This window comes from Perna viridis, chromosome 2, assembly GCF_037379345.1.
Source record: "Perna viridis isolate PV_CMFRI_1.1 ecotype Kerala chromosome 2, ASM3737934v1, whole genome shotgun sequence".
Lineage (NCBI taxonomy): Eukaryota > Metazoa > Mollusca > Bivalvia > Mytilida > Mytilidae > Perna > Perna viridis.
The window spans coordinates 28,835,192-28,955,109 of record NC_142446.1 but is presented as its reverse complement, the minus strand read 5'-3'; the positions used below and the strand labels follow the sequence as shown (position 1 = coordinate 28,955,109).

The window sequence follows — 119,918 nt, the reverse complement described above, 5'->3', positions numbered from 1 at the left end:
AAGTAAATGAGCATCTAGGACTCCACTAAAAAAGGGAGCATGGACCAGGTGAACCGGTAGGGTAAGCGTCCTCTGCTTTTCCAAAGACAACCGTCGAGTTGTTCATAAAAAGTCCAAGGTAGACGAACGAGGATGGAAAAGTATGACACGTTGAATAAATATGTTTTCATTATGCAGATCACTCATCATTGAAATAAACATGTCCTGATGTACATGTCCCTCTCAACTAGCTACATTTCTCAGTTGCTATGCTTTATAGTCCAAGTGCTACAAGTTATTGCATAGACACCTATGTGTCATGTAAAGGCGCTTAGTTTCTCGGCACCTAGTTCCAGAGACACATACATTAGAATGATTATTTCAAAAAGCAATATCACCAGACCACAGACTGACATCATTTTCGAGAAATGCATTTTCGAATTTCCTATCCCATCGTCTAAGCAAAGTTTTATTTTTTATTTGTCATCTCCGGGCTTCTGATATCACGAGGTGGTAACCGTAATAAAAATACACGATACAAAGGGTGATACATCCGGATGATTTCGGGGGTTATACGACCCTTTTGTTAAAAGATTAGTAAAAATGAGCGGCAAATATTACCATGGTACAGGACGTGTATTCCCTGCCCGGAACAGGACGTATATTCCCTGCCTGGAACCTCTTTCTTTATATAAGTTTCTTGGTCGGAATCACTGCCCCATTTTTGTAAATACTTAGTGTATGGATCTGCCAGGGCCTGCATGAAATATCTGAAAACAGCTGTTCCAATACTCAGCATACCTATTTATATTTCGTTTCTATGAACGATGAATATTCATTGTCTCGCTGGGTTTTCATTTCTATAGCTAACCATCAAAAGGTTTGTTATGCGTCTAAAGGGATTTATATTTTTAACTCCTTGGCGTCTTTAACTAAAAATAAAGCATTTATTGGCAATTTGAATATATCGATAGTGAACGATTGGTTTATCCGGATAAATGCATAGAAATAAACAGGTACTGATAAGAGGTTAGATGTCAACTACTTTTAGTTGAATCATTGTCAATGCAAACCAATTTAATCAGCATAAAAGTTAGCAGTAAATGTTGTTTATTGGGGTAAATGGCATCGAATTAATTATGATGTATTAGAAGTACTTATAAAGTGGACCTAACCCACTGCATTTGAACCTTAATGAGGTAAGCCAATGGGGCTATTTTCCTGCGGTAGTGCAACATAATTGCCGATGCTAACAGGCTTTACACACCTACATGCTCTGGCGACTGCTATATCAATTCTGATCTTCGATCTAAGTTGATAAAAAGTAGTCGAACTATAAATAGCCATTTTCCCTACTTTCACTTTCGTTTTGCACTAATCAAACCAACCTTTTCAGCGGAACATTGTTATGTAATTATGTTAAATTTTCTTAACAAAAAGTTAATCATCTTATAGTGCTATGTTTGCTCTATTTTGTAAGTCATTGTCCACATCTTTTGACAGAACATTAGTTTGTAAAAAGGCAAAACCCCATGTTTTGACGTACAGCCACTCAGGGATATGCAATGCAATACTGGTACCTTATATATATTCGCAGGAACCATGATAATGAGGTGTCAATGAGGAGCTGCTTACCGATTCATGAACACATTTATATTTAAATACATGTAACAATAGTTGTTGCTCAAAGACGACTAAGAATAGAGAGCTACAAAATTAAGTATTACGGATTTTGGTTTCGTTTAATACGGATCCGTACAAAATTGATGACAAAGGGTTGGAATTAGGGTACATTGTATAAGTTACAAATATAATGAATGGAAAGATTTTAGTTACTTTATGTTCTTTGTTGTGTATGTCTGTTTTCCATGTCTGGTGTTTGTTCCTGGATTACATTCTTTTGATTATCGCTATAACCTTGGTTCCCTTGATTACTCTTTTATATATCAGGCGCGTAGCTGCCGTTAGGCAAAAAAGCTTTTGCCTGCACTTAATTTTGCCATTTTTTTTAGATAAAATACATCCAGGAATGGCATAAATGATGCTCTAAAACGTTATCTCTGCGGAGCTTCGGGGGGGAGGGGGGCTTTGCCCCCAGAACCCCTGCCGTAATTTTGCCTACACTTCAATTTGGCTTCAGCTACGCGCCTGTATATAAATGTGAGACTGGCTGATTTTATAGCTGATTTGATCCGAAAGAAAGAATATCGTTTGGCTAGATCCTTTAATCTCAGTTTCCGCTATATATATGACGTATTATCTTTAAACAATCCTAATTTGGGGGATTTGCATCTATCCCAAAGAACTTGGGATAAAGGATACTACAGACATTGTGAAGTCAGCCTCATATCTTGACCTATACTTAGAAATCGATGGTAAAGGAAAACTACTGACCAAACTTTACGACAAAGGTGATGACTTTTCATTCAGAATTGTCAACTTTCCTTTCATCTGTGGCAAAATCCCTTCAGCACCTGCGTATTGAGTGTTCATATCACAACTCATACGTTATGCCAGAGCTTGCCGAATCTATGCCGAATTGGCTTCTGGGACAGGGTTATGTTGCTATACGATTGAAGTCATCACTACAGAAGTTGTATAGTCGTCATCATGAACTCGTGGATCGTTATGGTGTATCCATCTACACCATGAAAACTGATTTATTCAACTAGTCATAGTTTTCCTTTCCTCGTTTGTCTACCCCGGACTTGACTTTTTATGAGCAACTCTGCGGGTGTTTCTAGAAAAGCAGAGGACGCTTACCCTACCGGTGCACCCGGTCCATGCTTCCAGTTTTAAGTGGAGTACGAGTTGCTCATTTGCTTTTGTTACTTTGTATGTATGATTTTAGTTACTTTGTGTTCTTTGTTGTGTATGTCTGTTTTCCATGTCCGGTGTTTGTCCCTGGTTTACATTTTTTTTATTTCCACTATAACCTTGGTTCCCTTGATCACTCTTAAATAAGACATGTATAGAAAGGAGATACTGTTTCACATTTACTTTCCATAATAGATGAATTCAGTGATAAAATGCTCCAAGTTTTTAGTGGCATCTAGTTTCTGAGTGCGTTGCATTATTACGTATGTTATTCTTTTTATATCTTCGTTCCTTGGTTTTTAGAATTATTGATTTGTTATAAACGATATTTGATCTCAGTTTGTTTTGTTCTATGGGTGATTTTTCATGATCTTATTTTGCAAGGCAATGCAATATAATCGCAATATTGTATTTTCTGTGAAATTCTAAATAGTTCAGCGTTATCGAGCAAGATTGCCCATTTCGTATAATCGGTTTATTCAACGTAAACCAACCCAAAGTCGTTTATATCCCATAATCTAACCAGCAATTGAAAACAATCCTCAAACAAGTTAATTGTTCATCAATATTGATCGACTCAGTACTTCCGTACTTTGATTATTCAATATTATGAAATTAGCCAAGACTCTATCATCGGCTATTTTCGACAAAACTATGATCGAAGATTTGCAAATCTGCATGCACATTGAAAAGTTAGAATGAGATTTTTTAATTGAAGAAATAATAAATAATATCATAGTACAATGATATTTTACAAAATAAATAGATAAAAAATAGATCTGCACCAAGACAGAAAAAAATGTACAAACAAACAAACAAAAGGCAAAACGTATGATTCAATCAATTCTGTATCAGCCCTAAGATATGAAGAGGGGTATCAACATAAGTTGAAACCCCATCCCATACCTATTCAAACCTTTGGAACTGACCTTTTCTTTGCACAAATTGTCTGTCAAGGCAAACATATAAAGAATATACATTTGCTTCTGCATCGAAACCTATAAGTACAGGGGCGGATGGAAAGGAGGGGTGCCTGCTGGGGTTTCTCAGAAAAATGGGGTGCTAGGACATTATTTGCCATATTTATCAATCTTACGTATAAAAATGTCAATTGTTCCGATAAAAAGGGGGTGTCAACCCTTTGTAACCCCTCTGGATCCGCCACTGTTCAAAGTAAGCTTTCATGAAACTTTATAAATACACGCACAGAAACCAATGAGCTAAGCAGATAACAAACGACACATATGATTTTATATGGTAGTTTTCTTAGTATGTAGAGGCACTTAAATGGATACTTCGTGTTTTAACTAACCCAGAGACATCTAATTATATGATATGACGAGAATGGAAATGATGAATACGCCAAAGAGCCAACAACCCCACCGGAATGAAAAATGTCAGCTCAAAGCCATATATAAGCTCATCTGGAAATTAATTTAAGCTCCTACACTAGTATCTCTAGAGGGTCTCTGTGGTCCGCATGGGCTATTGTAATTCTCTTGTCACTACAAGTTGGTATCGGATCGCATGATAAAGTCACGAGGATAAAGTAGAAAATTGTCAAGGACGTATGTTATAAATGAAAACAGAACTTGAACAACACTGACCTCATGATTTTGTAACAAGAATTGCTCTTATGAGTTATTTTAAACCTTTACGAATACATCGAAAAGGTCTCTTTCCACTAATTCCACTTCCCATAGGCTTCTATGCTAATTTCACAATATTCAATGGCTTCTCTGGACTTTACCTTAACTTTTACCTGCAGAGGACTATATATCAGCATGATTCTACATATGTCAGCTCACAATCCTCAGAATGGCATGTGGGGTTAGCAGACTTGCAGTGCAGTACTGGTCACCGGAAGTGAAGGGTCTATAAATAGCATGGGAAATCCCAGTGTTTTCACAAGATAGGGGTATATTTAAAAATCATTATGGAGATTAGGCTTCACATCACAAGAAGCAAAATACACCTATAAAATGTACAGAAATGTTTTTCCTTTCAGAAACTGTTTAAATTTTTTAAATAAGATGAGAACTTTTTTCACAGCACTATGAGGAACAGGGGTAATTTCTGCGTAGGACTATTTTTGCCTACGTTCCAAATGCTCATTGGTTGAATTGGTGGTCTGTAACCTAAAGTCAGTATAACTTGAAAAAAAAAAAACAAAAACAAAAACAAAACAAAACAAAACACATGGCAAGTATCAATTTGGAATGATTTTCAAACATTTTCCTATCATCCACCTCATAAAACCTTGTTTTCGACAAGCTCATAAAAACTTTCACAATTTTTTCAACCGATACAAGGAACTCGCTCTCAAAAATACAGATGTACTTGTAAAGAATTATTACGTGCGGGTATCTACGGTTTAATATTCTACACAAACATGGAAAGCTCGATACTCATCCAATAAGTTAATTTAACTAAATCGTTGAAAAGTCTCATTCGTAAGGGATATGATTATGATTTGTTGGCAAATCGTGAAGGACAGCATTTTTTTTTTGGTTATTAACATTGATTCGCTCATAGGATCATTACATAGAAATTTAAAAAAAAAAACTACATTAAAAGCAGTTTTTGGCATAACATGGGTTGTGTCCTTATTGTAAATATGACTTATGATGTACCGTGATTCTCAACCTCTCATGGGAAGAATTGGGATTGATTTACCTAGCTTTTGTTAAGTTTAAAGAGAGATCTAGAGATTGCACGTTAGTAAAATGTAAAAACAAACGTTAAAAAACAACATTTTAGACGAATTATCGACAATTTTATTGATATGGATAAAACTCAAGAACTTAAGCCCCCGTTGTCTAACATACTTTTCTTATCTTGTATATGATATCCAATGAAACATCATGGTAAACAACGGACCTCACGACTCGCATATGCACCTTTGTGTTTGACAGATACGATGAAACCACGCCCCCTCTCGGAAATGAAGGAAAACCAAGATGGCGACCGGTTGGAAAGCAAAACGATCGTCGAAGGATAAGTCGAAGGAATTACCATCACAAGACGATTCTTCGGAAAGTGAAATAGAAACGGAACCTGCTAAGGCATTTCATCGTCGTATTTCTACAAACAAAGAAATTAAAACATCGGTATGAATAGAATTCGATAATATTTTCATCTTGAGCACCCCTGGCCTTATTCCATTTTCATGTCATACTTGGTTTAACAAAAAATGAGCTTGGCTCGTACACGTTAAGGACAAATGTTTTTAATCACATGGTGAAAAGTCTAGAATCCAGCAACGTTCATCAACAATTGGCTTGAATTTCGGCCATTCCCAGTTGCTTTTGTCATTCCACCATATGTAGTTCCAGGCTTGCTTTACATGCTTAGACTGCATTGACCGGTGTTGATAACTGCCAGTGCTTGATGATAAATGTATGATTTGTATTTTTTCAAAATAAAAAATGACTTATGCATGTGGACATATGTACATGTGTTGATGTTTTAGTCATGTTCCTTTTTAAAAAGTTCCAAACAGGAAATAATTACATGCACCAAAGATTGCCTTTTTGGGCTTTGTAGCAGATGATATTTTTTTAATAAAAACATTGATATTTTAACATAGGTTCTAAGTTTGTGTGAAAAATGGTAGTTAAGTTTGAATTAAAATGTTCATTTCATGGTCTGTTATTTAAAATGATATCGAATAATTATAACCAGGTATTGAAATAATCAAATAAATAAATATGAAAAGGAAGCTAACTGTTATATTCAATGCAACGATTGTGCAAGAGTATGCCAATTTCAAATGTCGGAATCAAGTACTTCCATACACATCTGGCTGTCGCAAGACAAGACTCGATGGTGCCAATATTAATAAGGTCCATCCAAAAAAGATTTCTTGTGCACGTTAGAGAAGAGTACTGTGTTATTGTGTTAACCAATACATTGTCATAGAAAAACCTGCATTTGTGACAAAGCTTACTTTCTTGATCATTCGGTTCAATTAAAGCACACAATGAAACAATATATCCTATAAACTATAAAGAGATTGGGATGTGGATGACTTTTCAAAATTGTTCATGCTTTATGAGGCAGAACGCTATCATGAATTTCTTTGAAGTAGGAAAACGCTATCAGGGAAAAAGATTAACGGTGGTCCACTCACCAATGGCAACCAGAAATGTTGCTGGGCGACCATTTTTTCTATTTTAATAGCCCAGCCGGCGAATTGCAAAAAATTATTGTAAACAAAAGTTCGGTCAGAATTTTAACTGGTTACCATTCGATCTGAAATGTAGCATTCCTAGTTAAATTTTATCGGTAACCAGTTCTAGTTATATGGAAATCATTCATAATCGTTGTCAGTTTCTTATATAGAATTGCTTATTAATTTCTACATCCGGTATTTCATAAAATGTGGAATTTTATTTCTGGAGTTAAAAAACCCCAAGAAACCGACAGCACAGCCAAGAGAAAGACATACCAAAAAGAATATAAAGAAAATAAATCAGTTGTGAATCTGTCTTTAGCACCTGCTCAGCCTGTTGTCATTAATGATGATAAGGAAGGGAAGAGGTGAAGAGTTGGCTACTGAGAGTGAGGAAGGGGAACAGGGACAAGGAGAGAATTCAGCAGCAGGAGAGAGTCGGGTGAAAAGAGAGAGAGGTACATGTAGGAGAGAATCAGATAGAAGAAGAGATAGAGGTAGGAGAGAATCAGGAATAAAGGGTAGAAGTGAGTGAGAAGCTAGGATGTGAAGATGATTATAGCAATTATGGGTCAGATATGTCAGAGTGTGATAGTGATTTAGAGGAGGATTCTGTTTTTGCCAGACTGTTTGAATATTCTAGAGATTAATTTGTTCAGAATCAGAACAAAATTAATCTCTATTATATTCAAACAGTTAACTGTTTTATGTATTTAAGTTTTGAAATGATATGAATTGGTTGTGTAATTTTAATTCATTGAAAGAGATATATTATCCAAAGCACATTTTCAACTTCAACTGCACATTTTAGGGTTTTCCATGATGCATATAAATAGGGAGGATATGGAGTGAATGAGTGAATGTGTGTGTGACAACAAATCACACGATACAGTGAAAAAAAATATCAAGGAACAGGGCTTTTATTTCTGTTCTGCATTTCTATGTTGCGTAAGGGTCTTCAACAATGAACAAATAGTTCATACCTCAAACAAGTATTTTTATGTACCAAAATTTTGTCCGAAAAAGTCTGGGCATCCAACTTTTTTTCTGGGTTAATTGATTTTATAGTTTAGTAGCCCAGGTGGCTACTAGCATCAGAAAGTTAATCTCGACCCCTGGTTATTTCATTGTTAAGCATTTCTTTCAGGAGCATATCTTCTATTTCACTTACACATTTTTTAACTATTGATTTCCACTTTGACATACACGGAAACTCACTTCTTGACAGAAATTCAAGGAACTCAGTTGGATTGTATTCTTGCAGGATTCTAATGATGTCAGTAGAGTAGAGTAGATCTGATTGATATATTTTGATTAGGCATGCCATTTTTAGAACCTAAGATAACTACAAGAAATAATATTCAAATCTCTCAACTCCTGACATCAAATTATACGAGTAATAAAAGTATATTGGTATGGCCCTGTTGTTTTCATCTGTAGACACTTGATTTTTCATGTGTTCAGTATTAGTTGATTGATCTTAAAAAAAATATATAACAAGGTTTCAAACCTCAAAAGAAAGGTTGGTATTGATTTTGGGGGTTATTGACCCAACTGTTATAAATTAGGGACCAAAAGGGCCTAAAACATGCATTTCATAGATTTCAACTTTAAAACTAGTAAAAGCATAGGAATGTCTATGATATTGTTTCATAATGTTCTATTCCACAATGATCAGTCTTGAATTGATTTTGGGGTAAAGTTTTGAAATTATCAGAAAATAAGGGGCCTAAAAGGGGGTCCAGAAACATGCCTTTTCCTGATGTTGTTAAATTTTTGTCATAATTAAAAAATCCCTTCAATCAGATTTCAGATATCTCACTGTTTTCAAGTTATAAAGGGTCAAAGTAGCCGCACTTACTTTTTAATTTTTGCTTTGATTTTGAAATTTTTTTATTTAATTTCAAATTTTGTGCTATATTGTTTCTTGTGTCAGTAATAAATTGTAAGTCTCTATGCTTAAGTGTGTCAAAAACTAATATTGTGTTCACATTTGCCCTAACTGTTCAGGGTTCGATTACTGTGGTCCTATCATGCTGTACTCTAGGAAGATCTTTATTGACATTTCAGTGGGTGCCTCTCACCTAAAATATGTTTTGGAATCATATGATGAACATACATGTACAATTAGGTTTTGCTTGTTATTGAGTAGTCACGCATTGGCACAGGCTATTTTGAGCTCGCGGAAAGTATAATTTTTTACAATGGCTGAAAAAAGTGGATATACATCTGTACTTCCATTCTAAAGACTTATTTAAAATGTATTTCTCATGTAGATTGGATTTTTTTTTGTGTGATTTATTTAGAAAGATATTAATCATTAGATAATATAGGTCTTGACACTATTTGACAAGTTATGCTTGCAAAATTTAGGCACTGGGGAATTCGTGCCATTGAGGAAGTTGTATCATCTTGTATTTTGCCTTTCAATGGCACTTCCTTTACTTGTATGTTTTAAATGTATCTGGCACCCTGAAAATAAGAAATGGGTGTCAGATTGCAGTAAAAACATGATTGTTTGCTTGGTGGTAAGATATATGTTAGGCATTGATAAAAAAAAATTCAATGATAAAAAAAATCTTATTAATAATCAACAGTATTACTATAATTATCTTTGAAGTACCATCATGTGAGAAAATTGGGGTTTAAAGAGTAAAAGTTATAAATAGCACTATGCATTGTGACATAAATAGGTTATTGAGGTTATTCTTAAAATAATAAAATGGTGTATAAAGTGTATTTTAATTATAGATAACCAATTTTATGGATCATATTGCTGAAATATAAGTAACTGCAAAGCACAGCACTTAAAGCATCACATTTCAATAGACAGCTAATACTACATTTTTTACATTCATGTAGCTTCATTTTTCTTGATCAATATCTGTTCATTAAGCAGTATACTAAATATGAATTAAAAAGTTTCTTTTGATACATGTACATATTTTTTTAAATTTGATATATCTACACAGTACACCACTTCCTGAAATTTTCAATTACAATGGCTGTAATTAGGTTAGGTTGTTAATTGACTTTTCAATAATGTTATCAGGATTTAATATTGATTTACCTCGAGAAATGATGAATAATCATGATAATAGTTTCATTTCCCACTGGGATGAGATTTGTACATAGACCTTTACTTCTAAAATAATTTAACAGTATATTGATTAAAATCAAAATGTTTCCTTGTAGTACTACTGTACTTCGTGTGTATTGAAGTGAAATTATTCATCAGATTGAAAATTTTAATTTTGATGATGTTCAATGAATATACTTGTTAAATTCATGGTAATAAACATAGATCGCAGAACTTGATTTTGAGATAATTGATCTGTAATATTAAAACATTTGTGTTAAAAATACTTATGTGACATTCATATTCTAGAATATGTATGTCACATAAGGAGTCATCAAATTTATTCCTTGTTTTATGCAACTGCAAGAAATTTTTCATTGTATGACAGTATGGTGCTGTTGTCTGTGTCATCATCAGTAATATTGTTATAGGGACTCCTATTTTGCTTTGAATGATATATGTGTATTTAATAATAAATTTGCATTTTGGGAATTTAGTTCTTGTAGTAATGTCAAGAAGCATCAGTTGTATTAAGCATATTCAATTTAACACACTTAACAGTCAAATTTTCCATTCTACCATGGTAAACAGGAGTGAAGAGCAGTGATTTTAACCAATTAAAAGTGGCTGGAAAATTCAAATTCAAGTTTGTCTTTTCAAAATTTTGTGTTTATCAAGGAAATTGTTTTCTTAAGCTGAAATTGGTTTTATTTGAGTATAACAAAAGTGAAAGATAAATACTCTGTTAAATAGTTTTTTAATGTAAAAGGTTTCAAAATTTTGGAAAAGGTTGAATGGAACAAAATTTGTGTGTAAAGTTATTTCAGTAGTATGATTTTATATACAGTTTATACACATTAGAAAAAAAACTGTGTTAATAATATGTTAAATGCAGATGTATGACAATAGTTTTATTTTACATCATGTAATCTTTGAAATTTTGTTCATGCTACAAATTTCATGAGAATCAAAAACCTCCAGTGCTAACAGCACATTTGTTGTTATCCTCTATAAGATTAATGGTGTTTCTAGAAAAGCTGAGGACGCTTACCCTACCGGTACACTTGGTCCATGCTGCCAGTTTTGGAGTCCAAGTTGCTCATTTACTTTTGTTCTAGTTACTTTATGTTCTTTGTTGTGTTTGTCTGTTTTCCATGTCAGGTCTTTGTCCCTGGATTACATTCTTTTGATTTCCCTTGAATCTTGGTTCTCTTGATTACTCTTAACTACAAATTTGATGCCATTATTACAAATTTCCCAATTTAAAAAATGACACATATTTTCCCATTTAGAGGTACATGTAGTTTATAAAAAGCCATTAATATTTCTGGTCATCTGCAGACATTTAGTTTTCATGTACATGTATTAACTTAAATATTAGTTTGTTGATGATTATAAAATTTTGCAACAAGGTTCCAACCACAAAGGTTTGTAATGATTTGCTTTTGGGTTATGGTCCTGACCCTTTGTAACTACATGTATATACATTTTTGCAACTCCAGTAAAAGCATGTGGAAATTTATGATATTTTATGATATTGTTCCACAACATTCTTTTCCATTAATGGTTTCTAGGGAGGAAAGGGGAAAGTATCACTGAGTGAATTTGCTCCCAGTTTTTCTAGTTGATGTATAGTTATACTGTACTGCTATGGTCACAATAAAAACTGTCATGGGCATCAATTATAAAATTTATTCAGTGATTTTGTACTGATAGATTAATAATTTAGATGGCTGGAAAATGGATGATGTTATTGAAGATAATTTATTATTTATTTCAAATTGTTCATAGCCTGAATACAAATGTCAATATGCTGTACATGTTACAAATACTGCTAAATGATACAGAAAATACTTGCTTTAGGAAGTTATGAAGTAGTGTTTGGATGACCTAGCATCAGGACCATTTATACTGCTGTTCATACATTCATACATTAATAGTAAAATACACATATGTTGAGATGCAAGTCACACGAGTTGATGTCAGCTAAAAATCCTATAACTCAAAATGAAAATCAATTAAGTTCAGTGCACAGCTTAGCTTTTTTTTTTGGGGGGGGGGTGTACAGAAATTACTTAATCTGTTTGTTCATCTGTCCATTTCTTATAATCACAATCCTGGATTTTTGATAAAGTTTAATTACATATAGATGATTGTGCATCATTTGTAGATATGCATGAAGAAATTAATTTTCAAAGGACTCCATAGTGTGATAATGTAACTTGTAAGTACAACTCCTTCTAAAAAGCTCAATTTACTTTGATGAAATTTTATAGAAAGGTTGGTCTTCTTTTTTATTTGTGCATAAAAGGAATATAATTATTTTTGGAGAAGTCTTAAAGGAGATAATTTTAACTTGAGGGTTTTACATGTTAAAAATCATATATAGTTGTATGGAAGTTGCATGTAGAAAAGGATTTTAAACTATAAGTTGTACAGTTTTGACTCCAATTTCAATTTGATGCTAATAATTTTTTAGTACTTATTAGTTGTGTGTGGTTTCTAACTGTTGTTATTTATATAATCATGTAAAATCATGTTTCTTAATAGTTTTTAGTTTTGAAAAAAAAAATGCAACCTGATGTAGTAAATATATTTTTGCTTACAGGATTACTGAGGTAGCTCTCCACCCTGATTTTTTAATCAATAAGACCCAGTAAAAAATACAGGCGTATAGCCCCTCAGTCAGGTTTTCTAAGTGTTCTTTTATCCCTCTGTATTTCAGAGCAGGAAGCTGAAATCGGTATGTAAATCTAGGTCTTATGCCACTATTTCTGTGTGGTAAATTAGCTTTCAAAGATTAAGGAATAACCAGGACTGTTTAAGTATGCACAGTGTCTGCAATATCAAATGTTTATACTGGTGGAAACCAGTAAGAAGACAAAACTGAGAACAGTTGTGTAATTTGATAGTTTTACATTTAAAACAATATTTCATTGACTGTCAGCACATATGCCAGTTGCTCTCTATGGCTAATTATTAAATGAAGTTCAGTCTATCTTTTAATCATTGCTACTCCAGGAAAGGTGAAAATTACGCTAAGATGTAAATAAATGTGGTTAATTCTTAAATATTTTTTATGACTTGTTAATTCTGTCCTTTACAGTTTTTGAAATTGCATGCATGTAGTTCTATAAATTAGAAGTTTGAATAAACATCAGATACTGTCAGATGACACTCCTGTATACATTTCTTTCAAAAACGACCAATGACTAAGAGTATTAATTCTTATCAAGTTTAATAATTACATGTAGCTGTAGTTATCATAGGAAAATGATAGGATTTAATAAAAAAAAAACTGTGGAAAACTATGAACAATGTTCTTTCTTTATTTCATTTTCCCACTGACACTGTCAGTTAAGTGTTCTTGTCTGGTAATACTTTTACTTATATAGAATCCTAAAGTGTTTGAAAAATTCCCTAAATTCTTTACATTAGATTTTATGGTGTAAAATATGCCAGTGAAGTAAGGTATTTTATTGTACATGATAATGTGAAGTGGTGAAGGCAATCAATTCTGAGTAAATTTCAACAGTAAAAATGGTGTACATAAGGCATTTTGAAACTAAGCAGAGAGTTTTTATACAATTGTACAATTACAAAATTTATGCACTTACTTTTTTTTTATTGAATTAGAAAGGAAACATTTGTGTTAGGTAATTTATGCCCAATTCATACTGTAAAGAAATAATATCTCATCTGTTCAGAAAGTCCTGGTTATACTTTACACTTTTAATGCATAGTTTTAGATCATTGCATTTGACATGTGAAACTGTCCATCTTTTTGTGATGTCTTGCTTTTATTTGACTTAATATACAGTTTTAAATATTTTGGACTAAATATTTTTCTTGCTACTTAATGAGGTTCTAGATATAGATTATTTTTTCTATAGGCTAAAATCCAATGGTTTCATTGCAGGAACAAATTATAAATCGGAATTTAATGAGGCGAACTGTGATTGTCACTTGTACCCATGGTATGGTTGGGAAATCATGATATTGTTTAAACCATTTCAGAAACTAACACTCTATTCTAGTGGAAAATTACACATTTTTACTCTACTCAAGAAACTACTTAACTGCTTACTAAAAGAAACTTTGCCACCAGAAAATCTCATTTGATTAGCACAGCATATCTACAGATTAGTTTACTAACATGAGTTGCATCCCTTTGATTAACACATCTACATTTTATGCTTTTGTTGGATTCCAGGAGGAAATTTTGGTGTGTTTTTCAACAATTTTAAACAACAGTCTGAGATTTAAGGATTTTACTTCTTTGTATCTTTACCAGTCTCAATTCAGTCAATTCTTGGCTGGATAAAAACCAATTTTTGGAATGACATAACAAAGAAACAATATAATAGTATTATGTTTCCAACTTGCATCTGGTTTGACATAAATAGGAAGTAAAATGGATATTGTACTAGTTCAGATTCATGTATGATGCTTTGATTGTTATATGAAAAATATATGTTTGAACTAATTTTGTTAAAAAAACACTCAAAATATTAAGCTTATGTTCAAACTACATGTATCTCACTTTTGAGACATCATTATGTTATGCTATTTTTCAATATTGGCAAGGTGAGATATCTGTCATAATCACAGTCAAGCAAACTTTTAACATCATGAATGAACATATGTGAGCACAAAGGGATTGTGGCAAGGACCTACTAATAACATAATTGTTTTTCAAAGTAAGAAAAAGACTAGGAGGATTTCAAATGTACTCTTGGATAGCAGAGCCATGCACATTTAGTGGTGTAAGATTCTGAATTACAGGTTAACACCTTTTGCATGACTGCAAAATGGTAATGGTACATATATAATAGCACTCCTTATTTTTGGTGGCATCTGTGTTTTTGTCCATGGGCACTATGTTATCATATGATAATTTTAGAATCTGTTGATTGATCTTAATATTATTCTTTAACAAGGTTCCATAATAAAGTTGATATTGATATGGGGGTTTTGACTATGACCATTTTGTAATTAAGTGCCAAAAAAGGGGCTTTAAACAAACATTTAAAAAACTAAGTACTAGGGTATATAACTTATTTATTTGTATAAATATCTATGAAAATGTACCTCAACTTATGTTCTATATCACCAAGGTCAGACTAGGATTGCTTTTGGGGTTACAACCTTTACATGGGAGCAATAAGCATTGTATTTATATTTTAGTATAATGACTATGATTATTTTACTATTTCCTGGTGTAAGTAAGTATGGTTTTGTAAGTAGAGCTACAAACAGAGGTTTACTGAAAGAAAAATAGTTGTGAGACTTGTCACTGTAATAAATATTCATTTTTTTTCATTTTTTATTTTTTTTCACATTAAAAGGATGGAGGGGTGCTGTGCTTTTCAATTTGTGGCTAATTGGGACACTGTAAAAAAGTGTTCTTTAAAATAGAAAAGATAGGCCATTTTGTATTAGTGAGTATTATCTTTTTCAAATATACCATGCTGCATTCTGAAGCTTGTGCAAAAAATACTTATATATTTTGTATCCAGCTTTGATTTTTTGCACAAAATAATGATGGTGCTGAAAATGTGTGCCTGTACTTCATATTTTGAACTTACGTTTCATTAATTACAGGAATTGTATTAAAGTAGATGACATAAAATTCCTTGTCATGACTACTCTTCTCTTTTTATATGTATTATGGAACTATTCTGCTGGCATCATCATTGTTCTTGTTGTCTGTAGACATTTCTTGTTTATACACTGATTTGGATACATGTATAAGTGTACAGATCTCTTTGAAAATGAAGGTTGGGATTGTTTTTGGGGGTTTTGTTTTGAATTATTTAAAAATAATGGGCAAAATAAGGCCAGAAACAAGCATTTTGCTGACATCCAAAATAACTTGAGTAAATGTGAATGGATTTCTTGAATCCCAATCAAAATGCAGAACTGTATCAAGCTTGAATGGTGTGTGCTTACTGGTACATGTATTTGCCCCTTCTGTTCAGGGTTGACCTCTGCAGTCATTTCATTTATGTGTAAGACCATAACCTTGGTTTAAAAAAGAGAGCCCATGTTATATTATTTGAAGAATGCAACATTGTGGGGTTTAAGGACCAATGCAACATCAGCATATTGTTTAATGAATTTTTTGTGTCATCAGCGAGTCACAGTACATGTACATCTTGTTAAACCCCATGCAACATAGTTGTGGAGACTACATTGTATATTGTTTTTGACCTGTCAGTCTATCTTTAATTTTCCAGACTTTTTTTCTAAACGCTTGCAGAAATTGAGCTGATTTTTTGGTATGTAAGTTTACCATGATGAGTTACAGATCGAGTTTATGTTTTGTTATGCTAAGCTGATTTTTTTCCCGAAATTACGGGCCTTGTTTTGGCTAATTTTACAGAAATATCAGTTTTCTGGACTTTTCTTTCTAAAAGTTTGCTGTTATTGAACTTGCTTTGGGTATGAGTGTCAAAGATCAAGTTCATGTTTCATTCATCGCTCCAGTTTTTTACAAAAATTACAGCTCTTGTACATAGCAAATTTTACAAAAACAATAGTTTCCCAGACTTTTTTTCTAAATGCTTGGAGACTTTGATCAAGCTGATTTTTGGTATGTGAGTCTATGATGTATCATGATGAATTACAGGTCAGCTTTGTGTTTGGTTTTTATTTTCTGTGAATTAAATCCCTTTGAACTTTTTTTTTTAAAATACTTTTTGTTTGAGAGTCCAATTAGTGGATGTGTATGGTATTTAAGCATGCTCAAAAAGGTTCTTAAATTAGAGATGTAACTGAATGATACACACAAATCCAGGTTTCTAAGAAATATATTAATGATATTTGATAATTGATTTCACTGAATTTATGCATTCCTTCCCAACAAACTTAGATGACCATGTTAGGACTGAATTGGGTAACTATTCCAACTCTCTGAGATTTACAAGAGTTCTAGTTATATAAAGTTTTGCTGTTTAGTGTCTTTTCCCTTATGCAATCTGTCTAGCCTTAGTACAGTATGCAGGCTGTCTAGCACTTTTTGACAAAAAATAAGGGCTGATTGTAGGGATATTTTATGGATTTTAGAGTTAATTTAGGCAGTTTAATACATTTGGATGGAGTGATCATTATAAGTTAGACAATAAAGAAAGTCACAAAAAATATCTTTTAAGTACAGGAAGGGTAAGCAGTATACTGTCCATATGAACTACATTAAGACCAATTCAGTACGAATGTATTTTCAAAATTACAAGAGTAGAAATAAAATACAAACTGTATATATAAATCAATGATCTAAGTTTTCAAAGTCGTTAATTGTCAAATATTCTCTTGCCACTGATTTTGGCTTACTTTCAACATCTGAAATGGCATGTATGTGATATGCTCAGAAATCAGGTGACTTCTGCTGGAATCTTGGTTCCCTTGATATGATTACTTTTTCATAACCATGATGACCCGAATGTTTTCAATCAAAACAACTGGTTGACAGGAACCAGATTAAACAACTGGCAATGGCTCTATATAGATATCGAAGCCTGATAATGTGTATGACCTATATAGTCAATTGTAATGAGCCCCTGTGTTTGAATCAGAAACTGGGTAATATTCCATAAATTTAATGCTAACCGTACATTTCATCTTTTAATGTAAACTTCCCATTCTCATACAAGCAAAAATCATACATAGACATGTATATGTTATTTTTTAAAAGAGGTACATTTTAGCGATCTATGGGTTGCTTATGATATTCACCAGGGAACCAGATTAGGAACCAAAGTAAACAACTGGCAATGAATATTTATAGATATCTGGGCCCTCCTATATAGTCTTGCAACGAGCCCTTGTGCCCAAGTCGGGAACTGGGTAATGTTCAATGCTAATGGATCATTTCATGTAAACTTCCCGTTCACATACAAGCAAGAAACATATGTAGAACACACATTTATGATACTTAAGAGGTATATTTCTATCTCGTATAAAGTTAGAACTATGATCCTGTGGCTGTAAACACGGCTTAGATCTGCAGCATAATGTGGAGTGGTAATATATAATTATGCAAATTATATGCAAATGTAAAGTATTGAAATTACTCTTGCAAGAAGTTGCTAACAATATTAGCAACTTTAAGAGGGAACTCATCAAAATAGGGCTTTTTAGAAATTTCCTTTGAACTGAAAAAATTAAATGAAATTTTAACAAAATAAAACAAAAGGATTTTATTTTAGGAATTTCTGGCTGATAGTTTTTGCAGGTGATTTTATTAGTATTCTAAAAACCTATTTTTGTTTTTTTCTGATTTTTTAGGCATGTACAAAAGAAGGTTACTTGATGAAACAGACAAATTTTCAGGTAAGGTATAAATGAAATGATCTTTTTTTAATAAAAACATTATTATGGTAATCACTTTATCATGATATTATATGATGTATTTTCTAAGATTGAAGAGCAGTTATTTAAGTTTGCTTACCATAAACAGCTCTGGAGAAATCTGGAAATTTACTTTACCATTGGCTTGATCAACTATTGCCACTTGGGTTAAAGCTGTAGATTGACTCCTGTTAGAGTTAGTGCCTTTGAAAGGTGAAAAATTACATTTTTGTAGTTTTTAGCCAATACCCGAAAACCTAAATAGATAGAAAGAAATTTTCAGTGATGAAATGATCCTTATAATAAGGCATGCAAAAGTCAGCAAGTTGAAGTTGCAAGATGTTTCCTTGTTATACATGTATATTATACTTTATTCTGATATCACAAATGCTGAACAAAGGTATACAGAAAAACATATTGATTAACATATCAATGAATTATACAATTGTTGGGAAAATAGTTAGTTGCAGTGAAAATTTGAGAGAATCCAGTTTGTTATTGAAAACTTGAATAAATTTACACAGTTTGCGGATCTTTGATTGCTGCTTTTGGTTCATGATAGCATTGAATTTTAGAATGTTAGGATGAGTTATGTAAATCTCGACAGTGTTATAATATCTCTATCATGGAGTGTGTGAAAATAGTGCTCAAAACTGTGTGATGTCTTGTAGAAGCGATATGGTTTTTGGTGAATTATTGATGTTTCCTGATCATTTCTGTTTAAATTGATCTTTTAATCTTTGTTTTATCTCTTGTTTGATATATGGTGATGTGATTTGGAAAGTACATATGAAAATCCACATTTGTTTAAGATACTTTTCATCTTGCTGAGAGAACTGGATTGAAATGTTGTTGTCTGTGTCAGCATAAATAGTATTTAAATATAAGAGTTATTGCCCTTGAAAGATGAACAATTAAGCAGTTGATTTAGGCTCCTGGGAGGCTCTAGTTGTTATCGGACTTTACTTTCAATTTTTTTAGTTATGATAGTTATTGATAAAAATACAGGTGTAAAATGGATTAGTATTTTTTTTTACAGAGATGGAAGAGAAGATATTTCAAGTTAAAGGGTAGAAAACTGTACTATGCAAAAGATACAAAGGTTGGACTTCTTATAGTTACTATTTGTGTAAACCTTAGACACAAGTTGTTGGTGCTGCTGAGCATAGTTTTGGTATTCAGTTTTCTAGAAGGCTAACTGCCAACAGACAAGCAGTTTTTATTTCCTTTTTGATTTTTTTTTTACCAAGACCAATATTGAGGAGGTAGAACCATGGTAAGGGACACAACTCTTACAAATCATTGGAACATTTGTATTCTGCATTTTGCATCAGTCTCATATAAGCATCAAAATAACTTGGACTTAAATGAAAGCTAGATAAACTTTGGTGAAATTGAGTATGATGCAAACATATCACAGATTTCAAGAGTTATGTCCCTTACCCTAGGTCTACCTCCATAAAAACATTTTGTTTAAGCTTTCCCTTTCCCTTTGATTTTACAATTGAATGTATGGTGCTGTGAATCAGAAAAACTAAAAAAAAACATTTAATTTGTCTTATTCCTGATTATATTGAACAGTTTGTTTCCTCAATGAAGAACAGTATCTTTATCTTTCAAGTTTGACATTTAGTACATTACCATTACTTGTTTTTGCAATAAAAGGCTTTAAAACAACCTATTTGGTTGAAGACTTGCATATATGTAAATACCTTTGTAAAGTTTTATTCAGTAGTTTCTTAACCCTGGGCTATACAATACTAATTAAAAAACTATTTATATTCTTTAGTTTTTGATTTTTGTGCATTTTACTACCTGAAGAAAAACACATATTTATTGTATGAATGACTTTGACATATGTTTTTCTATTACAGTCTATTATTTTTGATGAAATAGAGTTGACTGATCTTAGTGTAGCAGAGTGTAGTACAAAGAATATAAACCACAGTTTCCAGGTTAGTAAATAATAATATTATGATTTGTACTGGCCTGGGTTATTATACTAATTAGCCGACAGGTGCTTGGGGTGCATCATTGAATGTTAATACAATGTAATTTCATCAGATTGTGATTTGTAGATTTGAAATTGTGATCCATATTACTTCCTGCTGGTCTGTTATATTTTACTGTGTTGAAAAAGAATTAAATACCAGTTATTTAAGCTATTTGTTTGGTTAGCTTTACATATGAGGCCATATCCTTGTGATTGACCACCTTGGGATATATGAACCTGTCTGAAAGCTTGTTACTTTTTAAAACATGAAAGCTAACTCAGCATATCATACCAAAAAAAAAGCATGGAGAATTGGCTATTGCCATCACTTGGTGTCCATCGTCGTTAACAATAATACAAAACTCTTCTCCTCTGAAACTACTTGACCAATTGAAACTAAACTTGGTATGGATGTTTCTTGGGGTATCTTGCATAGAATTGGAGTGGAGATTTTTGATCCATCCAAAAATGTGGCAGCTGTTACTAAAAAAAGAATATAGGGGTCAGACAGTTTTTCATGTATATCTCCAAAACCGGTAGGGTAAGCAAAATTCTTTCAATAGCTGAAATGATCTATATTATTAGGACTGCAAAAGTCTTCAGGGATAAAAGTTGTCAGATGATTCCTTGTAAGAGTTATTTCCCTTGAAAGGGGAAAAACGACTCCTTTTTTTTAAGTTTTCAGTCAATATCTTGAAAACTATGATAGATTTAAAGAAACTTTCAATTGTTGAGAAGATCTTATGATAAGTCCTACCAAAGACTTCTTGAGTCAAAATTGTTGGACAACTTCTTGTTAAATTTATTGCCTTTGAAAGGCAAAATTCAACCAGGTGAGCGATTCAGGCTCCTGGGAGCCTCTTGTTATCATACAATGCTCTGTTTACATAATTTATGAAATATTATTTATACACATTTTGTTGTGGAAATACATGTACGTCCTGTATGATTGGGTCATTTTGTCTACTTCTTGGATGGCTAGACATTTGAGATATCACACCAAGGACAATATGATACAAATTTGTGAAACAAAAATAGCTGTTGTGATTGGTTATTTTGTAAATGTGTATCGTTTTCTAACAAACATGATTGGTTGTAAGCAATGGCGTGAAGTTTCCAGACACTATTGGTGACGTCCAAGGGTCCAGAAATTTTGACAGCCCATATCGGTCATTTAATCAAACTTCAGCAGACATTTATGTCAGTCTGAGATCGGGAATAAACTTTAAAAAAAAACTTTTTTTGTTGTTATTTAAAGATAAATATTCAAATTTATGTTATTTTATTACATACTCTGTCTTTTAAAAAATATCAGAACGAGTGAATGAGTTCAGTTTCAACCACACGTGGATGTTCTAACATGTGCACAAAACATTGTATCTTGTGGACATTTTCATCACATTGACAAACATACCAAAACTTCTGAGTGATGAGAAAAAATGTTTATTATTTATTAAAAAAAACATGAATACATTTTGTTTATTGATTTAAATGGGTTGTTGACTTCAGTGTTAAAAAGATTCAATCGATAAATTAATGATAATAAACTACGACTGATTCGTAGTTTCAGCACCATGTACTTTCATTACCACTGAAAGAACGGTGGGAAAATGATGGATTTGTCAATCCTTTTCTTAATTAAATCAAGTAATAAATGTTTGAAAATTCTCTGACTCACTTAAGTTCATTTGTATACACAATGCGGCAGCACATGTACCGTTAATTCTATTATGCAATCAACTAATCAGTTACAGGTAAATCACAGTGACAGGTGGCTGCACATCAGCTAATATTGACGCACACCTGTCAATTAATTTCTTATAAACAATTAGGAGACAGGTGTACATGATGTTTATACACTGATAAAACCATGCAGACAGTAATTTATAAGGGTTGACAAATTTTTATGTCTGACATTAGAAAATGGTTGTCTGTCATTTGCAAAATTTGTTGGTCATTGACCTGCATTTTTGACTATTTTTGGACCCTTTGTGACATCATAGACAAACTATCACTAGAATTTCTACCATTACAGATGTGAATGTCAAGTGGCCAAAATATTTCAAAGAAATCATGGAGAAAAAAATTCCTGAAAGTTGAATATCACAAAATGATTAAAATAATAAAGTTTTTTTAATTTCAACATCATAACTAACAAGCCTCAATGAGTTTGTTATGATGTGATACTTCAAATATCTAGCTGTCCAAGAAGTAAATAAAATGACTTAATCATAGGCAATGTACATGTATTTTGCAATATTCCAAAGAAGAAAAAATTGATGCATATTTAGAGTCAGTTCAGTTAATCATAATTGATATATGAAGGGAAGGGGATATGGCCTTTTATTGCTTGTGATATATATGAACTGGCTAACTTGTATGACATCAAATCTTGAAAGTTCATTTTAAAGAGCAGAAACTGTGAGATATACTAAATTTAGTTTTTGATCTATATTGTACATAAAAGATATCACTCACACTTGTTGCTCAATATTATGGATACAAAAGCATAATTGTTGATTATTAATGGTAAAGTGTGGCCTTCAGATGGTTTCTACTCCAGTTGTGTTGAAGTTCCTGTTACAATCATTTATTTGGTTTCAGTGTGTTTTTTATCCTGTTAGAGATTAGTTGAACTTCATTGAATTAATAACAACATTGTACATTTATTTCAAATATTTTGATGTTGTCTTTATATACCTGCAGCCTTTTGCTTGAAGCCTGAGACTCGAGAAGTTGAATCAGGCTTTTAAAATAATGGATATCTATGTTTTGAGCTTTCAGCAACCCTTCATTGGAATGATTTGAACTTTGAATTGAAATTTTGTATGATAGTTTTAAATTTTTTTTGAAGCGGAAGTTTTATTTATTATATTATGTTTGAGTTCTTGGGTTAGTGCTTTTTTGAATTCCCTTATAGTTTCTATGAAATTTTGGAATGGCAGTTGATGTACAAAGCAGAAGTATTACTTTCAGATATTAGATGTTGTACTTTTAATTTTTTTTTAGAAACCTATTCTGTGTCTAACATTTAACCATTAATGAATGGTGTGTGCAACTTTGCCCAAACTGTTCAGGGTTTCAACCCTATTGTATCAAGCTTGGCCCTTAAAATCATTTTATTTATTTTGTATGCATGTTCTCTTGTTTAGTAAATTATGATCTTAATGACCTGTAAGCTTTGATGGAGTACATTGAACCAGTTAGTATTCTTATATTATACCCCCATTCGACTCCACCCCAATCATCTTGTCCTTTAGTCTGTCATTACTTTGTTGCAGTGATCTTGGCTCAAAGTGGATAGATTGATTTCAAATTTGGTGTGTGACTTTATGCAAATGGTGCTTAAATTGTTAGTGATTTAAGGAGGTAGACCTAGGTTAAGGGACATAACTTTTGAAATCAGTGATATGACTTTCATATTCAATTACACCAAAGCCTATCAAGCTTTCATTTGAAACAGAATTAAATCAACCCAAATTACTTTGAAGTTTACAAGAGACTGATGTAAAATGCTGGATACAAACGTTCCAATGATTTGTAAGAGTTGTGTCCCTTACCTTAGGTCTACCTCCTTAGGGTGCTGTCGAGTGTCAACTTCCTATTTTGTGTAGCCATTTTTCTTTTGATAGAATGGTATAGAAAATTATCATCACAAAGATCTGGGCTCCTAATGGATGGATAGATTCCAAATTTGGTGTGTGACTTTATATAGATGGGGCTTACATTTTTAGTGATTTAAGGTGCTGTCAAGTATCAACTTCCTATCTTGTGCAGCCATTTTTCACTAGATAGAATGGTATAGAAAATTATTACCACAAAGATCTGGGTTCCTAATGGATGGATAGATGAATTCCAAATTTGGTGTGTGGCTTTATATAGATGGGGCATATAAAAGCAATTTTGTGTGCTTTCCAATACCAATTTCCAGTTTCATGGGACTTATGCCATTTTTCACATTATGAAATGATATAGAAAATATTGGTCACAAAGATCTTGGCTCCCATTGGATGGATTGATTTCAAATTTGGTGTTTGGTTTTATATAGATGGGGCATGTGTAGTTAATGTTTTTGGGTTCTGTCTAATATCAACTTCCAGTACTAGTTTGGGTACATGTATGCCTAACTTCATTTTTTATAAAGAGTTAATTGAATGAAGTTAGAAAGTTATTTTGAGTAACTTCTAAGTGTTGCAAACAATTATTTTCTTTCCACACAATTATCAAATTTCACACAATGTTGATGGATTTATTTCTGTATTAATAATGATGTCTTCAATGAACAAATTTAGACATATTTTGTAAACATAAAAAAAGGTTATTTCAATAAGTGTGTCATTTCTTCCTGGTATGAGAATTTGTTATGTACATGTATGTATTCATCTTTTTATTTTCATGCATCACTATAATAAACATCAGAGAGTTACTAGTGGATGAATAGTTATGTTGTTTTTTTTATCATTATTGTCAAGTAATGAATTCTGCATCTTAAGTTGAACTTCTATTTTATTTTAATTTTTGCGGACAAGCATGAATTAAAATCAATGTCTTACATTACATGTATTTGTAATTGTAGTTTGCAGTCTACTGTTGTTTCACTTTCATCTAATACATCATTATAATGTGGTTAACCAGAAATGTAATTGTTTTTATCTTCAAAAGTTAATGTTCATGTGAGTGCAAAACAGGCATGCAGAATATTAAAAACATGAAAATGGCATACTGGATTAATGTATTATGTTCTCTGAAGGATCTATAGTTAGTCTACTTATCAGGACTGTGTATCATACAAGGCTGTCATTACTAACATCTTACCTTTTAATGTAAACTTTGGTAAGAATTACTGTTGTTAAGATTTTATAGGAAAGACGATAAAATAGTGAAAATCATATTTTTAAATATTTTAGGCAGATTCTAATGAAGGCATGTTAGTTCCATATTTAAATTAATTAAAACAAATAAAAGAGATAACCAACTCTAATATTAGTGATAGATTAAAAGTGAAGCAGTAGTCAACAGGAGGACATGTTGCCTGACTAAATTTGGATTAGCTTTTACTTATCCATGTGAAAGTTTCATGTTTCACTGACAAAAAAAAAGAAGGTATTTGGAAATCATGTGTAAACAAAAAGTTCTTAGCAAGATATGTGTTCTGAGCTGATTCTTGTATATACTTACATAAGCAATAAAATAATCCATACTCAATAACATACTTCTAAGTCCTAATGTCAGTTAAATTTGAAGTTTTCAGTCTTTTTTTTGGGGGGGGGGTGGGTTTCTACCTTCAGCATATTCATATCTGTTGTTGTAGAATTGATGAAGTGCTCAAATTATTCTGTTCTTGTATTAAAAAAAAAACATTAGCATCATTTCTTGAAATAAAGATAGGAAAAAAAATGCTCTATGCTCATTGCATTTCTAAATTTAGGTCAATCATCTACTATTTTTATTTAAAAAAATGTATATCATCTTTAATTAGAGTAGTTACAGTGCTTAATTGGAATTCATACTGATAAAGTAATAGGTAAATGAACAGGTAAAACTACAACTTTATGTAGGAGTATTGGCCTCTGGTTAAGATATTAGGGGTGGAGTACATCTACATGAAGTCATTTGATGCCTAATTAAAACTGTATCTTGTGATTTTCTGCCTACAGGAAATACACACTAGGGATATGTGTGATAATTTGTTGCATTGGTTTTCTCAAGAAGAAATAAAACATGTTAAGTATTAATGTTTTGGATCTAGAAATAATGTGAATAATATTCATAATTGGTAAGGTTTTTTTTAAATCAGCACTTGTATTAATTATTGCTTATATTACTGTGAAATTCATGGATACCAATTTTCCGGGATTAGGGAAGAAACACAAGGTGGTGGATTCTTGAATTCGTGGGGTTTTTTTTGTTTTCAGTATACACATCAATAGAAGTCTCCATTTCGTTGGGAACCTAATTTCGTGATTTGGCCTACTCACAAAAACCACAAAAATTGGTACCCCATGAAGAATAGTACTTTTACTGTATACATGTACAATGTACATCATAAGGATATAATTTTGTGGATGAACAGAAGTTTTACTGTAATTATTTGTGAACATCTATTGCTAAGCACCAATTAGAAGTATTGTTTCAAAAAAATTCACATAGTTTATTAAAGTAGCCTATATTGATATAAGAAATCCTGGTTGTTTTTACTGTTTTTCTGGTCATTTGTGAACTGTCCAAATTAGTACTTTACATCTATGATTGATTCTCTTCCTGTTTCCAATACATTGTATGTGGTCAGATCTATATTCCGGAGTATTGTGTTGAGTGCTCTGTCTAGTTTGACTGTATGTTTCATAGATAATTCATCCACTGAAACAGGTGTTTCATGTTCATCAGTTTTTTCATCTTAGAATGTTGATTAAGTAGGGAGGTACAAAATGAACATTAAAAGTTAATTTTATGATTCTAAATGAAACCTAAATGAGAAGTGCCAGCACACTTTAGCTTCCTACATCAAGGTAGTACAGATGATCTAATATAGACAGTATTGGGATATACTAGTCTATTGCTGCCATATGGATAAATGAGGTTGATTCAATCAGGTAAGTTTTGAAATGGTTGAGCCACATTAATCGCATTTGATCTCAATAATTGTAAGTGTTTATTTTCATGATTTGTACTCAGTATTGTTGAAAATTGACTTATCAAGTAAGTGTTTCACTCTATTTACTACAACAGTCAGTTTAAACATCAGTTTTTGATGTTAATAACATATTGCATTTTTCCCCAAATCAGGTCGTTTATATGAGTTTCTCATACAGTACACTGCAGAGTTAGTTCAGTATTTGAAAAAGTATTTTTTGGTTTTCAACATAAATAGTGTTTGATGTAGGAACCATGGTTTGAACTCTAAAGTATTTGAAATTAGAGTTGATGAGGAAGAAAAATATCTTTGTTTAATAATGATTATTGATCCATCTTTGTAAGTCAGTGGTTTACTTAGTGGGAGTAAAGTAAGAGAAACTAATAATGTTTTAATGGCAATAAATGTATTATGTATGCGACAAAATCTCCCTATATATGTCTGATTAAGGGTTTTATGGTGTACAAGTTCAATAAATAACATGTGTAGGATTTCCCTAGCTTCAGTTTTAAAGGTGGTTAATTACCTTGTATGTAGAAGTCTCATTTTCTGCCAAACTAGAATTAATGAACTATTGGATACACTAGGTTTTACTTTAGTTATTCAAGGTAAGTGAAATTAAAAAAAAAATCTTGACCACTTTCTTTATGCATGTGTGATGTAATTATATTTTTTTTTTGGTTAGGTAATCCAGTGTTTTGTTAAGTCACTTAACAGAAAGCATTGTTTCCCTTGTGAAAAAAAAAAAACCAGATCATCATAGTTAAGGCTTCCAATAGCTTGGATTAATTTCAGTGTGTGTGAAAAGGGGATCTCAAAAAGTGCATCACAGTAAGATATGAATAGGCTATATCTTATCTGAACAGAAAATATAAGTCTGCTATGTCTATTCATGCATGTTGTCTGATGGAGAGAAAGTCTATACCATTCATTTGTGTGTGATGTCTGATAATTTGCCTATCTTGAAGAAAATTTTGCTACCCTCCCATTTGGAATAAAGCATGGCAGGTAGGATACATGGATGGACCTCAAAATTGATATATTCTTGGCTTTGATTGATTGAACTCTTCTGAAATTCAGATACAGAGCTTATATTCGATGATTTTTCTGCTTTTTTCAAATTATCCATTAGGATTTCTATATTTTTATTGTATATTTACTTCTGTTTTTGCCAATATCTCTTTGTTGACCTCCTGGAACTGAGTTTGCAGAAACTACTGACTTAAATGCTTTGTGATTTAGAAATGTTGATAGCATCTGACTTCTCAATAAATAGTCTCTGAGACATTTTAGCATAATATAAAGCAGTTTTATTCCATAGATTAGTGTAACAGCAACAAAGAATCCTTTGTAAAATTTTCACCAAATTTTAAGTTTAGAAATTTGTGGGTCAGATTTCTAGGTCATAAACTGCTGTTTAACATGTTATATTTCAGGATTCAGCTGTGAATGGATTCTGTATTAATAAATAAGGTCAATTACATGAGTTTCATGTAAGTTTTTTCAAATGTCACAATGCATGTTCAAGAATTAAGTGTAAAAAAAGATAGTCATGAAATTTAATATGTAATTGAAATTTCATGATGAACTCTCAGATACAAATTTATTGATTAGTATAAAAATATCAGACTATTGGCATGCATGGTGTTTATTGATGTGTTCAAGCTTATTCATAAGTTTCTTATCTGAGCGACATAAATTTATATCTACCAGAGTATAATGGATTGTATGTATACTTTCTGAAATGGACAGTACTCGGCAAGAATAGAGTTACAAAGTGTTGCTTTACAAAGCTAAAAGGTTCATTTTCTTCTTCAGGGTTGTACTCGCTCTTTGATGGTAAGTTGAGTGAACAATGCAATAGATCTTTTTTGTTTTGTTTTTCATGTTACTTTGAGACACAGATTCCCTGATGTACAGTTGAATACTTAGTATATACATGTGCATATGTATTGGAATATGAAAATAAGCTAAATGCCTGATTTCTTTGCTGTAACTTACATTTGTAGTAGCACTATTTGAGCTCATATTAGTTAAGAAATCTGTGTCTTTAAAGTATTTTAGGATGAATTTTTATTTTGTGCTTCATTGTACTTTGGTATTTAATATATTACTGCTATTATTGCTTGTGTCCATTAGAAATAGGTAATCAAGTTTGTTTTTGTTCATCTATTTGTTCAGTAGTTTAATGTATTTTATTTTTAACTTTATTTTCGCTTAATTAAGATATAAATTGAGTGTATGTTTAGAAATTTCCTTATTTTTTGTGTCTAAAATGTTAACTATTATGATGGATTTTGGTCTGGGTAAGTTACATTTGATGTTAAGAATTTTATTTCGGATAAGATAAATATGATAAAATCTAGAGATGAATAAATAGATATACCAAAGTCAATAGGACCAGCATAGAAATCATGCTTCTTTATTTTTATGCATGTTGTCAAATACCATAAAAACATAAATATAGTAATTTAACATTTACTGTTTATAACACAAAACTTGCATGATTGCACTGTAATTGTACTGCATAGATTATAAAAATCATGTTATGAATCACCAAAAGGAGAAAGAAACATTTACCCTTCAAGGGTATGTCAATACAGGACATGTGTGATGGTTTTATGAACCCCTTCTAAACTATAGAAATCACATTGTCTGCCCATATATCCATCTGTAAGAGTAATTATTTCTAAAGTATTTGAAATATATTGATGACATTGTATAGGAAGGTTGAGCATTATATGTATGAGATAATTATTGCAGACTGCTTTCAGTTTGAAAGAGATGAAATTAAACTTTTTGTTTTTTTTTTATTAAGCTTGAAAAGCAACTTCTCTGAAATTGTTCAGTGGAGTTTCCTGAAAATTTACTTCAAGGTTTGACATAATATGTAGATTTGCATGAAACAAGATACCCTTTGATGGATGTTCTGGATGATTGATATTCCAACTTGAGGGTTTTACATTTTTCAATCAGGGATTTCAGTCAGTCAGTTTACTTGCGATACTTTAAGTACAAAAAAAATTAATTAGTAAAACTATTTTAAACATAAGGTTTATACCAATAATTTTGAATGCAGAGGACATTAAATAATTATTTAGTCTTTGAATTCCTATTTTTTGTGGATAATCATGGTATAGATTCTTGGCTCTAATAGTATCGGTATGTTATTTGTAGAAATTCAGTGTAGGTTTCTTTAAATGCATCAGTGATTTGAGAGCCAATAAAAGATGTGCATGAGTTCATGAAAGAGGAAAAAAATTAACTGGATAGATAAAAATCACTGCATATATGTAAGAAAATCATCCCTAAACAAAGTTCTGGGGGCTATATGGGAATCACTGTCTGTCTGTCTGTGCAGATTCGTGTCCAGGCCATTACTTGAACTTCCTTGTTCTTCGACATAGGCACACCATATTTGGCACATGAGTGTATCACCATGAGACAATGTGTTATGTTTATTCATGACCTCTAAATTTTTCTTGACCCTTGACCTCAATGTCAAAATTATAGGTTTTTTAACATGGAATTGTTGCTGCAACACAACTTTTTTTTATAAAAAAACTTACAGTTGTATATTGCTATGGAGCTGTTGTTCTCATCCGTGGACACTTGGTTTTCATGTGATAAATTGAGTATCAGTTATTTGATCTTTATATAATTTTATAAAAAGGTTTCAAACCACAAAAGGAAGGTTGGTATCAATTTTGGGGGTTATGGCCCCAACCAATTTAGAATTAAGGTCCAAAAGGGGCCTAAAACAAACATTTCATGGAATTTAACTATATGACATCAATAAAAGCATAGGAATGTCTATAATATTGTTCCACAATACACTATACTGCAATGGTCAGACTTGGATTGAGTTTTGGGGTAAAGACTTGAACTTTCCAGGAATTAGGGGCCAAAAAGGGAGGCAAGAAACATGTATTTTCCTGATGTCCAAACAATAATTTTGACTATTATTGAATGATTCTATTTGAAATATAAATTTTTTTTTTATTGGAATTCATATGAAAATAAGTCTAAATACAAGAGCTTTAAGAAGTATGCGTAACATAGTAACTCTACCAATGACTGTTTTTGAGATAATGAAGTACAAAGTGATCCATGAGTGCACCCTGAAGCGCACCTTTATACTTGAATTGAATTTCATAGTATTGTGCAGTATTGTGTCCAAATGAGGTGTTGTGCCCATAATGAGCTGTAAGTCCTTATGTTTAGTTTGTCAAAAACTAATATTGTGTCCACACTTGCCTCAAGTGAGTAGAGTTCAACTGGCTATTATTGTGTCATGCAATGATCAACAAAGCTTTTTATTTGTCTTTTAATGAATGTAGGCTTTCTATTTTTAGTATGTGGATAAATAACAATAAGACAATATGTTGAGTACATTCATGACCTTTGAATGAACTTTTGAACTCAAGTTAAAATTAATGAAGTTGATGCTGACTTTATAGCTGATCTGATCCGAAAGAAAGAAGATCGTTTAATTTCAGTTTCTATATAGATGACATACTATCGTTAAACAATTCTTGTTGGGGACTTGATACGTTGTGTCAAAGAACTTGAGATAAAGGATACTACAGACATCATGAGGTCAGCCTCACATCTTGACCTACACTTATAGATCGATGGTAAAGAAAAACTATTGACCAAACTTTACAACAAACGTGATGACTTTTTATTCAGAATTGTAAACTTCCCTTTCATCTGTGGCGACATTCCTTCAGCACTTGTGTATGGAGTTCTCATATCACGACTTGTATGTTATGCCAGAGCTTGCCATAACTGTGCAGACTATTTGTATCGCGCTAGGACTCTTACAGTTAGGCTTCTGGAACAGGGTTATGTTGCTACAAGATTGAAGTCATCACTACAGAAGTTTTATGGTTGCCATCATGAACTCGTGCATCGTTATGGTGTATTCATCTGTACCATGAAAACTGGTTTGTTCAACGTGTCATAGTTTTCCTTTCCTCTTTCATTTACACTGGACTTGACGTTTTATGAGCAACTCGGTGGGTGTTTCTTGAAAAGCAGAGGACGCTCACCCTACCGGTGCTGCTGATCCATGCTCCCAGTTTTTAGTGGAGTCCCAGTAGCTTATTTGCCATTGTTACTTTGTATGTATTATTTTAGTTACTTAATGCTCTTTGTTGTGTATGTCTGTTTTCCATGTTTGGTCTTTGTTCCTTGATCACTTTCTTTTGATTTCCGCTAGAACCTTGATTCCCTTGATTACTCTTTCATACTATATTTGGCACATTGGTGAAATCCTTCTTACACCTGATTCTGTTTTTCACCGTAACAAATTGAAATATTTTGCTTCAGTGAGCATAAAATTATATGGATGGCTGGAGGTTTTCTTCGTATTTCTGATTTTCTATACAATTCAACCTTTTTTTTAAGCTCACCTTATACATCCATCTTCTGTTGTCCTTAAACTTTTCACATTTTGCTAAACTACTTGAAAAAAACCTTGACCTTGATCTTGCCTCTAGGTCCTTTACAAACAGTGTTCTTTTTGTGTGATAGAGGTGGCTAAGGGGATGGTAGTAATGATGTTTGTATGGATAACACTCTAAACCTTTTGTCTGAATGACAAAATTATATGATCACATGATTTCAATTTCTCCAGGTGAGTGGTTCAGGCTCTCTAGACCCTCTAGTTTGTTGAAGAATTAGGGATAAAAATGAACTGTTTTTGAATTGTTTATTTCTTATGTCTGTTTGCAAGTTTTAAATTTCACAATCACTTCCATTTTTCCCAGAAACTGATGTTGTTTCAAATCGTAATTCAAGTTCAGAGCTGAAGCAAGCTTGAGTGATTTGTCCATAATAGCCCAATCTGTTTAGGTCAAGTTCAGAGCTGTAGCAAACTTCTGTGATTTATCTGTACTTTCCCTGACTGTGTAGGTCAAATTAAAAGCTTTAGCAAGCTTGAATGATTTTTTTCATACTTGTCCAAACTGTTTAGTGTTTTACCTCTGCAGTTGTATCAAGCTGCACCATGGAAAGCATTTTTTATTGTAGAATTTAGTTTTCATAAATGTTTTTGCATAGAAACACTTTCAAATGTGTTTGAAGCTTCAGTTATGTATTAGTAATTTGACTTCAAGCATTATTGTGGAAGTGTTACTATTCTTGGGTACTTATTTTCGTGGTTTATGTGAGTAGGCCAAACCACAAAATTTGGAGATTCCCTTTGATGTGTATACTGAAAACCTCAAAACCACAAATTCAAGAATACATGAATTTGTGCTTTCTTCCCTAATCAAGGAAAATTGGTATCCATGAATTATATTACATTCACAGTACATGTATTCAATCTTTGTTTAAAGTTCCTTTGAATTTAGGGATTACAGGTCAGCCATCCTACAGCCACATCCAAATTTCTTTTGGTTGAAAACCCATTGACAAAATCCCAGATATTCATGTGATAATTTTAGTCTGATTGTTGTGTTTTCTGAAGAGATACCAGTAATGAGTCATTAAATTGTATGTTACTTCCAAGTCTTGATATTTTGGCTATCTTATACCTAAATGTAGTAATTGGTAATTTAGAAATCAATTTTACACTCTAGATGTCTGAACTTTAGTGTAGGCTATTTGTCAGTCAGTATTGGATTAGGAATGGGATTTAATGATGGCACAACATGCAATTGTTAACTGGTAATTATTGATCTGTTACTGTTAGTGTCAAGTATCTAGACTTTCTGGTTGTTTCTGGATGGCATTAAATAAGAGTTATGAAATAACTACTGAAAGTTAGTACTAATGATGGCAATGTGTTATTTAAAAAATATGTTCACCTATTGAATGGATTAATAATACTCTTGTTAACCAAAACTTAAGTATTTGGAATTTCCTTGTTTAAATGTTCATCTGTTCCTTAGTTGTATTCTCTTTTAGTGTTTAATGGCTTTTGATGGAACTGTATATAAAGCTCTGGCATCATAAGGGAGATACGAATATTAAAGATGAATTTTAAAATAGTTTAACATGTTTAGAATCCAGTAGGAGAAGACATATCCTATCAGTGAGCTTCTAGAAATTCAATCATTGGAAGATCCCACTGTTATACTGGTCACTTTGCTTATTTTATGATCAGCCATAATTACTGTCATTTCTCAAGAACAAATTAGTGTTTTATACTTTTCCTTTAGTTATAGAATTTTGAAGTTTGGCACATGTTAACATTAGTCTGTCTATATACCAGTTTTCACAAGAATATTTTAAAGGCATGAACACAAATGGTTTCATCTCATGATATCTAGTTTTTTTTCAATTTTTGTTTGCCTTTTTTATAATTCAAGTTGACAAAATCACATTGTGTTTTCCTGAGAAATTATTTAAAAATAACAACACAAAATTAATTTCGTCTGTTAAAGACAAATGATGATAGGAAGACAATACAGATATTTTACTCAATACTTTAATGGTCAAAATTGTATGTTTATGGTCTGGAACATACCGGTAGGAGGACAGTCTAAAAACAGTATGGTCTGGAAAAGATAAAATAAGTCAAATAGAAAAATATCTTGTACTGGTAATCAGTTGATATAAATTCATTTTAGTTTTTCAAACAGCAGTTTTCTGAAATTTACTTAAAAAAATGAGAATAAATGACAAAACCACAAGGTAAACTTGTTCATATCTACATGCAGGCTTTGACTTACTTTCCATCCCCATTAAACAGTTTTCTTTTTAATTGAAGTTGTTGGTAATTCATTTTTTTTTCAGCTTATAACTCAAAAGCTACAAAATGAATAATAAATTGAATACATTTATTCAAGTTATTGTATCACTGTCATTCTGTATTGGAAATCGATGGTCTGTCAAACATTTAATTCGTTAAACTGAGATTTGTCAAACTTGAGCATGCCATTTTTCTAACTCTTTATGATTCACACTGTTCTCTGCTGTATCCATCAGCAGAGCTTCATAATAATTTTTTCAAAAAACAAAAATTTATAGTAATGTAACATACATTATATCAATTATTCATGTTAGTAGGATCATATTTTTTAGCTCATCTGGTACGAATGTTCCTTTGGGTATCCTACATAGAACTGGTGTGGGGATTTTTGATCCGTCAAAAACGTGGCCACTAAAAATAGACCATAGAAGTCAGACAGTAGTTCAGCAAATTTTTTTCAGTTGCTGAAATGATCCTTGTTATGTGGCCTACAAAAGTCTGCAAGTGATCAAAGTTGTCAGACAACTCCTACTAAGAGTTATTACCCCTGAAAGGTGTAAAGTAATGTCTTTTTTACAGTTTTCAGTCAATATCTTGAAAACGATGATAGATAGAATGAAACTGTCAATTGCTGAAATGATTCATATGTCAAGACCTACACAAGTTTGTAGGGATCAAGTTGATAGACTACTTCTTGTTAGAGTTTTTGTCCTTGAAAAGCAAAAATTTTAAGTAGGTGAGCAATTTGGGCTCTTGGGAGCCTGTTGTTTTTAAGTGTGACTGCATTTGAATTCAGTATCAAATACTTAAATTCAAACTAGGGTCTTCATGTACTAGCAAGGCTAAGCTTTACAAAGTTTGATTGTAGACTAACATGCAAAAAGTGAAAATTATAGATTATTTTCAACATATACAATGAGAGAAAATAAAAACTAGCAAGTATTTTTTTTTTTGTATTTAAAGAGGGAATTAAAATTTAAGGATCTGCTTGAAGTAGCCAAGTCAGTTGATGGTGGTAAAGTGACCATTAATAGGGATTTTTAAATGATTTGTGTTAAATTAAAGATATTGTCTGTCCTACATTGAAGTCCTTGTGAACATTTCAATGAACATTCTTAATTATTTTTTCCCTTAACTTGCATCATAGTATACATTTAGTTCTATGAAACATTTATCACTACTGTTTTATTAATTTTCAAAGTCATAGTGATCCATTTTGTAAAATGCAAGGAAAGTTTACACTTTAAATCATTCTTATAAATTTTTATTTTCTATAACCAGCCACTCATTATCAAGTAAATTTTATTTTTCTTGAACCAGAGTTAGAAATAGTAGCCTGCCCGCCAGCCATAGACTGGCTATTTTTTAACAGAGCTGGCTAATTTTAGCAAAAATTTATATAGCCATATAGTAAATATATTGAAAAATAGTATTCAGAACTGACTAGAATTTGAGTGAGTTTCCTACCTTGCCTGAACTTTTCCCCACAATTATGGCAGTTATGTAAATCTGTCCTATAAATTTGTGTCAGCTAAGGTACAAGAGTTACTGTACTTTAGGAATAGTTGAATAGTTTCAATGTGATAAGATGGCTCTGACTACTACCTTTGTAAAGAATTCATTTCCTGTTTAACAATAGACTTCATTGGATTGCAGGGACACCTTTGTTCTTTACAAACATTTCTTTGACTTATATAAATTATTGGTTCCTGAAGAATACCAATTTCTTTTGGTTGAAAACCCATTGACAAAATCCCAGATATTCATGTGATAATTTTAGTCTGATTGTTGTGTTTTCTGAAGAGATACCAGTAATGAGTCATTAAATTGTATGTTACTTCCAAGTCTTGATATTTTGGCTATCTTATACCTAAATGTAGTAATTGGTAATTTAGAAATCAATTTTACACTCTAGATGTCTGAACTTTAGTGTAGGCTATTTGTCAGTCAGTATTGGATTAGGAATGGGATTTAATGATGGCACAACATGCAATTGTTAACTGGTAATTATTGATCTGTTACTGTTAGTGTCAAGTATCTAGACTTTCTGGTTGTTTCTGGATGGCATTAAATAAGAGTTATGAAATAACTACTGAAAGTTAGTACTAATGATGGCAATGTGTTATTTAAAAAATATGTTCACCTATTGAATGGATTAATAATACTCTTGTTAACCAAAACTTAAGTATTTGGAATTTCCTTGTTTAAATGTTCATCTGTTCCTTAGTTGTATTCTCTTTTAGTGTTTAATGGCTTTTGATGGAACTGTATATAAAGCTCTGGCATCATAAGGGAGATACGAATATTAAAGATGAATTTTAAAATAGTTTAACATGTTTAGAATCCAGTAGGAGAAGACATATCCTATCAGTGAGCTTCTAGAAATTCAATCATTGGAAGATCCCACTGTTATACTGGTCACTTTGCTTATTTTATGATCAGCCATAATTACTGTCATTTCTCAAGAACAAATTAGTGTTTTATACTTTTCCTTTAGTTATAGAATTTTGAAGTTTGGCACATGTTAACATTAGTCTGTCTATATACCAGTTTTCACAAGAATATTTTAAAGGCATGAACACAAATGGTTTCATCTCATGATATCTAGTTTTTTTTCAATTTTTGTTTGCCTTTTTTATAATTCAAGTTGACAAAATCACATTGTGTTTTCCTGAGAAATTATTTAAAAATAACAACACAAAATTAATTTCGTCTGTTAAAGACAAATGATGATAGGAAGACAATACAGATATTTTACTCAATACTTTAATGGTCAAAATTGTATGTTTATGGTCTGGAACATACCGGTAGGAGGACAGTCTAAAAACAGTATGGTCTGGAAAAGATAAAATAAGTCAAATAGAAAAATATCTTGTACTGGTAATCAGTTGATATAAATTCATTTTAGTTTTTCAAACAGCAGTTTTCTGAAATTTACTTAAAAAAATGAGAATAAATGACAAAACCACAAGGTAAACTTGTTCATATCTACATGCAGGCTTTGACTTACTTTCCATCCCCATTAAACAGTTTTCTTTTTAATTGAAGTTGTTGGTAATTCATTTTTTTTTCAGCTTATAACTCAAAAGCTACAAAATGAATAATAAATTGAATACATTTATTCAAGTTATTGTATCACTGTCATTCTGTATTGGAAATCGATGGTCTGTCAAACATTTAATTCGTTAAACTGAGATTTGTCAAACTTGAGCATGCCATTTTTCTAACTCTTTATGATTCTCACTGTTCTCTGCTGTATCCATCAGCAGAGCTTCATAATAATTTTTTCAAAAAACAAAAATTTATAGTAATGTAACATACATTATATCAATTATTCATGTTAGTAGGATCATATTTTTTAGCTCATCTGGTACGAATGTTCCTTTGGGTATCCTACATAGAACTGGTGTGGGGATTTTTGATCCGTCAAAAACGTGGCCACTAAAAATAGACCATAGAAGTCAGACAGTAGTTCAGCAAATTTTTTTCAATTGCTGAAATGATCCTTGTTATGTGGCCTACAAAAGTCTGCAAGTGATCAAAGTTGTCAGACAACTCCTACTAAGAGTTATTACCCCTGAAAGGTGTAAAGTAATGTCTTTTTTACAGTTTTCAGTCAATATCTTGAAAACGATGATAGATAGAATGAAACTGTCAATTGCTGAAATGATTCATATGTCAAGACCTACACAAGTTTGTAGGGATCAAGTTGATAGACTACTTCTTGTTAGAGTTTTTGTCCTTGAAAAGCAAAAATTTTAAGTAGGTGAGCAATTTGGGCTCTTGGGAGCCTGTTGTTTTTAAGTGTGACTGCATTTGAATTCAGTATCAAATACTTAAATTCAAACTAGGGTCTTCATGTACTAGCAAGGCTAAGCTTTACAAAGTTTGATTGTAGACTAACATGCAAAAAGTGAAAATTATAGATTATTTTCAACATATACAATGAGAGAAAATAAAAACTAGCAAGTATTTTTTTTTTTGTATTTAAAGAGGGAATTAAAATTTAAGGATCTGCTTGAAGTAGCCAAGTCAGTTGATGGTGGTAAAGTGACCATTAATAGGGATTTTTAAATGATTTGTGTTAAATTAAAGATATTGTCTGTCCTACATTGAAGTCCTTGTGAACATTTCAATGAACATTCTTAATTATTTTTTCCCTTAACTTGCATCATAGTATACATTTAGTTCTATGAAACATTTATCACTACTGTTTTATTAATTTTCAAAGTCATAGTGATCCATTTTGTAAAATGCAAGGAAAGTTTACACTTTAAATCATTCTTATAAATTTTTATTTTCTATAACCAGCCACTCATTATCAAGTAAATTTTATTTTTCTTGAACCAGAGTTAGAAATAGTAGCCTGCCCGCCAGCCATAGACTGGCTATTTTTTAACAGAGCTGGCTAATTTTAGCAAAAATTTATATAGCCATATAGTAAATATATTGAAAAATAGTATTCAGAACTGACTAGAATTTGAGTGAGTTTCCTACCTTGCCTGAACTTTTCCCCACAATTATGGCAGTTATGTAAATCTGTCCTATAAATTTGTGTCAGCTAAGGTACAAGAGTTACTGTACTTTAGGAATAGTTGAATAGTTTCAATGTGATAAGATGGCTCTGACTACTACCTTTGTAAAGAATTCATTTCCTGTTTAACAATAGACTTCATTGGATTGCAGGGACACCTTTGTTCTTTACAAACATTTCTTTGACTTATATAAATTATTGGTTCCTGAAGAATACCAATTTCTTTTGGTTGAAAACCCATTGACAAAATCCCAGATATTCATGTGATAATTTTAGTCTGATTGTTGTGTTTTCTGAAGAGATACCAGTAATGAGTCATTAAATTGTATGTTACTTCCAAGTCTTGATATTTTGGCTATCTTATACCTAAATGTAGTAATTGGTAATTTAGAAATCAATTTTACACTCTAGATGTCTGAACTTTAGTGTAGGCTATTTGTCAGTCAGTATTGGATTAGGAATGGGATTTAATGATGGCACAACATGCAATTGTTAACTGGTAATTATTGATCTGTTACTGTTAGTGTCAAGTATCTAGACTTTCTGGTTGTTTCTGGATGGCATTAAATAAGAGTTATGAAATAACTACTGAAAGTTAGTACTAATGATGGCAATGTGTTATTTAAAAAATATGTTCACCTATTGAATGGATTAATAATACTCTTGTTAACCAAAACTTAAGTATTTGGAATTTCCTTGTTTAAATGTTCATCTGTTCCTTAGTTGTATTCTCTTTTAGTGTTTAATGGCTTTTGATGGAACTGTATATAAAGCTCTGGCATCATAAGGGAGATACGAATATTAAAGATGAATTTTAAAATAGTTTAACATGTTTAGAATCCAGTAGGAGAAGACATATCCTATCAGTGAGCTTCTAGAAATTCAATCATTGGAAGATCCCACTGTTATACTGGTCACTTTGCTTATTTTATGATCAGCCATAATTACTGTCATTTCTCAAGAACAAATTAGTGTTTTATACTTTTCCTTTAGTTATAGAATTTTGAAGTTTGGCACATGTTAACATTAGTCTGTCTATATACCAGTTTTCACAAGAATATTTTAAAGGCATGAACACAAATGGTTTCATCTCATGATATCTAGTTTTTTTTCAATTTTTGTTTGCCTTTTTTATAATTCAAGTTGACAAAATCACATTGTGTTTTCCTGAGAAATTATTTAAAAATAACAACACAAAATTAATTTCGTCTGTTAAAGACAAATGATGATAGGAAGACAATACAGATATTTTACTCAATACTTTAATGGTCAAAATTGTATGTTTATGGTCTGGAACATACTGGTAGGAGGACAGTCTAAAAACAGTATGGTCTGGAAAAGATAAAATAAGTCAAATAGAAAAATATCTTGTACTGGTAATCAGTTGATATAAATTCATTTTAGTTTTTCAAACAGCAGTTTTCTGAAATTTACTTAAAAAAATGAGAATAAATGACAAAACCACAAGGTAAACTTGTTCATATCTACATGCAGGCTTTGACTTACTTTCCATCCCCATTAAACAGTTTTCTTTTTAATTGAAGTTGTTGGTAATTCATTTTTTTTTCAGCTTATAACTCAAAAGCTACAAAATGAATAATAAATTGAATACATTTATTCAAGTTATTGTATCACTGTCATTCTGTATTGGAAATCGATGGTCTGTCAAACATTTAATTCGTTAAACTGAGATTTGTCAAACTTGAGCATGCCATTTTTCTAACTCTTTATGATTCACACTGTTCTCTGCTGTATCCATCAGCAGAGCTTCATAATAATTTTTTCAAAAAACAAAAATTTATAGTAATGTAACATACATTATATCAATTATTCATGTTAGTAGGATCATATTTTTTAGCTCATCTGGTACGAATGTTCCTTTGGGTATCCTACATAGAACTGGTGTGGGGATTTTTGATCCGTCAAAAACGTGGCCACTAAAAATAGACCATAGAAGTCAGACAGTAGTTCAGCAAATTTTTTTCAATTGCTGAAATGATCCTTGTTATGTGGCCTACAAAAGTCTGCAAGTGATCAAAGTTGTCAGACAACTCCTACTAAGAGTTATTACCCCTGAAAGGTGTAAAGTAATGTCTTTTTTACAGTTTTCAGTCAATATCTTGAAAACGATGATAGATAGAATGAAACTGTCAATTGCTGAAATGATTCATATGTCAAGACCTACACAAGTTTGTAGGGATCAAGTTGATAGACTACTTCTTGTTAGAGTTTTTGTCCTTGAAAAGCAAAAATTTTAAGTAGGTGAGCAATTTGGGCTCTTGGGAGCCTGTTGTTTTTAAGTGTGACTGCATTTGAATTCAGTATCAAATACTTAAATTCAAACTAGGGTCTTCATGTACTAGCAAGGCTAAGCTTTACAAAGTTTGATTGTAGACTAACATGCAAAAAGTGAAAATTATAGATTATTTTCAACATATACAATGAGAGAAAATAAAAACTAGCAAGTATTTTTTTTTTTGTATTTAAAGAGGGAATTAAAATTTAAGGATCTGCTTGAAGTAGCCAAGTCAGTTGATGGTGGTAAAGTGACCATTAATAGGGATTTTTAAATGATTTGTGTTAAATTAAAGATATTGTCTGTCCTACATTGAAGTCCTTGTGAACATTTCAATGAACATTCTTAATTATTTTTTCCCTTAACTTGCATCATAGTATACATTTAGTTCTATGAAACATTTATCACTACTGTTTTATTAATTTTCAAAGTCATAGTGATCCATTTTGTAAAATGCAAGGAAAGTTTACACTTTAAATCATTCTTATAAATTTTTATTTTCTATAACCAGCCACTCATTATCAAGTAAATTTTATTTTTCTTGAACCAGAGTTAGAAATAGTAGCCTGCCCGCCAGCCATAGACTGGCTATTTTTTAACAGAGCTGGCTAATTTTAGCAAAAATTTATATAGCCATATAGTAAATATATTGAAAAATAGTATTCAGAACTGACTAGAATTTGAGTGAGTTTCCTACCTTGCCTGAACTTTTCCCCACAATTATGGCAGTTATGTAAATCTGTCCTATAAATTTGTGTCAGCTAAGGTACAAGAGTTACTGTACTTTAGGAATAGTTGAATAGTTTCAATGTGATAAGATGGCTCTGACTACTACCTTTGTAAAGAATTCATTTCCTGTTTAACAATAGACTTCATTGGATTGCAGGGACACCTTTGTTCTTTACAAACATTTCTTTGACTTATATAAATTATTGGTTCCTGAAGAATACCAAAGTACCTTGGAGCATAGAATAAACGTTGGCTTATCAGTGATTTTAAAGAAAGTGTTTATGTATGCTATTCATTTTTTTCAGGTCATTACACCATTTCGAAATTTAGTGCTGTGTGCTGATAGTAGAAGAGAAATGGAGGAGTGGATATCAGCTCTAAAAACTGCCGCTAAGAAAGAGTTTTATGATGTAAGTTTTTTGTACAGGGCTTTCAGTGTTCCAGAAGATTATTCATGAATCAAACCTGCTGGAGATTTTAATTTACTGGTATATATATTTAATGATGATAATCGTAGCGATTCAGTATTTTCTGTCTACCACTATCTACTATTACTCAGTTTTGTCAAATTGTAGTAGAATATTAGTTGATCAATTAGATACAATACTACAATGATTGTAGAATGTGTTGTCCTCTGTTTTTAACATTTTCCATTAACAATCAGTATTTGGGCAATCTTATGATTCAAAATTACCTGTTTTTCAAAGGTCTTTGACTTCGCTTTGCTTTGGAGTATCTGGTGTTTAATTAAGGCAACTATATTGTTATGTCACTTGCAGTGTGATAATGTTACTAGTACTTGTATTATTGGTGATTTGCTTACATAAGTGACTGTCAGCTGAATTAGATATTATTTCACCTTGGTGTTCAAGTTGTTTATCTCGTCAGTATCATATAAATCTAACCATATTATAATGTACAGGTATGGTTTGACATTTGTAGGTTTTTCTGTCAATCATTAATGTCTTTCTTTCTATCCATATCATAGACTTAAAAAATTCTTGCCCTAAATGTAGAATAAGTTTTGCAACTAAAGCTCATCTCAATATTGAAAAGGTATACACCTCCTTGTTTTAGTGTAGGTGTATTGTTTTTAAAAGTAGAAATTATATGATAAATTATAGTTTGTTTTCCATTGGGTCACATCTGTTGATGAAAGCATTCCAAATTGATATTATACAAATGTAATCCTAATAGATCTGATCCTAATCTTGTTTTCATCTGATCCATACTTAGTGACGAAAGTGATACTAAAGACAACGTCACTAGAAAACATCTAAAGCCATGCCTCAAGAAATTGATCTTAGAAACACTTGACTTTGCAACGACACTTGGTAATCTTTTAATGGGTTTGAACCTATTTCCTTAATCCTGTTTCAAATTACAAAACAAGGAAATGACCATCTTTACAAGGGGAATGTTTGACTCTTAATCAAATAAGGAATTGACTGTATATGTTTTGAGAAGGATTTTGATTACTAATGCTGATGGTTTTTATGAGGTTTCCCAATTCGCTGTTGTGTCATTTACAATCAGTAGTCAAGCTTCTTTCCAATTTGCCTGTTCTCACAGTGTAATGAGTAAATGTGTTTGCAGGTTTATTTGACGTCACACTGTTGGATTTAATGTTTTGGAAATTAACCCATGAATGTTTTACTAGTGTATATATAGACAAATATTTAACATGGCAAAGGATTCAATTTTTGAAATTTATGAAGAGGATAGTAACAAAAAAGAAAATTGCGCAATGATGCCAAATGTAAAAGTACTTAGATTTTCAAAGGTATGTCATTTATCAGGATTGGTAATAATAATTTATAATGTACCAGAAAGTTTAAATAAAGTACTTAGTACTTGTAGCGTTATTGGCCAATCATCTATTTCATTTCATTATTTCAAGGTCATTATTGTTTTTAACTACTAGGTGTTGTTATTGCTGTTAAGTCGTTGAAATACCTTTTTAAGAGGTCTTAATTTTCTATAATTCTGAACTCTAGTTGTCTTGATACAATTACAGACTTGGTTTCTGGATGATATTTGTAGAATTTCATAACAAATCTCTCCATATATGATAGGAATGCAGGGTTTACTCTAGATAAAGATATCATTATCTGTTAAAAATCAGCATATCAATAATTCTGTCTGTCTGTTCACCTATCTGTTCTTGTTTAGTTTCTGAATAGGCCTGAAGTCATGAATTAGACCTTTTCAATTTCCACTCAATGCTTTTGACCATAAAAGCAAAGCAAATTTTATTATGGTCTTTTGCGATTTTTTGCCTTTTTTCTAATATGATTTATTGACTTTTAATGTTGTTCAAAATTTGGATTGCAGTGTACTGGTATACCAGATTTTTTAAATATATTTTTGTTATTTAAAAAGAGTTGATTTTCTTTAAGTCCTTTTTCATGTATCATACTCCAACTTGTGGCCTTTCCAATCGTTCGTGGCTCTTGAAGACTTACATGTTTTTACCTGATGAGTTTCATAATACCAGTATATGTTGCTGATACATATATATACATGTATATGGTAGTTGTACATGTAAAACTCTGACCCACAGGCAGAATGATTGATAACAAGAGGATGTTCATTGCGACAGCTGATTATTATATACTCATTAATTACATCTACTTCTAACACAACTACACTCTGTCTACCAACATGGTTTTTACCTGTTCGTTTGTCAGTTATTTTGATTAATTTGTTATCTCATGTATTGGGGGACATGTCAAGATGTATTCTTACTTTATATGAATGTCTTAGATTTGTTGTTGGGTTTACAGGACTATCACTGGTTCTAGTGAAACATATGGAGTTGGATTTAAAAAATGAAATCAGGTCAATAGATTTTGTTTTTAACTTGAGGCTAATTTATATTAGTAAGTGGACTGTTCAATTGTAATGTTTTCGTCCTATGGGCTTGAGTATAATGTAAAGGTTTTATTAAAGGTTGACCAAGTCAGATCACAGGACAGTCCAGACACTCTTGTATAGTAGTAGTAAGAACCTATGTTATCTAGTTTACAAAAGTGATATTGGTCTTTAACTATTCTGTATTGTAGTAAATCTTTGGATAGAAGTCTTCATTGAATTGTAAATAAGTTTGAACTCTGATATTTGAATTAACTCTTGATAAATCTCTTTGGTCTTTAGTCAATAAAGAAAAAAAGTATTGATATCAATATAATGATTATAGCCAATGGTAATTCATTGTTCTTTCCATTAATTTGAATTAGTATAGTGCTTATAAGCATACTCCAGCTCTACAGGCTTTTCTCAATATTTATAGCACAGTGCTTATGGAACATTTTGATTATTGTTATTTTTAGATAGTACGTTGAATTCTAAAATTCTTGTTGTAAAGCACAGCACTATAACACCTGAATGATCTGAAGAAAACTCTGCTTTGGTGGAGATTGTACATACTACCCATATCTGATTCAGATGTTTTTTGTATTTCTTGTATAGAACAATTGAATAATCATTCAAATTGCTGGTAAAACATTCTATCCTATATCCCTATACATAATTAACACCTTGGATAAGTTATCAGACTGGTTTCTTCTGGAGTCAAGATAAAAGACATGCATCATCTTGTTAAGGGATTCTGCCTGTCCCAGATTTTAAGAACATGCACCCTACAAAAAGAGTTAATCATTAATTGAAATGACATTTCTAGTCCAACATTACATAGGACATTAACCTGTGTGACTTGGTCATGTTATTATATGAATTGTTTGGAAAAATGTTTCAGTGTTCAATTTAACAAATAATAAAGAAAGACCACTACAGTGTGTGGCATTTTGAAATTGCAGACAAACTTATTATAATGTTACAGTCTTTGAATGAAATATTACTGTAACATTTGCAAGAAGCTACAATTTAAGGTGACCTATTGAAATAAAATTCTTCCTTTGAAATGGGGAGTCAATTCAATTATCATCAGATATTTTTAAGGTTTGGTGGGAGGCAGTTTATTACCCTTGAGTCTTGCCAATAACATAATGAAGTAAAAGACAAATCAAATTGACCTTTTTACCATTTATTTTGACATTTTCCCATGTTATACATGTTGTGTGTACAGGAAACAAGTCATTTTATAGTGCTTTGTACACCTATTCCTTACTTTGTCTCATTTTTGGAAAATTCATTTTTAAGATGAACTTTATTGTGTGTTGTTATGTCACAAAGGAAACCAATCATGGACTTTCCAAACAAGTGAGTTGAAATTTTTTTTCACTGTAGAAAGTAAAAAGGAATTTACCAGCTACTTTTCAAAAATATACTATAGAAATAAATGCAGTTTAGCTCCCCTCTTGAAAATGGATAGCTTTGATATTGTTTTTTTTTTCAATCTTTAAAATAAAGTTGAGGCCATAGGCTTCTTCACCTTCCTTTCCAGCTACTTTTTTTTCTATCTTTCAGTTGGTGTTGTGATCAGTTTCCTTTCCAACTACTTCTCTATATCTTTCAGTTGGTGTTGTGATCAGTTTCCTTTCCAGCTACTTCTCTATATCTTTCAGTTGGTGTTGTGATCAGTTTCCTTTCCAACTACTTCTCTATATCTTTCAGTTGGTGTTGTGATCAGTTTCCTTTCCAACTACTTCTCTATATCTTTCAGTTGGTGTTGTGATCAGTTTCCTCTGCAGCTACTTCTCTATATCTGTCAGTTGGTGTTGTGATCAGTTTCCTTTCCAGCTACTATTTGGTGTTGTGAAACAGTGGAGAAGTAGCTTGAGAGGAAACTGCAGAAAGCCTATGGTCGAAATTTTTTTTCAAAATTGATACATTCCTCAAGGAATTTTGAAATAATAAATTATATGTTAAGATCATTTCCTGATTTCTGCTTGAATCTTGGGTCCTTTGATTACTCTATCAATACTGCCTGAAATTTTTATAAGCTTTATTTTTGTGGTGAATTTTTGGAACAATGGTACTGTTGTAATAGGTTAGATTTCAAGTAAATTCAGTATCATGAAAGTCTCAGATTTTTTCCTGATATTTATTTAAATTGTTTTCGTTTTGTGAAAAACTACTTGAAGATCAAATTAATGACACCCTAGGCCATAAAGGTAATATTGATCTTGTTAGCTCTCTGTGAGGAGCCATCAGGAATTACGTGCATTTTCTTATCTGGCAATATTGCAAACATTTAAATGAACTCTGTGGTCATTTGACATCATGTGTCAACAAATGAGTAGACAAAGATAGATGTAAACTAACTAATAGCATTTGCCATAGTATAAAACAAAGAAAAAAGATTAGAGGGTTCCTTATTGTTTGCTTATCATTCAGCTTTTAGAAACCTCTTCTAGTTCTTCCATTCTAATTGGGAAGTCATTCTTAAACATACTAAGGTCTCCTATACCTAAGACATTAAGAACTGTCCTAATATGACCTGAGGTTTCCTCAACACCAAAACAAAACACTAGATAACAGTGTCAAATGTGTAAAAACAAAGTGTGTAAGCCTTGTAAATATAAACTGCTTACTCAAATCTTCTTGAGTTTCTGTATTATGAAGGAAAACACCATGTTTTGCAACATGACTTGCAGAACTTAAAATTCAGTAGACTTCCTGCAGTGCTGGTGTTGTTTACAGCACATTGGTGAGACTGGACAATATTTTAACATATGAATGAATGGTCATCATAGCTTCTACATGTGTAAACCAAACTTCCCCTATAGTTGCCATCTTAGTTTCACTGGTTATATCAAAGAGGATCTCTACAGCCTCACTGGTACCCTATAGGCCTCAGTTAAGATTAGTTAGTAAATTAACTGTGATACCCTCTTGAAATAAAGATAAATTATTATTATTTTGATGTTATTATGCCCTCACTTGAAAAGTTGAGATTTATATTGATAGGGATGTCCATCCTTTCGTCTGTCATTTCATTAGACAGGGGGGACCCATCTCTTATCTGCTACTCCTCTTACACCACTGAATGGAATTGAATAAAACTTTTACAGAATCTTTATTGCATGTTCCAATTGTACACCTTTTATTTTACATTTTGATTTGAATCAATTTGGAGGTTTCTCATACTAAAACATGAGCTTAGCCATTGTTAATATATGGGCAAATGGGGGGACTCAACCTTTATCCGTTACTCCTCCTATACCACTGAATGGAATTAAAGAAACTTTCACAGAGTCTTTATTACATATTCTTATTGTATTCTCTTATTTAAATTTTGATCTGAATCAATTTGGGGGTTTCACATAGGGAAACATGGATTTAGTCTATCCTTGGTATAGGGACTAGGAGGGACCCATGTCTTATCCAGTACTTCTCTTACACCACTAAATTGAATTGAATGAAATTTTTATTACATGTCCTTATTGTGTACCTCCTTTTTGACATTTTTGTCAGAATCAATTTGGAGTTTCACAAAGGGAAACATGGACTTTGTCATTTGTGAATATGGTGACATTAGGGGGGACATCTTTTATTTGATACCTTTCCTATATTACTGAATGGAATCGAGTGAAAGTTTCATAGAATCTTTATAACATGTGCTCACTGTGCACCTTCTATTATAGATTTTGATCTAAAATGGAGGTTAAAATATGCACGCTATCAAATGTAAGAGTGGGAGGTATCATGTAGATGAACATTACCCACAGTTTTTCTAGTTATTTTTATTATTAAATGTTGTTTTTCAGGGTAATGCAAGCCAAAGAGAGATGATGTCTGGACAACATAACTGGTATGCCTGTTCCCATGCTCGCCCAACTTACTGTAATGTGTGTCGTGAAGCCTTATCAGGTGTAACCTCCCATGGTCTTTCATGTGAAGGTAAGCTTAATCTTGCTGTAATTGTAGTTGAGTAGAAGTGGTATAGTCTTCTGATTGGTCTTACTACAACTTCTTTGTAATACTAACTGTTGAAAAAAAGAAAGGGTCATTGTTATAGGCTGTAGTGATAGTGTTGTGAGAAATATCCTTCAATAGGTTTCAATCAAACTTAGTACATACTTAGTCCCTAGCAAAATCATATTGATCTGCAGGGTCAAATTCCTAAAAACAAAAAGGGACTGCCAACTTTTAAATTGACCTTGTTTCATTCTAATGGTAATGAATCCTCAATAATTGTATGTCATCTTTGCAATTTGTATTAATGGTTTGGAGTATAAACTGGTTCAGTATTGATCCATGAGGTTTCTCTGACATCTATTACCAAAGTACACATGTAGTACAAGATCTTCTTAGCATAAAGATAAGATTTCCATTTAGATGATAGTCTTTAGTTAATACTAACAGAAGCACCTGCATTGTGATCAATTATTATCTTAATTGATGAACATGGTCATAGGATGTAGATTGCAGTATTTCATACCTTGACTGTTAATTGCTGTGTACAACTAGGATAGATCCAAGATACATGGGCTGAGAAAGTTTTGCTCAAATAGATGATCTTTTAATTTAAACAGAATTAAAAACTGGTGTCTTTGGTTATATTTATGGTATTAATTAAAAATGCTATATTTCTGCAAAAATGTTGAGCCACATGTTAAAGAATTGTGCAAGTTAATTGTTTTGTTTTGTTCTATAAATGATTGAATGAACTAATGTAAACCTGTATAACAGTGATACCTCCTAAGTGGTTTCTCTATTAAAAATCTAGAGGCATGTTTACAGAACATTTCAAGTTTGTATAGATTATCAAGCATTACACTAGATAGATTTGGAATGATGTTATTGGAGTTAAGTCCTACTCTTTTTTTTCTTCCATTTTATAATAATTGTTTCGTTTCTTTTTTCATAAAATGTAAACTATAAGTACATACCTGAACATGTCATGTTGTAGCTATCCCTTCTAATGTTTGTTGAATTGGAAACTCTACCCTTTTGTTTGAATATTTGATACATTGATACATTACAAACCATCATGAAAAGAGTTGGAAATACTAGCCCGACATCCTGTCCGTGACTGGTAATTTCTGGGCAGGGCCGGCTTAAATTTAGCAAATTTTGACTGGTTTTATAGAGAAAATAAGTGAAATTCAAGTTCAGGGCTGGTGATATTTTCAGTGAATTTCTTACCTTGTCATGAAGTTAGATATGGTGGAAATGTCCAGAACACATAAGTTTACCGTCTGTTTACATTTAGATATCAATAGGTTTTTTCATTAGTCACTATTGAAGATCTGTTATTTCTTTCACAGAGAGTGAAAAGATGATAAATTTCTCTCACCAGTGGAAAGAAATCACAGAGTTTTAATAGCAATGAGAATATGTACATATTTATTTTGCTGCATTTATAATCTATAGTCATGGAAAACATCATCATTTCCCATGACTGTCATTGTGATATTACATTGCTAATGCAGAAATTGCCTGTGATATTGTTAATTCAACTTTTGTCAACATTGTATATGCCATACTTCTTTAAAATGCCAGTGGAAGATGAAGTGATGTGCCAATGTAGAGCTTGGTTCTTAGTCTGCAGTTGGTCATCTTCCAAAGAAAATTGTTGCATTTTTTTTTTTCATTTTTCAATTTTTCGTAATAATACCTCCATTGGTAAAATTGCATATTCATAGTAAAAATACAACAAATTGGATTTACTGATAATTCAGAAATTATTGGAACAATTTTATTTAGGAGATATATATGATTTGGTTGTATTGTAATTAAAATACATGTAATAAAACTTTAATTAAGTTGTTAAAATAAACAATTTCTGAAGTGGGATATTTTCTAATTCATGTATCTAATATTCAATTTTAATGTCCAAATTCTTTCACATGTAAGGGTTAGTAAAAATGTTCTACAATATAAACCTTGTGATGAAATTCTTTTATTCTTTTGAATTCCTGTGATCTCTTTGATTTATTTTTATAATTTTGTCAAATTTGTTCAATTCAGATGATATCAACTTAAACATGAGCATTAGCTTGATTTGAAAACCTAAGCATAAACATATAGAGAGGACAGTCAGAATGATAAGATGACAGCCAAGATGACACCTTGGGAGTAAAAAGTTCCCACTATACTGACTACGTCTTTGTTGTTAATTATAGGGATTTCCATTAAATCTATGTCACTCCCATTATATGGTGTTATTTTAGGATCATTGAAGTGGTGAGGTACTGGCATTGTCCTTTATTATTGTCAGGAAATCAATTGAAATGAATTTGCTAATGGAAGAGATGTAAGATAAACATAGACCTATATCTGTATAACAGAGCTCTATAGAGACTATTGGAAATGTTACATTAATCCTAATTGGTCACTATCTTGCTTGTCTGCTCAACCACAGCAACTCTTAACCTTTTAAAAACTTTTATTAATAGAGCCTGCTAAAGTAAGAGATGGTTTTTATTATTAATTAATGGAAGTGTAAAAATTATGGATCTTTTCAGTTTCTGGAACTGTGAAAAATAGCATGACACACCATTGTATTATATGTATTTGGTTGAACAAAACAAGGTGCCATATGTCGTTGTTTTTTTTTTTTTTTAAGTTGAGTTTTGAAATTGAACCATTTAACTCCTTATTTAGCACTGAGTTTGAGTTGTTAAACATTGATTTGAGAAAATAAACAATTTGTGTATAAAATTTTAAACAAAGTTGATATGGTGGCAGTTGTTGTTCTAAGTTCCTATATAATTTTTAGCCAGCACATTGCCAATATTTGTATAGGTAAGAGATCCTTAATAAATTATAGTCTAGTTTTAGGAACTTGCAGTGAAATATTAACTATAAAAAGAATATTGTTACTCCATTTTGGTCGAGCCATTAAGCTCTCTGTAAGTGGTCCCATATAATAAATTGTTGTGTACACTTACCAAACTTCATTAATTTTTGGTGAGTTAGTTTAAGTAGTATTTTAAATTTCTCTTCATTTCAGGATACACATTTTGCATGTCATAATTGTAATGTCATATTTATGAATTGTTTTTAGTTTGTAAATTCAAAGCTCATAAGAGATGTGCAGTGAAAGCACAGAGTACCTGTAAATGGACAACGTTAGCAGCTATTGGTAAAGACATTATAGAAGATGAAGATGGGGTAAGTATCTCCTTATATCAGTAATGTTAGATTTGTTTCTTTAGATTGACATGTGTTCTTTCTAACTTCCATTGGTATATTACAGTTTATACTTTAAATGGTAATTGGTGTATTCACCAGATTCAATCAGAAATACATATACTAAGTTATATTAATTCATCAGAAAGCATGTAATATCATTTTCAATCAGATTGTATTATAAATAGTTTTTATAATTGCTCTCTTAGTTAGGATATATGGTTAGGTCAATTCTGAAAATTTGGTCTCATTTTGTTGAAATAAAGCTGTTTTGAGGTAGTCCACACAGAAATTTCAAGTGTTTTGTCATATTTTCTAGCCCTCAGTGTGTGGAGGTTCAAGTAATTTATAAGTAATTTAGTGCTTATTTTTATAAAATCCAGTAGCCATGGTAACATACAGAAAAAAATATTACTGAGTTTTAGTGCAAATCAAGGGTGCCTTTCAAAAACTAACAGCCAAATACTTTGTTTTATGAAGTATCAGGCACTTAGATATTAGCACCGGATTAAAACATGCATGGAGGAGGTAGAAAAAGGGTAAAAGTAATAACACTCTTTTTCGATTCATTTTCTCACAATTTTAGTTCCAAAAGTTTGTGTGAAATAAGGTTTTTTGAAAATCAGCCAGCTGATGCTGAGGAGAGAACCTAATACGGCAGGGGACTGAAACGTTTCGGATACCATTCTTCATTAGATTACACCTGTTTATCATAACATATATTACATCTGTCTATGTATAAATGGATTACTACATTTAAACAGTATACCCACCAAATTTCAACTTTCAATTATAAGTTTTACAAAATTTGACTGGGTCAACTTTGTGTGTGAAACTATGCGCCTAAATGTAACTGTATAGTGCACCCTTATCAATTTGATAATACATGTGCATTTCCTGATCTTGTATTTTCACCTGTTCTGGGATACGTATAACATACTAATGTTATGTGCATTCATCACCATTTTTAAGCTTTGCTATTGTAAAAAAAAACTGTGTCACATTTCTCAAGCACATAATGAGTTGTTATAACTCAACCAAAGTTAGGACTAATGACTAGATGCATCAAGGGGTATATTATCAAGAATTAAGAATTAAGAATAATAAGATAATTAATTAGAAAAAGTGAATAACCAAAATATGATCACAAATGCCAAAGAACACCTAGATTTAACAAGTGTGCAGAACTTGTTCTGTGCACGAGTTAAATCTTAATGAGTTCCTGGCACAAGTAATTATTCACGATAACCAATTGATTATTCTATTTATTACATATATTTTCTTCTTTATTTGTTGCTATTTTCAACATAAAGTTCAAATTCAAAACAGCGGATTGTTATACATGTTGTGATGACTTTTTAGCAGGAGAAAGTCTGAGAGTGAAATTACCGAATTTATTTCACATTGTGAATTATCGAAATTTTTGACTCATGAAACATTTGGTAAATCACTACTACCGGTACCTATATAATTGAAAGAATCTTGATGCAGAATATTTTATCTAACTGATTTACAGCTGTTATGCTGTTATATTCAAAGATTTCTATTCTGTCTTCAGATTTCAATGCCACACCAATGGTTAGAAGGAAATCTTCCAGTCAGTGCTAAATGTGCAGTCTGCGACAAAACATGTGGTAGTGTACTAAAACTGCAGGACTGGAGATGTCTCTGGTGCAAAGTTATGGTAGGTCTGACATAATAGTTAATATCTCATTAAGAGGCGAGAATTTGATTTACCTTTATTATAAAAGATCAAAGGCATTAAGATTTTTACCACAGATATATTGCAATTTCATATCGCTTTGCCTTTATCTATTTTATAAATAATTATTACTTTATATTTGTTAAATGCCCCTGTCACATACATTTGACAAATAGTTAAATCCTTGACAGTAATATTTAAATAGCATGGTTAACATGAGTTTTAAAGAATACTTGTAATGCAACTGTAATGTTCAAAATAATCAAAGTTCTTTAAAAAATCGTATTTATTTTTGCATTAGTAGATTGGCAGTAATCAAATGGTGTACTTGATGTTGTAGGTTCATACAAATTGTAAAGAGGAGGTTTCAAGGAAATGTCCACTTGGTCAGTGTCGGGTGTCAATACTACCACCTACAGCTATAAACAATATAGACTCGGATGGTTACTGGGAGGCAACACGACCTAACAGAACTAGCCCATTACTTGTATTTGTCAATACAAAGTCTGGTGATAATCAGGTGAGTACAAAGATGAAATCCTAATAAATGTACTAGTTCAAAGGTGAAGAGAAATAGAAAGACTTAAGGATAAAAGACAACTGAATGTCCTAGAAAATGCAAGGAAGAAGTGTGACTCCTGGTCACTCCATCAAAATTTGACAGTAATGTAAAATGGTTAACATTCTGAACTTCATAGAAACAAGTTGTTTGTTTTTTAATGTCCTGTCATGTCAAGTTTGGTATAGGAAATAATTTTGAGGGATATGAAATCAGTTTTCACACAGATGAAATCTTGTTTCATTCTCCTTTAGGAAATGGAACATTTCTTTGGCAGATGACCAATGATAGAATGATGAATCAATATTCCATGGCACAATACCTAGTCTTCATTTGTATTTCAGAGTTATCATAGTTACCTTGATGATATGTTGGAGAACATGATTACAAATGCATTAAGGATGTCATGGGGATTCCAATTTGTAATTTTGTAATTTGGTAATGTAATGTCATAATGACTTATTGGAAATGATGACTGTGTTCTCCCTGATTATAGGCTAATGGCCTGTAAAATGAACTTATGTAATTACACTAGTCCCTATGAAAACTCTGGGATTTGGTCTATGTACTGATTCCAGTATTGTTAATTTTTCAGGGAGTAAAGTTTTTAAGACGGTTTAAGCAACTCTTAAATCCAGCTCAGGTTTTTGATCTCATGAATGGAGGACCTCATCCGGGGTAAGTCAGTGGTATTGTCTGGTCATTAAGTAATGAAGAGCCTGAAGATATTAATAAAGAGCTTATTAAGGTGAAGATAATTTTTTATAAGTTTAAATATGATAGGAGAGCCACTTAGGTCCAACTGTTTTTTATTGTTTCACATTTGAAGGTTAACACAACAGTTTTGGTATCACAACTGCAGGTTAATAACACTTTAAAAAGAAATTTTGAATATATCAGGTATAATTTATGATTTATACTCCTCTATAATAATTCACATCCTGGTTGATATCAATATAGATATCACCAAAGAGAACTGTCAACAGTAATAATGTATATCTGTGACTGAAATAGATTATTAACTGAATGAAAGTTGCTGTACATGTAGTAAAAAATATTATATGGTCATCACAATAATTTATCAGTAACATTTGTTGGATTGTGTTGAGAGTAACATTTATCTTAATACAATGGAAGCCAGAAGTTTTTATGTTCAACTAGCTAAGTTCAAATTTATAGGTTGTGTTGCATAAAAAAAAATCATGTTTTCAAAATAGTTGTTCTACTTCAGAATCATTGTAGAAAGTCCATATACATGTGTATAAATGCATATAATAGTTATGATATCAGTTAATACTTTGAAGACTTATTACACTTCAGTTATACCATTAGTTTACTTACAACTGAAATTTTTATTTTAGCTGAATCGATTGTAATAAAGTTTTATTTTATTTCAGGCTTCGATTATTCCAGAAGTTTGATCAGTTCCGAATTTTAGTATGTGGAGGGGATGGAAGTGTTGGTTGGGTTCTTTCAGAAATTGACAAGTTAGAACTGCATAAACAGGTAAGATGTGCTTTTGTTTGTTATTCTTCCTCTTTCCTTTTTCTTAACCCCTTGCATTCTATGTAACAACAGAAATATGGTAGTACTGCTGTTCTATTGTCATTCTTTTATATCCTTCTGAACATACTGGGCTCAACCACCTTCCATGAACTAACTTTGAACATGCTTAGCCTTTTGGATAATCTTGAAACAGGTAATCAAATGATTCTTAAGGTCAAAGGTCAAGGTAAAACTGCTTTTTTTCATCAAAAGGAGACATTATGCTTTATATTGCCTTGTATTTTTTTTTTTCAGCTCATAAGGTAAGATGTCTAAGGATCAAGATTCTGATTGAATTATGAAATTTATAAAATCATCTCCTCCTTCAAGATATTTGCATCCACAAATAATAAATAGACTTTGTGCTTGCTTATTTCTGGCCTTCTATTATATATGTTTTTTCTTGACTTTCAGTGTCAGATAGGTGTTTTACCCTTTGGTACTGGGAATGATCTGGCTAGAGTGTTAGGATGGGGATCAGCATTTGATGCTGAAACACAGCTGCCTGTGATATTAGAAAAGTTAGAACATTCTCAAATAAAAATGCTAGATAGGTAAGTACTGAAGTATAGATTGAGAAACAAATATGTTGCAATATAAAACTTTTTATATTGTTTTAAGTAATGTTTTAGTTACATAAGAAATTTAGTCAGGGTATCCTTTGAATTAAAATACAGTTGAATTAAATGTTGTGTGAGTCACTACTTTTGTTACATTCAACATCTTTTTTTTTCAGGTGGAGTATATGGACATATGAAGGTACAATGCCACCTCCACGTAAATTATCTCAACAGGTATGTTGATAATTAAGGTGTTGTCGTCATGCTTGAGTTACAGTAGTAGACAATAAAGTGGAATTATATCAGTATCTTTGTGGTTCAAATTTTGGTACTATTAGAGTGAGAAAACTGTTTTCCAGAATGTTTTAAAAATGAAAGCTGAATTATTTATGACATAAAATATGTTTTTATTGATAATTCATTATAAAGTAGACTTAGTGTATTTTTCGGACTATAAGTCGTTGTGGTGTATAAATTAAATTTTGCCCAAAATCAACAAAAAAAAATACATAGTTAAGTCAAATTTGCCAGATAAGTCAAGGGTCAGACATGTGCATTTATATCGTAGGTGTCAGCAGAGATCCGAGTTGAATGGTTTGTTTTTCACAGCATATTATTCCAGCGATGTTACTTTGTATAGTATTTCTGAAAATCGTAAACATATTAAGCATCGGTACCGAGGGGTGAAATTAATGGGAAATTAGTTCGGGTACCTTTAAATTTGGTTGCAATTAGCCATTTAGGTAACACTTTAACTGATTATAATTTGAGCCACATGCAAATGTGATACAACATACCATAAATGGGTATAAATTGGCATATTAAAGGACTGATAACTCCGGAACACTCGATAATGTCTTACCAGTAAAAAAGAATTTTGTTGTACCTTCTGGAGTTTGTTTATATATTTATAATGTTTTTATTAACATATTATTTATTTATAAAGGACAGCAGCAGTGATCAATAATCTTCGAGTTTGTTCCCGGTTTGACTGTTTGACTGATGGCTTTTGTTGATTGCAGTTTACACAAAATTGTGAATGAAGGCAATCAAATGAACTAAACAAATAAAGAAATGTATTGTAGATGAACATTTTTTCTTGAAAAATCCTTATATAGGTCGAAGTGGACGATAAGTCTAGGCTGGCCATTTCTTGAAATAAAATGTCGACTTATAGTCCAGAAAATACAGTAATATAACTGTGTTCTGTTGCAGTTTGATCTGATATCTGTATATGAAGACTCTGTAGCCAATCATCTTTCCAAAATCTTACATTCCGAAGATCACTCTGTTGTAATCTCATCAGCCAAGTAAGTTTTAAAGCTACTATGAAAGTACATTTTTGTGCATTTTTACATACATAATATGATATACCACTATAAATAAATCTGTCTGTCTGTCTGTCAAGGTATACTGTATTTGGAGTCTGGATGGAGGATGATGAGTTGAGTTGTTATAGTCCATTTTAAATTCATGACCATTCTTTAACACATAGACTTGAACAAAAGAATTACATGAAATGCATGGTTCAGCATATATTGTTATAAGTTTGAATCTAATTCTAAGTTTATTTTAATTTTTGTTCTTCACTTTTTCAGAGTTCTGTGTGAAACAGTGAAAGATTTTGTTGCAAAAGTAGGAGAATCATATAAAACAGAAGGAAAAGAATCTGATATATCTGATAAAGTAAGTATTGGTTTCAGCAATCCTTTTAACAAAAAATCGTAAAAAGTAAAATTAATTGTAAGTTATGACATCACAATACTTTGATCTATTATGATGTTATAATTTATGACTAATTTTACACTTGCGATTTTTGGTGAAAGGAATCACTGAGTTTTAACAAATGAGATTTATAGGTTCCCTATCAGTTACTATTATTAAGTTAGTATATTTATGAACAACTGTGACTTGTACTACAGAAGTCTTATGTTGATAATGTTCATTCCTTCTTTGTTAAAAGAATTTTGCATTTGAGAAACTTATTCTTATTTTAGCCATACAAGATTTCCTTATCTCATCCACAGGTGATATAAAATATGCATTGTCTGTGACATCACAATGAAACTTTCATGACTGTTTGCAAATACAGCTGTTTATCAGTTAGTAGGTTGCAAGGAATATGAATACTCATCACAAAGTAAATTTTGAAAGATAGAAAAAAAAAAACCAGAAAACACATGATTAGGATTACCATATGGACTGGGGTAATTTTTGTATACTGTCTTCACTTTTTTAATTTGACAAAGTTATGTGACAGACTTTTTACCTGTTATGTTTGCTTGTCATGCTAAATGTTGATTGTATAGCAGAATATTGGGTAACCCAGATGTCATTTATATTTCAGTGTAATGTATTGAATGAGAAATTAGAGAGTTTGCTCACAACATTAGAAGAAGAAGCTCAAGCCTCCACTCAGGTTAGTTTAAAGGAAGCACTGTTTCACCAACACAAACTACATTCAGAAATTTGATGGGTTTTTTTTGCATCCATAAAGTTATTGATAGAAATTAAGAAACCATGAGAAATTTAACCTTAACCTTTGTGAATATTTATTTTTTTAGGTATCCAAGAAAGCCGAACCAGAGCCTGTCATAGGTTCTCCAGACAGAGATATAGTCCCATCAGAAATCACCAATATAACAAATACTAAATCTGTAAGTGAATGCAACTAATCAGTGGTGAACTATGTCATTTTATGAAAATGATTATATCCTGCTAAATTTTCTTTATTTAACATCAATAACTGTGTATCATTTTCATGTGACATTAAGTAGAGCTTTATTTGAATGATTTGTCTAACCTAACTGATATCAATAGAAATTGTTCAAAGCCAAGTGAAAGCCTGGTTTTGTTTAGTAGAACAAGACAAATTTATTTATCACAATGCACTTTATAGGAACTAGAGACACTTTGATTTTAAAAGGGGATTTTTACTGATTGCTCCATCCGTATTGAGAGTTATAGAAATTTGCACAAATGTGAAAGATACTTAGTCTTTCAATGGCAGGGGTCGCGCTGGGCTTCACCAATGTCGCAATTTGTGATTTTTTTATTATATCTGGTGACAAAAATAGCCAGTTGGCGATTTTCTTGGTGCCTAGGTTTTGTATATTAAAATTGACGTGAAGTTTATTAGCAATGGATATTCTCTCTAATTTTGTGTTGACACCTGGTCAGAGTTGATTGACTATGACCTATTCACGACTGAAGGCAATTAAAGGTAGTTAGACCAGGCAACTGTGACTGAAAATATCCTCATGGGAGGTGTCAATCAAATGTAAATATATTATTGAGCCAATCAAAAATCTCATCATCTTGTCAAAGGTAAACACAATTAAGGCCATGAGCACGTAGCTACACACAAGTTTCACAGCCCTGTTTAACCATGTAATACATTCTGAAACAGACTTACCTAATAACAGAATAAATTAAATCCAATTAACAATGATTATCCCATCAGGAAGTGTCTAAATACTTCGAAATGAAAGAATTGGTAAAAGAAAATGGATGACATTTGTTTACACTTTTGCCAAATGACTTTTTTGGGGGAAAATCGGTAAACAAATAGAATGGGGATTCTCAAAGTACTATTCAGATATCAAGATAATTAAACAGGGACACAGTTAATGGTCCATGGTACAAAATGTAGTTTGATAGAAATTTTATCACTTGAAAAAAAGAATCAAGTTTGTTAAAAAAAAAAATTATATTGTATTAGATAAATTAGACCATAAAGGACAAAGGTGATCATGTTTCAAAATCATTGACTATATGAGAATAGTAATATAAAGTCTTTGATAGAAGTAAAATACCTGTTTCTGGAGTAGTACTTTTTTTTTATTTTATGCATATGAAAGCGACAGACTAGAGCAAAAAACCTGCTTAAACATGCATCAAGAGTGAATCTTTGGGTACATGTATGTCATGAATGGAGAGTTTATTTTGATGAATTGACACAGATAATTCATCAGTGGACTTATACTTTTTTTTTCTTTTTTTAAAGTATGATTTTTTTTGCGCCATTTGGCTCTAATTTCTGAAAACTGGCAACAAAAAATGGCAGCTGGCGATTTTTCTGGCGACTGAATTTTGGAAGCCAGAGCAGCCCCTGAATGGTGTTTGTTTTATAGGCAAGATTCAATCAAAAAGTATTATTTATTTTCAGGCAATATTCAAACCAAGAGATGCTTTAATGTCCCGAGCAAATAGTTTAAAGAAAGCTGTAAGACAAATTATTGAACATACTGAAAGAGGTAAATGATCTTGATATGCACAGTTAATGTATATTCTTTGTCAAAAACATTTAGTTAGGGTACATTTGTTAAGCTGTTCAATTACAGCTAATCTGGTAAAAAGGCCTTAATAAGTTCACTCTTAGGTTTAGCTTCATGGCATACTTTGATTTTCTTGCGTTGAGTTGTTAATTTAAACACTAGTAGAGTGGAAGATTTCAGTTCTTCACAATATATTTTGACATTTCTGAAATTGCTTCATTTACCTATTATTGCAGCTTTGATAATTATTTATTTGTTTTTACTGAATTCTAGTAACTTTTCCATCACCAAAAGTCTTGCTAGAAATTAACAGACATGATTTTTTTTGGTTATAAAACGGAATTCCGCTTTTTCAAATCCAGATTTCCTTTTTTTTTTACTCTATGTTATCTTCCAATTTCACTGATTTTTGCATTTTTGTTGGGTTTGCAAAATCATGTTTGAATTAAGTGTCGATGTTATTATAGACTAGATTAATTGCCTTAATCAGATGATGATTGGTCACTTTAAGTTTGATTAGTTTTTCTCTCAACTTTTTTCTACCATAATTATTTTAAACCCAATACAACAATCATGTTGTTAGTTTTTTTTTTTTTTAAAGTTTATGTATTTATTTAAATAATCACTAGTAGTGAAAATACATTTGATTATTTTATGATACAGATGATGTTTTTATGAAACTATTTAGCGTTTGTACTTGTATTTGAGTTTAGTTTTACAGGTACTGTATTGGTTTCTTTGTATTGTAGCTGTTGACGAACAGAATGCTCAGACACAACAGTTTTTAGAGAATGAATCCAGATCAATGGGTAGTAATGAGAAATTAGACAATAACCATACAGGTGGTTCCCTGTTAGCTGATAATCATACCTCTAGATCTGCTCCTTCATTTTCAGTTTTTACAGCTGAGGAATCCTATAGATCTCAAACTTCTTCAAGGAAAATAGGTATGTAGTAATATAGCTTTGATGTTTGGCAGGTAAATCTGCTTTCCTTTCTATTAGTATCATACTATATTAAACGAACATTTTAATTGATTTTTTTAACTGTGCTCTTTACCCTTTTGATGGTCTGAAATGTGTTCAAAGAGATTAAAGAATACTATAGGTCTTAATTTAAATTATCTTGCTTTTATATCCCCATTATTATTGGTCAGGTGATAGTTTTGTTCTTGTTTCTGAATTGTTCTCTATTTTGGCACTCGATGAAAGTTTTTTGGTTTTTAGACACATCCCCAAAGTTACTACCTATATCTTCAAGAAGAATAAGCAGTATGAGTACATTGTCTAGTATAGGATCAAATTTATCCAATAAAAGTGCATCCAAAGATAACATTCCTATGTCTTTATTAGGATTACCTATTGTGGATTATAATGCTTTACCAAGTAAGTAGATGTTTTTCGTTCACATTTAAATTAAAATAATTTCACAATTACCCATAGTTAAAAGGTAATATTGATAATATATACTGTAATGGATTAATGGGAAGCAAAGAAAACAGATAATGAAACAGCTTATAGAATTGAAGGAAGACTCATCAAAATTTTTCTACTTCAGCTGATAAAGTGATTATTGTGGTATTGTAAAGATCATGTTAAAGTTTATCCATTGAATATTTTGTGTGACTTTGTAGATAAGAGAATGAGAATCAATAATCCTCTTTTTATTTTATTTCAGTGTAGAGTTAAGGCTTTTCAAGAACGGAATATCTGAATGTGCTAACATTACTAATTGTTTTTTTTACAGGTTTAAGTAGTAATATAGCAGCTAAATTGGTAGGTGGAAGTTTTATAAGTAAAGTTTTATTAGCCAATGCTGATGCACTGTGTGCGGCAGCTTCACCTCTCATGGAAGAAGAAATACCTGCGTAAGTAGTCATTTAAAAAAAAAAAAACTTATTTAGAAAGAGAACTGCTTATCAAATGTATTTATTTATAGTCGAACTTCACTCGCTCGAACTTGAATGGCTCGAACACAATTCTCAGTAACAAAAACTTCTCTGACATAATCAATGTAAATAACCTTGGATTTCTTGAACTATGATTTCTCAAACACTCTAACTGACTAATCCATCTGCATGATAATAAATCTTAGAGAATATCCCTTACTAACACAAACTTGTATGCCATTTTGTCAAGGTGTGAAACTGAAGACCTATCATTAATTTAAGTGTCACTTTAGGTAATCACAGGTAATATTTATGTCATCACTAATTACATAGTTTTCATCTAACAAAATGTACTAATTGAAGTTTGGGAATGCTCCGAAGTTCTTTGTCAGCATGATAAGTAAAATTTAAACAAATTACTGACCGACAAACTCGAATTCTGAAAGTTTATTTTAGAGCAAGCATAGTATTTCTAAGGTCTACAAATCAACATAACTTTCTGAAATAGAAAGAAAAATACATTTTTTTGTAATGAAACTTCGGTTGGTAGTAAGCAATTTCTATCAAGTCAAACTTTGACTGGCAACAAAATAAATCCAGAAATCTTCGAACTTCAATATCTTGAGCTATCGAGGTAGGACTGTATTTTGAAGTCATACAAACTAAATTTTACTAAAAAAAAATGTTTTTTCAAAAAAAAATTAGGCATGTAAAGTGCAAATTGTGTGACAAACCTTGCTTAGGATCAAACAGTATACTGTAACTTTTTTAGTGATACAGTTGAACTATTGTGTCAAACTCAGAAGAGTCGAAATCTCAGATAACAAGAACTAATTTCAAAGTCCCAGCAAAACTCCTCTTACTCCAATACAATTTTTCCTTGGATAACTCGAACTCAGATGAATCAAAATCTCGGATAATTTGAGGTTCTCAATCAGTCCCTTCGATAGAACTCTGTGATTAATTAACCCTGATGTCTCAAAGTAAACTTATTAATTGGATTACTGATTGTTTTTAAAAACCATGATCAAGTGTTTTTACAATGATTAGCGTGGCTTTTTATATTATTTGTTGACACTCTTATTGGCTTTATTAATCCAAAATAGCATGTGTAGTGAAAAGAAACGAACTTTATTTATGACATGTAGGAATTCATGCTAACTGTGATATTAGATATTTTGATAAAAATAAAAAAATACAGATGAATTGTAATGGTACATGTATCTGAATATTTAATTAAACATCAAACAGACCAGAGTAATTAAGTGTCTTTCAATGACGAAATTCGTTGAGCTAGTGGATCTGAAATTTTACCATGGTAATGTTGAGCACATGGTTTGACGAATCTTCTGATTGAGAGTCATGCAAAGCAGCATGTTATGAACTTATGACATTTTTGATGAATAAAAAATAAAATGAAAATTTTCCTTAAACACTGGGTGGCATTCAGTATTCAAAAAATGATAAACAACACATAAAAAATATCTTATGATATGAGACACAAGTCATCATGAAAAACCATCGAAAGTGAAGAACATGTACAAGCACAACAGATGATGTAAATGCAGACACAATCATCGACCAAATTATTTCTGGGTTATACTGGACCTCGGATGACTCGAACCTTGGATAATTTTAACATTTTTGCCTGGTCCCTTCTACTTTAACTTTGTGAGGTTCGACTGTACATGTTGTTGATTAATGTTATTTTCTAGTTTCCAATTTTTAGAAAATTGTACTTTTACTTTTAGTGTTTTAGGTCCAGTCAACGAATTTGGCACAACATGCAAGATAATGAGCGGTGTGAGAGTAAATGTCACTTTAAATTGTCTTTCAGAAGTGAATATACAGAGAAATGTGTTATGAATAACTACTTTGGTATTGGTTTAGATGCAAAAATTACTTTAGATTTCCAAAATAAGCGAGATGAACATCCAGAAAAATGCAGGTAAGTTGTGTTGATGATAAGAAAGAGTTAACTTCTCTTTCATAGTATAGATAATTGTAAACTGTGATATTTTGTGACAGTTTTATTTTCACTGTTTTTTGAAGTAAGTCCAGTAACTTGAAAACTTAACTATTGTGACTATTTTCTGCATGGAATATTATGACACAAATTGAGGAACTATCCCAATTTTGAAATGGATTGAAAGAATGATTGCTGAAACAAAAAAAAAAGACAAAGTAAAAACTTGTTTATGGAATAGCTGACTTTGGACAATAAATAATTTTTGTTTACAACTTTTTAACTCATAGTTCTTGAAGACAGGGGCAATATTATAATACAAGTTTTTTTTTTTTTAATTTGATTTTAAAATTCGTTCTGGTTTCTTGAATTTTAATTTAAAACCTATACCATGGAATGGAAGACATTTGAACTTGAATATTAAAGCTTTTATTTTAGATTGAGTGATATTACTTTTCAGGAGTAGGACTAAAAATTTAATGTGGTATGGAGTTTTAGGAGGTAAAGAGATTTTACAAAGAACATTTAAAAACTTAGATCAGCGAGTACAGTTAGAATGTGATGGACAGAAAATTCCCCTTCCCAGTCTACAGGGAATTGTTATTCTTAATATACCTAGGTAAGTTTTATTAATGTTGCTAAAAATACCTCTGTTTTAAGCTTTTACCATCTTTTAAGGTCCGTTGTCTTTTACTTAAAAAAAAACCTTTCATTTCTGAACTTTTGAGTGTAAAATAATCAAATTGGTCACAGGTATTATTTATGTAGGTTCTTTGAACATTGCGCTTTGGGTGCTGACACAAACATAACTGTTATGGCTAGAGAAAAGTAAATGTGGCAACTTTCTTCAGCTTCAAGTACATCACTTTGTTTTGATATTATGACAACTTATACCTGTACAACTCCTGAAAGGTCTAATATGATGATTTTGCAAATGTTAGTTACTATCTTGAACATTGTATGAGAAGAAAAATTTAATGACCATTTCCATAATGTCAATGTTATATAATGTTTCATCATATTAGTCTCCTTGAAGCCTCATGTTTGTGATTTCTAATTCCAAAATTTATTCATTTCTAAATAATTAATGCATTTATTTTGCACCTAATTTGCAAGATATTGTTTCTGTATGATGTTAATGTATCTGTTGTTTATTGATAACATTAACAATAGTTATATAATAGTAAAAGAAAGATTACATTATATACCCGGTATATGTAGAATATAGAAGACCATGATGCACAAAGAAATATAATTATAATCATAAGCATATTTACATTAATTGTCATTGTATACATGCTTTTTTCTGTTGGATGATATAAAGGAACATAAATTATTAAGTATGGTAGATTTTAAAATTGTTGTAAATTGTCTGTCTGGAGATATGGTCATATTCCAGTAATTTAAGCAATTATAACTATAGTTAATGAGATGAATTATTTTTTAGCTACATGGGTGGTGCTAATTTTTGGGGAGGCACAAAAGAAAACGATGTGAGTACATCATAATGTTAGGTTATCAGAAAAAAACATAGGATAAAGTACAAGATTTTCAGTAACTAGTCCTTGATCACCATTTGCATGACTTGCATCTTGCAGGAATATGGAATGAATGTCACAGGAACTATTTGAATTGCCTGTTACATACATCTAAATTTCTTAGAATTGAAAATCTAATATTGTGAAAGTAATTTTATTTGTTGCTACCGATTTGCATGGTTTTTTTTGGGGAAAGTCAGTTTGTAGATTCTTGAATAACTTCATTAAACAAAATTTCCTTTTCACTGAAAACCAAATTTCATTGTTTGGCAAATCCATGAAAACCATGAAAATTGGTAGCCCAAAAACATTATTACTTACACAGTAGTTGATATACATGTATTACACTTTGGGTCTGGTTTTGACACAGAATTATAATAAATATCCAGTCCCCCAGGAATTCATGTGCCATTGCTATCAGATTAGGCTTGCACTGATATTTGAATAACTGGACTAAAGATGAATACTTTCTGTTGTATCAAAAAGACAAAATTGAAAGAATCAACATCATAATAATATAAATATATACTGACACTAAATTACAAAAAAATAGATGGCATTATTTAATAGAGAACAAAAAGGTTGATTGCAGTTTCAAAGTCCAGAAATGATGAGTTTGTTTATCTTCATAACACTGGTTATAAAGTGTAAAATCACTTTTACAAGAAAAAAAATGGATTTTAAAATTTTTTCATATGGTGTAATTGTGATGGACTTTTTTTTTAGGGTAGTATTATCCTGCTCATTTATTCATGCATATTTTTCAGACTTTCCAAGCTCCAAGTTTTGATGACAAGATATTAGAAGTGGTAGCTGTATTTGGAAGTGTTCAAATGGCAGTTTCTAGAGTGCTAGATATACAACATCACAGAATAGCTCAGGTTTTTATCTCAGTTGCTTTTTATATGATATAGTGTTGAATATAAACATGTTTGCAATTTCATATTTCAAAAAAATATCTCTAATTTGACCTCCCCCACTTTGCTATGCTTTACTGATTTTAGCAGGAAAAAGTTAAACAGTAAAAATGAGACAGTATAGAACCTCAGTTTTTAACTGAATGATTAATCAGAAGTGGTTGTAAGATGTGTAATACAGTGGATTCCGCTTAATTGCATAGCCTATTTGCCAGTAAAAATTGTGCAAATAACCGGGCTATTCTTATAACCGAAATTACGATTTTACCAGAAGTGTGAGTTCAGGTAAGACGACCAGGGATATCACTGTTCAACATTTCTGATTTGGTATTTAATTGTTGTATACCTTCTCATTGTATTGTTCTTTTATCAATAAATAATAATATATATTGTGTTTGTCTTGTTTATTGACCTTCTTTACGTTTTGTGTATTTATAAGTAAAACCATGTGTTTCTCATCTATAAATAGTCAAGTAATTTCCTGACCTTTCTATGAAAGAAAATCCCATATTTCATATTTCAGCCAGGATTCAGTGTAATATTCATCAATGTTAGCAGTTTCTGGGCTTTTGAAATGGTCTGTGTGTTTTTATTCCTCTGTTCAATCACCATTGTACACTGATAGTTGGGTATTATATGTGTCATTGACCTCGATATATTCCTATGAAGTGTGGATAGTATGGGGCACCTTAGGGTAGTTGAATATCATTAGACATTGTACTGAATGAATGATGACTTTTAATTCTTGGTTGATATTTATGCCTAGTAACCCAAGCTCACTAAAAACTGTTCAGCTCATTAAAGAAAATTAAATTTACATTGATAATCATTTGTAGTCGAAAGAATTTAAATAGGGACAAAAAATACCCCAAGCTGCATCATAAGGTGATGTTTGGCATGTCGTCAGAAGTCATCGTTCACCCAGGTGCTTGTTTATTTTAATGTAATTAGAAATCATTTAAATTGTCTTTTATATCCATTATGTTTTTAATCCATTATTAACACCTCCTGATTGATGATAATCTAGTTTTTACAACAATAAGTATGATTGACATATTTATGACCCGAAGGCTTAAAATAGAATTTGGGAAAACCTGTCTTTACCTGGATGAGGCAAAATTCTCTATGCAATAAACTGAAATGCACCTGCAAGGCCTATGCAAATAAGTGATTTTTTCCCTAATAGAATAATAGGAAATGGTTTTGTGCAGGAGAAAATGATGCTAATAACCGAAATATGCAATAAAGCGATATGCGATTAAGTGGAGTCTACTGTACTAATTTGACATCACAAATTTGCACCACAGTTCTAGTTTAGTATGAATTTCTAGTGATCAAAACTAACTTTTCTTTCTCTTTGAAATAAAATTGTGCTTTTAAATGTCAATTATCATATTATTGGTTTAACATATTATTTCTTACAACTTATGTTTTTTCCAGTGTCGGTCAGTTAAAATCACAATTATTGGAGATGAGAATGTTCCTGTACAAGTTGATGGTGAAGCATGGAATCAGCCTCCTGGTTACATCAGAATTGTACATAAAAATAGGGCACAAATGTTAACCAGAGATAGGGTCAGTAATTACATGTTTAATTGAATTTTCGTCCTCTTTCTTTCTTCAGTAAGCATTTGGGTAAAGATGATGACCGTAACAGTTGACACGGTCATCTCAAGATGGTGGAAGAAAATTCAGGTACAAATCTTTTTCATTCAAAAAGTTGTTCATTCACAATATTGAGGAAAAATATATATATGATGAATAGTTGGTAATCCTTCCAAGCTTTTAATTTGAAGCTGGAAGCATATGTGAAAATGCGTGATTAATGAGGCTTCTGGAACAGGGTTATGTTGCTACAAGATTGAAGTCATCACTACAGAAGTTTTATTGTCGTCATCATCATCTCATGGATCATTATGGTGTATCCATCTGCACCATGAAAACTAATTTGTTCAATGTGTCATAGTTTTCTTTTCCTCTTTCGTCTACCCCGTATTTGACTTTTTATGAGCAGGTGTTTCTAGAAAAGCAGAGGATGCTTACCCTGCCAGTGCACATGGTCCGTGCTCCCAGTTTTTAGTGGAGTCTGAGTTGCTCATTTGCTTTTGTTACTTTGTATGTATGATTTATGAAGTTACTTTATGTTCTTTGTCGTGTACGACTGTTTTCCATGTCTGGTCTTTGTCCCTGGATTACATTCTTTTGATTACTGCTAGTACCTTGGTTCCCTTGTTTATTCTTTGGCCTATATACATGTTTATATATTATGGATATCATCCCACAGTACTTTGATGTTTTAGTGGTTAGAAAAAGGAAAAAATAAAGAAAAATTGAAAGTATATGCATATATAGAGACTCTTTATATGTATATCCTTATGATATATTTACGATTTTGCTTTCTTTATTTTTTATTTTTTTCACTTTTTCACCACTAAAACGTCAAAGAACTGAGATTCTTCTCACAGCATGTACATATTCAAAACTTTTTTTCGTTTTTAATGTGACCTCTACTCTTTACGCCTAAATTGCAATCCACATTAAAGTACCAGACAACAAGTAACCATTCACTGGAAGGATGTACAAAAATGTTTCTAAGTAAACAACCATACACGTATGTGTATATAAGTCTTTTCAGACAGAAAATAATGCTAATTGATCAAAAGGAACTGTCAAACTATGAAAATGTACATACAGCTATTGTCTGCAAAAACACAAGACTTCAGAATCTTTAAATGATAATAGTTTCTTATACATAGGGTATTTGATAAACTTTCATCATGATATATATTAGTTCCTGTATGTTACGGTCATCACATCAATATTTTTACCTTGTAAATTCTCATTAATCATACATTTTACACATGTGCTTACCAAACTAGGAAGAATTACCAACTATTTGTCAAGTTTATTTTGTTCAATATCTTGAATATACAACTGTATGAAAGAAAAATATTCTTGCACAAATTTCCCTCCGCCATCTTGAGATGACCGTAACAGCAGTTATGGTCATCAGCTTTATCCCGGTGAATAAGGGGCGGGGTTATAGAATTCAAATGTCTCACCCGCCATTTCTCTGAAATTGGGTTTTACATTTTATTTGCCTTGAATTTTTATACTTGTAGACAACAAAATTTTACTCATTAGTTTTGCTACTAATGTCATTTACCCAAAAAAAGTTTACGTCATTTAAAATATCTAGAAAAGACCAGGTGTTAGAAAAGAGCATAAAAAACTTCATGTCATTTAAAATATCTAGATAAGACCAGGTGTTAGCTTAAAAAAGGTCACATTTCCACATTTTCTTTCAATAACAAAATGCATTGTAATACCGAAGGACAAATTGTAATAGGTTACACATGCATTGTCAATTTAGGAGTTTTGTTATGACATTTGAAACTTTAGTTAGATCATTCTACAACTCCTATTAACTGCTTTAATATTTTTCATTTACTGACAATGCAGTTTCCTATTTTGTTCTTATTCCTTTCCCGTATGTCCTTCCTTTTATTGTATTTATTACTCATAAACCTTGTTGTCACTATTATATGTGTTAAAAGTTGGTTCAATAACAAAAAAAACAAAAAATTGGAACTTGGTTTAGCTACAAGTAGACAAAATTTACTTTATAATATCATTACTTGTGCTAATGTTGATGGCAAGAAAATGCAAGACACTTTGCAAAAGAAAATGGACCACTCCTGAAATAAGTTCAACGGGATAATGATTTATCTATTGAATTTAATCTTCGTGTATTTATATTTAAAAATAAAACCTTTCTGCCTGCTGCATATAATTTACTTATCAGATACATGTTTTATCATACATGAATTGTTTATCATTAGGCTTTCGAGAAAACATTAACGCAGTGGTCAGAGAAACAGAAAGTAGAAAGGCCAGTTAGTCCCCAAGTCATATCTATGTCAGAAGATGAATGTTTAGTTCTACAGAGTTTTGTCGAGGCATCCTCCTCTATGATAAAGTGGTATGTTTTGTATAAAATACAGCTTCCCTGTTTAATCCTTGTGTCAAATGTGATATTCTATTCCTCCATGTAGATACAAGGAGTTTTTGGATAGAAATGGCTGCTGCCACATGCCACTCATGAGATACAGGGATGATTGAAATTCTGTGTCATTATACCTGACTCTACATTCAGTCTTTATAGAGTTACTGTGGAGATCATGTTCAAAGGGTTTTTTTTGTTTCATGGTTTGCCACTACACTCAAAATAAACAAATGTAATCTCACAAAATGAAACCATAATAAGTAGAACACATACATATTGCCAAAATCATTATGAAAGTGGAGGGTACTTATTAATCACAAGTCTATCCATCCTATTGTCTGTATGTACATCTGCGTTTTTCATAGTTTTCTCTGCAAATACTTATTTGTTATTTATAAAAGTTTTATATTCATTTACTATATCCATGGATTGGATTTCGGACTGGAACCACATCAACTTTCTGCTTGATGACTTTTTGTATTTTGACCATGTAGGGATGCAGGGCTTTGGTCACTGAATTCCTATATTTTTGGTGAAATCATAAATAATTATAGTATTTTTATTGGCAAATCTAAGAATGGTTTAGTATTTAGGTATGTTAGAAAATGAATATAAAGTTGATATGATTCTTCAGAAAAATTGTTCTGAAATCACAATGTTTTTTTAGTGTGAAGGTCGCTTCTAGGAAATATAGTGCTGTAGAAGAAGAGCTTTATCCTTTAGCATCTCAGTCCTCAGTATTTCTTGACAATTTATATCCGTCAGGAAGACTAGCTGATGTAAGTAATTAAGTGTTTTTATGTGTTACATTGTTTGATTAAATGTTGCTGTGTTAAACCAAGAATGAACAGATGTTGTTCTTGAAGTGAAAATTATTTACTTGACTCATTCAGTCGTAAAAACCATTTAGTTTTTTTTTTTTTTGTTTTGTTTTGTTTTGTTTTGTTTTTTTTTTTGTTTTATTTTGTTTTGTTTTGGTTTTGTTTTGTTTTGTTTTTTTTTAATAAATTATGGTTTTTGTTTGTTTTTTTTATCTAATTACAGTTTTTAATGTGATTATATTTTTTTTTATCCCTTATTTTTGGAAGAAAGATGTCTTAATTGTTATTTTTGGTGAATTTATACAACTCCTAGAACAGTTGTAGGGTTTGTAAGTCTTGTTCTAGTTCCATTTTCTGTTGCAGAAATGCAGAAAGTATTTTTCATTTAAAGGTATACTTCCAGGATCTTGAAATGCTACTTTACAATCCAAAATCTTCTATTTATTGCTTTTCTTAACACTTATATCATATATTTTACATATTTTATTGGCATTTTTTCACAGAAATATGTTTTGCATTTAATGATGAACTTAACACTGTGTAAATGACAAAATTCCATGCATTTGAACAGTAGATAGGGACCATTCTCGTGAAACCATAGAGTCACATGACAAGACTTACATACCTTATAGGAATTTATTTTGTGAATGGAACTTGGGGTACCCAGTTTTGCTCAGTATAAGATAGTTAACAGAAATGAAATCATTTTATTTCTATTTAAATAGCTTGATACAGATGAAAATGAAATAAATCAGGTTAATATATGTTGTTTGGGAATGTTGTGAATTGAAAAGGTCCCCCCTCTATTCACTACAGTAAAAAAGATATGTTACACATATATGAATGAGTAATTTGTCCAATATTAAAGACTGTGTGATATGAATGCTACACTATGAATGTTCACCTAGCATGTTTTGTTTACTTCAGTATTTTATCAGTTTTTATGATGATGTTTAGGATATTTTGTTAGTCGTACTTTGATCCAGTTACAGATGAACTTCCTTAGGTAGTTAATTAGATAATTGAAAAGGAGATTTAAACTTTCTATCAGACAGAGATTCAAATGTCAATGTAATGCTAAAAAAACCTAAATTAAAATCTCTTTCTCAATTGTCCATTCAATTACCTAACAAGTTGGTTATCAATCATTTAAGGGAAGACCAACTTTGTCCCGTAAACATTATCATTGTATGTGCTGTAATGGCTACAATTAGTTTTGAGTCCTGTCAACTAAATAAGGCTTTAACACATTGCTTACCAGTGATAGATTGACAAAAAGATTTTTAATGAAGTTGTATATTGACACATTGATTGTCAGTGATGGTTTGACACATTATTTGTCAGTTATGGTACAGTACATTGATTGTCAGTAATGACACATTTATCATCAATGGTGGTTTGAATGCATAGATTGCCAGTAAAGATATGAAGCATCAATTGTAAGTTTTGACACATTTGTCAGTAATGGTTTTAAAGCATTGATTGTCATGTGATGGTTTGACACATTTATCATCAGTGATAGTTGGAAAGTATTGATTGTCAGTAATGATATGAAGTATCAGTTGTAAGTTATGGTTTGACAAATTGATTGTCAGTAATGGTTTGGAAGCATTGATTGTCAATTATAGTTTTGAAGCATTGATTGTCAATTATGGTTTGACTGATTGATTACCAGTGACGGCTTGAAAGATTGTCAGTCAATGCATCTTTTTACGTTTTGTTTAAGTTTTAAACATCTTCAAACAAAGTTAATGGGGTATATAGGAATGACATACCCATTTGTCCACTTATTTTGTAAAGCACAAATTGATTTACTCAAAATTGAGGTTTAACATTATATATGGATGTATTTGCATATGTAATTTGAGAGTCTTGAATATTTATATGTTGAGTTTAGGAAGAGAATCTTCTTGTGAGCTTTGTTGAGTATATCTAGGTTTTGTTGTTGATTAGTGGGTTACACTATGAGGAAGCTTTGTACATACATGTATACTCATTATGATATGAAGCTTTCATGATTCCATTTAATGGTTAAAACTTGATATTTCTTAGTGGAGCAGCAGTGTTGTGGCATCACATTATTGTTTGCATTTAAGCATTTTTGTTTATTTGACTGCATGTTCAATGTGGAATGCATTTTATGAAACTTTAGTTAGATATTTGTGATATATTTATTAAATTTTTTTCCCTTCACTTTTGAATGACCACAAAATATGTGTGGTCATATAATGGTATTGTGCTGTCATTGTTTATAAACACTTTGTTTTCAACTATATAAGAAGCTTAAAAGGAACCAAAAACATGCACTCTACAAACAAAATATAATAATGGATCTGCTTAAAATGATACCACAAGGTTTCTTGCCACAAACATCTATTTTGGGTATCAGGACATTTATCGTACCATTTCATAATTTTAGGAGCTGAAAAGAGCTAAAGCAAGTATATATTGAATTTCAGTATAGACTGAACTATAAGGCTACATACTATTCTATTTCCATCTTTGTGGAATGACATCATTGCAGTCTCCATGAAATTGTACCAGAATGGTTTCATACCACAAAGGTCATGCTGGGATTGATTTTTAGTATTAAGACTGTGAAGGGATTTAGTTTTTTTCCTGGTTTCCTGGCAAAAACTTGTGTAAAAGGGAATGAGATCCTGAACTAGATAGGAATTAGCTGTCAAAAAAGCTTTTTTCTGAAACTTTGTATAAATTGCTTATTTCTAATGTCTAATTGCAAATTTAAAAGCTCTTGGAGTACCATCAGTCTTTTCAAAACAGTTATGATGTGTAAAACATTTATCGCTACCCAAACTAAGTTTAAATTGCCTCAAATGTTCTTGGTTCAACTCCTGCAGTCATATCAAGCTGTTCCCTGTAAAGCATTTTATAAATAGTGTTAACAAATAGAATTTTTCATATACCAAAAATGACTTTATACTTACGTACTTTGTCATCTTCATGCATATGCAAACACACCATTATTGAATACCTTTGTTTAGGACCAATGCTGAAACTTTGTTCATATATTCTTTCATCAGTTTTAGGTACTTGTAGGTAAATATAAGCTTATATGTCTATCTATCTGCAGATATGGTATTGTATAGTACATTTTAAGATTATATGTCTATCTATCTGCAGATATGGTATTTTGTAGTACATTTTAAGATTATATGTCTATCTATCTGCAGACATGGTATTTTGTAGTACATTTTAAGATTATATGTCTATCTATCTGCAGATATGGTATTTTGTAGTACATTTTAAGATTATATTTCTATCTGTCTGCAGATATGGTATTTTGCAGTACATTATAAAATTATATGTCTATCTGTCTGCAGATATGGTATTTTGTAGTACATTTTAAGATTATTTTTTCAGCCTACTTTAAGGAGTCAAGTGATAGATTTTATAAGAAGTGTTCAGCAACTGTATTCTGATACCAGTGTCTTTCTATCAGATAAAGCAGCAATGCTTGTAAGTAGAAAGGTAACCCGAAAGTTTACTTAGTATGGTTGAGCAAACAAAAAAAAACTTATGATATGAAATGCAAGACATCTTGAAGAACCCTGTAAAGTGAAGTACATATACATGTACAAGCACAACAAATGAGTGAAATGCAGAAACAATCATGACCAAACTTATTTCTGAGTTATACTTGTCCTAGGATGACTCCAACCTCTGATAAATGATGGAAATGCAGAAACAATCATGACCACACTACTTCCGAGTTATACCTGACCTTGGATGACTCAAACCTCGAATAACTTGGACATATTTACCTGGTCCCTTCAACCTCGACGTAACGAGGTTCGACTGTAATTTTATTTACTTCTTGTGTTTTTAAAAATATAAGATTTAGAAGTGAAAATATTCTAGTAAGTTTCACTCCTTACTGATGTGAGAAAGTGTAGATATTTAAAACCACTTTCATATCAATTTTTTTATCTTTCAGAGTATTTGAAAAATTTGTATTCCACAAAATTACTTTTACATGAACATGTAACCCATATGTAATAATGCATATTTTTCATTCAAATAATTATAAATATGGTATAATTTAGTCTTTCTGTCATGAATAGCAAGAATTAAAGTGAACTAAGTATTAATTTGAAAATGTTAGTAAACAAAAGGTACATGATTGTTTTTGATGTGTTCTAGAGATTAGATTCTGATGTAATGGACCAGCTTAGTATGTGTCTGGGACAGTTAGATTTAGAATTACAGAAGATGTGTCAGATTTGTAACCTTCCATTCCATACAGCACCTGCACAACATAACTCTCAGGATGAGGTAGGTATTAGGTCAATAATAGATGCTATCTAACTCTCCTGACATGGGAAGTAAATTGTTGAAACACCTACATTTTCGAGATTAAAGTTAGTATTTGGGTCAACTGTAGAAACACCCTCTCTTTCAGTAAAAGGTTATCTTTTGGATCATTTGTAGACACATATTCATACCCAGATGAGACACCTCTACACACAGGTTTTGCATACCTTCACACTCAGGTTGGACTCACCTTCACACTCAGGTTATATTCATCTTCACACTCCAATTGCACACACTTTTACACAGATGTTGGATACACCTTCTAACACTGGTTTGACAGACCTTTATGTATTGGTAACACACATCTTAGCATATAGGTTAGACACATCTTTCAATTCAGGCTAGACGCACTTTACTTCCTTATAAGACATTGTTATTTTTGATTAGTGACATACTTTCACCCTAAGGTTGAACACCATATTTCACACGCCTTTACTCTGAGGTTAGACACATCTTTACACTTCAGTGAATTTCACTGTATAGTAATTATGGTCACCTGAGTTTGAATTTTGTAAAGATGGATCATGACCATTTTTTTAGCCTCTCTGGTATTCGGAAGAGAAATCTGACAGTTTGCAGTTTTAGAGGGTTGATTTCTGTTAGGAGAGCTGTTTTGAAACTTAAAATTGTATTAAAAGAAGTATCAGTCTGCTGAATTTATTTCGTCTAACTATTTATGGTTGTTCCCCATGTAGGACTTAATCTTGTGCCATTGTGACATCTCTAGTAAAACCATCTGCACTAAGTCCAGTGCCTCTGACCACTCGTCCATCCAGGCTATATAAAAATATAGCTTCCTCTCGGAGGATCATTCCTCTACATAGAATAAATTAAGGGTTTTGTAGTATAGAGGATCAAATTAAAAATACATACATATAAATATATTTGTAGTATATCTGGTTTTGTATAATTTCAGCCCCTTATTCCGACAACTGAAAACAGTAAAAGAAGTAAGCCGGGTAGGTTAAAACATGTCTATAACAAGTTAAAAGGCAAAGGTAAAGATAAAGATAGTAAAGTCAACATTCCAATTTGTAAGTATAAGCAAAACAATGAAGGAAAAATCATTCATGTATCATGTATGGTATAATGCAACAGTCCAAACCATTTTGTTGTGATGAAACATTACACAAAAGAAGCACATACAACAGTATGTAGATTTGCATACAATTATTTAAAGGATAATGGAAAAATACATGGTTTTATTCATATGATTTGCCGAAAACCCACTTTTCAGTTATTGATATTCACTGAGTTAGGTTAACAGGAGTCTCATACTTAAGTGGAAATTTATGTCAGTTGACTGGTTTTACAACAGACTTCTATAATTCGAGGAGGACCTCAAAGGTTAGTGTATATGTGCAACATTTTTCATATGCCAAATGAATGTTTTATGACTGTCAGTCTGTCAGCACCTTATACAATTACTCAAAAATGGTAATACTTATTGAGTTAGAAGTACAGAACCAATTATCATTAATAATCTGGAAGGTTCTGCATTTGCTTTATAATTTTCAGCTTATAATGTATATACTTGGACACCAGAAGATGTTGGTTTATGGTTAGAGTCATTATCTCTTGGAGAATATAGAGACTACTTCATAGGGCATGAAATCAGGGGCTTAGAACTCTTATCACTGGACAAAGGGGATATTCAAGTATGTATAAACATTTCATTTAACTATGAATAGTGAATGGTAAATGATCAGCAGATAATTCTAGATGAATGAACAGGAAAAAATGAAAAAAATACTTAACATCAGAAAGAAAATGAAATAAAAATGGTATACCTGTAGAAAATACACAGTCGTAGTACAATGAACTACAAAAAAGTATATCATTTCGACTGATGTAGGAGTTACGACCCCTGAAACAGTTTTTTTGTTGTTTTTTTTTTCCACATGTACAACTTTAAAAATCTTCTCTAAAATCATTTAAGATAATTGAATGAAAATAAGCATAATAGTTCTTTATTGTGTTGTGCTCAAAATGACTGTTGTGATTTTTAATCCGTGAATAGATATGGCTGCCTATACTAAAAATGGAACTTAGGGGTCATAAGACAGGTTTTTGAAAAAAATTCAAAAATTGTTGCCTTTAGCAAATGTCTGGTTCAGGTCATGAAAATGAAAAGCATTTCCTGCAGTTGACAATTTAGTTGATTTTAACTTAGCCTGTCTCATTCCTCAAGTTTTTCAAATAAGCAACTGGTTAACCAGGTGAGCGATTCAGGCTCTCTTGAGCCTCTAGTTTTATTTAAGTTGCCCCTTCACTTTCCAAATGAACAAGTTTATCGTTAAAAAAAGGGTTATGCCCTGAAAATATGGAAATGTACTGCTTGCAGATGGTACTAGAAACGAGATTTAAGAATTTTCTGAAGATTTTTTAGGCTGACCTAATATTTTATATGGAATGAGATAAAGGAATAATATTTCATTTATTTTAGGACTTGGGTGTACACAAAGTAGGTCATTTAAAGAGAATTCAGCATGGGATTAAAGAACTAAATAATCGTATGGCAGCTTTGGAGAAATCTTCATGACAAAGGAAGTTTGGTAGTGAAATGTAGTTAGTCATGTATTGATGGTTTAAGTCAGTAATCCATGTCATTCTATCATTGGGACTTGTATCAAATGGCCAGTCTCACATCATCACTTCATGAACTGACACCTATCTATAACATGTCTGAAGAAGGCCATTGTTGTAAACTGCTAGTCATTTTTTCTTGACAGTAAAGCTCTATTCTTTTATTAAAAAAAAAATACCTATAAAAATTATATTTGATATAAACATTTTATGAGTAATTTCTGATAAATTTGTGTGGGGTTGGGGTTGAAGCCGTTATAATTTTTTTTTCTCAAAAAGGGAGGATGTGGTATAGTTCTTTGTTAGAAATACGAATGGTATACCATTATTTTATTATAGATTTTGAAAAATTTAAACTGTTAATGATAAAAATACGTCTAAAGTTATTAGAATTTTATACTAAAATGGTTGAAGAAATGTATTATCTGTTCATTTATACAGAAAGTACATCATTGGATTTGGAGATTCAAGGGGTTTCCTCAGCATTGTTCAGACATCAGCATTTATAACAAATGCTTTAAACTAACATGTGTTGTTTATGAATTTCGTCCATTGTTTGTCTACGGTTTTTTTTCAAATGCAGTTTTCTACTTTTTCACTGTAACTGTAATAATGAATAGTTGCTATTGAGAGTTGGGACCAAAGTCTTGTTGTTTTTTGTATGTTTTTGAGAAATATTTATTTGTACTTGCTTATCCTCAGTGCTGAAGTTTATTTTAAGACTAACAATAGTTATGTACATAATATGTGTACTCAGCAAATCAGGTTTGGTTCATTTTTAAAAACCTATTATATTTTTAGTTATCATGATATCCTAATACAACATCTTCATTAATTGTTAATTACCTCTATTACTTTTATTATAGTTTCACAAACTATATTTCTGAATGTTTTTAGTTTTTTTTTCTCTTTTATTTGATTTCCTATGATCTGTTCACTCAATTAGATAGGTTCTAACTGGTATGCAGTATTTTTCTGGTTGCTGTTTGAAAAAAGGACTGTCTTAAGATAATGACCTTTAGTTTTGTGTTATTATCCTACAAATAGTACCTTTTTATGATCTCATTTTATTTTTGTAGAGTAGTGTTTTTAGTCTGGTCATTTAAAGGCCAAAGATTAACATTTTTATCGTGTAAATATCTTTACTTTGTAAAATATAACTTATTTATTTTTTATTTCTATTTTTATAAATTGGTACACAAAGATTATTTTTCCTTAGTTGATAAAAAAGACTAATTTTTGTTTGATTTAGCAAGTTATTACCTATTGGACTATGAATATTTATATGTATAATTTGGGACGTCAACAAGTACTCAATTATTTCTCTGTGGCACCAAGTATCAAACTAATCGGTGTTCTATAGGATACAGACCACATTTATTTATTTTCATTCCATTGGTTTCCTTCAGAAACATCTCGAGTTTCAGGAAAAATTAAAAGAGAGATGATTGGCTAAGGAATTATTGCAGGACTGAGAACTGTTAATTTAGAAATTATTGCATTGTTTTTATTGTTGCAAAAAATGTGACTGATTTCAATTTGGCAATAGTAAGACCTTGCATTATGGAATTTTATACAGTATTGATGCATGATTTTTATCAAATTACAAAAAATAAAATCACATTTATGTCTTAAATTACAATATCACAATCATTAGTGCACACAATGATTTCTGCATTGTATATAAGTACAGATCCATGTAAGAATCAAAGCAGTGAGGATACATAAAAAAACTGCCAAACATTTTATTGCTGAAATATATCAATAAACCTCAGACATAATTCTTATACACATTATAGTACTTGTGCAGGATGATGATGAACAATTTAATTATCTGGACTTACCAAAATTTTTAAACATTTTTCAGTCCTGTATATCCAGTCACATATTGTCTCTCTACACCACACTATATCAGTGATGTACCAATTATCTTTGGTAATTGATAAAATTTCCAATCATTGTTCAGTCTCTCTACACAACACAGTGATATAAATTATGAGTTATTTGTTGTTAGGTTGAATGCATTTCACTAATAAAGTGTCACAAAAATATTTTTGTATATCACCACCTGCCAAATACTGATATAGACTCGTAAGCTCACCAAGTTGACATCCTTAATTATTATTATTTTTGTTCTGTTTTGTTTGATGTTTGTAGGATTTAGGTTTATAAGGTCTAAGATAGCCATGATCATTTTTCAGTACACATTATACAAATTTACTTTTTTTCCTAGTGAAATGTAAATATAATAAAATAAAAAGCATAGTGTCTTTAGATCTGCACATTTTCAAAGAACTTTGTCTTAAAAAATCAATTTGCTTTGTAATGCTCTACATAATGAAAATCTTGTTGTGACTTGAATTCGTAGGCACTTGATTTGCTAAGTCAGTTCATTAAGAACCATAATTTTGAGCTTTAATGATAATTTTTCCTTGTCTTAGGCACAAATATATGACTTGAGCTAGATAAATTGTTTCATGTTTATATGGGAGTGAAGTTGCTTTTTACTGTGTGGAAACTGGTTAGAATTCATTTTAAGATCTGTAAATGAACCACTTTGAAAAGTTTCATCAGATTTTATTCAAATACTGCCAATGTCATATTAACACTCTATTATTAAATTAGATAAAAGGACCATGATGCCAAGAGTTTGGAAGAATTAGATCTTGTAGAACTACAGTCATGGGGCACAGTGTGTATCTGGATCAAAAGTTTGCAGGAGTCATATTTAATTTTTTAAGTATTGATCTACCCCAACCTACAATGCATATCACTGTAATACAAACTCTTAATTGACATATTGGGGATTTCAGGTGCTTTCTTTAAGGAGTGAAATGCTTATATTCTCTCAATAGAGTTGCCTTTTTTAATTTATATTCAAATTTGTAAAGAAACTTAGAGTAAATTTGTGACAAGCATCAATGTTTATCAAGATACATACATTGGGTGTAAAGAGTTTTGGTTTTTCTTCCGTTCAATCGTACACTAATTTTATACTATAAAAATTGAGTCACATGATGGTACAGTTAACATACATAGTGATATAGAATTAGTAAATAACATGCAGTTTTGTAGTGTCATTGTCTTGGCATATGTTATAGTTTGTGTAGTATTGACAAAGAAGACTTTCAATTATCAATCCCTTGATTTGTCATCTTCAAGTCAATTGGTAGCAAAAGTTTGAAATTTCAAAGGTAATCATGTACCCCACCATCCATCAAAAAGTATGCCAAGTGCTTTTCAATCTCCTTTGCCTACTTTTTTCTTGGAATAGCATGAGTGTGATTTTTGTATGCTGCTTTTACTTGCTGTTAAAATGTTTTTATATAATACTTGAATCCCATATTGTAGATCATTGAAGATTTATCCAATTGTTATGATGACTTGTGCTCTATTAGTAAATATGAATATTTCATATCTTTGTATTGTAAAGTTTCTATTAGTGGTAGAAAAAATTCCTAATTTTTGAACAATTTACCTCATTTGTGTAGATTTGTCTGTTTTTTGACATTAATGTGCGTTGTTGTCAGTTATTGTGTATTTTTGTACTGTATTTAAGTCTTCAACCATGAGTTACTTCAGTGGTTTTTTCTTTACACAGTACTCTTTATTTATCATTACCTTTTGTGTATTATATTGATGTTGATAATGGCACTAAAGATTTGGCCTACCACTCTCAAACTTTTACATTTTCAGTCAATACAATGTACTTTAAATATGATAGGATCCTATGCCTTGCAGGTAACAGCAATCCATATACAAACTTTTAACACTCTTCGTTCTAATCGAGGATCTGCGTGAATTTAAAATTTTGAGGTCCTTACCTTTGTGCCTTGTCACCATGAATACCCGTTATCCAACCATGGGACACAACTTAAAACTAAGTGCCTCAAGTGCTATAACTAAAACCACTGAACTATCTCCTGTTTAATCTGTCCCCAATGTTTGTAAATAAGTGTTCTGTTTACCTATGTCTTTCCATACAATTTATTTTTCATTGAGAACAAAGTTATATTATCCTTGTTGAATTTTTATAGATTATACAGAGAATTTGTCTGGCTAGCTTCATTGTGTTTAGTCTTCTGTTCAGAATTTTTTCTTAACACTTTGAATACACCAGTGTTTAAAAATTCAAATTTTATTTTTTTTTTAGCAGTTCTTTTGTTTGTATATGTATTGTAATGAAAATAGCTTCTTAATTACCATCAAACAAACAATTATCATATCTTTGAGCCATGAGTCAGGGATATATATCAGTAGTGATCCTCATGTTAATAATAGAACCACTCAACTAAACCATTTTGAACATTTATTAATTAGTCTATGGGAAAGTTTCTTGATTTTACTGTTCTGGAGTTGCATCCTTTTTTCAGTTTAAATTTAGGATTTTTATTTTGTTCAGGATTGAGAGTGATGATAAAAGCACCAATTAACCATAACTCTTCAATAATTAGAAATCAAAAATGCAGGTGAAATTTAAACTGTTCTAGAATTATGGCTCTTGCTCTTCACTTGGAAGACTAGGTATCTTTAGTAACAAAATTAACTTTCTTTTATTTATGGCACTGTGTTATTTTTTTGTGGTGAAAATACTGTTAAATTCATTTTTATTCCTAGTCATATGAAATAGCATGGTATTCTGTGAAACCCTCTGGTAACTGACCAGTATATGTCTGTTTGTCCCCAGTGGATCCTCATGAGAACTGATCATAGGATTTTTAGTGATTTCCATATAACAACTTTATATGTATTGAAAGAACTTATCAAATTTTGTACAATATTTAATACTTAGTACTTTATGATACAGAACAATGTTTCTTTTTTTGGAATAATCCCAGTTTCATTTCTTTTTCCATCAATATTTTTATGTTTTTTATGACATGCCTGCAAAATGTTTGCAGTAGTATGATGTTATGGTGCTGTCATTGTCTTGAAACACTGGTATTGGCATGATGAATTGAGTTGATTTTAAATTCAATTTTAATACCAGGTTCATCACTACAAAATGACCAGAATTATTGAGTAATTAGTAGCCAAAAGGGTTTTGGTTTTTTTAGAGGGTCCTTTGCTTTAAAACCTGTATAATTGTCAACATTTGATTTTTTTTACTATAACTAGAGTTACAGTGAGAACTTAAGGCACCTTATGGCAAGTGAAAGTTTCTGATTTTGATTGATATAGAAATAATGGGCCAAGAATCTTTCAATTTCCTTAAGTGCAAAGGGAAATAACTCAATCTGTAAAACCTTGATTTAACTCACCATTTTGTTTGAAATGCCTGTATTGCGGTACAAGCTATTTCAGTGGTGTAATATCTACTTCGGAATTTATTTCTGAATTGGACAATTGCTGTGTAATTTTGTTGTTACCCTTATTTTCAATTTGGCATGGAAGGTTTAATAATTTTGTTGGGCTACAATACTTTAATGGTGTTTCTTATGAAGTTTTAATATAGATTTGGCCTATATGAAATTTTAAACAATGAATCTGGGTTATGCACTTAAAGGGGCTGAAAAGGGTATGGCTGACCTCTTATTCTTTAAGGATTATTTCATTTCATATTAGCGCTTTTTTGGCAGTGTTTATATTCAGAATCATTCTATATAAAATAAAAAGTAGCACATATGTGAAGCGATATTATCTTACAAGCTTAATGTCTGTTAAGTAATACATACTCTTACTATAAGGTCTTTTATCTTTTATGAAATCGAGAAATACGTCGAATTGATATGTAATGTTCATACTTTTCCAAATGTTCAGGGTGTTAACACCAGAGGCTGTATCAAGCTGCATCCATGAAGCATTTGATTTTGAATGACTATTCAATAATGGGAGAGCACCTTACAATTTTTAGAAGTGATTATATATGCTAAAAGATAACAAATTGTGGTACAGTTGGCTGATCCAGCTTAGGAAAAGTGGGTTGTCAATCATACTGGGTGATAGGCCAGAGAAAACTGAAAGTACTATTGTTTGTGGGGTACCAATTTTCCTGTTTTCATGGGTAGACTAAACCACAAAAATTGGTTCCCAATAAATAAGAGATTCCCATTGATGTGTATACAAAAAACATTAAAACCACGAATTTAATAATTCATGGACTTTTGTTTCTTCCCTGATCCACGAAAATAGGTATCCAGGAATTAAAGTACATGTACTTTCACAGTAAAACATGTAGCTGGTTTCTTGGTGTAGGGGATCATTTAGTCATATGAAGTTTGTTAAATGGCAATTACTAGTTATAATATATACATTGATATGAAAAAGGTTCATTTCAAATGCTATTCAGGTTGAAAGGTGTTATTTCTGAAGTACTATCATACCTTGGGAATTTATATTTATTGTATCCAGTGCCAATCTTTTACTGGAAAACTGTTGAAAAAATTTGAATGAATTTTAGGGATTTATAATTTGATTGAAAATTTGAAGTTTGAATGATTTACAATCATTCTTGGTTCAAGGAATTTGAAGTTAAAATGTAATTTGTAAAAAAAGGTGATGTACTGTACATTCCCATCTAATTATTATTATTTTTTTTAAATATGATACTCATGGTTCTTTTTACAGTTTATCTGTCAAAAGATAACACATATACAACATTTTACCCAGGAAGAACTGCAAGAAAGGACTATAATTTGACAGGCACATTTGTTTTCATTGTACTATAGTTGTTGAACCTTAGTGTTAATATATTTTATGCTTTAAAATTTTTCTACATGATTTTGATTTTCACACAGTTCAAATTTATGCATTTGTCTTGGTTCAAACTGTGATTTTTTTATTAATATTATGTAGACCCATTAATATTGTTCTTTCAATTGTCATAAAAATAATTAAAAAAAACTTCCAGGAAGTTCTTGCTTTCTTTTATTGTACCCCATGGTTTGGAGTTTTTCATCAGTCCACATAAACGAATAAAAATTTGTGATCAGTTATCCCGGGTAATTCCAACTGTCTTAGAATGGAGGGGCTCAAAACAATCACTTCATGGAATTTAACTACATAATTCCAATAAAAGCATAGGAATGTCAGTGATCTTGTTCCACAATATTGTATATCGCAATGGTCACACTTTGATTGATATTTGGGGTATTTTGGGGCCAAAAGGGGGTAGAAAAATGCATTATCCTGATGTCCAGACAATGACTTGACTATTGGTGAATGAATCTTTTTGAAATTGTATTACAAGGTGCCATACCATGAAAAGAAGACTGGGATTGATTTTTGGGGTTGTGACTTGAGCAAAGAAAGAGTAAGGGATCATATATGAAGCAAAAACAATATTTTTTTCTGATTGCTTGAAGAAAGCTTGACAGTATCTGGTCTGATTTTGAATTTATCTTTTTTTTTTATTAAAATTCTTCCTGAAAATCCTTGCCTGCATTTTACAATTACAATCAGTTTTCAGATATTTTTTAGTCTTAGAATTAAAAGGGACCAGAGGGACCACACCCTAAAAAATCATCTTTTTTTTAATTTTGGTGCGATTTTGAATTTCGGTATAGTTTCACTTTTTACCCTTTGACCTTAAAGACGCTCTTCCATGGAAGTGCAAGTCACCTATCACAATTGTGTTTCCAGATTGACCAGATACTGATAACTTAGTGGTGTTTGAAAAACTGTATCAAAAATTGAAAGTGTCATGTGTTATTTCCTGAATGAAATGTAGAAAGTTATAAGTAAAAAGAACTATTTTTTACTGCATCAGCTATCTTTTTTTAAAGATGTACTTGTTTTTTTATTGGATTCTACATGAAAATCCCAGCCTAAATACAAGAGCTTTAAGAAGTATACTTACCAAATTAACACTATCATTTACTGTTCTGGAAATAATGAGGTACAAAGTGATCCACAAATGCATCCTGAAGCAGACCTTTATACTTGAATTAAATTTCAAAATATTGTGTCCATAATGAACTGCAAGTCCCTGTTTAATGTCTCAAAAACTAATGTGTTCCAACTTGTCTCAAGTGAACAGAGTTCAGTTGGCTGTGATCGTATCATGCTTTGCCCAGCAAAGCTTTTATTTCTAGTTCCTTACATGTAGATGTGCATGCAAATGTTCTGAAGTTCCTAAGGTTGGATATGGATATATTTCAGATACCTCTATGCTACAAAGTGCAAAATATTTTTTGTTTTTATATTTGTCGTTTCCATGTGACGACTTAGGTTGTGGTTGACTATTTGTTCTGAAATTCTGATATGATTTTACTAACCACTAAAGGAAGGTTTCTACTAAATTCATACTTTTTGGTCCCTACCATTTCAGAAAATGGGTAAAAATAGGTGTTTTATTAAAATTTTTTGGGCTTTTTTTTTCCGATTTTAATTATTTTTTGTTTAATGCATTTCTTATTTAATTCTGGTAAAGAAATGCATCAGCAGATTTTATGTGTTTTGGACTGTTTTTCAAGATAAAGGGGTCAAAGTTGGGCAATGCCCAAAAAATTTAAACTTTATTATTTTGGTCCGGTTTCAATTATTCTTTTGGGGGGTGGGGGGATTCTTCATGAAAAATCCCTGCCTGCATTCTGCATAGATATCAGATATCTCTTACGGTGTTAAGAGTTAAGGTTAAGGTGTTAAGGTGTTAAGTGGTCGAACGGGCCACATCCCAAAATATCAACTTATTTATTTTTTTGATTTTGAAAATGTTTAATGGAATTTATAATTTTAAGCAATATAGTGTTTATTATATTCATAATGAATTGCAAGTCTGTATGCTCAAGTTATCAAAAACCACTTGCCCCAACTGTTCAGGGTTTGATCACTGCAGTCATGTCCTACTTCACATGGGAAAGCTTTTTATTACCCAGGTGTTTTTCTTTTTTTACTTTCATGTATGAAACACTAGCGTCTCTAACAATTTTAGAGTAAAAGATTTTTGGATAGCAAAATGTCAGCAGTTGTTAAAGTAGGTTTAATATAATAGTATATGCTATTATTGTTTTAACTTTTCACACCACAAAAAATTGCAGTTGTATATTAGTGGGGCTGTTGTCGCCTGTATACACTAGACTTTTGTGCAAGAACTTGAATATTGGTTGTTCTTATTGAAATTTTACAAGGTTCCAACCCACAAAATGAAGCATGCTTTTTTCAATCACATAGCAGTTATCTCTTGATTTTTTTTTCTTATAGGATCAAAGGCACCCTTAGACTTCTTTTGCCTTTTTTAATTGAATTTCATTATTAATTAGGAACATAGCTAAGGGCCATGCTTTTTTTACTTTAGTCCCATCCTTTGAAAAATGGGAAAATGAGTGTTGTATTTTGAAATGAAAGAAATAAATTTATTGTTCATTTGATTTATATGATTAAATTTTGGAAATATCCATTTACTTATCCAGACAACATGCTTGTTCCTGGCCCTTCATTTCTATACTTATGATAAAGTTATTGCCTGGACACCGATGATGACAATGACAGCATGTACCATCATATGAAAGTTAAGGCTGGAGTAATATTTTATGAATTGAACTCATTTTTGAAACCACTACCACGTCTCAAGTTGAAATCAGGTTTCAAGTCTAGATTATTACAAGATAGCTGAAATACTTCAATCCAGGAAAATACAGATTAAAGAATAACCATACAGGAGTTTCAAATTACTGAACTTGTAACAGGGATGACTTTACGAGATCAACAAAGCTGAAAACGATTGTAACGGTAAAATCAGGAATTGAAATAGAAGAATTTCACTAAAAAGCAGAAAAAACATGCATGTCATAAGAAGGGAAAACACATTAAAATTGTAAAGTTTTTTATTACATCTATTGCTTCTTATCACTGTCACATAGCCTTGATCCAAATTTATCAACATTTTGACCCATTCCCTACTGTCTTGTTCATTATACAACATGTACTGATGATATGAACATAAAGAACAAGTTGAAAACTCTATACAAGGGAGATACAATTTAGTCATTGCATCTGTAAAATTTGGAAAAAGAAAATTTATCTCGGATACAAACAAGCCTACTGTCATTTTACCAAGATAAATTTTGATTTTCAAAAAAAAAAAAAAATTAAATAACAATTTTATAAAAGGAAAAACAGCACAGATTATACACAGCACTTATCAATGACTGAGTAGTCCAATATACACAAAAAGTTCTGTAAAATTGCTCTCGGGCAATTATGTCCCTAGCAGTTCAATCAATACTAGAATTTCATATTTGATATCCAAGGTTAACTTTCAAAATGCAACAAAATCTCCTTGAGAAAATTGTAGCCAGCAAATATCGATAATTACGCAGGAAAACTGTCACCCGTACACAATACTTGGTACAGGCAACAAACACAATTCAATTTGATTCACTAAATTAGATCTGCTACATCCATGGGCATTTCTTCAATCTGGGTATTGTAAAACTGTTCAATGTCTTTGAGAGTACGGATATCCTCTTGGGTAACAAAATTGATAGCTACTCCTTTACGTCCAAATCGACCACCTCTACCAATTCTGGAAATTAAAAAAAGATAGACTTAACACAACGAAGTACTTCACAAAGTAATAACATCAAAGTACTTCACAAAATAGTATAGTTCTCAACTTGCGAATATGCCAGAAAAGAGGGGTAAACAAATTCGGACAAAATTTGACATGCTCCCTTTAATACCAAATTTTTATGTATATATACGCTTCCAAAACAGAATGGAAATCATTTTTAAATTGCTATTTATTTTGAACAAATTACCATCAATAATTCTTTTAAGTATACTGTAAGTCAGTACACATTTTTTTTTATCATTAATACATGCAAGACCTGTTGAAACCAGACATTGCCACTGATGGGACTAATACCCCCTGCAGCCTGTTGAACCCTGTACATTTGAAACCAATGTGGACAAACAATTCATATTGGACACAATTTTTCAGGGGATAAACTAAGCACTTTTGACACACAATTTTGCTGCCATTTCTAAATGGCACCAAATTCAAAACTGCAATCAGTACTTTTTTTGTTGACAACACAATGACAGTAAGTAACTGTAAAATTTAATTTAAACATAAATTCCTGCAATATGCACATCCCTATTTAGTAACCTAACACCTAAGTGACCTTATTTAGTTTTGTAACAATCCTTCAAGTACTTAAGGAGGAGTTGCAGACAAAGCATCATACCAAAGTCCTGAAAAATGCTCAAGTCAAACTGCCATTATTTCTACAATTTTTTGTCAAAACATAAATTCTAGACAGCAGGGATTGACACTAACAGTCGCCCAGTCGCCTGTGGCGACTTAAATTTTTGCTGGGCGACGATAATAACCATTGTTTGTCGTCCGAGTGGCGACCGTAATTTTGGTACGTGGCCGGGTTTGTTTTCTGGTTTTTAGGCATACCGGAAATCGCAACTGGTTGAATTTTGCGTACAAATACAAATAATAAATACCAGTTAGTAAAGACCATGGTAAAATGTGGCGATACATTGAAGGGGTAAAGCCGATTGCGAAGGAACAAACTAAACGATCTCCTGCAGAAAAACGAAAGTACTCTAAAGAGTATGAAACAAATATAAGAGTCAGAGACTCTGGAAATGAATCGTTGGATTCTGATTTAGATGAGGACTTTGTTTTTGAAAGACTTTTTGACTTTGGAAGAGATTGATGATGTTTCACTGTTTCAATCACTAATGAGTTTTAATTCATTATTGTTTAAGAATTAATAAAAAAAACTATTTCATGAAATGTTTATTTGTGAGTACTCACTACAGTACTAGATGAGAACCAATTAGGTAATAAACTGAAGACAGGGAAATAAATAGTTTATTCCATAATACTTTTAAAATCTCTTGAAAAGAAATGTATTTTCAAACAATTACACATTAAACTAATATTCTGAAAAATTTTCTGGGCGCCTAACTTTTTTTCTGGGCTCCTATATTTTTTAACTTAGGAGCCCGGGTGGCAACCAAGATAAAAAAGTTAGTGTCAATCCCTGAGACAGTATGAATATCATGCAAGGCTCACACTACTAAGTGATTTCTGGAGATGCTCACTTCGCCTTCAGACAACACCAAAAGTGAAGTGAAGACGCCCTTCCATTTAAGACATCGCTCATGATCCGGACTGTACTACGTCTTTAAGCGGTATTTTGACCAGAGTTATCTCTCTTATGATATCAATTCAAACAAAAATGGCACCCGTTCAAGAAAATAAATTGTAAAAAATTTCCTATATCTATCGGTTATAAGCAAGAATTCTAAACAGCTTTTTGTTTCAAACGTTTAAGACAGGATACAGAATGGAAATTCTTCACTTCAGCTTATGATAATTCATCTTTTTCCATTTACATTTCGTAACGAAACATGCAAATATGTCGTGCAGGTTCTTTTGACTTAAATTAATCTGAATTGATAATTCGGTAAAAAACCTGAAGCGTTTCTCCTGATCTTCATGTTTCATAACAGAACAGTTAATTCTCAATTTCCATGGAACATTTCTTAAGCTTGAGACAAGTTTGTACCAACTGCTACAATATGTGTAAAGTTTCAGTCTTAGATTTGTCAGTAATAAATTTTTAATATGATTATTGATACCCTTGATTCCAAGAGACTAGATATTTTGGGAAGAAGATATCAGTATGGATTAAGTAGGGTCAGGAAAAAAAACACAACAGAACAAAAGGAAAATTCCTGCAGAATGTCACTGCCTGAAATTTTCTATTCCAGTGCTGCAAAAAGGACAAAATCAACAGGACAATGCAAAAAGCTTTGCTTTGCTCAATCATTTATCAATTTTAATAAATATGGTAAGGGGTAGAGGTATATATTAGAAATTTAATTTCATGAATATATGATACAGTCAATCATTCAGTCAGCAGACTGATTTCATTTTGTCCAAATATTTAGTTACATATGTAGCTTAAAGAAAAAGTAACATTTATCTCAAAAAAAAAAATTAATATATGAAAATGCTTGCTTATCTTGTGTGCATGTAAGTACATGTAACATATAACACACATGATTTTAAAAAGCATTAGTAAATGATGTGCATATGCATTCACTTCTCCCTAGTGTTTCTCTGAAAGTAGCTTGAGCCCTGTCATGTGGTTATATTACATCCTACAAAGTTTCATATCAATGCTGCAAGCTAGTAAGACAATAGTTCTGACAGACAAGATAAAACCTATATACCCTCTAAACTTCTCTGTGCAGGAAAAGTCCAGCAAACCTGCCAAATAAGAAGACTCATAGAGTCAAATGTAAATTTAACTGACCTATGGATGTAGTTCTCCCTGTTGGCAGGAAGATCATAATTAATGACAAGTGAAACCTGTTGTACATCAATACCACGTGCCAACAGATCAGTGGTAATGAGAACTCTACTGGATCCAGTACGGAATTCTCTCATAATGACATCTCTTTCTTTCTGGTCCATGTCTCCATGCTAAAAAATAAGTGCATTGGATATCAATAATAAGGATTAAATGAAAATATCTGGGTTTCAAAACATACCTTGAAAACAAAAAAATATCAGTTGCTAAGTGCAATTTAACATGTAAAACAATCACCTTCCTTTGTTGTCATCAGCCTTTAGGCATGTAAGCATATATGAAATTTCTTGAAATCCCTTGAGTGGTTTAAGAGAAGTTGTGTTTATTAGAACCTTTCAGTTGGATTATCTCCCCTTGGGGCCCACTGTCAATAATCTTATTCCTTTCTTCACATAATGCTTTGCTATCTTACAAATCCAAAGTCCCTTGAGCAATGAAAAAGTTCAGCTTACAAGAAATACTGTCAAACAAGCTTACAGAATGATTCCTTTTTAACCCCAAACTTTATTTGTGGGTTGTTTATAAATAAACAGGACACCTGCATTTTTATATATTAAGTTTTATTTGGAAGTCTTCAAGAAGAAGCAAGTGCAGATAAACATCTTGGCTAACCATTAGTCATGAACTGGCAAACAATGATTCATTACAATTTATACAATTACATTTGGTCCACTCTTTAAGCTGTCAATATACTGGAGTTTTGATCTTTTATACTTTTAAAAATTTGTCATCCCTGGCTGTAACCATGGTAATTGATATATATTCATCTCAATTAAATCATGATATGAGAGTGAGCATCAGAGATAATTATCATGTATAACGGAGACATATATTTCTCAAAAACATTTATTGATTGTTCAAATGCGTAACATTGAATTTTTAACTTGTGTTCCGAGAAAGTATTGATTCCTACCATAGCTGAGACAGTGAAATCTCTGGACAACATCTTGTCAGTAAGCCAGTCTACCTTCCTCCTTGTATTACAGAAGATAACTGCCTGAGTAATGGTCAGTGTTTCATACAGATCACATAGTGTATCCAATTTCCATTCCTGTAATTATAAGCAGAACTTCATCGTAAATTATGATAAAATATCCTCAAATGGTATCTAGAAGATTTGTTCATATATCTCTACACTAATGTATCAACAAAACTTTCAGTGTCTGTTTAAATAAGAAAAAATGTAAATATACAATACAAACACTGTATTTCATTCAGACTTCAATCAAAACTGGAGTTCAGAAGTACTGTTATTTCATTAATTACTTAAGTAAGTGCATTATCCAAGGATCACTGATTTACACTCTCTAATTAACAATGATGTTGTACGTATTCAAATCACAATTTATTGTATTGGACTTGTATTACTAGTTGAAAAATAAAATTGACATTGACATGAAATAATCTGAGCGAAGTCCAATGAAGTCTACTATACTCTTAGTACATGCATGCTTTAGTATATTGGGATACTGCTTAAGTTGCATAGTTAGAAGGCGTGGCTAAAATACCAAGTTAGGTTACAAGAAATGGACTATGTTGCTCTATTATTCTAACTATTCAGAATTTCACAGAAATTAAAATATTTAGTTTCAACATGTAAAATCATGATGTTGGATAATCTCACTTTACAAGCTAGATTAGGGAGGAACAGACAGGATAATTCCCACCACAACAAAAACTTTTGATTGTATCACTGTTGTCTAGTATCAACAATTACTAATCAAAACTCATCATTCAAGATTTTAACATGTTTAGTCATAATACTCAGAATTTTATACCCAACTTTAACTCCCACAAGATAATATGATATATAGTTATTATATTATTTGTGTTAAAAATATCTAACTTCAGACAATAAATTTCAATGTAAAATAGCAGGGATCAGTGCCCCTTCTTCTTAATGTGTCCCCCTATCCTTCCAAATAACATGGAAAAAAATTTCTTTTAGTAGAAACACCTGTAATAGTTCTAAATACATTGAGATATTTTTTTTTTTATTTTTCAAAATTTAGAGCACGACTTGGTATATTTAGATGCAGGTCAGCTATTTGTTAAAGTAGACAGTGAGACAGATCAGATGTTATACTTTTAAAGAAAAATAAATTTTATTTCAGTCTTTGCTATCCTTCTAAGTATCTCACCTCTCTTTCTACTTGAATGTAGAACTGGCGAATACCTTCTAGTGTGAGTTCTTCTTTTTTTACAAGAATTCTGATAGGATCCCTCATGAACTTTTGGGTTACATCCAACACTTCGTTGGGCATTGTGGCAGACAACAGGATTACCTAGAAACAATATTTATAAATTCTTCAATCATCAACAGACATATTATAACCTTGACAATAACAAGATTTCTTCATGACTGAGATTGATTCCAATCAACCCTTTACAGTGACTCCATCTTTTTTACTGTTTTGCACAATAAAAAAAGATTAAAATCACATTAGAATTAATTATAGTACCACACTAACATTCAATTTTATAATCATATTAACAAATGCGTTTATAAAACATCCATTGTCCTACTCTAATTAAAGTTAGAACATCTAATAGAAATTCAAATCATAATGTGCATGTGTACATGTGTGCATCAAGTTTCAAGATTGAAGTATCAATGAAATCTTCAGTGAAAAAAAACTGCTGTGTGAACAATTATAACATTATTTTTAATTTTACAGTATTATTTTCATGACTATTTTTATAATGATAATAAAATCATATCACTTCTACTATATACCTGAATGTCCTCTGGCATGTATCTAAATACATCATAAATCTGGTCCTTGAACCCTCTAGACAACATTTCATCAGCTTCATCTAATACAAACAATTTGATTGCTCTAGGGTCTAAAAAAAAAGAAATTAGGATCCATTGTCACTGTACAGTCTATACAGTAAGGAAGATTTACTTTTATAGATTCTGATATTGATTCAGGGCTTGAAAATCTAAATGAATTGTAAGGATTTATTCAAACAAAAATGATTATGTGATGTTAGTGCAAACAACGCCAGAAAAAGAAGTTGCCATTACCAGTCCTTCCCATTTATGAGTTTCCATATCAGAACAGTACAAAATTACTGTTTTTCACCAGCTCAATTTAAGTTAACAAATCTAGGTCTTAAAATTCATTTGCTAAACCCACTGATTGTTCAGATACTTAAACTTACTCAATGCTCTCCTGTTGATCATATCATGGACACGTCCTGGTGTACCAACCACAATGTGAACGCCGGTACTTAGTTTATGCATGTCTTCACGGACATTAGTTCCCCCAATACAAGCATGGCACTGGGCTCCCATGTAATCTCCCAAGGCAATTACAACCTTTTGAATCTGGAAAAATACAGCTGTTATGTTGTGAGGAGTGGTAGGACTGTATTTAATCTTTAAAATTTAATCATGAAGTAGAAATTCACAAAACCTGGGTGTCTTTGGATATGAAGCTGCCATTCTATCATCTTAATGTGAAAACAAAATTTTTTATCAAATTTATATAGAGAAGCTGCATATCAAGTTGAAATGTTAAACATACAACTTGTCAAGTATCAATAAATTATCAAGAAATAAATCACCACCCTTGAGAAAGTGTCAGATACTGTTTTATACAGGATGTAAGTTTAAGCACAGTTGTACAATGACTATATTACAATTCAAGGACTACTCAATACACTAAAATGATAGTTCATACCTGCATAGCCAATTCTCTTGTTGGTGCCAAGACCAAAGCCTGACAATCTTTTTGGCTAATATCTAATTGCTGGAGAATAGCAATAGAGAATGTGGCAGTCTTTCCAGTACCAGACTGGGCCTGAGCAATCACATCTCGTCCTACAAAAAAGTGCACATTCAATTAGAATAAGGTTAACAAACCATGGATTCATTTAATTCTAAGGCAATATTGTAATAGCAAGATACACTAAGTAATCTGACAGGTCACACAAAATTTCCTTTAGTTCTGTATAGATTTTCAAGTATTTGAGACCCAAAAATATAATGTGTCTGTTTCCTGCTACCCTAAATACCAAGAACATTTTGTGGCCATTTTACCCATGCACCATTTCCTGTTCCCCTAGTATAATGCAGCGCTTTCATTAAGAGCCGATATCCAGTACTTTTAGCCAGCTACGGTAGCGTCTGGTACTGGCAGAATAAAACAAAAGCCAAAAAAAATTAAATTAGGAAAAATCTAGTAAATAGATATCTAAACTCGTTCTGTGTTCAATCTGGGTCTCAAAATTGCGATCTCTGGAATTTAGTATTGTTTATACAGGGTTAGAAACTTAATTTTTTGTCAACATTGACCCATCAAAATTTTACATAGACAGCACTGTACATTTAAAGCAACTTGAGCCAATTTCATCATAGACCTGCTTGACTTTACATAGACTCGGACCAAAGGTCTACTGCTAATTTCTTTCACTGGTTTATATGGGTGTCTTCATTAAGGTCTGCATCTGAATCTAATATATCGGTAAAGTGCTATAACTGTATGACGATTTGACATGTCCATTAATGAAAACATGGTAATGGATGTGACAATGTCTAAATGAAATTGGTAAAGCAATTAGTGCTGAACAAAAAGCTAAACAAAGGTGAAGATTTTATGAAAATGTGTTAAAGCATGCCATTTGTATTTGGAATTGCCACATACCCATCCTTTTTCCTGATATTTGTTGTGATTTGTGCAAATGAGTGCATGAATTTTTAGGGTTGGCCATGAGTCAACATGCAAAATAAACTTTTATAGAAAATGATTTAAAGGAAGACCATTCAATTCGGCGGGAGAAGGGGGGGTTTGTAAAAATATTCTAGCAACCCTAAGTTTGAAAAGAATTTGTCTGACCTTTGCTCCAAAGAAAATAATTTTCAAGTCAAAATTTAAGTCACAAAAAAGCTAAAATCCAGGAGCTCCCTACATGAGCGTTGCCCAGGACCCACTGTGGGCCTTGATTGGTCCAAAACTCCTCGCCAAATATATTTGGTAGCTCCTGACGTTTGAGACAACAGTGTTTTCGCATTCTTCCAAAGTGCATGGTCAACCAAATCAGCAGCATGGCAACCACAAAAATATTTATTAATAATACATACAAAGATGTTATCAACAAATGCATGAAACAACTTTCAGAGACTAATGATTTGCTTTAATAAATAATTTTAAAAAAAATAAAATGAAAATGCCCACCTGCCTATCCCATTTTTCAAAGAATGTAACCTTGAACAGACATTTTTTTCTTGGCCTTAACTAAAATGTAAAATGTTTTTGAACAATTAGAATAATTTACATGTCTACCTACACTTTTTTCTTGCTGGGGCCAGGAAACAAGACTTTTTTTGGACTGACCCATGCTCATCAAATCAAAAGTAAGCTTGTGTTAGTTGTTCACATTCTCTGTTTTATTTTCTTTATTAAATTCTGTTTTGTTTCTTGGAAATGCATGTTTCATTGATTAAAAAGACATCTCAATTTCCAATGAAGTTAACTATATTACATACATAATTTTTCATGGGCATTATTAATTTTACAATTCTAAATTCTAAACTGTAATGCCATTGTTCTAAGAAAAAAAACCACTAATAACATTGAAGTACGCTATGTAATAAAATAATATATATATGTATTAGAACACTGCTTTAGTACTTTTAATATTTATAAAAACTACCTTTAATACATGGGATAATAGCACGTTGCTGAATGGCTGAAGGTTTCTCAAAACCATAGGCATATATTCCTCTTAATAGTTCTTCTTTAAGTCTCATGTCATCAAAGTTGTCAACAACTTCATCCCAGTTACTCTGGAAAAAAGATTGAAAAAATGTCCCAGTTACACAAAACCAAGTAATGGAATTATAGAAGGGGACTGGAAGTATGAAAATTCAAGGTGATCATTTCCATTGCACCATAATGACAAAAAACATGGAAATCCAACAATGGCACATTCTAGATTGAACATCAGAAAAAAACAGACTAACATATTTATCTTTTTTTTTCTATTATTCCTTCGAGTTTCTTTCAACAACTTTTTTTCAAAATGTCCTTTGGGCAGTTAAATAAAACAGAAGAACAATGTAAATTAATTAGGAGCAAAATGTGACATTTTTTTGTGCTTCACAATATACACAAATAATACCTGGATGACACCACCAGCTTCTGCACTATATTCCTCATTACTTTTCTGCTCTGGTCCCTCGTTAGTATTCCGAGACCTGCAATATAAAAACAATTTAACAATATTTCACTAAGACATCTAGTTATTATCACTTGCTACACATGTATCATTAAAACCAATTTCTGAATATTATAAATCCTTGAAATTATAATAACCACCATGAAATACTAAGAAACTAATTTTAAAATGTTTAAAAAACAAAGAAAAAGCTTCAGTGTTGACAATATAGGTAGGGTTTTTTTTTCTAGGCCCATCAACCAATTGAATTAAAAATCTTGCAATGTGTTTGGGAAATATTGAGGTAGCTAGGTGCTTTCATCGTGTATTTGTGTCATTTTTAACTGCATGATAACAAACTATATCATTCTGAATTAACATCTATTGAAGTAAAAACCATGCACAAACCACACTAAAGACTGTAACGCATAAAAAAAGACTTATCCTGTTAATATTAACACTGAACTAATTTCATAGAAATAAGGACTTTTATATCTTTGCCACCACTGATTCACTACTGAAACAATTTCATGCCCAAAATTTAAGAACAACTGTCTAATTGCTTATACTTGCTCTCCAAGATGAGCTGTCATTCAATAATTTATATTAAGGAGTAAAATTTACTTGCCTCTCTAACATGAGCTATCATTCAACAATTTTTATTGAGGAGTAAAATTTTGATGAGCTGATTGGGGAAATTGCTCCTACCTTGAAAACGGTGATTTCCTCTCTGACCAGTATGAATGGCCAACACATTACACAGTACATGCACATCGTAGAATAATGTGATGCCCATTTCTTTTTTGACTTTTTTATGTAAGTAACATACACATCAGTAACTCAATCAAACTGATATGGACCTTTTAAGCACTCTTGTCCCTAACTAGAAATGTTCCCACCAAATTTTGACGTTTCGTATGTTGGACCCGCCATCGAAGATTTTGCTCGATCGTATGACACTTACAGTTGACATATTCGTAAAAGGTACACAAAAAGTATGGAGAAATAAAAGTGAAATAAATATAATTACTACACAGATTCCCATATGGCCATTGAAACGCTACACACGTGCACATCACAAATCCGCCATGACACCGGTTTCCTTGAACGACCATGTACGAAATTTGTAATTTAAAGAAATAAGGAGTACAATGATAAATGTTACTCACAGATAACATTGTCAGGGACATAAAAAAAGGTTCGGAAATAGTTTTTTTCTAGAATACACTAATTGTAACATTTTTTCTCTCACCTATCTCCATCCTCTGGGTTATATGACATGTTCTCGCTGAAGTACCGCGAATAAAGGAAAGAGCTAAGGGTGAATCATTTTTATATTAAGCATTATTACACAGCATTTTCAATAAATAATGACTAAAAAATTGAATCAGGAACTTTAAATGAATACTGATTAAAATGGTGGCCAATAAATTTATTAAATATAAGAAATTATATGGACTATGTTTTATATCGCGCATGAATATCTTATTTTAATTAGGTTTGCCTTTAAAGAATATTTTCATGACGTAGGATATTGGAGGCGTGGTTAGAAAATTTTATAGTGACCACGATTTACACAAAAACTATGATTTTGCGTCTTTTTCTAACTTTAACACGGACGTATAATCTTTAAAAATACAGGGTCTTCATACGAAATAGAAACTGAATATTCCATGGGGAATATTATATAGATTTGATTTTTTTGTGAGTGCTGATTACTACAACGCATCCATTGACGCACCTCTTAAAAGGGCTTAATATGTGCTATTAACCTACTGAGACCCGACTAACAGAATTTGGACGTACAAAACATAAAAATTTTGTAATAACAAGCAAGGAGTGTATACTAAGTCCATGCAACAAGCTGCTTACCCACTGTCCGCGTCCAGTTCAGTAAAACTATTTCCCCACTGGTTATTCTGGTATGACTTGTGGCAACATGGTCTTCTATCTCCAGAATACCCATCTCCATCCTCCGATCCATCTGAACCCGGGGATTTCCTCCTTGTCTTTTTGTTGCGCCTCTGGTTTCCAAGCGGGATTGGAGACCCTCGATCGTCGTACCTCCTCCCCCCGACACGATCACCGGTGGATTCTGTACCTAAACTCTTTTCACATTCTACCTTCGACAAACTCATCTGATATTTTTCTAAGAAAATAAAAAGTGGGTTTTATTTCACACATTTGCTTTTGTAATAATAAGAGGTTTCGTTTGTTGAGCCCCCTTTTATAGGTGTCCAAGGATGTTTCGTAATACCATAAAATTTCGGTATTTCGAAATACGCCGAATAAGTTATATATAGGAGAATACGTATTTTCTAAATATTCATGCCACAAATACCTTGCAATATTAATCCACACGTCTCACAACCACTAAATGCCATTAAAAAAAAATAGGGTCATACAATTCCCACGTACATATCTATGTTTGTATAAATGATCGTATTTGTATTTAATATCCACTAGGCCGCTGCCACAGCTGGTGGACCTTAAGTCCCCGAGGGTAATCCCCAACCTAGTAGTCAGGTTTGTCTGACCCCCAATCTGAACCTCGATCTCGAGGTAGAATTTGGCTTCCTATGGCGATAATTTTTGTTTTAAGTTCTTCTTGTATACAATGTTTTTTGGATGGAGATCTTCCCATATATTTGATTATATAAAAATGATGATGATGTTACTCCATGGAACACATGTACAGCATATCGAAGTTTAATTGCAATCTGACATAATTGTTATTAATATATATTTTTTTTTGTATCACCACTGGGTCGATGCCACTGCTGGTGGACATAAGGTCCCGAGGGTAATCACAAACCCAGTAGACTTGCCTGACCCCGAATTATTTCTTATATTATTTATCAAAATTCACAGTCTTACAATTGAATTAAAAATCCCTAGAACACTGAGGCTTCACTCCACGTATTGCGCATGTTAGAACCTCTTGGTGATGGATTTGGGTTCCTATTTCAATAGTTTTTGGGTTTGAGTACTCCTTGTATGCATTTATATTTGGATTTAGACCTTCCTTTGTGTTTGATTCTGATACTGCTGACGAAAGATTACTACTCGAACATGTGAGCAGCGTATCGAAGTTTAATTGCAATATCAATATGAGTGGAGTTTTGTATTTAAAAGCCGTTCCTCGGTTCAAAAATGTCATTTATACCCCTGCCAGGTTACCAAAACTGATTATTTCCTTATAAGTGAACTTGCAAAACAAACAACGCTGAGTCAAGTGAACATTTGAAAAATGCTAAATTTTTTTAACCTTATACATGTATATACCGTAGACCTGTAATTAATTACTGCTACGTCTGTGCACAGCGCGTAGCTAGACGGAAGCTCAGAAGAACATGCAAGTGCTATCATATTTTTGTATCAAAGTTTTGTAACGGTAAAAAAACTAAGTTTAAATGTTTGTGATACCGATATTGTTACTCTTAGTCAGCTTAAGTTCTTTCGGGTAGATAGTTTGAATACAAAAATACCAGTTTTATATATTTCGATATGCTGTACACGTGTTTCAAGGAGTAACCTCTCATCAGCAGCATTAAAATCAAATATGTAGAAAGATCATATTATACAAGAAGTACTTATAACGAAATCTATCGGAACAGGTTCTACCATATGCAATGCATGGAATGAAGCCTCGGTGTTTTACGTATTTTTAAATTTGGAATACTGCAAGATTTCATAAATAGGGTAGATAAAATGTGATATTATTCGGGGTCAGACAAGTCTGACTACTGGGTTGAACATGGTTTTCGAAGTTAAGATTAATCATCAAGGTATCTTAAAGTGTTATCGAATTCGTGCAACAGATCATGTTTTGAAGGATTTTTTTTTAAAAGAGTTTAACCATGAACTGTGATTCGTAGCAGTGGAGAAACAAATTGGTTATAAAAAGAGCACAATTAGTCCTCACAGGAATACCAACAATCTGTCTGTATAGAGTATTACCAAATCGAATTTATATATTAGCAATTATAAAACTCAAAGCACTGATCATATCCAAGTATGTCCAATTGATGTATTTATCCTGCCTTCAATCACTGAAAATGCATTGTAGTCATTGTAAGTAAATGGGAACTTTCCAAGTGAATTTAGTTTTTTTTCTTATGAATGACTGATAGACAAAATGAATTCTATATATATCATGAAAAAAGTTGAAAAACAACAATTTGGTAAATGTTAATGTATGTCCTCATTTACTATGACATAGAAACCAGTCTTAATTATGTTCTGCCCTAATGACGTTTTTGGGAAATTAAATATTTTACTCAGTTTCTTCTTCATATGGTTATCATCATCATAATCTTTTTTTCTTCCATGGTATGATTTTGTCAGATCTTTTTCTACAAGATGGGCCAGCCCAAACACAGTGGCAGATCCAGGGGGTGGGGTGGATCCTGTGATTTGGAGCATTCCTTTTTCAGATTAAAAAATCATTCAAAATTTGGACAAAATGAGAAAATAATAGCATGGAACCACCTTTTCAACTTATTTTAATTAAACTACTCATTCTCTTTTTTCTTACACTAATGCTTATTATGAGAGTTGGGCTGGTTTCTGGAATTTGAATTTTCATACTAGAAACTGTTATCCTTGCATTTGTCACTTTGTCCCTACCAATCTGCAGTCAACTATCACACATATTTTAAGATGCTGTGCCTTAAAGGTGTGTGTGAAATGAAAGCGGAATTTGTAACTATTTTCTTATGTACATGTATACACAAAATCTGTTTTCTTATGATTTATTATATATTTAATATCAGTGCATTTATGTACATTATATATATCTGAATTAGCTGCATAATCAATAGTGCTAATATTTACATTTATGAACATTTTTTTCAATGCAAGTCACATGAGGTTGTCTCTTTAAAATATATGATAATGCTAACACTTTTCCTAAAAATGAAGTACAAAAATGATCATAAAAACAATAATAAAATAACGCCAACTGGCCCACGTCAGTTTGACAAAAGCAGTGCAGTTTACGAAGGAAACAATAATGAAGTATCTTTTATAATGAGTCTATTATACAAGTATGTATAAATGTACAAATGTACAAATGTACCAGCACTTTCAATTTCAAAGTTATACCAAAGCAGATCACTTGAAAATGCAGAACATTCACTTAATGACTATAAAATATGAAAGTTAAAGAAATCATTGTGATCTTATAGTATGACAGTACAAATAAACCTGACAATTCTTAGGTTGAAAGTGTACACTGTACAGATAAACCTGACAATTCTTAGGTTAAAAATGTACACTGTCTGGTCTAAGACTCCTATTAAATGTTAGATAAGGTATAAATCAAGTAAGAAATAAGTGTGGACATTCATTTAATAAAAGGTTGGAAATCACAGAGGATTGATTCCAGTTTTTCTGTGTTTAACCACAGCTTCAATATACACCTTATTTAGTAGATGTGGAAGTGGCCAATGGTGTTATAAAAATATCAGTACAAATAAGTGTGACAATGGATTATATTTTTTAAAATTCACATTCTTGTTAAATAATCCTGATTAATTATGCCTAAAATAAAGTGTCTGATTTTGAATGTAATCATTAAAATAGAACTATTTTAAAATGTCATAACAAGTACGATAAAAGGTGTTACCAAAATATTATTTTATTACAGAACATTATTTCAACAAATGTAATGAGGGGAAAATATAGGGCACATACTAATACTAAAAAAGAATTTACAAATCTGTTTATACAAAAAATGTCCATATCTTTTTTATCAGACCTTTCTTCCTGATTGACAAAAGACCTGCAGAGTGCAGACATGAGAAAATTTCAAAAATTTAGTACCAGTATTTTGTCAGTTGTAACAATATGTTTATAAATGTATTTCTACAACTCGTTGCTTTCCTTCTAATAAGCTCGAGGTTTTCAAGGAAAATTTGTATTGCATAATCACAATAACAACTGGAAAACAATTAAAATAAACTCATACTATGGGAATCTTTGATTAAAAAGAAAAACAGGAAGGACAGTCTTGAATAATAAGTTAGTCATTCCAATTACAATCATTCTGAAAATGATACCATTTCAAATTTTGTAGAAATAATTATGTAATTAGATATGTTTTCTTATGCTTAACAATTGAAACAGTCTTCACCTGAGTTTGTTTTACCTACTCAGGACATACACCAGAAGCACAGCAATTGCACAATTTGCCTTCATATATAACAGATACATGCAGGTTTATGTTTGCTGTAAAGCTGCATTAGCTGTCATTTTCATAAATTTTCGTTTCTGTTGAAATATACCTTAACTCTGAATTATTTTTACTAAATTGTACTTTTCCTGTTTAACTCCATTTGATATCCATAAATAAAATGCATTAAATATGTGAAATAAGAGTCTATATATTTATTATCTTGCAAGACAAAAAATTGACCTAGATAAATTTGTATGTGTGTGACTTCTGGTGACGTTCGTCCATGCATGTGCTGTAAAGGTCGCTCTGATTGCAAAGGGAAAGTGATTATTCAACAGTAAGGAAGACCAACAGACTCAAGCCGTAAAAGAAAAAAAGTTCAAATATGACACAAGGATCCTTTTGAAATGTACCTATTGTGATATAATGTGGCTCAAATATGGTCATTATTTATTTGAAAACTAATCAAGAAGAACATGAAATGAAGTGAAAACAAGACATGTGCTTACCTATGTATCCCTTATTGTCATTTTTTTACAAAGGTTAAAGTATTTTTAACCCAGGTGAGTGTCTTGTCGGCAATCTTCAGAAGTAATGGCGAAAAATTATCAGATCAGAGCTATCAATCTTCTCTGATTAAAAAACCGTTGTTGCCACAATATTCTGTAGGTATTATCAACATTTATTGCTTCAATTGCATTACTACTGACTTATTTCATTGAATCAGCGAAATCCAGTAGAATCAAAACTGAACAAATTTGGCAGCTAATGCAGCTTCAAATCTGGATATTACTCAGAAAGACAGTTGGCTTTTAAAAAAAATTACAAAGGGTATAATGTACATGTATAACCTATGTTCAAATAGACATATAAATCTATATACAAAAATATACAACCTGGAATGTACATATAACTGATATGTATCAAACATGAATAAAAAAGACATTGACCCAAAAAATGACAACAAAAAGTTTTTTCTTTTCAAAGAAATACTAAGTAAAATAAAAAAATAACCAATTGTTAAAAAGAACTGTTGTTGTTTTTTATATATATATTGGCAAGGAAAAAAACATATATACCTTGAGTAACAATAGAAAGATCAACACATAACAATATTTTATCAAGTTAATTAATATGCAAAGCTTCAATTCAATTTTTAAAGAGTTTTTTTTTTCGCTGTACAAGTTTTATTACATGCTTACAAAAGTATTTGAATCATTGATTCCAACTTAACTTCCCAAATGGCTTTATAGGCAGAGAGGGTTACAGTGTCATTTACAGTACAATAGTAAGAAAACTCAATTAAAAACAAAGGAAAACCTTATACAACAGCACTTGACAAGTAAAATGTCTCTGTTACTAATATAAAATTAGTCAACTAGCAATTCAAATCTGACAGTTCCAGCTCTTTCTACACTGTTACGACGGATATTTCTTGCAAAAGCACGACACTCTACCATGATCAGTATGTTAGGAGCTGGATTCATGAAGCGAACAAACACTAATGGTGATCTGTATCCTTGCTGGTTACGAAACGGAAAATATTTGAAGTGGAAACCAGTTGGTGGGTGGTACTCAAAGTCACCAATATTATCTTGGTCAGCAGGTGTCTGTAATTATTCATAGAAACATTTAAGAATACTTGTATATTATTTGATACTAACATTGTAAAAAACAAAGAATAAGCAAGCTTGCAAACAGAACTGTTAAGTGACATTTTGTTGGGTACATGTATTTGAATTTGTGATTTGTGAGTAAATAAAGTTTTTAAAAAGTCAAAGATTTCTGGGCATATCAAATAAAATTAACACTGAATAAAGCTTTTTGTTGGAATTAAAATAAACATTATGTAAGCATTTTTTTTTTTTGCATATACATGTTTCCCAACATCAACAATGGAGACTGAAGTAATTTTAATAAGAAATGGAAGTTACATATATGACATATCTGTAGGGACTCCCATTTCCATTTCCTTGATTACGAGTAAAAGTTCCAGATCATGTACCTTTGCTAGATCTTACAAAGATGGTAAAATCTAAATTGCTTAATAATGACACACACCTGTCAATTAATTTCTTATAAACAATTAGGAGACAAGTAGACAGGATGTTTAGACCCTAATTAAATCATGCAGACTAATTTATTAGGGTAGACAATTTTTTTTATCCAATATTGGAAAATGGATGTCCGTCATTAGCAAAATTTGTCGGTCAATGAACAGCATTTTTTACTGTTTCCAAAGCCTTGGTCCTAATACCAATGTGGAAGGTCTGTCTTAATTTGAACCCCTGAACAGGCAATTATCAAATAGCCTTAAAAGATTGTAAAATATCAAAATTTAAGTAACTTACCACACCAAAACATTTCAGATGAATACTGTATGGGGCATAAGCACCGCTTTCTACCTCTGGAGAAATGTCATCAGGAATCTCTGTCTCATTGTGGTAGTTTTCAGGATGCCAATCAAAAACCTTAAAATCATCAATTCATTTTGTAACGGAAAGGAAGACTAATGTTAAAAAACAATTATTCTAGTGATGCAATAGCCTTTAATCCCAAACCCAAATGGATTTATAACTCTTAATCGACAGATCTTCCAATATAGAGTTAATTTTGTTTTTTACAGTGGTAGAAAAAAGTACATTTTTGTTCATTTTTGGTAACTCATTTGGATATGAAATACTTAAAAATTGCTATAAACAGGATCTTAAAGTGACAACTCCAATCAAATTAATCATCTTAATTATGTAAATTTCCCTATGCTAATAATGTCCGGTTAAGGAGGAGTTGCAGTTACATGTAATAGCTACATGTACATATGTAAAAATGTAAAAAAAATCATTGCCTTCCACGTTACAATGACCAAGCATTAAGTAAAGTCCTTTGAAATCCATTAAAAGGAATAGGAGAAGTTGCAATTATTCCTGATCAAAATGTAAGACTTCTTGATGAGTTTTTTTCACCTTACAAGCATTTCTTTCCTTCATGCATATAAACATAGTCATATTATGCCAAAACTCTTGATCTAGTTCCATTGAACTCTAATGAAGAATTTGTGAGAATGTTGCTTGTACCACAACTCGGGGTAAGGTATACACATGTAGATTTACAAGAAACTGAAAATAAATCAGTATATACTTACCTTATTTAACTTCAACAGTATACAAGGCATCCCATCATCCATACCAAAAGCCTGTTGTTTGATACAATCTGGACCAAGGTTGTTTAACTCATATCTACAAGCTTTATCCCATTCAGATCTTGGACGTCGTTTATTATAAGTTTTACAGTCAACCATAATGCCTGTATCTGTTACTTGGTTCTGATTTTCATAAACTTAAAAAGCAAGTAATATTTTTCTAGCTAACAGTATTGTAGGATTTCAAATTTTTTCTTAAGTTTCCACAGAAAATCTCAAATGAATATTAACTTTTCCACAATTAAAGCATGTTCTGTAACCTTTTCGACTCACCCGGAATTTTTATGTAACTTCACCGTCATTGTTTTTTTTAGTAATCAATTCATGTTTCCGATCGTATGGACAACAAAAGTTTACACCTTTTATTATTGGAAAATGTTAGGCCACAATGGAGTAAGTACATTTAAAACTCCACATTTAGTATCATAATCATATACATGATCGTTTTTATGTTTATTGATATTCATGAACTTGCACTACATGTTATGTGTCATTATGTAATTTTCACTGACGGAACATGTCAACTATGATTGACCATTGAAAACACACATTCTATTGTCTATATTTACACTTTTACAAGTAGGATGCAATTTTAGCTATTGTTTAAACGTTAATTTACATACTCGGACATCGATAGGCATTGTTTATTTACATTTTCAAAAATTCGTATAAAATACAGTACCGGGCCAGTCACAAACTATGCAGTTTCTTATTAGGGGTGATGACCGGCATTTTGTTTTTACAGTACCGCTCAGTTGTAATCTCATAGTAAGTATATTTGTAGTTTTCTTTTTAGTGTTTTATGTGTTTTCATAATGCAAACAGACTTCAAGTGGATTTTGAGATATTTTTTGTAATCAAACAACATCTCTGTATTTGTGTATATATGTTTTATCATGTTTTCTATATATATGCAGTATTTTGTATTTTGATCATGACTAGGGACTTAAGATTGTTATTTTGTAACTTTCAGATCTAACCATCATCATCATCGTCATCATCTTTATTATTAACCTGATGACATCTTGATTGTTATGGACTAATTGGAATAAATGGTTAAACTACTGTCAGTTTTCTTACAACAATCAGGACAGTACAAAGCATACTTTCTAAAATTAACAAATCCTTTCAGAAATTCAAGTTTTGTACATGCTAAACGAAAAGTGGAATGTAATAAACAACTTTTCCAATCCAAAATTATGCATGCCCAAGATGATGTGAAAGAGGAATCAAAGAACACCGTATCCAGAAGCAAACAAAAGCTGCTTAGATGCAATCCATAGAATAATTGTATATCAAACATTACAGGTTTAACAACAAATTTTAACATTTTGATGCTAAAAACATTCAAAAAGTGTAAAGATCTCATTGCACTTTTCCAGTAACTAACATTTCATTTCTATGATTTTCTAACATACATGTAACATAAAATCTAATATTGAATCTAATAGAAAAAGAACATGTAAAAATAAGTATTTATATATAGATACATACACTGTAAATAAGCTTCTAAGTTATCAGTTAATGGTGAATATGATGTTGGGTCAGCTTTTATAAATCTAATCAGGGTCATATCAACACTGGGAAGTGGACGGAAACCCAAAGCTGAAAAAAACACAAAAAAAACGTCAAGAAATGATAAAATGTAAAGTTACATTCTGTCAAACAGTAAGTCCTACACAGAGGATACTCAGCAACAAACACAAAAATGTACAAACATATACTGAATGGTGAACTCTCAGTAGATTTGTAGGTCACAAAAAATCAGACAGAAAGTAAAATGTATCATTTAATTTCATGTAAACATCCTATGGAGCAGAGGAATAATAAGTACAGATAATATGTATATCAATTTACATTAACTGCATAACTAAACTTTTATCCTGTGTTTATAAATGTTAATAGTGTATAAATAAATAAATTTTTATGTAGAAATAAATATGGGACTTACAAGGATTCTGTTGGAGTAAACTGTCTGGACCCTGCAGTCTGGGAACATTCCAATTGAGTGTTAAATAAACAACAGCACCACATGCTAACATGAAGCAAACCAGCAACCCATAGAAGAACACATAAAATATGGCCCCAAAAACTGAAAATACATAAAAAAAATGTAATAAAAACATCATGTTTTAAAAAATAAACTAGCATGTACAAATGTACACATCAGATTCTTAGGAATCAGCTTCATAGATTGTGGTCTGGCAAATACTTCATGCATTTTGGACAAGAATGTTTGACCAATCCAACAGCAGATTTTTATTGTTTTAGCTCACAGAAGTAATAGCCTGCAGGAAGCCATGTCATCAAGGACACTACTCGTCATCACTGTATCTTTTATACGAGGCATGCTTGAAGGAGAAACAGTGACTGCTAATTTTCAACCCATGACCCCCTGCACTAAAGGTGATGATGCTACTACCCTTACAATTTCTAAGAGATACATTCACTTATAGTCAAGACAAAGTTATTGTCTGAACATCTTCAAAATGCATGTTTCTGGCCCTTTTAAGTCCCTAATTCCAAATTGGTTCAAATCATAACCTGAACTTTTCTTTTGTGGTACAATATATAAGAGTTCAGTTCACTTATAGTCAAACTATTGTCAAGAGATCTTGAAAATGTTTGTTTCTGGCCATTAATTCCTTATTGGTTCAAGCCACAACCCCCAAAAATTAATCAAAGCTTTCCTTTCGTGGTAAAGCAACTTGTGGTATAATAACATATAGATCCAAACACTCACATTGAAATTATTGTCTGGAAAACAAACTGTCTATAGAAGCCAGACAATGCTGACTATGAAGAGCATGATACCATTACACAATCTGAGTTTTTCCTAAGTTGTATTAAGAACTTCACAGAAACATGATTGTTTATAATGCAGATCAAATCATTTTGATAGTAGTGTTGTTTATAGCCTTATTATTAGCGTGAGAAGTCAATGGTATGTGACAATACTAATATTGTGAACTTTCAGACTGCTTAGAAAGACATACTATGATTCATATAATAATACAAATGTTAGTACTTTTTTTCAAAATACATGACATAATGATATGATCAGTTTTATTTAAATACATGTACTAATAACCTTTCCAACAATATAAACTTATTTTTATTGTAAGAATTTGCTATTCCAGGACAAAGATTCTTATACTTGTTGTTGCGTCTGCTAGCTCTTATATCTTGAAAGTGTTTGTAGGGTCACAAATTAATTAGTCCTGCTCCATGGAGCTTGTACATCAGTTTTATTCTGTTTATCTACTTCATTTGTTGTTTTAGATGTTATAATTGGTTTTTTTTCAATGTAATAATTATTTAGATAATATTTTAATGGAACTTACACACATTGTATAAATGTAGTTGCATTGTATATTGTAATGACTTTTAGAATCTCTCATATAGTAATCACAACAGAGTTACATTAAGGTGTGATTTAATTGAGTTGGGAACAAGTCCTGAAAATATTAAGGTTATACATCTATATGTGGTTTTAATCCATTATAAAATTAGGTAGAAAAATTTATTTTTTAAAAGTGGGACAAGAAAAACATCTAAAAAGGCATTCTTTTATCACCTTGAAGTTCTTGTGCTCAAACTTTTATAATTTATTTTGATCTGTAACTTTTGAATAATGAAGATTGAAATATATTTTCTATGTCTAGTCACTCTGAATTAAGACAAAATTAAATATATATTTTCACTTGAAACACTCTTAAACAGTATTTCACATTTACAAAACTTTCTACTTTTATAAATGGGTAAAGAATTCTTCATATGAGTGGTAGTACCCTAACTTTGACTCCTTCTTTATCTCAAGTTACTTTACAGTTGATGACTTCATTTTTTACATCTGTTGGAGCCACTGCATATTAGTACAGTGAAACTTCTCCAAACTGGCCACCACTGGGACAAGAAAAAATGGCCAGTTTATAGGGTGGCCGGTTTTGTGAAAAAATAGCAATGCATTCTAAGAGCTGTTTCCATTAATGTGTTCTATAACCCTTTACCTTGTCAGTTTGTTGGTTGAGACATTTAATGCCAATTCAAAACTTTTCGCCTTTTTATTTCATTTCAAAGCTTGCATCATTTGTAAATGATTTGATTTTACAAATGGTACTGCCGATAAAATAATGTTCGCGGTTTTGAAAGAATGTGTATTAAAGATCAAAGGGCTATTGATGGTAACTTATTATTTGTATTGTTTTCGTAAATTACTATCAACTAAGTCTAATAATTTCACCCCTATGTTGTTTTGGCTTGGGCACAGGTCACATTAATTGACAGTTACAAGATTGTAAAGATCGTACTATTAAATGACCCTGGTTGCCTGGCGTGTTTACACACCAATTAACAGCCAACCAGTGACAAAATGTAATGTTTGGATTAAATTTCTTGTTTAAACCACTGTCCCCTTCAATTATCATCTGTCCACTGTTGAAGTGAATGAATTATTAATTACGTAATATTATGTAATCATTGACAGTTTTGTTGTCACATTTATTACAGGTGAACAATAACCGGGAGGCTGGAATTGAGAAGTTATTTTTATTTGAAATATGTAACTTAAACTGTGAAAAACCGGCCGCTGTACGGTTTTAGGGGGTAGCCGGTCTATTGAAGAAAAAACACATAGGTTTTAAGGTATATCGGCCGGGACTTTTGAAATCGGCCGGTTAGAAGGGAAGACCTGTTTTCTGAGAGTCCGGTTTGGAGAAGTTTCACTGTAGTTCTGAAATGTAATGCTGTATAGTATCAAGATAAAGCACCATAATGCAGACTGACATGTTCCTAAAAATAGGGTAGGTAGGTAAGGATGTCTTATATTTATATTGCGTATGTATGGGAGAAACATTCTGAATTTAGCAGTGCTTATTGAAAAGTGATAAAAAAAACTTAAGGATATACTACATTTAGCTGAAAAAATAGGGTAGGTATTTGGCCTAATTAATATGAATTTTAACCTTTTACATTAGAAGCACTGAGAGCCTGATATCTGTCTGACAGGAGTTATCCTGTAGTACTGAGGACAGACATCACGAAACTTGTTGACACTTTACTGGACATTCAGGCCAGCAGCTTTACAAAATCCTTTCGTAAATGGTGAAAATGATGAGCATTAGCTAAATCACTGTTCTTGTCACATCTGCAGTACAAAATATGTAATTTCCAACTCAAATAAAAATCTAAACTTATAATTAAGGAGAGGAATTAAACACTATATTGATGGACCTAATTAATAAATAATAAACCAGACATTTGGTCTGACACACTAATGGAATTTATCGGACTTTCCCAAATAGTGTAGGTCAGGACTGTCGGACCAGCAGTTTTTGCGATATCTGACAATCTGTGAGTACAGATCTCTAGACTCTACTATTTTCATACCATTTACATAAAAAATTATGTTTTCATTTATACCAATACTGCAATAGGTTTAGTAACTATATTTGAAAATATCAATATGAATGAATGAAAATGTTTTTATTCAATTTCGTCCATTAACAGAGTAATCAAGGGAACCAAGGTTATAGCGGTAATCAAAAGAATGAAATCCAGGAACTAAGACCAGACATGGAAAACAGACATACACAACAAAGAACATAAAGTAACTAAAATCATACATACAAAGTAACAAAAGTAAATGAGCAACTCGGACTCCACTAAAAACTGGGAGCATGGATCATGTGCACCGGTAGGGTAAGCGTCCTCTGTTTTTCTAGAAACACCCGTTACACCTGCATCAGAAGCAAAGAAGTGACGGTTTAAAATGTAAACAAATAACTTCAGGTAAACCGGAAATGATTTTGAGTTGGTGGATACATTGAATTATCATCTCACCCCATTGCATTATCGACTTCCCGAGAATTTTCCCTTCCTCTGAATCAAAAAGAAATTTTGTGACATCATCTAGTCGTCGTTTAAATGTCCCAGTTTCGGGTTCTGTTTGCAAGGTAAATGCGGTACTCCCGCTTACTGTCGACGCCATTCTCTTCCTAATTGAACTGGTTACCCGAAAGGACCATTGGAACCAGTTGAAAACGTAACCACACGGAAACGATTTTTTTCCGGATTTCCCAGAATCATATGATTTTCTTTTATTATTGTTATAATCGTGTAATCATCTGGTTATAATTGAAATTATGAATGTAAACAAACAAATTAAAATCAGTTATATTACATGTAATAATATTTAAAGGACGGTACACAACAATACCGTGATCACCTTTCAAAATTAACATTTTTGTACAAAAATTGTTACAAAAAAACACGACTTTAAAACAAAAGTAGAAAAAGCAACATGAAACAAATCAGCCTGGAAACAGTAATGATCCGACAACTGATGTACTCAGTTAATTCTAAAAAAAAATAATTAAATCGGTAAGCAAAAAATAAACAACAAAAATCATTTAAACAGGAGGTTCATAGGAGTTGAATTATCATCATAGTAATTGACCACTAATATTGCTGAGTTAGCTATTACGTAAAATTTGTAGATAGATAATTGAATGTGCAGTAGATAAAATTTCATCTTATAGTCTAAGTATCATACACTACTTAATGCTCGAGGACAGTAGCTCACAATATTTGTTACACCAATACTCTTAGTCTCGTTTATAATCCTCTCCAAATAATAAGTTAGAACATTCTCCCACCACGAATGTAATCATTACAAAAATGTTCCAACAATAGCACAAGATCCAACCAGCTTCATAATTAAGGCACTTAGTATAGTCAGTTCACCGACACATTTTGAATTTAATCTACGAGAATTTCGAAACGAACTGTTCCTGCTCGTTCTACGCTATTTCGCCTAAGATTTCTAGCATATGCCCTACACTCAACCATTACTAATGTACTGGCAGTTGGGTTAACAAAACGTGCGAACACTAATGGAGATCTATACCCTTGCTGATTACGGAAAGGGAAATATTTGAAAGGAAATCCTCCCGGTGGATAGTATTCAACCTCTCCCATATTATCTTCATCTGCTGGTGTCTGTAAGTAAATAAATATTTATATATAAGATACAAGATATAATGATGATGGTAGTGCCAACAAAATTCTAAAACACAAAATTCAAGATAACAATTATGTTAGTATTATATTCATATAAATATATGTCTCCAAGTTGACGTTCAATTACGGATTAAAAAAATAAGCCACCGAATACGTGTCGAAAAAAAATTGTATTTTTAATAGTGGTGTTTTTAGGCTAAAAACCACTAATTCCACTTCCCATAGGCTTCTATGCTAATTTCACAATATTCAATGGCTTCTCTGGACTTTACCTTAACTTTAACCTGCAGAGGACTATATATCAGCATGATTCTACATATGTCAGCTCACAATCCTCAAAAAAATGATTTTGTAATATTAAAAAAATATTTTCTAATATTACAAAATATTGATTTTTGTCCACTTTGGCTTGCCATAGTATACTACATCTTGTGCCATGTATATGTAAAGTTTAAGGTCTAGGCATGTGACGAAAGAGTACCAGTTGCCTCTTAATTTCAAGCTGGCTTGTGTGATAGAGTAATCAAGGGAACCAAGATTCAAATAAGGTAATCCTTGAAGTTGGGATTATTTAGATTTTTTTATAGATACTTTGCACTTGTTTATATACGACTTCATTGTAGACATACTAGAAACACACTGACCAAACATTTAAATTTTATAGTATACCCTGTAAAACTACATGCAAATACGAGCCTAGTTTGACAAATAACACCTAAAACATAAATGTTAAGACAAAAAAAAAACACTACCATTTTATATAATACTGGTGTACTCACAAGTCCAAAGCATTTGACATTAACATGATATGGCACGTAACTATCAGCAATCTCTTCTGGAATCTCGCTCTCGTTGTGATAGTTTTCAGGATGCCAATCAAAGACCTGAAAAGATGTTATAGATTGTGATGTGTTGATCAAAGGGATACAATTCATTCAGCAAGCTTAAGCTGATTTCGGATACAAATGTATATACTCTAAGAAAATTTCTCATTAAAACAATATAAGAGTGACACTATCACAATATCAGAAGTCTTTATAGAACACAAATTTAAGTAATATCTATTTAACAAATGAGTTCATTGTATAATATATGATACTTAAAGGCGTGTTTTTTGTAAAACTGTACAGAAAAAAAACATAACGATGAATAATCTATCGATTCAGGCTTGACTTATCCATTGATTATTGGAAACTAACTAATAATTCTATCAACAGTTTACCTTGTTTAGTTTAAGCAAAACACATGGCCATCCATCACCTAAACCAAACGCCTGTTGTTTGATGCACAAGGTTCCTAGATTGTTAAGTTCGAATCTACAGGCTTTATCCCATTCCTTCCTTGGACGTCTTTTGTTATAAGTTTTACAGTCAACCATTGCCCCAGTGTCTGTTACTTGATTTTGGTTCTCATAGACTGAAACGAATCGACATTGTATTTTTTTCAAAATATATATATTTGTACCTACCTCAGAGATAAACATTCTTCTCTCTTTCTGAAGAGGAATTGAAATAACTTTGACATGAGCATTTATATGTAGTCATATAAACTTTCACCAAAGTTCGTCAAAAGTTAGAGAATTAGAAGCGGTTCCGAAACCAAACTTTTAATTCTAAAAGTAGGATCACATGTCGAAAATAAAATTTGAGCTTTGATGAACTGATGAAACGTTTGACTTTCAGTCCCTTTAAGTAACTTTTAGTTTTATATTTCAAACAAAAACGTGCTAGCAATATATGACTCTCATATTGCAGAAGTTACCACTTACACATCAAATAAGCCTCTAGATTGTCTTGTAGTGGAGCATATGAAGTTGGAACACCCTTGATGAACCTGATAAGTGTCATGTCAACTGACGGTAATGGACGAAATCCTAATGCTGAAAGTAAAAGTAAATTGTTCAGTACTTTTAAAACATTTCATGTAACGAATGCATAAAAAACCATGTATCTTCCAATTGGTGATGTATATAATATCAATGTGTACATCATTTTTAATATATACATGTACATTAAAAGGTTTACTTTTTAATTGTTTTAAACTATGCTATACTTAATGGGTTGATTATAATATGTTCAGTAAAACAAGGATCACTTCAATTTTTAACAAATCCATAAAACTGTACTGAAAAAAAGTGATCAATGATAATATCTTCTGTCTTGTTGAGTGTTTGTTTTAGCCTACAAATAATCAGAGGTGAACTGCTTATTACTCACAGAAACATCCATTTGTCACGAAAACAACACAGACTTTATGAACTACTAGCAGTTTGCATAATGAAATGATTTACATTACTTTTTCCAAAACGAATAGTTTTACTTACACGGACTTAATTGGAGAATACTATCCTGACCCTTAAGTCGAGGGACATTCCAGTTAAGTGTCTGATAAACAACACTTCCACAGGCAGTTACAAATAGTCCAAGACATATATAGAATACCGGGTAGAAGACGAGACCACATACTACAACGATAAAAAGATTAATGATGTGGAACTGTCATCTTCTGTTCTGATTTTATATCAATAACCAACAATGTGATGAAAAACAAACAAAAGCAAACAAAAATAAAACGTATCAAACTACAGTTTGCGTCCTAGAAAAGCAGCTTCAACAAACTGACTTGACGGTCTACTCAAAACTATGTTTTGCAACAGTCTTGCCGGCTTTGGTAAAATGTAACCTATGAAAGGTTGTGTTGCAAATTTGAAAATTTAAAAATTGTAAAACGTCTTTGAAATTGTAAAACTTGAAAAAAAAAATAAAAATTAGGATAGAGATGGAAAAAGATAAGACAGAAATGGTAAAACAGTAAAACGTTAAGACAGAGGTAGTAAAAATGTAAGATAGAGAAGGTAAAAGATTAAGACGGAGAGAGTAAAATGGTAAAATGTTTTGACAGAGATGTGAAGAGGGTAAAACGGTAAAACGTCAAGACATAGGTGGTAAAAATTAAGACATAGATGGTAAAAGATGTAGACAGAGATGGTAAGATGGTAAAACGTTAAGACAAAGGTGGTAAAGGATTGTGAAACTGTAAAACGTTAAGACAGCGATGATAAAAGATTAACTTAAAGATGAAAGAACACATCATATTACTTTGAATGTTTTGAAATGGCAACATGTTTCTAAGATCGGTGTTTCGACGGAAAGAAGGAATCTCGATGACAATTTTGATTTACTCATTGTAAACTATTATCACCTATGTTGTACATGTACGATGGTTTACAAATATTATAATTACGATTTAAAGGTAAATGCACATTGAAGGGAAGCCAAAACTTATAAAATTGCACTCGCTAAAAGCTTCTTATTGTATGTTCAGTAGAGCAGAACTACACTTATTTCTCACGCATTTCTTTGCCGATTTAAAATGATAAAACAAGTAACGTATAAAACCTATGAAAGTCATGCATTTTTTTTTCTCATAAATCGGTCACGATCTTGTAAAAAGTTAGAAAACGTCTCTGCTGCCTGCAATCCTAGCGTAAGTAACAATTGCAAATCTAAAAACCGTCCGGTCACATCAATATGGGACAAGCATGTTTGTCAAATCTTTACAGATTGTTTTTTACTTTTGGTATTTCATATCATATTTACTAACAATGTCTTGATTTAATTGGAAAAGACAGACACATTTATTCAAAAATATATATTTCAAAAATTTAAAGATTATTTCTTGAATTAGGATTTTATTATATTACACTTACTGCCAAGAAGTGGGAGGACAAAAAAAATAAGAGTAAATTTTCAACTTAAGATATGCAATTGGACAGCGAATGGCAAATCGCGCTTTTTTTTCATTTTATTTTGAAATTGTGCAATGAGTCCGTTGCTGTAGATTGTTTATTGCTATCACTTTTTTTTGCAGATACATAGTATAAGATGTCTCAGTCAACTCTTAAAGAAGCAACTAAAATAGCACAGTCATTTTTATTACAAACCTATAACTGTAATGGTGACGCGGAAAACGGAAATAACATTATGATACCATAGAGAAATGAATCAGAAATTTGATTCCAGAATCTATACTTTTCTTTTTTTGGTTAAACAGTATGTATTGATAAACGAAAGAAATGGTTGAACTTATGCAATATAACTTTCAGGGATTAGTATAAAAGACAGGGAATTTCTTCTTACATGCTTTAAAATCCAGGAAGATGAAAACTCCAAAAACTTACTCCATTGTGAAATAGACTTTCCTAAAATTTTTCCATTTTCAACATCTAAACAAAAAGTAGTTACATCCTCAAAACGTCGTTTGAATGTTCCTGTATCTGGTTCTGTCTGAAGAGTAAACGCAGTACTGACGGTCCCGCTTACCGAAGACGCCATTTTCCTAAGTAAATCTATATGCAAATTAGTTCAGAATCCAATCAAATTCATTTTCAAAGGTGCAATGAGTAAATGATTGAAATGAAAATAGTGGTATCCTGGAGGAACGTCACATTTACGGTTGGTATGTCGTGCGCTTCAGTTTAACACGCCCATCAGTTAGATATTTAAAAAAATATTCAAATAAGACAGGTATCTCAGAAAGAGGTCTTTCTTCTTTTATGAAGAAAATCTATAAGTTAGTCAAGCGTTACGTGAATAAATAGTAACTCATAGTATTAGAACGATACTGGTCATTAGAAAAAAAGCATAAAAACTAGAAAAAAAGAAAATAAATGCACCGTTAAAGCCGACCTTGGAAAAAAAAACTTTTAAATCAAAAGCAGTCATGTAAACATAAAGTAAGCCAAAAATACAGTAAATAAAACAGAACTTCAGATTTGAAAGTTATATATATATGGACAACCACAAACGATTAAAGCGAACACTGAATGTGGTTATGTCTTCAGGATTTTTAAAATGACGCGTTGTCCATTTTTCAGCGATGCATTGAACGTTTCTTTTGTTATGTCTTTCACAAGCTAACTCACTATTACGTTCCATCTTCACACGAATTGTACAGAAAAAAAGATATTTTGGCTTCTCTGCCAGGCGCGTATTCATACTGGCGGACCCGGCGTACGCACCTCCCCTAAAATTGGACAAAAATATTTTT

General features: G+C 31.7%; 4 protein-coding genes across 12 annotated transcripts; 1 reads left to right on the top strand and 3 right to left on the bottom strand.

The window, feature by feature from the left end:
• The first annotated feature begins 5,705 nt into the window (after nt 1-5,705).
• LOC148624517 (diacylglycerol kinase delta-like) lies at nt 5,706-85,881 on the top strand. 8 transcript variants are annotated; one of them, XM_088567148.1, is made up of 36 exons: nt 5,706-5,906; nt 12,775-12,792; nt 18,336-18,380; nt 19,438-19,500; nt 20,273-20,353; nt 28,844-28,864; nt 42,592-42,696; nt 48,958-49,090; nt 52,203-52,309; nt 53,886-54,011; nt 54,370-54,549; nt 55,184-55,266; nt 55,986-56,094; nt 56,548-56,687; nt 56,870-56,927; nt 57,909-58,003; nt 58,292-58,379; nt 59,041-59,112; nt 59,258-59,350; nt 60,862-60,949; nt 61,720-61,917; nt 62,197-62,355; nt 62,717-62,837; nt 64,696-64,806; nt 65,285-65,443; nt 66,272-66,317; nt 67,130-67,243; nt 68,720-68,854; nt 71,122-71,261; nt 71,953-72,064; nt 72,832-72,861; nt 75,491-75,586; nt 76,271-76,402; nt 77,358-77,475; nt 77,960-78,099; nt 78,888-85,881. In XM_088567148.1, the coding sequence occupies exons 1-36, from the start codon at nt 5,757-5,759 to the stop codon at nt 78,981-78,983; spliced, it is 3,762 nt and encodes a 1,253-aa protein (XP_088423274.1). In that variant the 5' UTR covers nt 5,706-5,756; the 3' UTR covers nt 78,984-85,881. The 8 variants fall into 8 exon arrangements, with proteins under 8 accessions (XP_088423274.1, XP_088423275.1, XP_088423276.1 ...); XM_088567149.1 differs by lacking the exon at nt 12,775-12,792 and having other exon boundaries at nt 5,708-5,906; XM_088567150.1 differs by lacking the exon at nt 28,844-28,864 and having other exon boundaries at nt 5,708-5,906.
• Nucleotides 85,882-88,773: 2,892 nt separating this feature from the next.
• Nucleotides 88,774-100,671, bottom strand: LOC148624516 (eukaryotic initiation factor 4A-I-like). Of its 2 annotated transcripts, none has more exons than XM_088567157.1 (10): nt 100,345-100,671; nt 98,437-98,512; nt 97,969-98,101; nt 95,997-96,136; nt 95,476-95,641; nt 95,045-95,154; nt 94,449-94,592; nt 93,221-93,358; nt 92,251-92,420; nt 88,774-89,492 (listed from the first exon to the last, which is right to left on the bottom strand). In XM_088567157.1, exons 1-10 carry the CDS (start codon nt 100,608-100,610, stop codon nt 89,348-89,350), a joined length of 1,488 nt encoding a protein of 495 aa, XP_088423283.1. In that variant the 5' UTR covers nt 100,611-100,671; the 3' UTR covers nt 88,774-89,347. The 2 variants fall into 2 exon arrangements, with proteins under 2 accessions (XP_088423283.1, XP_088423284.1); XM_088567158.1 differs by lacking the exon at nt 100,345-100,671 and adding an exon at nt 99,725-99,781.
• A 2,539-nt stretch (nt 100,672-103,210) lies between these two features.
• On the bottom strand, nt 103,211-113,984 carry LOC148624515 (sodium/potassium-transporting ATPase subunit beta-2-like). The gene is made up of 6 exons (XM_088567146.1): nt 113,691-113,984; nt 109,801-109,941; nt 109,344-109,454; nt 107,793-107,986; nt 107,002-107,121; nt 103,211-106,260 (listed from the first exon to the last, which is right to left on the bottom strand). The coding sequence occupies exons 1-6, from the start codon at nt 113,836-113,838 to the stop codon at nt 106,021-106,023; spliced, it is 954 nt and encodes a 317-aa protein (XP_088423272.1). The 5' UTR covers nt 113,839-113,984; the 3' UTR covers nt 103,211-106,020.
• A 33-nt stretch (nt 113,985-114,017) lies between these two features.
• LOC148624514 (putative sodium/potassium-transporting ATPase subunit beta-3) lies at nt 114,018-119,232 on the bottom strand. The gene is made up of 6 exons (XM_088567147.1): nt 119,050-119,232; nt 117,193-117,333; nt 116,638-116,748; nt 116,092-116,285; nt 115,649-115,753; nt 114,018-114,848 (listed from the first exon to the last, which is right to left on the bottom strand). The coding sequence occupies exons 1-6, from the start codon at nt 119,201-119,203 to the stop codon at nt 114,609-114,611; spliced, it is 945 nt and encodes a 314-aa protein (XP_088423273.1). The 5' UTR covers nt 119,204-119,232; the 3' UTR covers nt 114,018-114,608.
• Nucleotides 119,233-119,918: the final 686 nt, after the last annotated feature.

Bases quoted from the DNA above. Each gene is read 5' to 3' on its own strand.
- LOC148624516 (XM_088567157.1), bottom strand. From the start codon at position 100,610: ATGAGTTTGTCGAAGGTAGAATGTGAAAAGAGTTTAGGTACAGAATCC. The intron at 95,642-95,996 runs GTATGAACTATC...GTATTTTTCCAG, and splicing joins CAAGAGAATTGGCTATGCAG to ATTCAAAAGGTTGTAATTGC. The intron at 89,493-92,250 runs GTCAGTTAAATT...TTTAATTTCCAG, and splicing joins AGGGAGAACTACATCCATAG to AATTGGTAGAGGTGGTCGAT.
- LOC148624515 (XM_088567146.1), bottom strand. From the start codon at position 113,838: ATGGCGTCGACAGTAAGCGGGAGTACCGCATTTACCTTGCAAACAGAA. The intron at 109,455-109,800 runs GTAAGTCCCATA...TGTTTTTTTCAG, and splicing joins TTTACTCCAACAGAATCCTT to CTTTGGGTTTCCGTCCACTT. The intron at 107,987-109,343 runs GTATGTATCTAT...TTGCTTTTTAAG, and splicing joins CTTAGAAGCTTATTTACAGT to TTTATGAAAATCAGAACCAA.
- LOC148624514 (XM_088567147.1), bottom strand. From the start codon at position 119,203: ATGGCGTCTTCGGTAAGCGGGACCGTCAGTACTGCGTTTACTCTTCAG. The intron at 117,334-119,049 runs GTAAGTTTTTGG...TTATCGTTGTAG, and splicing joins AAAGTCTATTTCACAATGGA to TATGTGGTCTCGTCTTCTAC. The intron at 114,849-115,648 runs GTGAGTACACCA...ATTTACTTACAG, and splicing joins ATGTCAAATGCTTTGGACTT to ACACCAGCAGATGAAGATAA.
- LOC148624517 (XM_088567148.1), top strand. From the start codon at position 5,757: ATGGCGACCGGTTGGAAAGCAAAACGATCGTCGAAGGATAAGTCGAAG. The intron at 56,688-56,869 runs GTAAGTACTGAA...TTTTTTTTTCAG, and splicing joins CAAATAAAAATGCTAGATAG to GTGGAGTATATGGACATATG. The intron at 75,587-76,270 runs GTAAGTAGAAAG...GATGTGTTCTAG, and splicing joins CAGATAAAGCAGCAATGCTT to AGATTAGATTCTGATGTAAT.